Source organism: Trichosurus vulpecula, chromosome 2, assembly GCF_011100635.1.
Source record: "Trichosurus vulpecula isolate mTriVul1 chromosome 2, mTriVul1.pri, whole genome shotgun sequence".
Taxonomy (NCBI): Eukaryota; Metazoa; Chordata; class Mammalia; order Diprotodontia; family Phalangeridae; genus Trichosurus; species Trichosurus vulpecula.
Window position 1 is genome coordinate 194,159,097 of NC_050574.1, and position 133,761 is coordinate 194,292,857.

At 38.6% G+C, this 133,761-nt stretch overlaps 1 protein-coding gene across 1 annotated transcript; it reads left to right on the forward strand.

Annotated features, from left to right (window-relative positions):
* The first annotated feature begins 67,329 nt into the window (after positions 1-67,329).
* On the forward strand, positions 67,330-121,696 carry KL (klotho). Its single transcript, XM_036746078.1, has 5 exons — positions 67,330-68,201; positions 91,105-91,615; positions 92,912-93,180; positions 110,864-111,965; positions 121,374-121,696. The coding sequence occupies exons 1-5, from the start codon at positions 67,344-67,346 to the stop codon at positions 121,694-121,696; spliced, it is 3,063 nt and encodes a 1,020-aa protein (XP_036601973.1). The 5' UTR covers positions 67,330-67,343.
* Positions 121,697-133,761: the final 12,065 nt, after the last annotated feature.

The window sequence follows — 133,761 nt, forward strand, 5'->3', positions numbered from 1 at the left end:
CAGGTTCCCCACCCCCAATGGAGAAAATGGTATTTTCTCACTTAATCCTTATAATAACCCGGTGAGGTAGGCAGGGCATGTACTTATAGCTACAGTGCGAAGTCACACAGCTAGTGAGGATGGAACCAAGATTCAAATCCAGTTCTTCTACCTCCCAGTCCCCTGCTCTTTCCACCACTGGATGCTCCTCAGGCTTTACCCTTTCCCACCTCTGTACATTTACTCACACCGAACCTATATCTCAAATTCACACAAATCTTCCCTTCCACTTTCTGCTGTATGTTGAAAATCTGCCCATATTCCAAAGCCAAGATCAAAGACCATCTCTTCGATTTTCTGTGTTGCCTCTCCCCGTTAGAGTATAAGCCCCTGGAGGGAATGGATTTCATCTCTTTGTAGCCCCAGAGCTTAGCACAGTGCCTTGTACATAGTAGACATTTAATAAATGTTTGAGGCAGCTAGATGGCTGCAGTTGGGAAGATCTGAGTTCAAATTTGACCTCAGACACTAACTGTGTGGGCAAGTCACTTAACCTCTATTTGCCTTAATCCACCGGAAAAGGAAATGGCAAACCAGTCCAGTTATCTTTGCCACGAAAACCTTGTGGACAGTATTGGCATGATAGGGTCCATGGGGTCACTAAGAGTTGGACATGACTAGACAACAACCATAAATGTTTATTGGATTGGATTTGTGGAAGTTTTCTGTGATTCCCTCAAGCTGGAAATAATTTCTCATAGCATTGTATTTATACCTCTCCTGTGTATATACATCATAGGTATTTTGGTATACATCTCATCTCTCTTACCAAACTGTTAGTGTGGGGCATCATTTATTTTTGCATTCTCTGCATTGAGCACAGTGCTTTACACACGGCAGACCAATGTGCCGGGCACTTAATAAATATCTGTCACTTCGAAAGTGATGTTCTGTCTCTGGTTCTTAGGTCTTTTCTCTTAGCTACATAAACAATGAGTGGAAAGGGGAAATCCAATAGATACATGAGTCCATGCTGTATCCTAAGTACCCATCCCAGGTAATATAATGCCTTGTTGTTCAGTCATTTTTCAGTCGTGTCTGACTCTTTGTGACCCCATTTGGGATTTTATTGGTAAAGATTCTGGAGTAGATTGCCATTTCCTTCTCCAGCTCATTTTACAGATGGGGAAACTGAGGCAAACAGGGTTAAGTGGCTTGCCCAGAGTCACACAGCTGCTAAGTGTCTGAGGCCGCTAATGAGTCTTCCTGACTTCAGGCCCAGTGCTCTAACCACTGTGCCACCTAGCTGCCCATACAAAGATTTTTTATCATGGGTTCTTTTTCAGTTGTCTTGGATCATTGTCTCAATCAAAGCAGCTAAGTCTTTCATAGTTGATCATCTTTACAATATTGTTATTACTGTGTTCAGTGTTCTCCTGGTTCTGCTCACTTCACTTTGCATCAGTTTATGGAAGTCTTTCCAGGTTTTTCTGGGAGCATTCTGCTCCTCATTTCTCATAGAGCAATAGTATTCCATCACATATACCACATATTCCATCATATACCACAACTTGTTCAGCCATTTCCCAATTGATGGATATCCCCTCAATTTCCAATTCTTGGCCACCACAAAAAGAGCTGCTATAAATAATATCATATAATATAGATTGCATTGTGTTTCTAACGCTAGCTTGTATGATAGATTTTTTAAAAAGTACTTTTTATAAGAATGACAGATAAAATAAAATGCTTTTTTTGTCTTGATATTTTCATGGCTCCATTCCCCCCAGTACTTGATGGAACAGGGAAAATTGAAGTTGAGACCAGACTTATTTTATTTAGTTTCATATACATCCAATGATCCTCTAAGTTATTTATCATTAAGGAATGTCATCTAAATCTTGAGAAGTTCCTGAGTGGGAGAGAACCAAGTCCAGAAAATGAACCAGAGGTTAGGATGAAATGGAAAAGCCAGGCATTGGAATTATAGTCATTCAAATGGCTAGAGCTAATCAGTGCACACCGCATACATGGTGTTAAAGAGGAAATAGAAAAAAATGACCCAAGTCACTTTCAAGGAACAGAGATACTATTTAAATGTGAATTAGGGTTTACTGGTGCATGGAACTCCCAATGAGCAAATTCATGTAGATTAGCATTGGCTCTGTATTGTATGATGTTAGAGAGCCATGTGAAATCAAAGAAGAGAAATCTAGAAATTAAAGAATCTAGAGAATCACAGAATGCTAGAGCTGGAATAACCTAGTCCATTAGACGCAGAGGCCCACAAAGAGGAAGTAACTTGCAAAGTAGAGGGGGATTTGAAATGCTGAGATAATACAGATATGTGAAGAAAGGTGGCCTACTTTTCTCTCTGAAGATGAATTTCAAGACAACATATATTCCTTGCCATGGTGGCATAGTAAGAAGTGTGTTGGAGTCAGCCTAGCCTCAGGTTCAAATCCTACCTGTGATATGTATTTAACCAGTGAATCAACCAACTAGCTTTTATTGATGAGCCTATTGTGGGCCATGAACTAGACTAAGTTCTGGGGATTCAAATACGAGAAATAAATCAAATCTTACTCTCAAGGGCTTCACAACCTGGCTCCTTCCTACCTCTGCAGTTTTATGCTTTATTCCTCACCACACACTCTGTAATCCAGACATAGGGTCTCCTTGCTTTTCCTCATACAATATACTCCATTTCCTATCCCCATTGTGGGGAATTAATTTGTGATGAGTCCCTTTGGTTTATTTTTTCCCCTCCGCCAGTTCCGAGTGGAATCGATCTGGCCTAAATTGACATCCCTTTCTGGGGGTCAAGAGAGACATACCTTCTCTCTTTCCATTTTCCTATCTGCCCTTCTCTTTCCTGTATAAACAAATTGTGCTAGGGCTGCTTCTCAAAGAAGGGAGCAGGAAAATGGAGAGGAGTAAGTTGGTGTGGGGTGGGCCTAACTCCATCATCTATGACTTGGAAGGGTGGGGCAACTTTTTTCCAAAGACACGAACTCATGTCCACAATTCAATAATAATAGCCGACATTTATGTAACACTTTATGGTTGGCAAAGTATTGCCCTCATTACACCCCTGGGGAATAGGCACTATTATCTCTCTTTTGCAGAGGAGGAAAGTGGGTCTCTAAGCAATTTAAATTACTTTCCTAGGATCTTAGATGCATAAGGGGTAGAGCTGGGATTTAGTTCTTTCCATTACACCATAATGCTAATGAAATGAAGAAAAATGTGCAAGGAGTCTAGCAAACATTGCCCTGGAGTTACGTCTGGGGAACGCTCTCAGTGTATGTTGGTCAGTTGACTGGAACAGGACCCTGAATAAACAGATCCCTCAGTCTATGTATGCAGCCAGCCTGTTAAGCCTCAGTGAGTCCTGGAATTCTGAAGTACACTTCTGGAATTAATTTTTAACTCGAGTAAGTTTTTCCAGGTCTTAAAAATCATATTTACATCTTGTTGAGGAGAAACCAGAAGATGTGAAATTATTTACCTGCAGAACACTGCGGGGGAGGGGAGAGAGGGGGAGGGGAAGGTGGGGAATGAACAGACTTTCAGTATTATGGATAGCTGACATTTATATGGCTCATTAAATACATTTGAGCCTTGCAATACACCTGTAAAGTAGTTAGTGTGGGTATTATTAGCCCCATTTTGCAGATGAGGAAACTGAGTCTCCAAAAAGTAAAGGGACTTGCCCATGGTCATGTAACTCGTAAGGGTCAGAGGTCTTCCTAACTCCAAGTCCAGTAGTCTTTCTACTACACCATATTATCCTTTCTCCAAGTTTATGAACTGTTATTGTATAAGAAAGAACAAGATGAAGTGGGTTAATAGTATAGCATGAGGGACTTAGGAAAGCTATTGGGGAAAAATTCTTCTGCACTGGAGGGAGTAAACATGTTACAAGTTCAACTGTGTCACCTTTAAGTGGAGCATTGTATTTATTTGAGATCTTATCTAAACAGAAGGGAAAGGATCAAGTAGTCTCAAGGTTCTTTCTAGCCCTAAATTATCTCAAGCTGGGTAGTGCAGAGCATTACATGATTGCAGAAACCATATTCCAGTTATTCTTTCAGCTGGCTGCGGGGCCAAGAGCCAGTGTGACTTCTGAAGTATTATTTAAAGTTGTGGGGTTTTTGTTTTTGTTTTTTTAGGTACAATACGGGGTGTTCCAAAACTCACAGTGCAGTTTTAAGAAAGAAAGCTTAAAGGCAGGATGCTGACTAAAGCTGGATTTAGGCAGGGTGCGGAGAGGTGGAATTGCTGATGCCCATAGCCCTCGAGACTCCTGGGGGACAGGCAGGGACTGACTTCAGTGAGATTCAAGGCACAAGCAGCCCCTTATTGCCCTTCCTGTCTCTAAGGACATTCATTCTCTTTAGAAGATACAGGGACTGGAGGAAGAGAACAAAGGGGAGGCTTCTGTGTGGCCAGCTATCCTTCTGCAGTACCTGCAAATCCACAGGGAAAAGCCAGTTTTGAAATGAGAGGAAGGCAAGTAGCTCTGTGTGTGTGTGTGTGTGTGTCTGTGTGTGTGTGTGTGTGTGTGTGTACTCATCAGGGACTCCTTTAAAGGAAGAATAAGCAGCTGAAATCTCAAAATCTGGAAAAAAAAATGAAGATACAGAACACTGTCAAACGTTAAGGAAGAACATGACATTCTAAATAGAAGTGTGCAATTTATGATCATCAATCCCACTTGTAAATGTATCAAAACTTGATGTCCTATTAGGCATCTCACATTAGGTTCAAAATGCAATTACCTACCTACCTAAGTGCCTGACTGACATTCACTGTCTCATAGCTCTTTTCATGATGTCTTTTTCTTGCTTAGATATTTGGCTCCTGTTCTAAATATTTTCCTCTCTGGCCAAATCACATGCCCCACTGCTAACCTGTGTGTGTTTGTATCTTTTCTTGTAAGTCAAACCAGAGCTCTTGGGAGAAGGGCATAGTCCACTCTGTTCTGAGAGGGATGTATTATAGGTACAATTGAAAGGGATTCTGGGAAGGTCTCACTGCTGAGAGAGACTGATATTGATTTCTGGTGAAGGCAAAGGAGCTGTAGTGAAAAGGGGCAATCTTGCTTGCGGACAGAGAGAATGCCCAAGTGAGTCACAGCAGAGGAGTCGGGGCTAGCCTGACTGGGAAGCCACAGATGGGGGTGCCTATCCTGTCACTTGGCACTGAACCTCATGCTTTGCAGTTCATTTGTCCTGGAAAACACAGTCTCCTTACTTTGGAGAGAGAGAGAGAGAGAGAAGGTTCAGTTGCTTCTGGCTTCCACTGAACCATGTAAAATTATATCTTCCCTAAAGCCTGATGGAGGGTATCCAGAGGCAAAGGAGACAGACCTTCACCAGGCACTAAAAAGGTCTGACCTGCTCCTCTTATTGACCCAGATGGTTTTCGTTATTGTCACACCTTGAGGGGTAGGTGGTGGTGGTGGTGGTAGGTGGTTATGGGGAGATATGTGTGTGTGTGAGGGGGTACCATACCTGAGACCCTGAGTGAGTGTGCAGAAAGATGGTGGTTTTGCAAATGTTGGCAGGACTGAAGTTTAGTGACCTGGCTGTGGGGCTACATCAGCTGAAGATAATGTTTCTCACTTTCATCAGTCCATGAACCATGAGAGTTTGCCAACTGAGAATCTATTGGAGTAGTAGTAGGCAAGCCCATACATGCGAACAATAGCTGGGAGGCCACTGGTTCTTGTCAGGAGGGACCTTTCTTAAAGGCCAAAATATTATAGCAGGGCTTTTAAAATCTAAATTCTGAAAAACCAGTATCTTGGCATGCAGTAAGCATTTAACAAATGCTTATTGACCTCTGAAGGTTGTCTGTTACAAGTGTGCTTTTTCTTTGGAATGATGATAGGCAAATTTCATATCTTATCTCCTCCTATCTTATTCAGTAGATTGCCCCTACTATATAATAATAGATGATAGCAATAGTTATCATTTATATAGTACCTACTATGTGTACCTATAGTAAATGCTGTACAAATACGATCTCATTTTTTTCCTCACAATAGCCATAGGAGGTAGGTGCTATTAATGATCCCATTTTACAGTCAAGGAAACTGAGGCAAACAGAGCTTCAACGACCTGCCAAAGGTCATATAACTAGGAAGTATCTGAGTAGAGATTTGACCTCAGGTCTTTCTGACTCTAGGCCCACCACTCTATCCACCTAGCTTTCCCTTCTCTATCATTAACCTTCAGTTTCTTCTTACGTATTGGTTCCTTTCTTGGGATCTTCAAACGTGTCCAAACCTTCTCATTCTTAAGAAACCTTCACTACACCCTACCATCCCCTCAAATGATTGTCTTATATCTCTCCTCACTTTCACAGACCAGTTCCTAGCGAAAAAAAAAGCTGTCTGTACTCATTGCTTCCAATCTCATCACCTAACTGAAGCTGCTCTTTCTAAAATTACCAATGTCATGTTAACTTTCAAATATGATGGACTGTTCACAGTACTTATCCTTTTTAATGTCTCTGAAGCACATAACGTTCTTGACCTCCTTGCATCTTGGATATTCTTTCTTCTCTGGGTTTTTAGGATACTGCTCTCTCTCTCTCTCTCTCTCTGTCTCTTTCTCTCTCTCTCTCTGTCTCTCTGTCTCTGTCTCTGTCTCTTCTCTTCCTCCTCCCCCTCCTCCTTCTCCTCCTTCTACCTCTCTGACCACTCCTTCTCAGTCTCTTTTCTTCTTCATCCATGTCACATCCAATATCTGTGAGCATACCCTAAAGATCTGTCCTCTTCTCTCTGTATGCTCTCTTTACACAAACTCATCAACTCCCTTGAATTTAATTATTGCCTCTATGCAGATGATTCCCGGGTCTATATATCCAGCTCTATTCTCTCTTGAGTCCTAATTTAAATCCAACTGCCTATGGGATATTTCAAACTGGATATTTTGTAGGCATCTAAAATTCAATAGGGAAGAGAACTCATTATCTTTTCCCCAAAACACACCCTCTACAAATGTACCTCTTTCTGTCAAGAAATATCCTTCCTGTCGTCTAGGTTTATAACCTCAGCATTAACCTTGGCTTCTCATTCTCCCTTATATTACCTATCCATTCAGTTGGCAAATCTTGCAGTTTCTTCCTCCACAAAATCGCACATCCATTCCCTTCTCTTTACACAACTCTCATCTTTGCTCTCACATGGCTTCCTGATTGTTTTCCCTGCTTCACCTCCCTCCCTATCTAATCCAACCTCCACATAGCTGCTAAAGTGATTTTCTTAAAGTACAGATCTGACCATGTCATTCCCCTATTAATAAATTCCAACAGATCCTCCACACCTTTAGGATCAAATACATATTCCTCTCTTTGGCTTGTAAAGCCCTCTACCACTTGGCTCCAACTTACCTTTCCCACCATCTTATACTTTACCTCCTTCTACCCCCAGCCTCATTCTGGTCCAGCCAGACTGGCTTACTTACTCTTCCTCACAGGATACTCTTATCTCTTGTCTCCTTGCTTTTGCACTGTCTGTCCTGTCCTGGCATAGTCCAGGAATGTACTCCCTCTTTACCTCTTAAATTCATTCAAAACTCAGCTCAAGTACCTTTGAAATCTTTCTTGATCCTTCAGCTGCTAAAGTCCTCCCACCAATTGCCTCATATTTATTTTGCAAACAGGGTGTTCCAAAAGTCTTAGTGCAGATTTAAACTTTAATTGCTTAAATAGCTTAAAATGAAACTGAGATTTTTGGGACATTCTGTGTATTTCGTATGTCTACAATTAATAATTGTATATACTTATGGAACCCATACCTCAAAGTTCATTTGCATAGGTGTCTCCTTATTGGTGGAGATTGATCACTCAATAATCCAGCCTGAATGAAGGGTGGAGTTGGCAAGAGCATGAGAGAAGAGAGATCCTGGACTTCTGGCTTCCAGCTTTGAAAGAGAGAAGACCCGTGGTTCCAGATTCTCTTGAGGGAGAGAAAGTCTTTGGGAAGAAGCTGACATGTAGAGGAAGCCATACCTCTATTATATCCCTATGCCCACCTTGCTATACTAGAAACTTCAGAGAATTTCCCCTTGGATGAGATCAGGGACACTCTCTTGGCTGAACTAAGATATCACACTATTTGGTATAGTCTCATATGTGTACCTTCTCTGATTTCTGTTTTGCTGTTGACTTGGATAAATGGGTTTATTAGCCACTTGTTACATGTGTTGTTCAATTGGCAATTGTTGGGAAGAGAGTCTAGCCTTCGATATATTCACTCCATCCCCCCATTAAGGGATGGAAATTAGGGACTCAGCTTGAACCTAAAAACTGCTTTCTCTAGACTAACAATATTTAGGAGAACAGGTAGGTATATAATTCTAGCCAGTACCCTTTCTTTGGTGACAGCAGAATGGCCAATCTCTGGCCCCAGCCTCCTGCCTCCCCTCTTGGTATTAATAAAGTCTCTCTTAGAAAAGGAAGACTCTAGACATGCCTCCCTGTGAGTCACATCCAAACCTATGTGGACACACACAACCTACATGGGCAAAACACAGTATACCTCTATTATTCTTAAAACAATGTATAATTATATTTATAAGCATATACATATAAATATACATATATGCACATACATTTATATGTATACATGCATATTTCTACATGCACATGTCTTTATATATTTCCTCCAACAAGATGTAAGTTCTTTGAGAACAGGGACAATTTCATTTTTGTCTCTGTATTTCCCAGTGCCTGGCACATGTACATCCTTGATAAATATTTGTTGAATAATGCATGAATGCTGTGCAAGAGATCACAGAGCAGTGAAAATGGAGACAAGGAAACCATTTGGGAGATGGTTCTGACAGTGCAGGTGCGAGATGATGAAAGCTTGTACTAAAGCGACAGTAGTGTGAATAGAAAGGAAGAGAAAGAGACAGGAGACATTAAAAGAAAAGAACTGAAAAGTTTGGTGGTTGACTAGATATAAAGAATTAGAGAGAGGAATGAGAGATGGCATTAAGTTAAAGCTTGGGTGAGTGGGAGGATGACGACTCTATTAAAAGAAACAGATCATTTGAGGAAGTTATTTGGGGGGTGGGAGAAGAAGATAATTTTAGAATTAGACAAGTTGATTTTTAAATGAGAGCTGAATATTCAAGTGGAAATGGCCAACAGGGAGATGGAATACTGTAGCCCAAGTGAGATGGTCAAGACTAGAGATGGGAGGCATTCACATACTGCTGATAGGGAAAGGAAGCCAAGTTCAAGGTGAGGCTGAGAACTGAATCTCAGCAAACATTCCCAATTAAAAAGTAGGAGGAAGAAGAGGTGACAATAAAGGAGACAGAAGAAAGCAAATAAATAAACTTAGACAGGTAAGAGAAGAACCAAGATAGTTTATTGTCTTGGAAGTCAAGGGAGGAGAGAGTTTCAAGAAAGGACATTTAGTCAGTGGTATTAAATGTGGCAGTGATGTAAAGGAATATGAAAATTAATAGACTGACAAGCATTTGTCAAGTGTTGACTATATTCCAGGAACTGTGCTAAGTTCTAAAGATATACAGAGGGGGCAAAAAACAAGTTAAGATATTTTTGTACCTGGAATGATTAAAATATGGGGCCTACTTCATTTTTAAAGGTCTTACGTATTAGTGTTTAGTCTTGAAATGTATAATTAAAAACAATGAAATTAATAAAGTAAAGCTATATGCATTTGGAGAGGAAAAGTAGAAGTAAAAAGGAGAAACTTGAAAGATTCAGAAGTTGAAAGAGGTGGATATAATGATAAATGTTTATATTTATATAGAGCTTTAAGGCTGGCAAAGCACCTGTTTCCTCCTTAATATGATCTTCCCATCCCCCCTTCTACTTGTACAAAATTATCCCCCTGAAATGTTTCATATATCTCTACCCGACCCCAACTCACAGATCTATTTTTGTCGACTTTTTCTTTGTCTGCTGCTTGGCATTCAACACGAAGACCAATTCCTACCCCAAGAGCTCTCTCTGACCTTCGTGCGCAAGACCTGTTACTCATTTTTATCTGTATTGTGCCTCTCACCTAGCCACCAAGATTTCCTTAGGCAATCTCTTCTAGTCCCTATTCTGATAACACTCTCAAGGCTCTTTCCTCAATCCCCTTATTTTCATTTTCTGTCCCAACTCCTATGTAGAATCCTCAAAAGACAAGATCAAGCTACCCCCTGAGGACATTTAGGTCATTTCTCAGTGGCCTGATGGGTAGTGGGCAGGAGCATGAGGGATGCTGTCTCCAGACACTCTGCTCAGTTATCCACTATAATGGGAAATTACCAATTTGCCATGGAAGTAGCCCAATTGAATCTAAGATTAAGGAGAGTAAGAGCAAAAGGGAGGGAGGGAATAAGCATTTATGTAGGTCCTACTATATGCCAGGTAGCATGCTAAGTACTTTTACAAACATCATCTCATTTGCTCTTCACAACAACCCTGGGTGGTAGGTACTATTATTATCTCCATTTTACAGTTGGAGAAACTGAGGCAGACAGAGGTTAATTGACTTACCCAGGGTCACAGCTAGTAAGCGTCTGAGGCTACATTTAAAATCAGGTCTATTGACTCCAGGCCCAGTGCTCTAACCATTGCACCACTAATTGCCTGACTCTTACACATATTAAACCAAAGAAAACAACATAGGACAAGCTGTCCCTAAATAAAGGACTCTATTTTCAGAGCATGTAGCCATAACTTGAGAGTAATCCTTGGTCAAGTTTTCCCATCCCTCCAATATGATGTTACTCCTCTTATCATAGTTTGCTCTGATATGAGTAATTTATAGATTTTTTTGGGGGGGGGTAGTCTGGATCTGTGATTTCTTTGGTATTGGGAACACTCAGGAAACTTCCCTCTACCAATCCAACTCAGCACTAGCTCTAAGTCTTAGAGGGTCATCTGGAGCAATGAGAAGTTAAGAGAAACCTTTCCAGGGTCACAGGTACACATATAGTTATTATATAATTTTTACATATGCATGTGTGTAATATTCCATTGTTATATTGTGAGGTCCCATGGCAGGGACCATGTTATGATTCTCTTTTTTTTTTCTTCCCTAGCACAGGATTCTTCATATAGTAGGCTCTTAAGAAATGATTATTGAATGAATGAGTTGGAGGAGAGCTCTCTGAAATTGGCATTTGTCTTAAAAGACAAATGAAAATCCTTAGGATCTGTGGCAAGTTTTCAAGCAATCTAATTTAGTCTCCCAAATTACGAAATATCAAATGTGAAAGAGTAAACAAAAAAGTCCGATAAGCATATGGAGCATGTTTTAAAGAATATGCTCAGGCCATTGGCATAATGGATTTTTATCAACCATCACACCTATATAGAAATCAGAACTGCTTCTAATTCATTTATCATATTTCCTCATTATTAAATTGAGAAGGGACATGGGGTAGAGGAGGGAAGAGTAGTGCCATTGTGCCATTATCAGTAGCGGTAAACAGTTTCTTAAGGAATTTTTGAAATCTTACTACTTGGCTGTCTTTCTGATGCATGGATGTAAATTGTAGAAAAATTAACAGGGGACTGTGACCTCAGGTGACACTGGGAGGGTGTGCTGGGTGGGGGCTGGCTCGCCCACAAACAACACCATGAAGGCAAGCTGCCCCCAAAGTTAGTGACCTCTCCTGCTAGACTTTGCTGCATGTGTTTCCTCACTCTTAAAGGAGAATTGCAGTTGTTTTTGCTATAGAATAGGGTTCCTTGTGAGCATTAGAGGATATAATAGGGGAGGAGATAACTTATTATGTTTTTCCTTCCTGTTACACCTTAAAGATGTTAAACTGCTATTTAGCATCCAATTCTCATATTCCATCCTATTACACGCTGATATAATTTGTTCTTTATGTAATTGGCAAAGTAAGTAAAAGAACTTTGTTACACTTATGAGTGAAAAATGCATATATTCTTCTACAGAAATGGAAGATCTCATTCTTCCACAAAAATCTACAGAAAAGGAAGATTTCAAGTGGGTTCCCATAAATACCAATAAATATATAAGCACCTACTATGTTTTAGGCATTGTGCTAAGCACTAACTGAGCCAATAAGTTAAAAAAAAAACAACTAGACAATTGAATTTTTTTAAAATTCAAAGAAACACTTTAGGAGAGGGGGTGGGGTAGGGCAAGCCTGAGAGCTTCTGAGCCTGCTCCTCTCTCAATTCCTGTCAGAGAAAAAGGAGGAAGTCATGAAGGAAGATGAGGAGGAGGCTGGAGCCAGAGCAGACCTATAATGAGATTACAGATCGGTTAAAAATATCAAAGATGTATAAGATAGATTTTTTGAGAGGAGTCCATCTATATTTAAATCATCTTACAAAAAGTGGGGAAATATCCAGAAATAAATTAAGTATGTTGATAGTTGCAGACCTGAAAACAGATTCTGTCCTATTTTGCAGTCAAAGAATTAGGGTCATGCTCTTGGTTTATTGCTAGCACTCTGCTGCTCTAAGATAAGTAGCACAGAGGGGAGCAAATGTTTGGAAGTACCTGCCTCCCATTGATTCAATCCCAAAGAGATTTAACAATTTTTTTTAAAGCAATCAAATGAATACAAATAAACCTAGAGGTCATTTCAAAACAGCAAAGTACAGTACTCTAAATCTGGTTCTTGGCCCAAAGTGGCAAAAAGAACTTTAATGCTAAAGAGAATTTCAAACACCAACCAGAATTTGACATGAGGATTATTTCTTAAGTGCAGTTTATCTGTCAATACTTTGTGAAAGTTATTTGTAGAAGTCTTGCTTTAGGTGCTAAAGCAACTATGGGAAATAGTCAATGGACCATAAGCTCCTTGAGGGTGGAAAGTATTTTGTTTTCACCTTTGTATTCCCAGCTCCTAGCATAGTGCCATGGATAGTAGGCATTTCATAACACATTTATTGAATTGAATTAAATTGAGAAATTTAGGCTTTGACTATTTGGTGCCCAAGCAAGAACAGACAGGACCATACAGCTGGGTGTTAGTGGGATGAGCCTAAGGACTAACCTTGGAAGCAAACACTTCTTAGGTTGTAGGAGGGAGGGAAAGAGGGAGGGAGGGAGAGAGACAGAGAGACAGAGAGACAGAGACAGAGACAAAGAGAGAGAGAGACAGACAGAGACAGACAAACATGGACAGAGACAGAGAGAGACAGAGATAGAGAGACAGAGATGGAGAGAAGAAAGAAAGAAAAAAAAGGAGAGAGAAGGAAGGACCAGAAAGGAAGAAAGAAGAAAGAAAAAGAAAGAAGCTTATGTGCCAAGCACTGTGATAAACAGGGTCAGCTAGGTGGCAAAGTGGATAGCATGCTGGGTCTGGAGTCAGGAAGACTCCTCTTCCTGACTTTAAATCTAGTATTGGACACTTATTAGCTAGGTGACCTTGGCAAGTCACTTAACCTTATTTGCCTCAGTTCCTCATCTGTTAAAAAGTGAGCTGGAGAAGGAAATGGCAAACCATTCCAGTTGTTGCTGTGTTTGTCCTTCATTCTTGAAGAGGACCATGACATCAGGAAAATAACATAACTGGCAGATGACTTTGATTTGAGTGAGGGAGCGCTGTGCAAGGTCGCCAGCTTCACTTTCTCCTCCAGAGCCATCTGGGTCCAGTGGCCTGATATTCATTAGGATGACTGGAGATGGCCTAGGATGCAATGGGAGACCCTGGCCCTTTCAGGCTAAGGCCTTTTCAGGTTCTCACTTTGGGTGAGGTAATGCCCATTCAGTGAATAGGCCTCTTTAAGAACCGAGTCAAGGCGTGGCCCCTTTAATCAGAAAAAAGAAAAAAAAAATCCAACTGGGAAGGGAAGACCCTCAGGGCTGCTAGCCAAAGAGAAACAGTTACCATTAACATTTGCTGTGATCCAGGAGGGCCCAAAATACAGCCATCAAGTGGAGCTTGGGGAAGGACCCTATGGTGGTCCAACCTATGGGTTTCAGAGTGAGATGGGTGAGGGAGGAAGGAAGGAAGGAAGGAAGGAAGGAAGAGAAATGCAGGAAGGCAGAAATCTACCCAGTAAACCCTAAGTTGACTAGGGAGCTTACAGCCATCAAAATTTACCCTCCTTTAGAGAGGAGAAGGAGAGGGAGAGGACAAACTGAGTTATCCACCTGGCTGGGTCTCCATTCAGGCAGCTTGGACTACTCACAGGTTGTATTTGTCCTTTGTTTTAGAAGAAGACCATGATATCAGGAAAATGATGATATGACTTGCAGTTGACTTTGATTTGAGTGAGGGAGGGCTGTGCAAGGTCACCAGCTTCACTTTCTCCTCCAGAGCCATCATATCACCACTCCAGTATCTTTGCCAAGAAAACCCCAAAAGGGTTCATGAAGAGTCCGACAGGACTGGAAAAACTACTAAACAGCAACAACTGTGTTAAGTACTGGGGATTCAAACACAGAAGTGACTGTACCTGTCCTAGAAGAGCTTACATTTCAAAGGAGAAGACAAGACATAAACAGGAGTGGGGGCCATTTTAGTTTGTGTAGTCAGAGAGACAGTGAAGAGAGATGCACCCTTTTCAATAGTAACAAACATCATTAAGAGTTATGTCTTACATACTGATTTTAATCTTCATTATGTTAACTCTTTCTCAGTTTCCTTACCATCATCCATCTCTTGCTTTCTAAGCATGGGTGTCCAGTCCTGTCTTGGGCCTTCTTCTATTTCATCTCTATATTCCTCAAGTATCATCTCTATACAGAGATGACTCATAAATCTTTATGTCCAGGCCAATCTCTCTCCTGAACTCTAGTCCTGAATAAAATCTGACTTCAGTCTGCTGAAAATCATTCTCTAGTTTTAGCATTCAACTTCTCTAAGTTTTTAGTAGCAAAGAAAAATTTCATGATATTTCAGGACAATTGAGGCAGACTGAATATACACTGTCAAGACAAGTAAGTTGCTTATTTCATCCATTTTAATAGATGAGTTGGGATACTGCATTCAGTCTGATCAACAATGTTACTGTACGTAACTACGGGGAAGGTATAGAACAAAAATAAAATTACAAAGCAATTGATTTTCAGAAAATGCTACAAATCAGGGCTTGATTCATATGTTTTTTAAACTTAAATTTTTAAAAATTACTCATTTAGTATTTAATTTTTCTCCCAATTACATGTAAAACCAATTTTTAACATTTGCTTTTTAAAAACTTGAGTTCCAAATTTGCTCCCTCCTTATCCACCCCTCTCATTGAGAAGGCAAGCAATTTGATATAGATTATACATGTGCAGTCATGCAAAACATATTTCCATATTAGTAATGTTGTGAAAGAAAACACAGACCAAAAGAAAAAACCCCCGAGAAAAATAAAGTATGTAAAAAAAAAAGTATGCTTCAATATGTATTTAAACTCCATCAGTTCTTTCTCTGGGGATGGATAACATTTTTTATCCTAAGTCCTTCAGAATTGTCTTGGAGCATTGTATTGCTGAGAGTATCTAAGTCATTCACAGTTGATCATTGTATAATACTGCTGTTACTGCGTACAATTTTCTTCTGGTTTTGCTCATTTCACTTTTCATCAGTTCATGTAAGTCTTTCCAGGTTTTTCTGAGAGCATCCTGCTCATCATTTCTTATAGCATAATAGTATTCCATCACCATCATATACCACAACTTGTTCAGTTATTCCACAATTGATGGGCAACCCCTCAATTCCCATTGATTTATGTTTTGTTGGTTGTCTAGATTTAAGAAAGTAATGAAGAAAATGGTCACAATAAACTTAAAAGTGTGTCATGCATACTTTTTTTTATTCTTGGAGAACCAATTGGTAAACATTGTTTATTGACTAAATAAACAAAATAACAAGGCTGGTCCTGAAATGGAATTTAATCAAACCAAAAGAAATACTCCTTTGGGCAAATAAAAATGTTGAACATTGAAAATACAACCCTCTGAACTGAATGTATAGGCCACTTACAGTCAATGTAGCTATTACTTTTATCGTTCACTTTTGTTTTCATTATTATTATTTCATTATTATTACTTTTGTTCTCAGTTGTGTCCAACTCTTTGTGACCCCGTTTGGGGTGTTCTTGGCAAAGACACTGGAGTAGTTTCCCATTTCCTTCTCCAATTCATTTTACAGATGAGGAAACTGAGGCAAACAGGATTAAGTGACTTGCCCAGGGTCACACAGTTCTTAAGTATCTGAGACCAGACTTAAACTCAGGTTTTCCTGATTTCAGGCCCAGCATTCTATCCACTGTGCCAACCAGTTGTCCTAAAACGGGTAGTACTATTGTGTTATTTACTGAGGCAACAGTTCAGGCAGAAAGTAAAATATCCAAGAGATGGGGGGTTACATTTCAATTCTCATTAAAAAGATCTTATCAAAATTAGTCATGTATGTAATTATCCATTTACATATTATAGCTCCTTCCCCATTTCCCCTCAAGCAAAATATAAATTCCTTGAGAGCAGAGAAATATTTTTTAATTTGTCTTTGTATCCTTGGTGTCTGGCCCAGTGCATTGTACAGTAGGTGCTTAATAGATGCTTATTGGATTGGAGTGGCGCTTCAGTGACAAAGAACATTAAGATAAGTAATTTCTATTTCCATTTAGACCCTACTCTCAGAAGCGTATAGTTGTTTGAAAAAAAAATAGAAGCTAAATATCTTAACTATAATGTCATGGGACTGTCATTCTACCCCAAGGGATTTTTTAATGTTCTCTTCACAAGGTCACATGTTTCTTTTCTCCATAATTGTCATTTTGGGCCTGAGAAAGAAAAGAAAGTTTGGTTTCAAAGTAATTAAACACACATACTTATTCCATCAGTTTATAGATATGGAAACATTGGGCCTCATCCTGCAAGAAGTACAAAGAGTAAAATGCACTCTCATCATAATGGTTAGCCGGCTTAAAAGAACATAGTCAATGTGTACAAACCCACCCTGGAGTCAGGCCTTCTCTGTCCAGTCTCCTGCATGTTCCCTGTGATGTCTGGAAGAAACATTTCCCTCTTGAGCCAAGGGTTTGTGACTGTCAAGAGGTACTTGGCTTCAGCCATTGAAGTGGTTAGATGAAAAACGCCAAATGTGACCAAAAATACGTTTGCATCTGTATTTCATTGCTTCTAGTTGAACGAGGAAACTTGTCTTTTCTCCATTTCTGTACAAATGAAATGCATTAAACCAATCCCCAGGTGTATTTAGAAGCAGAAGAACAGCCAGCCTTATTTGAATGTGCACTCTCTGTGCCAATACTGGTGCCGGTTGTGGTACATACAGAGGAGTAGCTATAAATATTTTGTGATTACTCTGGTCAGCTCTAGACTGTTGAGAAGCCAGGCAATTAGGTGGTGCAGTGGATAGAGCAATGGCCCTAAAGTCAGGAAGACCTCAGTTCAAATCCAGTCTCAGATACTCCTTGACTGTATGGCCCTGGGCAAGTCATTTAACTTCTGTTTGCCTCAGTTTCTCCACTTGTAAAATGGGGATAATAATAGCGCCTACCTCCCGGGGTGGTTGTGAGGATCAAGTGAGAAAATAATTGCATTTAGCATAGTATTCGGCCCATAGTAAGCATTATATAAATGTTAGCTATTATTTAATTTCTCTCTCTACCTCAGCTTCTTCAATTGTAAAATGGGGAATAGTAATAGTACTTATCTCACAGTGTTGTTGTGAGTATCATGTGAGATATTTGTAAAGTGCTTCTCCTAATGGCCAGAAGTTAGGTGGTGCAGTGGTTAGAGCGCTTGGCCTTGTTGCAGGAAGACATCCTCCAGAGTTCAAATCTGGCCTCAGACGTTTACTAGCTGTGTGACCTTGAGCAAATCACTAAACCTTGTTTTGCTTCAGTTTCCTCATCTGTAAAATGAGCTGGAGAAGGAAATGGCAAACCACTCCAGTATCCCTGCCAAGAAAACCCCAAGTGGGGATATGAAAAGCCAGGCACAGCTGAAACGACTGAACAGCAACGAGAGCACATTGCTGGCTCACAGGAGGCACCTAACAAATGCTTCTTCCCTTCTTTTTCCCTTTTGGCTTACCTAGGTCTTTGCTTCTTCTTCTCTCTCAGACTACCCTACTTTTGTAAAAACAAAACAAAACAAAACAGATTTTTATTGGCATCTTTTGTTTTCACGTGGTGTTGGTTTTCCTCTGAATCCTTTCTCCTACTTTTCCCTCGTCCAGAAAGCTATTCCTTATGGAGTAAGTTGTGTCTGGGCTCATTCCCCCAGAGCAAGCCTGGCTTCATGGCCCCCTCGAGATTCTAGGAATAGCCCTGAGGGACTGAAGTCTTCCTCCCATAATGCCATTTGCTCAAGCTCCTTTCCTGGGTGTGTTCTGCTTACTGACTAGTGGCCCAGTTCCATTTAACCAATTAACATCAATTAGCTTTATAAAAGGATATTTACTTTGGGATAGCAAGAACAGAAGTACAAATATTCCCTCCCCCTCATACCTCTTCTACTCAAAACACTTTGGGGTCACACTCTGAGCTCTACCACCTTTGTCTGAGGACACTGAGCTCAATTTAATGTAGTTTGAGGAGCAATGTAGTCTGTGTAGGAGCAATGCTAGTATGTAGCATTGATTCCACCAGGTTTATGTCCAAATGCAACATTGTTGCTAGATGAAACCTTGTCTCAGCGCTGCTCAGGGAGAGTTAAGTAAAGTCTTATTAAATTTTTCTATAGCAAGGGAAGAAGTTGAAACTATTGGTTAAAATGAGGTTTGGAAATGTGTTGTTCCACCCCCCTCCCCCTCTCTGTAAGCAGCCTGACAGCAGACACTTTCTTTTTTGCTTTTATTTGTATCCCCTGCATTTGGCAGAGTGCTTGGTGCACAAGTGCTTAATACTTGTGGATGACTGATCCATTTTGCAGATGAAGAAACTGAGGCATAGGTAATGAATGTCAGGGAAAGGATAGAAACTCCCCTGATTCTAAGTTCAGATCTCTATCCACAGGCAGAGAAGGAGAGAGAGAGAGAGAGAGAGAGAGAGAGAGAGAGAGAGAGAGAGAGAGAATGTAGGAGAACAGTTTTGCTACCATAGTGATAAAATATCTAATTCTGAGAGAGACAGAATACAAGCCTTTTTTTGTGTCATGGACCCCTTTGGCAGCCTGGTGAAGCCTATGGACCCCCTTTCAGAGAAATATTTTTTAAATTTATAAAATAAAATGCTCAGGATTACAAAGGAAACCAATTATATTGAAATAATTATCAAATTATATATTTATACATATATTATATACACACATGTGTATACGTATATACACATACACATATGTATGTGCATGTGTGTGTGTGTGTATGTGTGAGTGTGTGAGATGGGCCCTAGGATAAGAACCCGTAGGTCCATTAGAGAAGCAGTTGAGGGAAACATGAGCCTTTCTAGAATGAACCTCACTTGGGGGAGGATTGAGAGTTCTGACACTGAAGGTACTGAGGGTGGGTGTCACTCTCAGCTTTGGTCCAGGCACTGAGGCTTTCTCCTTGCTGTTCCAGTCAGAGGCATTGACCTTGTAGCAGCTAAAGAAAGAAGCCTTTGACTGAGTTTACAGCAGCTGGTCACCAGTTGAGACTTCTTTTAAAACCTAAGCAGGTGTGTACCTCCTTTACTCAGCTCTTACTTACCCATGCAACTTCACTCCAAATTGCTAGTTGTTACATAAAGATACTTGTGGTACCCACCTTATGGGCTGTTGACTTGTCCAGTGTCACAGGTATTCTCCTAAATCCAACCCTTGGGTTCTTCCCGGCACAGTGCAAATTATTAGCTTATATACCAAGGAGGAGAATCTCCTATTGTGTCTCTCTTCATTCCATGTAGGACTCTCAAAAATCTGTGAGAGGTGACACAGGAGACAGAGTGCAGGGCCTGGAGTCAGGAAGAGCTGTGTTTAAATCTAGCCTCAGGCCTGATTTATGACCTGGGCAAGTCTTTTAATCTCTGCCTCAGTTTCCTCATCTATAAAAGGGGGATAATGAAAGCACCTATCTCCCAGGATTGTTGTGGGGATCAAGTGAGACAATAATTATAAAGCACTTGGCACAGTGCCTGGCGCATAGTAGGCACTGTATGTGCTAGCTATTGTTATTATTACTGTTACTATCTCTACATTTGACAGAAACAGATACACAGGCAGTGAGAATAGGATCCCTGCAAAAAAAAAATGGCATCCACCAGATACAATTACTGAATTTATCTGTGCTTTCTCAATAGCTTTCTTTAGAACCTACCTAACCATGCTGAGGTTTCTAAACACAGACGTCAGTTATGCTTTGCCTTGTTATTCGGGCTTTTTAAAATTTGTAGGGTGCCCCACATCTTCTCGTGTTCTCTGCCCCACCCACCTGCCTCCTCTTCTCCCCATAGCTTGTTTAGTCACTTGCAGCATCTAAATTTAGTGCCTCTTGCTTCATGTAAAAGGGTAAAGGGGCTCAGCAGCAGGTGGCTAAGTTTGCAGAACCATTGGTCAAACAGACTTCATTGCATTAAAATCAAATTTCCTCCCAGCAAATGGGGTTGCCTTTGTGGCCTACAGAAAAGTTGTTTCTGCTTTGATACAGAAAATAATGGATCTTTAATCTAGAAGAGAAATTAATGAACAATACTCAAACATTCTCATGAGCTCCTTCCCTTTCACTGAACCCCGCTTCCTCCTCTTCCCTCACCCCACATCTTAGCTGTTCAGAGTTGTTCTGTGTTTTATTCTAAGGAATCAAATCTTGGGTTTTTGTAAAAGAACGGTTACGTGCTATGGCCTTGAAGAGGTAGCTGGAATACACACTATTGTGCACTATTCATTTAGATGGAAATAGAATTCACCTTGGCATAATCTTCCATTAAAAATTTGCCAATTTTGTGTTTAGTTAATCAAAACATCTAAAGATAACTCCACAGAATCACTGAATTTGGGAATTGAAAGTTGTCATACAGTCTAGCCCATATATAAAAGGAGTCCCCATTACAACATACCCTATGGGTGGCTGTGCAGCCTCTACTTGAAGGAGAGGAAACCCAGTCCCACTCGAGGCAGGCTATTCCACTCTCAGACAGCTTTAACCATTAAGAAGTTTTTCCAATATCAGGCCCACACTGGCTTCTTTGTAACTTATACCCATCGCTCTTTGTTCTGTTTTCCAGGGCCAAATAGGACTCTCTCCTCCATAGGAAAGACCTTCAAATACTTGAATGCAGTTATCACCTCCTTCCTGAGTCTTTTCTTTAGTCATTCTCAGTTACTTCAGCATCTGATGACATCCATATGGCATGGACTCAATTTTACTATGCTCTCCGTATTCTTAAATTGCAGTGCCCCAATGAATGCAGTACTCCAGATGAAGTCTGATAAGGGCAGAATACAATGGGATTCTTGCCTTCCTATGCTCTGAAGCTATTTTTCTCAATGCATTTGATAACTGCATTAACTTTTTGTCTCTTCATCAAAGTGTCACACTGCTTCAGCTAGGCTAGCTTGTCTGCCCTGGAGGTAACAGGGTATTGATTAGTATTTGATGAGGAATGATGGTCTGGGTGGTGCTACCATTCTCAGGACTCTTAGGTTTACCTGCCTTGCCTGCAGTGCCTGCAGAGCACCTGCAGTGCTCAGCAATTGGTCTTGGGGGTGGAAAGGAAATAAGTGACTTGTTCACAGCGATTGCTTCCTTTGATATCTGGGGGCCCAGGATGGAAGGGCTGGTACTACGTGTGTGTATGGAGGTGCTGCCAATTCAAAGGTTCTTGCTCTCGGTGTTCTGGGCTATCTCATAAGAGTCTGAAGGGAGGTGGTCATTGAAGTGGTGTTGGTGATGATAGGATGGTGGATGGAAAGATGGCCAAGGTATACGGCTGGATAGGATGTAACACATGGCTTGATGATCTGGTCTCCAATCTGGGACCAGTTAGATATAATGAATGAATAGGTGAATTCATGTCTTCAGATCAAGGGAGCCTAGTCCTAAGGCAGGAGTTTCAAAGCTGAGAATTTATTCCTTTCAGGGACTGGGAGGTGAGGGAGAATGGTTTCTACCTCTGTTCCAAAGAAGCTGCTCCAAGGAATGAGAATGGTATCAGTGATAGAACTCTGCCAAGATAGCCAATGAACAGCTGGGTGGGCTATGACTCATGGTCTAATGGATAGAGGATAAAAAGGGGGTGGTATAGGGTGTTCTCAGTTAAGTATTTCTGTCATTTATGTAAAGCAGTAGGCTGATTATTCCCAATGCAAATGGAGGGACTTGTAGAGGAGGAAAGGACTAGGGTTAGAGATTGTGTCATCTGTGGCCTAGATCTTTGACATTATGGTGAAACTGGCCCTTAGCAGTTTGTGAATAGAAAGATATGGAAACTCCAAATGCCATGAATAGAAATGGTCTCAGAAGGCTCTCCAATAAGGTCTCATAAGAGTGGTAAGATCCTGTGGAAGAAGACAATGAGAATGATAAATTGAAATTATAATACTGGGCATTTAATAACATTTACAAGTGTGAAGTTTATGTTTAACTTCTGAACTCTGTAAGAAACAAGTGTATCCCACTGGTAATTTTGTGCTCCTCTTTTTCTTCCTAGGTATATTCATGTTCTCACCAGTGTAGACACCCATGGAGAGCATAGCTCCTTTTCATCTCTCTGTTCATATCCATTGCTTTTCATGAATCTTCCCTACAAGATCCAACAAGAGTGCTGAGGATATTCTCTCTCTTTTTAAAATAAGAAGCACCTAGAGTGTTGATGGAGCTGTGGACTGATACAACTGAAGATAATTTGGAATTATGTCCAAAAAGCTATTGTATTATATATAATATAATATTGTATAAAAGCTGTATATACCCTTTGACCCAGCCACACTGATACTAGATCTATACCTCAAACAAAAGAGGGAAAAGACCAATACATACAAAACATATTTGTAGCAACTCTTTGTGGTGGCAAAAAACTGGAAATTGAAGCAGTGCCCATTGATTAGGGAATGGCTGAACAAGTTTTTGAAGGTGGTAGAATACTATTGTGCTATAAGAAATGAGGAAGGGAATGGTTTCAGACAAACCTTGGAAGACTTATATAAACTGATGCAAAGTGAAGTGAGCAGAGCCAGGAGAACAATTTATTAAATAACAACAATATTATAAACATAACTCACTTTGAAAGACTTAGGAACTGGTCAACACAGTGACCAATCACAATTCCAAAGGATACATGATGAAACTTTCTGTCCCTCTCTAGATAGAGCACTGATGGACATAGAATACAGAGTGAGAAATATTTTCTTTTCTTCTTTTTTCCATTTTTTTGGACATCACTAAGGAGGGAGTTTGTTTTGCATGGCTATACATATTTGTAGCAGGTTTCATTCTTCTTGGATTCTTAATGGGTGGACGGGAGAGAGAGAGAATTTGGAACTAAAAGTAAAATAAAATGAATAAAAAAAATAAGAGGCAGCTAGATGACACAGCAAATAGAGTACCAGACTTGGAATCAAGAAAATTTGAGTTCAAATCCTTCCTTAGACACTAACCACGTGACCCTAGGCAGGTCATTTAACATCAGTCTCAGTTTTTCATTTATGAAGTATAGAAAATAACAGCCCCATCTTGCCAGGTTGTTGTGGGAATCAAATGATTCATTGCCCTCCAGGCTGTTCTTCTAACACTCTAGACTTCACCACAAAGGCTCAGCCACCTTTTTACCCTGGAACTTCCCTTAGTGCCTGGGTCTTCTTGTTCTGAAACATCCCTTTGTAATACCAGCCCACTTCTTCCAAAAGTGAATTCCTTCTGGGACCTCTATTTTGGGGCTAGCTTAGTCAGAACATGCTCCATTCTTCTCCTGACTGTGCTGCTGACTCTCCAGACTAGTCCTCCAAGCCCCTCTTCAGCTACCCCCAAATTTAATTTTTTTTTTTTTTGGTGAGGCAGTTGGGGTTGAATGATTTGCCCAGGGTCACAGAGCTAGTAAGTATCAAATGTCTGAGGTCACATTTGAATTCAGGTCCTCCTGACTCCAGGCCCAGTGTTCTATCCACTGTGCCACCTAGCCACTCCCTTTTATTTTTTAAAATAATTTTGCTGTTGTTGTTCAGTTGCTTCAGTTGTATCAGACTCTTCATGATCCCATTTGGGGTTTTCTTGGCAGAGATATTGATGTGATTTGCCATTTCCCTCTCCAGCTCATTTTACAGATGAGGAAACTGAGGCAAACAGAGTTAAGTGATTTGCCCAGGGTCACACAGCTAGGAAATGTCTGAGGTTGGATTTGAACTCAGGTCTTCCTAACACCAGGCCTGGCACTCTATCCATTGCCTGTTTCTTACCTCAGCATAATATCCCATGTATTCCTTCCCTTCCCCTTCCCTGAGAGCCATCCCATATAACAAATATTGGAGTTCTTTTTAGAGAGGAAAAAAAAGTCAGCATAACTGATTGATACATTGAGAAAGGGCAAAAACATGTGCCTGTTGTATGTGGACCTCCCAGCTCCACCAAGGGATTGGTTGGGGGCATCTTCTCATATATCTTTATTTGAGTCCCACTTGATCTTTATAAATTTGTTACATTTACTTTTGTTTTTTTCATGGTCATTCGTTGTTCTTTCTGTTTACATTGTTGCTGTCACTGTGCATATTGTTTCCTTGGCTCTGCTTACCTCACTCTGCATCAGTTCATGTAGATCTTTCTGTATTCACCACATGAACCATTTCTTACAGTGTAGTAGTATTCTATTACATTCATGAGCCAGAATTTGATTAGCCCTTCCTCAAATCGATAGGCATCTACTTTGTTTCCAAACCTTAGCTATCATAAAAAGTTCAGCTTTCTTTTATATCCTATTTTTTCCATTAAGGTATAAGCTCCCTACAGTACTTACAGGGACTGTCTTTTAATTTGCTTGTATTTGTATCCCCAGAGCTTAGCACAGTGCTTGGCACATAGTAAACACTTAATAAATGTTTAATGTCTTCTTGCCAAATGAAATAACATATGCAAAACATTTCACAAACCTTAAAATACTATAAAATTTCCAGCTTTTATTCTTATTAAGTCTTGTGATCATTCCTTTCAACATACCATGTGGAATGCCCATCTGTTGTCTCTGTCCATCTCCTTTTCTAGGAATACTGATGGTGTCTTTGAGGATACTTGTCACGTGCATGTTGTCATTGGTAACATACTGCAGCTTACTGTGTGTTTCTCCATTGCCTTTTGGGTTATTTGTAATTCTAATTCTTCTGAGATCATGGTGTTCCACAAGCCTTTTTCATTCATGCTTAGATTCTGACACCATTAGTGGGCTTATGTTTGAACAGCTAGCCCAGTGCTAGCTTTGTTCTTGGGTAAACCACAGTAAATATAGCATCCCTTGAAGGTAAGATTGATTTAAGAAGGCAGCTCACTTTACACTATTCCTACATTTCAGGAAAGCCCCTTTCCCTTTTTAATAATCCATGAAATGATTTTTTAAAAGCAAAAATTCTGAAACACAATAGATTAAATGCATGTATAAATGCATGTTAATTTTAAGTTTGCTTTTTCTGAGATCCAAGCCTGAATATGATTGATATATGTGAGATTTTTTAATTTCTATTTTTTATTTATATATATAAAAGGGAATTTTAGAGATTGAAAAACTTGTTTGTGCTTATAGAGAACAACAAAAAATGCATGTGCTATAAAACAGAAAGAAAACAATTAAATATTTATTACTGCCGAAAATCATAGTCATATTCTGCACTTATGTGACAGCATAAAAATGAAGGCCCAATAAATAAGACTGCACCTTCAAAGTATCTCCTCACTTGGAAATGGAAGCTGTTAAAGCTCAAAGAACATTATTTGAGAGCAGCTATAAAATACAAAGTGCAGAGCAGACTCCGAGAAATGAATAGGTTATTTATGTTCCCTTAGTGCTGAGATGTAGCTTCTTCCATGGAAAATAAGGACTTGATAAATGGAAGAAGAAATGGACATTTCCTCTTGAATACCTTAAATCCGTTCATACTTAACAGGAAACAAATTTGTTTTTCTCTCCCAAACCACTCCCCTTTCAACTTCCTTGCCACAGTCAATTGCATTTCTCCCAGGGGCCCAGGCTTTAGCCCTCTCCCACCTCTGGACATTGACACAACTGGCCCTACTATCTGCAGTGTTCTCTGCCCTTTTGTCCTTTCAAGGTTCAACCTATGTATTACCTTACCTTGATGACGCCCTCTCTGATTCCTTTATCTCCTCTTTGTCTGATATTTGATGTCTTTTTAGCACGTATATTTTTAGGAGCACCAATGACTTTTTTCTTGGGAGAACAAAATAATGATGATAATAATAACAATAGCATTCATAGAACACTTTAAGGTCTGCAAAAATATTGTCCTCACAGCTGGGAGGTAGGTGCTATTGTTATCATTCACATTTCAGAGATATGGAAACTGAGGCAGAGAGAGGTTTAAGTGACTTACCCAGGGTCATACAGCAGGATTTGAACTTGGCCTAATTGTCTAGCTAGACTCAAGCCAAATTAGGGTTCCCTTTGGTAGGATCATAAGCCAAAGAGCTTTTGTGAAGAACAATTCCAAATTTGGCTTTGGGGTTGTCATGTCATGGGTTAGGGTCTGACTAGTACAGGAATTACAGATAGGGCACAGTAATAGTGCATTCACACCTCCAAACAGGTTTCAGAGCAAGAAGAAGGGCTGAGGTTGGGTTAAGGAGCCTCACCAGTTGAGTCATGGTGGCTCTGCTCCCCAACTTCTGGCCAAATGAACTACCATAGCCTATGAGCCACTGAAGATAACCTAGAGACAGTTGAAAAGGAGGGACTAGAAAATATTTTATTGACCTTTTTGTTTTTTTACATAATTTTTATTTCCTAATACCCATCTCTTCCATAGAACTTTCCCTTATACTAATGTAAAACAGCTAAGCAAAAGCAACCAGTAAAGGCACCATGTATATAACATTCTGTACCCATAGTTTCCTATCTCTCAGCTGAGAGGAAGTATGCCTCCTGGTCATTGAATTTAACATGAATGGCTTTTAATTTTTTAATTTATGTTTATTTATTCTGCATCAGTTCATTTGACTCTTTCCACGTGAATTCCTCATATTTATAAATTCTTACGGGGCAATAATCTTCCATTATCACCACAAACCATAATTTCTTCAATCCTTCCCTAACTGATAGCTTCCAGTTTTTCGTGATTATAAAAAATGTTTCTCTCTCTCTCTCTCTCTCTCTCTCTCTCTGTCTCTCTCTCTCCTCTTCCTCCTCCTCCTCCCTCCCTCCCCCCCGTATGTATATATATGTATGTATTATATATATATGTGTATGTATACATGAGAAAGCAACATGGGTTGAAGTATTGCCATTATTAACTTTTGTACAAATCCTTCCTCCATTTTCTGTTTCCTGTGTAACACGTTCTAGAATTTTACCAGGAAGCAATGTTAAGGTTACGAGAATCCATTAGTAGAACCAAAGAACCCATTGTCTCCCCTGTTTTGTAAGGCAGACTAACATTTGCCCAACTCCTGTCCTGAGGTACTTACCTTGTTCACTACAGTCTTTCAAAGGTCAGTAGTAGTACTTCAGCAGTAACAATCATGAGTTCTTTCAATACCCTACATTACAATATAGTGTTTCCAGGTAGGATGATTTGAATTCACTGAAGGCAACGAGGCGCATTCTTACTGTCTCCTCACTTACATTCAGTTCCAGTTCCAAATGGACCACTCTGTTTTATCTCTCCAAGTTCAAACACTGTTTCTTATGCAGAAGCAAATGTGAGAAATGGTAGTTCTTCCTGCTCTCTGTCCTTTGTTATCAGTTATTGGCTCGTCAACAACACCAGTACAGCAACCTCCACATAGTGGTCCTTTCCTTGTTTTGGGCTTTCTTGTTGTCCCAATTTTGGTCTTTCTTCTCCCCTTCATTCTGTGGGACCCATTCTTCTACCCTCCACCTCCCAGACCACATTTAGGATGCCACTTCTCCGCTTCTTTAGATTCTGTTGGTTTTTCCTTTTAAACTCTAGGTCTGTTTTTTTCAAGGGATGCTTTGTTCTTCTTGATAACCTGGGGTGGGGGTGGGGGAAGAAGGATAAAGGGGTCTTTCTCCAGCCCTTTGTCCATGTTGGGGGACCAGCCTGCATTTTGTAAACCTGTAGCTGTTATTTGGCACTAGTGAGAACACAATAGATCATTCTCTGCAGGTGGCAGAAACATCCTTTAGCAGAACTGAGAGGCTCAGTCCTCTGTCTCTCTTGCTCCTCTCTCTTGTGGTTTCCCCTTGTGGCTAACTGTCTGCCACAGTAATTCCCATATGCTGGGCTCTGTTGCAGTGGGCTCCTGAGCAAGCCTTTTTCTATAGGAGATTTCCTCTCCCCCACCCCCACCCCCACCCCCATTCTGCTAGTGCTTTTCTGACCTTTTTCATGATATGAGGCATCTTGTTCTCTTGCACAGATGCATTTGAACCACAATTAGCAGATTCCTGCCATGGCCCTAATGCAAACAGAGGCTTTGCTCAATAGTTGTTTACCAAGTCTTATGTTGAAATCCAGCTCCCAATCACCTCTTGCCTCTTCCTTTTTTTTAAACCATCTTTGTGATTTTTATTGATTTTACTCTTGAATAACACTGAACTGTGCATAATTAGGAACTCAACATTCTAGAACAGATTACAACTTTAAAAAGCAGAAAGAAATATCAATAGTCATTACTTTCCCCATTTAAAATCTTGTACACACAGAAACAGTTTGAAATACTTTAGCAATGATAAAATTACAGTTCCCCAGCTATTTAATCTAATATCAAAATGACAAATATTTGATCTGCAGCAAGCACCTAAGGTGTTTCTCATCACACAATTATTAAAAATTGCTTTTGCTATTAGGAATCAGCAAGTCTTATAGAAACAATTTTTTCTGTCTATTTCTTTTTGAAGCAAAATGGTTTCTCCTCTGAAGGATGTTTTATAATTTTATCCTTTGTTAAAAACTACAGGGTGTGGGGAGGCAAATGATCAATTTTTTTTCTCTTTTTAAGAAAAGGTAACATTGATTTTCACAGAAATTTACGAGTAGCAGATTCCCTTGAATTCTACTGCTAAGCCATAGCTTTTATTATGTCTTCTTAAATGTCAGAAATTAGAGTTTGAACAAGTCAGCCTGATAAGTAACTAATCGATGTTGTGGGGTCTGCTTGCTTTTTTTTTTTTTTTGTGATCTTTGCGATTCTTCTCTTTCCTCTTTTTTCAAGACTCAGCTCAAAGCCCACCTTCTGCAGTGGGCCAGTTCCTCCAGCTGCTTGTGCCATCCCTTTCAGGTTACCTTCAATTACTCTCTGTGTGTGTCTAGTTATTTTATGTGTTGTCTCTCCAACTTTAATGTATGTTGCTTGAGGGCAGGGACTGTTTTTTAAGGATATATTGTATCCCTAGCACTTAGCTGGGTGCCGGGCATGTAGAGAGTGCTTAATAAATGCTTGTTGACTGATTAAGGTCTGTTGGAAACTGTTTTCTTTTTCAATAGTTGGCAGAAGAAGTTTCCCTCAGTCCAATGATTCTTTGTGACATCTATTTGTAACAAATCTTAGGTACTCTTCAGCCTTTTTTTGTTGACCCTTTCCAGTTAGGTTTGATTTGCCACTTATGAGAAAACTATAAATGTTCAAGTAGGTTTGAAGACCACTATGAGGTGACGTCTTGTACCATTTTGTCACCAAGAGTTTGGCTGTCTTTCAAACATTCAGGCACTTAAGTGAATTCCTGAGTCTTCGGTATTTGCATTTTCAAATACACTAGAATGAATTTCATATGGAGGGGGTAGGGCTATGTGGCAAGCCACCAATGCCTACAGCATAGCACTGATGGAACACCAGTGTCTTTCATTAATGGGTCCCTGGGGCTACAGAAATACTGGTTTGCTATTAGCATTTCATTTTCTAGTAATTTTGCAGTCTTTGTTTTGTGGGCTACGGAAGCCCTTCTAATTGCACCCAGTCCCCATTTGACTTCAACCTGTTTTTTCAGGGACTGGGGCTAACATGGCAGGAGGGCAATATTTAGTTCCACATAAGGCACAAATAATGGAAGCCAATGCCTTAGGGCTGGGTCCTGAACCTTTTTGGTATTGTAAGCTCCTTCGGCAGTCTGTTGAAGCCTATGAATCCCCTTCTCAGAAACATGTTTTTAAATGTCAAGAAACATTGCAATTAATTATCAGATTATTGTTTTATATAGGCAAGTTCACAGATCCCAGGTTAAGAAACTTTGGCAGCCAAAAAGAAACAGTTCAAATATCGTGGAGCTACAGTCAGGATAACACAAGATTTAGAAGCTTCTCCATTAAAGGATCAGAGGACTTGGAATATGATATTCCAGAGGGCAAAGGAGCTAGGATTACAAATGAGAATCACCTACCCAACAAAACTTAGTATAATCCTTCAGGGGAAAAAAACTGGATAGTCAATGAAATAGAAGACTTAATCATTCCTTATAGAAAGACCACAGCTGAATAGAAAAACTGACTATCATATACAAGACTCAAGAGAATCATAAACAGTAAAGAGAAATCATAATAGATTCAATAAGGTTAAACTATTTACATTCCTACATGGGAAGATGATACTTCTAACCCCTAAGAATTTTCTCATTATTAGGGCAGTTAGGAGTATACATAGACAGAGGGTATGAGTGTGAGTTGAATATGATGGGATTAAACCTAAAAAAATAAAATTATGGAGTGAGAAAAAGGAATGGACTGTGAGAAGTGGGGAGGGAAAGGTGGAATGGGGTAAACTATCTCACATAAGAGAGTTGTGGAAGAGCTTTTACAGTGGAGGGGAATATGAGAAAGATGGCAGGAGTGCTTGACCTTTACTCTCAGGGGAATTGTCTCAAAGAGAGAATAACATACACATTCAGTTGGGTATAGAAATCTATCTTACTCTATAGGAAAATAGAAGGGGAAGGGAAGAAGAGAAAGGGAAAGGCTGATGGAAGAGAGGGTGAATTGGGGAAGGCAGTAGTGAGAAACAAAACACTTTTGAGGATGGACAGGGTGAAAGGAGAGAGAGAGAGTACTGTTGAGATGCACTGTTGGTAGAGTTGTGAACTGATTTCTGGAGAGCAATTTGAAACTATGTCCAAAGGGCTACAAAACCTTGCATACCCTTTGACCCAGCAATACCACTATTAGGTCTGTATCCCAAAGAGATAAAAATGGAACTCAGTGTATTCTTATTTAAAACCTCTCTTCCAAAATTCCCTGTTTCCATCAAGAATGTCACCATTCTTCCAGTCACCCAATTTTGTCAAGTCTGAGTCACTCTCAGCTCTTCCCTCTTCCTCAGCACCTGAAACCATATCCAATCAGTTGCTAAGTCTTGTCAATTCTACCTTCACAATATCTGTTGCATCTATCCCCTTCAATCCACTGACATAGCCACTACCTTACTTCAAACCCTTATCACCACTAGCTTCATTGATCTCCCTCTTCTGGTCCCTCCCCTCTCCAATCCATCCTCCATGCAACTGCTAAAATATCTTCCTAAATGTACATTTATATATCTACATATGTATAGTACACATGTACTATACACCAAAATGCCTGCACATTTATGCCCATACAGTATGCTCATACAATACACTTAGAAACTCATACATGTATACTGGAACACTAGTATAGTTTAGCCGTACAGTACATTCATAAGCCCAGACAGTACACCCATACACATGCATACAGATAATTACTCTCATATTCTTGTACAGGAGCATTCACACATATAGTACACCCATGCACAGTATATACGTACACATCATAACATACCCACATGTACACATGCATGTCCATCTACACACAGTACATGTATATCATAATTGTACACAATGAAGTACATGTATACTTTTATCACACCATACAAGTATGTATGTACAGTACACGTGTATACCCATTCATGTATATAGAAGCGACAAATGTACGTGTGCACCCATACACAGGAACACATGTATATATGTGCCCATAATGCACGTGCACACATGTACACAACTTAACCCATACCTAATCACCTGTATAACAATGTATTGCCCATGTATGTACACAGACACCTGTACATATATACACATCCAGATGCCTGCCTATACACATCATATACACACTTGTACAATGCACATACACAGTACTATACAGTATACTTACATGTATATCCACATACCCATGTATGTACACACATGCCTTATACACTCTCTACAACCTGCACCCTTGTATAGTACACCTGCACACAATACACATACACGAGGACATTTGGATAGCACACATATACACGTACACATACACCTGTTCTCCCATACACATGTATGTATACCCAGATGTGTACACTTCTGCAGTAAATTCTTCCTGAACCCCCTAATCATTCATGGTCTGTCCCTCCTCAGATTATCCTGTTTTGTTTCTCTGCTCACATATTACATACTCCTATATAATATAAGCTCCATGAGGCCTAGGACTGTTTTTCACTTTTGACTCTTTCTCAATGCTATAGTATTGTGCTTTGGCTTTTGTTGTTTGTCCTTTGTTTTCAAAGAGGGCCAATGACATCACAGGTGATGTCTTGACTTGTTCCCGAATTGGATTTAAATGAGACAGAGTTGAACAAAGTCATCAGCCTCACCCTCTCTTCCAGAGTCAAGTCCAGTAGCAAGACAAAAAGTCAGCACCACTGGTGATGGTCCAGGATGCAGCGGATGAACTTGGCATCTTAGATGTCTGCCTAAGCTCTCAGTGCTCCACAGCACCTGCTTTAGCTGCCTTCATGGCCATTGGAACAAATTGTTCTCAACTGCCCACTCCGCTGGGGGGAAGTCTTCACCAGCTTGGAGTAGACAGCCCCCTGACTCACTAACTGGTTTAAGGCCTGTAAATTACCCTCAACCTGGTATAGCCCATCTGCCAAGATGGTTTTACCAGGATGTGGCTACTTCACGTGCTGCAGCTTCTTGGAGCCACAGGTGAGAGTTGGGTGGAGGTGGACACCAAAGGTAGATAAGCAGCCTTGAAAAGAGCTCAACAAGTCCTCACGCCAGAGGTGCTAGTCCTCCCTCCACTCCATATAACACACCCTCTGTCTGTAGTAAGTACTTAATAAATATTTTGGGTTTTTTTTTTTTTGGCAGGGGAGTATTAATAGATCTTAATAAATGGAACTGAGTGGACCTGAGCCAATGCCTCCACAAGGTTCAATTCTGCTTCTTTGGGATTGTCCATTAGTAGCTTCAGGAATATCTGCAGAACTCTTGTAAAGCTGCATGTGCTACAGCTGCCTCTAATAGGCCCTCCCTGCCAGTTTTCGTAGCAATGCAGGGATGTTCAAAATGAGTAAATGAGCATACCTTTGACTGCCTCATTGAGCTTGGTATTGTCTGGTGCTCTAGGGTGCTCATTGGACGGGGTCCTCTGACAAAGTCTTAGGATTTTGAGGGCTCTTAAAAGTACTCAGTGTCACAGCAGTTATAGCCTCAGCACCTAAACTTTTTGGTGTGCTGAATTTGAATGACAAGGGACTTCAGAGGGATTCCCACCATTGCCATCTTTCCAAAGCCATAGTGCCCAAGTGGTATCTTTTCCTCTGTTTTTCATTCTCTTTGTTGAAGGCTGACAGGCCATTATTCTCTATATTTTTAGCTTTGACATTAGAATCATTTTCTAATGCAAACTAAGGGCTGGTGAACTGGCAGTCAATTAGATGGTAATTGAGTTTATTTCACTATGCATAGTGTCATGGATGTTCAGTTCAGTTCAACAAACTCTTATTGAACATTTACTTATTCAAGGCACTATGCTAGGAAATTGTGCAACCAAGAATTAATGCTGGGTTCTGGAGATTCAGTGTGTTTGAATTACTGCTAATCAGAGCTGTCTAACACACAGCCCACTATACTCACAAGTACTGCCCAAACCAGATTAAAATGTAATTGGGAAATATTTGACAAGATCGATAAAAATACAGTAAAACATAGATGATATCACATTGTAAAACTAAGTCAATATGTGGCCTACAGGGATGCTTATATATGGATTAGTGGCCACCATTTCTATAAACTATGTTGTTTAAAAAGGATTCATTTTGTTCAATAATGTCGTTAGCACCAAACTTAATTTGCTCGTACTTACATAATTCACCCTGAAGCTGAGTCTCTAAAAAAAACTGCTTTATTCTATGGAAACTCAACAGGACAATGAAGAGTCACAAAAACACTGAACTCATCAGGGATAAAACCTCCAAAAACATATTGAGGGTTGTTAGAAGGTCTTGTTGGTCCCATTTCAATGAGACTTTACATTCCATAGCTTTCCCCTACCACCTTTTCTTCTACTCTACCCCAGTCTTCCTTCTCTCATCTTGTCTCTCAGACTTCAAACATCATCTACCTACATCTTGCTTCTTTGTGGTCTCAGCATCTTTGGAGTCGGCTTTATTGATATGAGACTTCCCTGTATTTTTCTGGACCTTTCCTCACTGTTTGTCCTGAAATATTCAATTACAGAATCCCCAAATTTTAAAGCTGGAAGAAATCATGGAGGTGATCTATGATCATCCTTTTCATTTATAAACAAGCAAACGGGGACCTAAAAGGATGAAAAGACTTGCTCATATACCCAATTACGTGGCGGCGCCTGACCTCCAACCCCTATTTGGAGTCCTCTGATCCCACATCTGGGGGTTATTTCTATTGAACTGAGTTATCTGGTGCTTGTTCAGCTGTGATTGAGTCATGCTTAGCAGTCTATTCCCAAAGCCCTAATGTACACTGCAGGTGCCTTTGGTTGTTATCTTTGAAGAGATCACTAGTTTACTGGACTTACGACTTTGGATCATCTGACAAATTTCTTTACTATTACTGATTCCCTGACCTGATTACTTATTAACAATCCTGAATTGCTCATTTCATAATGCATTTAAAGAACCATTGGAAGCAGCCAAATGAATTAATGACTCTGGCTAGAACTAGCAACTTTCACATTTGAGACAAGCTGCACAAAATGTGCCATCAAATCAATTTTTTTTTTGATCTGGGATACTAGTCCTCAGGAATGAAGACTCCAGGACACCACAACACCTTTGCAGACAGAGGGTATCAGAGTGGAAAAGCCATTAGCCTTGGTATACAGGGAAGAAGTATATGATCAGGCAGATTCCTATTTAACCTGTTTTTTTTCTAACTAGTTGCTAAACTATTGTTTTGATGCTCCTGAAGGACTGCAAATGTTTTTAGTGCACTTTAAATACAGTGCTTTGGGCCAAAAACCCTGTAGCCCTGCTCTGGGGTACAGCTTTCATGACAATGACTCAAGGAGTGAAGTTTCAGAAATTACTCTATAGAGTATAGGTCTTTAAAAGATACATTTTTATTGACAGCTTTTGGTTTTATATTGCCTAGATTTCCTCCCATAGCCCTCCTCTTCCAGAGAGCCATTCCATACAACAGAATTTTTTTTAAAGGAGAAGAAAAGAAATTCAGCAAAATCAATCCACATGTTGAAAAAAAATCGGTGGGGGGGGGGGGCGACCAGAGCCAAGATGGCAGCTGGAAAGCAGGGACTTGTGTGAGCTTCCCCCCACGTGCCTCCAAAAACCTATAAAAATGGCTCTAAAACTGCAGAACCCACAAAATAGCAGAGGGAAGCAGGGCTCCAGCCCAGGACAGCTTGGATGGTTGCTGGGTAAGGTCTATTGCATGGAAATGGGAGAGAAGTGGAGCAAAGCCAAGTGTGAGCCACACCTGGACCAACCAGATCTGGAGCCAGGCATAACAGGCCCTAGCGCTCTGAATCAGTGAGTGGTGGCAGTTACCAGACTTCTCAACCCACAAACACCAAGGACAACAGAGAAGGTTAGTGGGAAAAGCTGCGAGGACAGAGTGAAGAAGTTTGTGGTTTGGCCACCACCCCGGGGTCAGTGGAGGTGGTGCATCTACAGAATTACAACTGCAGTTGCTTCTGGCCCCAGGCCCACCTGGAGGGAGGAATTAAGTAGCAGATCAGAGCAGGAGTGCAGAGTCTGCTTAAGATCTGAGTCCAGTCTGGGTTGGCAGTTCTTGGGGGAGGAGGATCACTGGTGTGGCAGAGATGGCTGTATAGAAATAGCTCTGAAAACAGCAGTGCATCCCCTCAAGCTTGGAACAAAGTACTCTCTACTCTACAAGCAGTCATACCCTGACAAAAAACTCAAGGGTCAAGTAGTTGCCTGGGAACTTGGCCAGGCAGTGAAAATGCACTCAGATTCAGACCCAGACCTTGGAATCTTTCTTTGGTGACAAAGAAGACCAAAGCATACAGCCAGAGGAAGTTAGCAAAGTCAAAGAGCCTACATCAAAAGCCTCCAAGAAAAACATGAACTGGTCTCAGGCCATGGAAGAGCTCAAAAAGGATTTGGAAAAGCAAGTTTGAGAAGTAGAGGAAAAATTGGGAAGAGAAATGAGAAGGATGCGAGAAAACCATGAAAAACAAGTCAATGACTTGCTAAAGGAGACCCAAAAAAATATTGAAGAAAATAACACCTTAAAAAATAGACTAGATCAAATGGTAAAAGAGAACCAAAAAGCCAATAAGGAGAAGAATGCCTTGAAAGGCAGAATTACCCAAATGGAAAAGGAGGTCCAAAAGAGCACTGAAGAAAACACTATCTTAAAAACTAGATTGGAGCAAGTAGAAGCTAGTGACTTTATGAGAAATCAAGATATTATAAAACAGAACCAAAGGAATGAAAAAATGGAAGACAATGTGAAATATCTCATTGGAAAAACCACTGACCTGGAAAATAGATCCAGGAGAGATAATTTAAAAATTATTGGACTACCTGAAAGCCATGATCAAAAAAAGAGCCTAGATATCATCTTTCAAGAAATTATCAAGGAGAACTGCCCTGATATTCTAGAGCCACAGGGTAAAATATAAATTGAAAGAATCTACCAATCACCTCCTCAAAAAGATCCCAAAAAGAAAACTCCTAGGAATATTGTTGCCAAATCCCAGAGCTCCCAGATCAAGGAGAAAATACTGCAAGCAGCCAGAAAGAAACAATTTGAATATTGTGGAAACATAATCAGAATAATCCAAGATCTAGCAGCTTCTCCATTAAGGGATCGAAGGGCTTGGAATATGATATTCCGGAGGTCAGTGGAGCTAGGATTAAAACCAAGAATCACCTACCCAGCAAAACTGAGTATAACACTTCAGGGCAAAATACAGATTTTCAATAAAATAGAGGACTTTCAAGCTTTCTCAGTGAAAAGACCAGAGCTGAATAGAAAATTTGACTTCCAAACACAAGAATCAAGAGAAGCATGAAAAGGTAAACAAGAAAGAGAAATCACAAGGGACTTACTAAAGTTGAACTGTTTTATTTACATTCCTACCTGGAAAGATGATGTGTTTGATTCATGAGACCTCAGTATTAGGGTAGCTAAAGGGAACATATATATATGTGTATGTATATGTGTATATGTATGTATATATATATATATATATGTGTGTATATATATACATATATGCATGTATATATGTATACACACACATAAATAGAGGGCACAGGGTGAGTTGAATATGAAGGGATGATATCTTAAAAAATCAAATTAAGGGATGAGAGAGGAATATATTGAGAAAAGGAGAAAGGGAGAGATAGAATGGGGTAAATTATCTCACATAAAAGTGGCAAGAAAAAGCAGTTCTGTAGGAAGGGAAGAGGGGGCAGGTGGGAGGGAATGAGTGAATCTTGCTCTCATCAGATTTGACCTGAGGAGGGAATAACACACACAATCAATTGGGTTTCTTACCCCACAGGAAAGAAGGAGGAAGAAGATAAAAAAGGGTGGATGATAGAAGGGAGTACAGATGGGGGAGGAGGTAAAAAAAAAAACACTTTCGAAAAGGGACAGGTTCGAAGGAGAAAATTCAATAAAGGAGGATAGGTTAGGAAGGAGCAAAACATAGTTAATCTTTCACAATGTGAGTATTGTGGAAGGGTTTTACATAATGATATGCATGTGTCCTATGTTGAATTGCTTGCCTTCTTAGGGAGGGTGGGTGGGAAGGGAAGAGGGGAGAGAATTTGGAACTCAAAGTTTTAGAAACAGATGTTCAAAAAAATGTTTTTGCACACAACTAGGAAATAAGATACACAGGCAATGGGGCATAGAAATTGATCTTGTCCTACAAGAAAGTAAGGGAAAAGGGGATGGGAGGGGAAAGGGGTGACAGAAAGGAGGGCTGACTGGGGAACGGGGAAACCAGAAATATATGCCATCTTGGAGTGGGCGGGAGGGTAGAAATGGGGAGAAAATTCGTAACTCAAACTCTTGTGAAAATCAATGCTGAAAACTTAATATATTAAATAAATTTTAAAAAAAAGAAAGAAAAAAAATCTGAGGTTATATACAATGCTCCACACCTGCAGACCCCTCGATGATCTTTTTAAAATCAATTTTAAGAGAGGATCTTATTGTTTCATTAAGTAAAAAGTTCCTAAGCCATGGGAAGGCTTTAATTCATTTTATGTACTGTTATAATTCATTATATCCTGTCCTTCTTTCCCTTGTCACACTGGTTAAATTTATTCTCTTTGGTTTTCAGTTCAAGCATACTCAGTCTACTGGGCACTAAACAAAACAAACATATACCATAATTTGTGACTTCTGGGAGCCTGCTTTCTAAGGTAGCCTGACATAAATCTCATCCAAATTGTAATTGCTCAAGCTTGTTAATAGCTAATTTGGGCTCTTGTTTGTGAGTTCCATGGTGCTTCACTTCCCTCTCTATGCCATTGGATTTCTAAGGCTGTTCTTTTAGAGATGGAGTAAGTAGACTGAATGACATAATCCAGGGGAAAGTGAATTGCTTGTTAATTTCTACAAAACCACTAATATTTTTATATATCAACATTCTTTTGTCACCTTTGAATGCTGCTTGATGTCATATTAAGTTTTCAGCCATCCTTATCTATTCTGCAGATGTCTTCATTAAGCTGACTATGATGACTCCTACATTTTCTTCCTGAAAGGTTGCGATGAATTCAAAACCCCATTAATGCTCCCAAAAAACCTTCCTGGTGTATCCTACTGCATCAGCTATCACCATGGCCAATGAGTTGGTTTTGCTAAGGCTCCTGGAAGTATAGTTTAGTCTTAACTAATCTGAATAATTTGATGATTCTAATAGATTTTGCCATCTTTTGATTAAATTCAATTTAGCAAACCTTTACTGAATAACTACTCTGGGTCAGGCACTGCGTTAGGGACAGAGGATGCAGGTATTAAAGTAAAACAGCTCTTGCCCTCAAGGAGCTTAGATTCTACCAGGGAAAAACAACATGTACAGGTAACTAAATACAAGAAATGTGGAAAATGAATCCAAAGTAATTTCAGAGGGGAAGGAAAGAGCACCAATAACTGGGGGAATGAGGAAAAACCTCTTGTAGGGTGTGACATTTGAGTTAAGCCTTGAAGGGTGATAAAACAGATGAAGAAGAACATTCCAAGCATGGGGGAGGGATCTGTGAAGATGTGCAGAGATGGGAGATAAGACATTGTATGTGAAGAACAGCAAATACACTGGTGTGGCTAGGTCATAGAGTATACTAGGAAGAGTAGTGCATTTGGATAGATTGGAAAGAGACTGAAGCCTTGATTACCAAACCAAACCAAAAGGTAAGAAATAAGCATTCATTAAGCACCTGTTATATACCAGGCACTCTACTAAGCACTTTATAAATGTTACCTCATTTGATCCTCACAACAACCTGGTAAGTAGGTGTTATTATGGGCCCAATTCTGGACCATTCAGGCATATTCGTGGTTATCTTTGAAGTCATGAATTCTGCCTTAATGATAGGAGCCCAAACATTTATCTGTCAGTGAGACCACAGGCTTCTGATTACTGGAGGCCCTAATACTATGGCAACCATAAATGTACCAGCAACACTCAGGACTACTACCCCAATTACTGAGTACCTCAGAGATAACTTTGCAAAGCCCAGCCCTCAAGGGATAGATTTCTATACCTGTCAGGTGCTAGATGGAAAAGTCATAAAGCCAGGTGTGGTGACACATGCTTGCAGTTCCTGCTACGGGGTGGGGCTAAAAGCTGGTAGATCTCTTGAGGTCCCCAGTTCTGAGCTACAGTAGAGCTAAATTTAATTGGCTGTCCACATTCCTTTGTTGTTGTTCATCCTTTATTTTTGAAGAGGACTGATGACCTCACAGGTGATGTCTTATCTTGTGCATGAATTGAAGTGAGGCAGAGTTGTGCAAAGTCATCAGCTCTTTCAGAGTCATCAAAGTTCAGTGGCAAGATAAAAGTCAAGATGACTGGCAATGGCTTTGGGATGCAGTGGATGACCTTGGCATCTTTGATATCTGACCAGGCTGTAAGCTCTCTACATCCGCCTTCATGGCTATTGAACAAATTTGTCTCATCTATCCATTCCAGTGGGGCAAGTCTTCACATGCTTGAGGTAGACATCCCTCTAACTCACTGATGGGCTTGAGGTCTGTCCTTAGCCTGGTTTAGCCCTACTGCTGAGATGGTTTTACCAGGTTGTGGCTACTGCACATACTACAGCTTCTAAGAGCCACATGTGGGAGCTGGGTGACAGGCGAACAACAAAGGTGGATTATCAACCTTGAAAAAGGTGTGGCAGCCCTAACACCAGAGGTGCTATTCCTTTCTGAACACATTATATACCCTGGTGTCCACATTAAGTCCAACAGCAATATGGCAAGCTCCCGGGAATGGAAGTGGGGCCACCAAACTAAGGAGGGGTGAGCCCACTCAGGCTAGAAATGGAGCATATCAAAGCTTCAGTGTCAATCAGTAATGGGGTTGGGAGCATGAAAGGCACTACACTTCCAGTCTGGGTGAGATAGAACACCCAGTATGAAAAAAAAAGCCATAGAATCATAGAATCACATCTTTAGAGCTGGAAAGGGACCTCAGAGTTCCATCTTCAATAAGGAAAAGAGGCCAAAGAAGATGAAGTCACTTACTCAAGGTCAAGCAGCTTGTAACACAGCTGGTTCCCACCTAACCCTCCCCACCCCCCACCCCGAGGCTAGTTTCCATAGAATGGAGGAGTATAGCCAAGCTTGTGACCTTGGGGTTGGGGCATTATAACTATTTCAAGATAAAATCCTCCCTCCCTGGTCTTGGACAGAATATCAACAATGAGGGGGAGCCAGTTAAAGGAAAAATCATTCATGCCTTTTCTATCTCGGATGGGGGATGGGAAAGCCTGAGGCTGAGAGAAACATTAATGTGAAACAAAAACCAGAGTAGAAAAAAATTGAGTGCGTGACTATGTGTCTATCACGTATGAGGTAAACAGAGTCCCTTCAGGATTTAGGCCTCTCAAGCTGATTTGTAGGCTGTAATATAACTAGGCTACAATAACTTCATAGCAGAGTGAGATAGATCACCTTGGATTAGTATAATTAACTAGAAATATCTATCTTTGTGTCCCATAGACCGGCTAGCACAGTGTTTTGTATATAGAGGTTCAATATTTTTTGGATGAAGGTACTGAGTTCTGTTTTAGACATATTGAGCTTAATATGCCTAAAGACATACTATTTGAAATATTTGAAAGGCAGTTGGTGATGCAGACTGGAGCAATAATAATGAGAATAGCTAACATTTATAAGGGGCTTACTATGTGCCTGATACTGTGCTAAGCACTTTACAATTATTGTTATTCGGTCCTCTCAACAACCCTGGGAGATAGGTGCTATTATTATCCCCACTTTACAGATGAAGAAACTGAGGCAAACAGAAGTTGAGAGGGACTTACCCAGGGTCACGTAGCTAGTAAACATCTGGGGCCAAATTAGAACACTCAGGTCTTTTAAACCCAAAGTACAACGCTCTATCCACTGAACCACCTAGCTGCTCCCTAGGTGTATATAAGAGAGACTAGGTTATATATATCTAACCTTTGAGTAACTCATCTGGGATGGGCTGGAGTGTTTCCCCACTCCATATTCTATACACAGGCATATAGTACAGACTGGATTCAGTTCTGGGGAGACTGGTTTCTAATGAGGAAGAGAACCCTATTCTCATACTCTTCCATACCTGAGGGATGATTTTCCTTATATTTTAGGTTATGTTTCATGTTTAAGGTTTCCCTTCAAAGGAGTAAATAGGTATGCAACTTACAGTATAAATCAAACATGGGCAAGACAATAAAAAGAAATCCTAAACATAAAAGAATCAAAAGATTCATAGTGTACATTAACAGAATGACTTAAAACAGGATTCAATAACAACTTAAAACTACTGTTACAATCTGCTAGGAGGTTTAAATGTCAGCTAATTTTATTTAGGTCTATGTGACTGCTCATTTTTAGGCATTTTACATTTTATCTTGGCTTTGCACTGTCTAAACTACTCCCAGTCCATGTCTGCTGGTAAAATAACTAGGCTTGGTCCAGTCATCTTGCTTGATGGCCATCCTTTCCCAGACAGTTGGATTAGTTGCTGATGAGTCCTTCTCTGCTTTTACTTATCTCTGAATCAATGATACCTCTGTATCTCTTTAATTCACACCATTGCCTTCAAATTTGGAGACACTCATTCATCTATGATCATGAATGAACAGATACAAGAGAGGTAGCCCAAACCCAGGTTTAGGCTTGCCCAGGCAGGACATATGTTTTAGATGCCATGTGCCCATGGCCTCATAGAAGTCAGGGTGGGGGAAAAGGACAAACTACGCCTTTCCCCTCCCTCATCTCTTCAGGGAATGTCTTGAAATAATCCTGATAGAATTCACAGCTAGATAGAAAGAGAGAAGCTAAGGATCTACTCATCCCTCTTTATGAGTACTAGACATGAATTAGAGTGGGTAGAAAGGGCAAAGAACAGAAGGAATAATAACAATAAATATTGTGAAGGGAGAATCTATTGACTTGGTGACTGAATAAGTATAAAGGATTTGATTTTCTTATCTGTAAAATGAACCAACAAAGTCCCCTTTATCTTTAACAAGATGCAATTATCTGAGCCTATTACTTGGGTATTCTGAGCCTCAACGATTAGGAAAATTGGGGTACAACTAACAGAAATGGGAAATTCAAGGGAGCTGATTAGAGGGTGGGGAGAAGATGAAAATATTTCCTTTTCTCCCCCTCCACATTTAAAGAGACAGTTGGTATTACCAGTTCCAGCCTCCTAAGGTATAGGTGAGGGATGTCACAATTTTGAATGTTATTTTGATCATTTGACTTCTCTAAAGAAACAGTGGTGCAAAAACAAGCTTGTTAAATTTACGCAGTCAACAGGTATTTATCAAGTACTTAATATGTGCCAGGCATTGTGCTAAGTGCTAGGGAGCCAAAAAGGGCAAAAACATGGTCTCTGTCCTCAAAAAGTTTACATTGATCACCACTTGAAAGAAATCCCAGGACAAAAATCCTCAGGAATATAATAGCCAAATTCCCAAACCCCCAGGTTAAGGAGAAAATATTACAAGTAACAAGAAAAAAAATCAAAATACTGTGAAATCACAATCATATGATAATATCAATAGACTCAGAAAAATCATTTGATAAAGTACAACATTCATTTCTTTTTTTTTAACATTCATTTCTATTAAAAAAACTTGAAAGCATAGGCATACATGGACTTTTCCTTAAATTGTTAAGAAACATTTACCTAAAACCATTAGCAAGCATTATTTTTAAGGGGGATAAGCTCAAAGCCTTTCCAGTAAGATCAGATGTGAAACAAGGATGCCCACTGTCACCAATATTATTCAATATTGTATTGGAAATCCTAGCAATAGCAATAAGAGAAGAAAAAGAAACAGAAGGAATCAGAGTAGGGAATGAGGTAATAAAACTAACTCCTTTTTGCAGATAATATGATGATATACTTGAAAAATCCTAAAGACAATTAAAAAGTTAATTGAAAAAATTAATAATTTCAGCAAAGTAGTGGGAGATGAAGTAAACCCACGTAAATCATTAGCATTCCTATACATTACCAATAGGATCCTGCAGGAAGAGATAGCTAGAGATACCCCATTTAAAATAACTCTAGACGGTATAAAATACCTGGGAATATACCTACCAAAACAAACCCAGATTTATATGAGCAAGACTATAAAAAATTTTGTAGAAAAAAAATCAGATTTAAATACATGGAGAAATATTAATTGTTCATGGGTAGGAAGGGCCAATATAACAAAAATGTCAATTTTACTTTAAATATATATATATATATATATATATATATATATATATATATATGTATATATATATATGTATATATATATTTAATGCCATCCCAATTAAATTACCAAAAATTACTTTATAGAGCTAGAAAGAATGATAACAAAATACATTTGGAGGAACAAAAGGTCAAGAATATCAAAGGAACTAAGGTTTAGCAGTATAAGATCTTAAACTATAAGGCAGTAATTATCAAAACTATCTGGTACTGGCTAAGAAATAGAAAGGAATAACATTGGGTTACAGTGCTGTCTTGGAAGGGAGGAGCGGGGAGAGAGAGGAAGAGAAAATTTGGAACCCAAAAACTTGTGGAACTAAATGCCATAAACTAAAAATAAAAAATAAATTTATAAAAGATAAAAAAATAGGTATATCAGTGGAACAGAGTAGGCATACAATCTACAGCAGCAAATGAATATAATTACTCAGTGTTTGACAAGTGTAAAGACTTAGGTTTTGGGGATAAGAATTCATTATTTGGTAAAGATTGTTACAAAAGTTGGAAAGCAGTCTGGCAGAAATTGGGCATAGAGTAGATCAATATCTTGCACCATTTACCAAGATAAGGTCAAAATGGATATATGACTTATTTAGATATAAAGGGAGATATTACAAGAAAATTTGAAGAACATGGAGCATATTACCTATCAGACTTAAGGATAGGTGAACAATTTATGAACAAATGAGATAGAAAGTGTTGTGAGATGTAAAGTGTGTAATTTTGATTATATTAAATTAAAAATGTTTTGTACAAATAAAACAAATGTAGCCAAGATCAGAAGGAAAGCAGAAAACTAGGGGGAAAATTTATAGGCAATTCCTCAGATAAAGGTCTCATATCTCAAATATAAAAAGAACTTTGTCAAATCCATAAGAATGCAAGTCATTCCCCAATTGATAGATGGTTAAAGGATATGAACAGGCAGTTTTCTGATGAAGAAACCAAAATAATTTATAATCGTATGAAAAAAATGCTTTAAATTATTATTGATTAGAGAAATGCAAATTAAAACAACCTTGAGATATCATTTTATAATTTAATAGAGTGGCTAAAATTATAGAAGGGGAAAGTGACAAATGTTGGAGGGGATGTGGAAAAATTGGGCCGTTAATTCATTGTTAGTGGATCTCTGAGCTGATCCAACCATTCTGGAGAGAGATTTGGAATTATGTCTAAAGAGTTATTAAACTGTTTATACCCTTTGACCCAGCAATACCACTAATAGGTCTGTTTCCCCAGATGGTTAGGGAAAATGGAAGAACCCACATGTTCTAAAATATTTATAGCAGTTCTCTTTGTGGTGGCAAAGAACTGGAAATCGTGGGGATGCTTGTCAATTGGGGAATCACTAAACAAGTTATTGTATAGGTTCATGATGGAATATTACTCTGCTATAAGAAATGATGAACTCAATAACTTTAGAAAAGCATAGAAAGACTCCACAAAATAATGAAGAGCAAAATAAGCAGAACCAAGAGAACATTGTATACAGTAACAGCAGTATTGTTTTAAGAGCAACTTCGAGCAACCAAATCATTCTATTATAAATGACCAAATTAACCTCAAAGATCCCATGAAGGAAAATGCTGCTTGAATCTAGAAAGGAATATTGCTGTGGTGTAGGAAATGATGAGCGTGTTGATTTAGAAAAACATGGAAAGACTTGGAATTATGAAAGATGTCATCCACCTTCAGAGAAATTGGAGGAAAGAAGCAAAATACGGTCTTACATATATGAGTGTATATATGTATATATGTGCATGTATATGTCTATATATCCATTCTTAATTGTAGCCTTTTTTAAGGTGGGGGGAGGGGAGAGGAAAAGTAAAGTAAAAAGTACACAATAGAGAACAAAAGAAAGGAACAAAGAAGCAAAGATAAGTTGGGCAGCTTTGAAAACAGGGTATAGTATTTATTATATAGGTTTTCTTGAAATGGAAATTTATTGTTTTATATTGAATCCCCTTTTATGGTCTGCTGTGTACATGAAAATTTTTTTTTTCTTTTCTCATTTTGTATTTAAGTGTAACATTTTCAAAATTACCAAAAAAACAAAACCAGAAACTTTAGTCGAATTTGTGACCAAGCTGTGTTTTTCTTTGAGGCTTTGCTTGTGGATGTTTTGGAGTCATTAGTTCTTCTGGGTTTGTGTCTTGATCTTCCCTGACATCATAATAGCTCTTTAGGGTGGGATTCTTGTTTGCTCATTCTTCCAGACTACTTCTTGACTCTGGACTGGATGTTAGGGTTGGCTTCTGTCATACTTCCGGAAGGAAGGTCTAGGCTGGTCCTGTCTCTGTTTTCTTGGGGTATTGAGTGTTGTATTGTTCCAGGATGTCAGGGACAGGCTGGAGACCTGTAAACTTTCAAAATTCCCAAAGTGATCTGATCCAAGGCAAAGTCTGATGACTGTTTCCCTAATGTGAATTCTATAAATTCCTGATTTGGATTTGGTTCTGAGCAGCAGTAGAATGCTGTTGGTTATTCCTCTCTAGGCTGGGCTAGATGTGGGAACTAAGACCCTAATCCGCCTCTGTGGTCTGAGTTACACCACTACTTCTGAAGTTCATCCTTTCTCAATATACATCCCAGGACCTCCCAGGAAAATTATCCCAGGCACAGATTCCTTTTTTAATCTTCCCTGGATCTATGACCCAGGACTGGATAGTGGGTAACAAAGCTGCCAGTTGGCACCTGTCCCTATTGTGGTGCCCTGGTATGGATCTGGGGGCATCCTGGTATGAGTCTTGGCTTCCTTTTCTCCTGGTGCCCAGCTTCTCTCTGGGCACTGTAGTGCTCTGCCTGAGGCATGTTCTTGGCCTGATGGCATCCTGTGTTTGCAGACATTTTGGTCTTTTTTCCTATGCAGACCTGAAATCAACAAATGACTCATAGTGACTTTTTCTGTATTTCCTCATCAGAATTCAGTCTGCAGTGTTTTCAAGGTTGTTTTGGAAGGTTTATGGAGGGAAGCCCAGTTGTACTGCTTCCTGCTACTCAACCATTTTGGCTCCACCTCCACAACTGTAATATTTTAAAGTGAAATCATGTAATACATGGTCTATGTATACTATGTATACTAAATTGTGAATGAAAATGAAAATTCAATCACTCTTCAGTTGTTTCCAAATAGCCATTGTTTGGCCATGTGTTGATAAAATTAAAAGTTTCTGTGGACCATCTGGAGCCTGATTTTGAGAAAGTGATGACAATTCTAAGTAAAGATATTCCAAAAAAAAAAGAGTGAAATTTAAAAATCACTATTTGATTGAACCACTTAATAGGCAAATCCAAAGGATACTTCAATAATTGTAAAAACATCCTTAAATAATTCCATGTTTAGAGTCAAACTCATTCATTTGTCAAATCAGTGGACCCTATTTTTCTCCCTTGTGAGTTTCTATCATCACAACTAGATGAGTTAATGATTAGAATTTGTAACCAGTGTAATCACTGCTTTAAGTTACACCAAGAAGCTAACTAAGGAGAATAACTCAGGATTTGTTTTAAGGACCCATAAAACTTCCTACTCCCTGCCCCAATATATCACCTCTTGTTTATTTGTATTAGATTAAAGAATTTATTAAGCACTTCCTTTTTTTTGATTTTGTTTCTCCTATACTTTTTTTAAATTTAATATATTTACTTTTCAGCATTGATTTTCACAGGAGTTTGAATTACAAATTTTCTCCCCATTTCTACCCCCCCGCCCACTCCAAGATGGCATATATTCTGGTTGCCCTGTTCCCCAGTCAGCCCTCCTTTCTGTCACCCCACTCCCCTCCCATCCCCTTTTCCCTTCCTTTCTTGTAGGGCAAGATAAATTTCTACGTCCCATTGCCTGTGTATCTTATTTTCTAGTTGCATGCAAAAACTTTTTTGTTTTTGTTTTTGAACATCTATTTTTTTTAAAACTTTGAGTTCCAAATTCTCTCCCCTCTTCCCTTCCCACCCACCCTCCCTAAGAAGTCAAGCAATTCAACATGGGCCACATGTGTATCATTATGTATAACCCTTCCACAATACTCATGTTGTGAAAGACTAACTATATTTTGCTTCTTCCTAACCTATCCCCCTTTATTGAATTTTCTCCCTTGACCCTGTCCCTTTTTTGAAAGTGTTGTTTTTGATTACCTTCACCCCCATCTGCCCTCCCTTCTATCATCCCCCCTTTTTTATCTTCTTCCTCCTTCTTTCCTGTGGGGTAAGATACCCAATTGAGTATGTATGGTATTCCCTCTTCAGGTCAAATCTGATGAGGGCAAGATTCACTCATTCCCCCTCACCTGCCTTCTCTTCTCCTCCTACAGAACTGCTTTTTCTTGCCACTTTTATGCGAGATAATTTACCCCATTCTATCTCTCCCTCCCTATCTCCCTCTTTCAATATATTCCTCTCTCATCCCTTAATCATCTTCAACTCACCCTGTGCCCGCTCTCTCTCTCTCTCTCTCTCTCTCTATATATATATATATATATATATACACATACACATACATATACACTCACATGTACATATATATACATAAACACACACACACATATATATATGTATACATATATATATATATGTGTGTGTGTGTGTGTGTGTGTGTATACACACAAACATGCATATTCCCTTCAACTACCCTAATACTGAGGCCTCATGAATCATACACATCATCTTTCCATGTAGGAATGTAAACAAAACAGTTCAACTTTAGTAAGTCCTTTGAAATTTCTTTTTCTTGTTCTTTTTCTTGATTACCTTTTCATGCTTCTCTTGATTCTTGTGTTTGAAAGTCATATTTTCTATTCAGCTCTGGTCTTTTCACTGAGAAAGCTTTAAAGTCCTCTATTTTACTGAAAGTCCATATTTTGCCTTGGAGCATGATACTCAGTTTTGCTGGGTAGGTGATTCTTGGTTTTAATCCTAGCTCCACTGACCTCCGGAATATCATATTCCAAGCCCTTCGATCTCTTAATGGAGAAGCTGCTAGATCTTGGGTTATTCTGATTGTGGTTCCACAATACTCGAATTGTTTCTTTCTGGCTGCTTGTAGTATTTTCTCCTTGACCTGGAAACTCTGGAATTTGGTGACAATATTCCTAGGAGATTTCTTTTTGGGATCTATTTGAGGAGGTGATCTGTGGATTCTTTCAATTTCTATTTTGCCCTGTGGCTCTAGAATATTAGGTCAGTTCTCCTTGATAATTTCTTGAAAGATGATATCTAGGCTCTTTTTTTGATCATGGCTTTCAGGTAGTCCAATAATTTTTAAATTATCTCTCCTGGATCTATTTTCCAGGTCAGTGGTTTTTCCAATGAGATATTTCACATTGTCTTCCATTTTTTCATTCCTTTGGTTCTGTTTTATAATATCTTGCTTTCTCATCAAGTCACTGGCTTCCACTTGCTCCAATCTAATTTTTAAGATAGTGTTTTCTTCAGTGGTCTTTTGGACCTCCTTTTCCATTTGGGTAATTCTGCTTTTCAAGGCATTCTTCTCCTCATTGGCTTTTTGGAGCTCTTTTGCCATTTGAGTTAGTCTATTTTTTAAGGTGTTGTTTTCTTCAGTATAATTTTCAGTACTTTTTTGGGTCTCCTTTAGCAAGTCATTGACTTGTTTTTCATGGTTTTCTCGCATCCTTCTCATTTCTCTTCCCAATTTTTCCTCTACTTCTCTAACTTGCTTTTCCACACCCTTTTTGAGCTCTTCCATGGCCTGTGACCAGTTCATGTTTTTCTTGGAGGTTTTTGTTGTAGACTCTATGACCTTGTTGACTTCCTCTGTCTTTATGTTTTGGTCTTCTTTGTCACCAAAGAAAGATTCCAGAGTCTGAGACTGAATCTGGGTGTGTTTTCACTGCCTGGCCATGTTCCCAACCAACTTACTTGACCCTTGAGTTTTTCAGCAGGGTATGACTGCTTGTAGACTAAAGAGTTCTATGTTCCAAGCTTGGGCGGATGCGCTGCCACACCAGCACTCCTCCTTCCCCAAGAACCCCCAACCCGGACTGGACTTAGATCTTCAGCAGGCTCTTCACTCCTACTCTGATCCGCCACTTAATTCCTCCCACCAGGTGGGCCTGGGGCCGGAAGCAACAACAGCTGTAGTTCTGTAGCTGCCCCACCTCTGCTGCCCCCCGGGCAGTGGCTGAACCACAAACTCTATCCCTGTTCCCAGCAGCTTTTCCCACTAACCTACTCTGTTGTCTTTGGTGTTTGTGGGTTGAGAAGTCTGGTAACTGCTGCAGCTCACTGATTCAGGGCGCTAGGGGCTCCATCTGGCTCCTGGTCTGGTTGGTCTGCTCCGCCCATGCTGGGCTCTGCTCTGCTCCGCTCCTCTCCCAGCTCCGTGTGAGATAGACTTACCCAGAGACTATCCAGGCTGTCCTGGGCTAGAGCCCTGCTTCCCTCTGCCACTTTGTGGGTTCTGCAGTTCTAGAATTGGTTCAGAGCCATTTTTTATAGGTTTTTGGAGGGACTTGGCGGGGAGCTCACACTAGTCCCTGCTTTCCAGTTGCCATCTTGGCTCTGCCCCCCTCTTAAGCACTTCCAATGTGCTAGGCACTACGCTAAGCCCTGGAAATAGAAAAACAACAAAAGAAGCAGTCCTTATTTTGAAGAAGCTTACATTCTAATGGGAGAAGACATCCCATGACGGATAAATGGAAGTTGGGGCTTACCCATATGTGGGCAAAGTAGCTAGTAAAGAGTTGGAGCAGACCAAAGAGTGTGCCAGGAGGGAAATGAGCAATGTGGCTGAGTATTCTGATGATATGGCAGATCTGGGCAATAACTCACCAATTATCAGGTCAGTCACAGGATGGAGTCCTACCCATCAGAAGTAGTGGTAGGCAAGGAAACTTGTGTGAAGTTAGACAGACCAAAGAGTGTGCTAGAAGGGAAATAATCTCTTCCAATTGCAAAATTTTTGCCTCTGTTGTTCCTGACTCTTTGTGACTCCTTTGGGAATGGTTTTCCATTTCTTTCTCTAGCTCGTTTTACAGATGAGAAAACTGAGAGAAACAAGGTTAAGTGACTTTGCCCAGGGTCACACAGCTAGCTAAGTTTCTGAGGCCAGATTTGAACTCACAAAGAGTCTTCCTAGGCACCCTATGTCATTCCTACTACCTGGAATATAGTATTCCTCTTCATCAATCTATGTGTTAACACCTGGAGAAACCTCCCTCTCGAGTTTTGTGTCTGTAGAATAGCTAACCCAAGCTCATAGTATTTTATAGCTTTACATTCACTCAAAACCGTTGCTTATGACTCTAGACCAATGCATTCATGGTGTTTGGGTTTTTTTGCTTTTTAGTTAGCTAAAGGATGCAATTAGTTTAAAGCAAAGGCATTTAATGATAGAGCATAACAAGAAAAATCATAATAGGCTATTCCCCTCTCCCCTCCAACTTTAGCTGTATTCCCTCACAATTACATACACCACTGGGGGAGACTGGGCATCCAGATGGATCTTGTGATGGAGCCAGGATACATATCTAGAGGAAAAATTCATACCTCTGATGCTCTAGGACCATCAGTGTCTTCTGGTGATGTCATTACTCTGCCATCAATGAGCCAGCTCCCTTGTGGGTGTGATGTCCCTGCTGGGTACATTGCCGATCTCTACAAATCTCATGGAGAGTACTAGTGATTACTAAGCATGTAATTTCATCTGGGAATTTCTTGGTTGGCCTCAGAAGTTCTCATGGTGGTTGCCTGTACATGTAGTTCATTCTGGGTATTGTTCCCGCATACCAGCTTCTAATTTGGATTTTATTTTCAGAGCCACTGGTCAGTTATCTCAACTCCAAGCTGGTGGAGCCAGTGAAAAACAATCCTTACTCCCTATACATGTTTATCAGTCACTTCATTCAAAATTTCTTCTTTTCAAGAATGTTCTTTTTGACTAAATATGCCCCATTCTGCTCAGCATTTTGTACATGGAGTATACTACATTATTACACATGTTGTTTTCTAGGTTTTCTCTGAACACATCTTGACTTTTTTTTTTTTTTTGGAGGCAATTGGGGTTAAGTGACTTTCCCAGGGCCACACAGCTAGTAAGTGTCTGAGGCTAGATTTGAACTCAGATCCTACTGACTCCAGGGCCAGTACTCTATCTACTGTACCACACATGTTAACTTTTAAATTAGATACAAATTCCTTTAGCTTCTATTTATTTTCTAAGTCTTGTGGTATATGTTGGAGAACCCAGTGCAGCACTGTGCATCTGCTCAGAAGTTATTCAATCCATAAATAATTGTTGAATGAATGTCTTTGGCCTCTAACCTGCTTGAGACAGCCAGGTGGCACAGTGAATAAAGTACTGGGCTTGGAGTCAGGATGATCTGCGTTTGAATCCCACCTCAGACACTTACTAGCCATATGACTGTGGGTAAGTCATTTATCTTCTGTTTGCCTCAGTTTCCTCAACTGTTAAAATCAGAATAATAGCAATACCTACAGAAGATAAAATGAGATGATATTTTTAAAGTGCTCAGCCCAGTGTCTGGCACATAGTAGGCATTATGTAAATGCTTATTCCCTCCCCCATCCTACCTGATTTTGTCTGCTGTGAGTGGAGAAAGTAGAATGCAGGACAAGAGAAGGAGTTCAGAGGACCTCTGCCACACTTTCCTTATGCTGCCTGTTGAGAATTGGGAGTGAAGGTGTCCTAAGGCTGTAATGGCAATGTAGTTATAAGTATTGGTAGTAAGCCAACAGCTCTGGTCTTGTCAGTGAACTTCAAAAATATTTGCTGAATTACTTGCAACAGAATTTTCCAATATGACTGGCAAAGAAAATGGAGTAGGAAGAAGTGAACCTAAAGTTCTATTGCTCTGAACTAGTAGAACCTTCTAGCCAGCCAATATGGGCTGAGGTAATTAATGGTCTACTAGAGCTTCAACAAGGGGCATGCCTGTGATCATGTTGCCAGATCCAAACTGCAGTTGGGAGTTTGCAAATCTCAAACCAGGATAGGGTTGAAGGCTTAGGACAACCAGACCATGCCTTAGGTCATACTACTTAGGGCCTCCTGGAAGTTTGCAGCTCTGTGGCCCAAGTTATTCCTGATATCCTTGAAAAACATAACAATCAATATTCAGAGAAATAAATTGCTAGACCATAGGTAATAGAGATTAGGACCATAAAAGGACTGGCATTCCCTCCTGATGTACATTGCACCTGACTCTAATACAGAGTTCTAGTTAATGAAATAAGGCTAGAAGGATGAGCAAATAAAAAAAGACATTGATGATAAAGAGCTATTATGTAACGAGGAGTACCCAAGATACAATAAGAGAATAAAAAACCTCATAGGAAAAACACAGTTTGGCCAAAAGCTCATCTAGAATTCTAGGAAGTAATTAAACAAGAAGCAAAAATGAATAGATAGATAGATAAAATATAAATGAAATGAGAGTTTTAGAGGAAAGAATTGAAAAGATAGGAGAGTTCTGAGAATAAAAATCTTTGAACAAGAATTATAACCCAAGCAACACACTCTCTGACAATTAGAATGGATCATGGAAGTTAAAAGCTCCATGAGCTAATGAGAAGTATTAAAACAGAGTAAAAAACAATTGATCTGGAAAACAAGTCAAGGACAAAAAAATTTTTTTTTAAAAGAATCACTGGATTATATGAAAGCTGTGACTGAAAGATCCTAAATATAATATTTCAAGAAATCATTACTGAAAATTGCCCAGACTTCTTATAATCAGGGGGCAAAGTGAAAATAGAAAGAATCCACTGATTGTCTCCTAAAAGAAACCGCAAAATGAAAACTCTTAAGAAAACTATAGCCAAAATCCAGAATTTCCAGATTAAAGAAAAAACAACTTCAAGCACCCTGAAGGAAAGAGTTCAAGTCCTGAGCAGCCACAATCAGGATAATAAAAAAAGTTTTACAGGTACCCCTATAAAGGAGCAGAGACCACAAAATATGATATTCAAAAGCAAAAGAACTAAGAATAACTTACACAGCAAAATCTAGTATAATCTAAAGAGGAAAAAATGGGCCTTTATTGAAACAGAGGACTTCCAAGAATTCCGGATAAAAGGTCCAGAGATGAATAGAAACCTTGAGATACAAATGCAGGAAATAAAAGAAACACAAAAAGGTGAATATATGAAAGCAAGTGGAAGAAACTATACTAGGATGAAATGTTCACATTCTATCTGAGGTGATGAAAGAAGTGTTCACTTGGAATTCTGAAGTCATCAGGGATCACAGAGGGAGGTAAATAAGATAGAGGTTCTGGAAGTATATTTTGATGATCTTAAAGGAACATCAAGAAAGTGCAAGGAAAATTGAATAAGCTATGGAAGAAGGGGAACTTATCTCATATAATCAGCGATATTAAGCAGAAGACTCTATACACAAGGAAGAAGGGGTGTGGAGAGTATACTACTTAAATTCTGACAGACAGATGATGGACTCAAGATACAGGATGAGAAACATTTTTGGGTATGGACCATGTGGGAATTTATTTTGCTTGACTATGTATATTTATTATAAGGATTTTGATTTTCTATAATCAGTTAGTTGGGAGAGGTAGGAAGGATAGGAAATAAATACTTGTTAATGTTTTTAAAAAGCTTTAAAAAATCAATCTTCCTCAGTTTTGAGAAAGTTTTGGGAAATATGTTGTATTTTTTTATGTTGGCCTTAAGAATACAGAAGAAAATGGAACTTGGGGTGAGATAGCATTATATAATAAAAAACTAATGTGAGTAAATCTAAGAAACAGGGGGAGAGATAAGCATAATGGAGAGCATTTAGGTGAGGGTCAATGGAAGGAGCAGAAGTGATTATTGTCCCTGGGGCTTAATATAGACCACTTGATCAGGAGAGGAAATAAATAAGGAGTTTAGGGAATGGATTGAAAACCTGGGACAGAGGCATGATATAGTAGTGATGAAAGACTTCTATTATCCATATATTTACTGGGGCTCTCTCTCTCTCTTTGCTAAAAATAGAGTTGCTAACAATTTCTTGACAGTGCAAATTCATCCTTTAAAAGGGGAAAAATGAACTAGGTCATATTCTATTGTGGATTTGAAGTGATTCTCACTATCAGGGAGGAACTAGTTGCTGGGGTACAAATAATAGGAACCTTGGTTGGGAAGGGGCAAGTGATCAACCCCTTTCAGTATTTTGAGAAATGAGATTTTAGAGGGTTCAGAGAAAAGGTAGGTATGATCCAATGGACTAAAACCATACCAAAATTATAGGGGCAGCTAAATGGCTCAGTGGATAGAGTACTGGGCCCGTAGTCAGGAAGACCTGAGTTTAAATCCTGCCTCAGATATTTACTAGCTGTGTGACTCTGGGCAAGTCACTTAATCTCTGTTTACCTTAATCCACCAGAGAAGGAAATGACAACCCACTCCAGTGTCTTTGCCAAGAAAACCCCATGGGTACTACAGTCAATAGGGTCAGGAAGAGACAGGCACAACTGAATTAACTGAACCACAGTCAGGCCAGGAAAAGTGGAAGATGCTGAAGAATGTAATTTCGAATTTACAAAGAGAAACAATTCCAATAAAGAGGAAAACATAGAATATTTCTGGAGGCTTACAAAGTTGCACCAAGAACTCGCCAGCCATATTAGATGGCTTTTAGTTTTGTTAATCTTTTCTTTGAGTTTCAGAATTTCTATTTTTGTATTCAATTGAGATTAAAATTTTTTTTTTTGGTGAGGGGCTTACATATCCAATTAATCAGTTCTTTCTTTTGTTGATTAAAGCTTTTAGAGAATTAAATTTTCTCTCAAGGACTGCTTTGGCCCCATTCCAAAAGTTCTCGTATGTTGTCTCATTGTTTTTGTTTTCTTTAACAAAACTATCTATTATTTGTATGATTTGTTCTTTGACCCACTAATTTTTTTAGGATTAAATTGTTTAGTCTGCATTTAAGTTTGAATTCCTTTTTGTTTTTTTTTTGGTCAGTAAAATATGTGTTTAATATTTCTACATTTCTGTATTTGTTTGAAGTTTTTATGTCCTAGTATATGGTCAGTTTTTGTAATGGTGCTATGTAAACTGAACAGCATATGTTCCTTTGTATTATTATTCGATAATTTCTAAAAATCTATCATACCTAAGTTTTCTAAAGTTCCATTCAGGTCCTTATTTTTTTTCTTTTCTTTTTTTGATTAGATTTGTCTAGGTTTAAAGAGAGCACATTGAGATTTCCAACTATTTTATTGGAGGGAGACACTTATTTATTTTAAGCTTTTATTATGTCTTCTGTTTCTTACATCATCATAGTTTTCTTAAGTGTACCTCTCACTTCTCTTCTCCCTCCCAGTGAGGCATCCCATGCATCAAAAAGTATTTTTAGAAAAAGGGAAAAATCAGCACAATTGATACATTGAAAAAATATATTCAGTATGTGACACCTGTGGACTTCTTATATCCATGAATGAATGGGTTGAAGGTGTCCTCTTGTATCTCTTAATTTGATTCCTACTTGACCTTTATAATTTCACTATATTTACTTTTTATTTTTTTGGTGTGTAGTTGTTACTGCTTGGCAAATATTTGAAGACCTAGATAATAATTCTTATACTGTCTATATAACTATCTTTTTAGTATAGAAGAATTTGGCTAACCAGAACCCCTTAGGGGAATGAGTCATTCTAAATAGTCATCTTATTTTTATTTTAGCTATTTTTAGTGGAAGTATTTCTAAATCATATTGTATTTTTATTTTATTTTATTTTAGCTATTTTTAGTGGAAGTATTTCTAAATCATATTGTACTCATCTCTATTTTCTAAAATAGAGATTTCTATCCATATAAACTGGGGCAAATCTCCAACCTCTCTGGGTCTTATTTTCTTTATGTATAAAACAAGTGGGTTGACCTCTGAGATCTCTTCCACTTTAAAATTGTATGATCTTCAGAACAGAATTAAATTGTTTCTTGAAGACGCAAGAGTTTTGTTGTTGTTTTGTTGTTTGTTGTTCAATCATTTCAGTTGTGTCTGACTCTTCATGAACCCTTTTTTTTGTTTTGTTTTCTTGGCAGAGATACTGAGTGGTTTGCCATTTTCTTCTTCAACTTATTTTACAGGTAAGGAACTGAGGCAAACAGGGTTAAGTGACTTGCCCAGGGTTGCACAGTGTCTGAGGCCAGATTCGAACTTAGGAAGATGAGTCTTCCTAATTTCAGACCTAGCACTCTATCCATGGTGCCACCTAACTGCCCCTAGCTGACACATATCAGTTATTGTGCTGTAGCTATAAAACAATGTGGTCTTCCCAACATCATCCATTTATTATACTTCCCTCTCAGTGAATGCTGAGTTTACATCTTTTTCCAGTGAATAGGTCCTTGATGACCTTTGACATTTATTCTGTGGCTTAGTGAACCACATGGTAATGTGATATGGCAGCCAAATAAAGCTAATTCAAATCATAGCTACATTGAGAGAGGCTCTGCCAGTAGCCTGGAGGAAGAAACCTGTCCAGGAAATCATGAGGTACAATACCTTGCCTTTGTTTTCTTGTCCACCAATACTATTTGATTTATTTATATGCCGTTGGGCAATTCCTATATAGTATATGCATGGTACTAGGCAAAAGTATTGAGCCTGGAGAATGTGGCAGCTAGGTGGTGCTGTGGATAGAACAGAATGTTAAACTTGGAGTCAGGAAGACCTGAGTTTCAATCCTGCCTTAGACACTTACTAGCTGTGTGACTCTGGGATAATCATGTAGCCTCTCAGACTCAGTTTCCTCATCTGTAAAATGGGGATAACAATAGTATCAACTTCACAGTGTTGATATGAGGATCAAATGAGACAATATATTTAAAGCTCTTTGCAAACTTTAATGCCCTATATAAGTGCCACTATTGTTATAATTCTTATTATGATGTGTCATGGGTACAAATAGAATTAAAGAAACTGTCCCCTTTCCTTCTATTCCTTAACTTCTGAACTAATGAGCTATTATGATATATGCTCTTCTTCTCTCCCTCTCCAAATCTTGCAATCACTTAAGATTATCATAAAGAACTTTCAAAAATCACAAGGTTCTGAAAGAAGCTTGCTGAGTGACCTTGGACAGATAATTTCCCTTTTCTGATCTTGTTTCTTCGTTAAATGAGGCATTGGACCAGATGAACCCTGGAGTCCCTTCCAGATATAAGATTCTAGAAGTTTATGAATATATGAATATGTGGCTTCAGAGAATAACAGTCTCTGAAGTACTAAATGCTGGGCATGTAGATTGTCCATCTCTGGAAATAACAGTGATTGAATCCTACTGAAAGTGGTGCCTTTGCATTTGACATTCCAGCCTGTTCTCCAGTTTTCTTCTCTCTAGATACCAAATGGATTTGACTTCCCAAAATGGTTCCCTGATTCCTGGTTCTCATGATTCCCTAAAGATAATGGAATTGTCTTTCTTATTTCTGGATTTCAATTTCTTGAGATTCTCTTTTGTCATAGTCAGGCATATTAGCACCCCTTTAGATTCCAGCTCTGCCGCCTATTTACTAACCGTGTAACCTTTGGATAAATAATTTAATTTCTGTGGACTTTAGTTTTTTCATCTTTTGATGAAAAGGTTAGGCTAGACATTTCAAAGTGCCTACCAACAACTAAATTTCTCTCTCTCTCTCTCTCTCTCTCTCTCTCTCTCTCTCTCTCCCCCCCCCCCCCCCCCCCCCCCCTCTCTCTCTCTCTCTCTCTCTGTGTGTGTGTATGTATGCATGTTTGCACTGGGGGTTCCATCTTTAGGTTCTGACTCCCAATGTAATGTGGCCCCTTGGAAGCCCCTGCTTTGTCTAAATTATCCTATGGCAAGTTGGTCTTGAGTGAAATGGTCTGTCTATATTTAGGACTAGGAGCAATGGATAGAAGTTAAATTGAGGCAAATTTAGTCTTGACTTTAGTCTAACCCTTCCTAAGGGTTAGAGTTCTACCTAAGTTGAATAGGCTCTCTCAAGAGACAGTGGATTCCTCATCATTGCAGGTCTTCAGGCAGAGGCTGGATGACCTCTTGTTGGGTAGGTTATAGTAAGTATTCCTTTTGGATGTGGGTTGTACTTACTGGTTACTGAGATCTCTTCCAGATTTAATTCTTTGTTATTTTATGTGTGATTTCCTTAGGTATCTATATGTAGGACAGTTTCCTATCTATGTTACTCCACAACCAACACACCAAGTACAAGGGGGAGGGACCTGTTATTTGTCTTAGAACTGCCTTTCTGATACTTCTTGACTGAGTTGTGTTCCTGGATAAGAGGCACCCAGTAGAAGGCTTTGGGATTCAAGTCAAGGTACATTAATAAGCATTTATTAAGCACATACCACTATGTGCCAGACACTGTGCACATGGTGTGGGGGTGGTTGGGAAGAAAAAAAGAAATTTCCATGATAATTTTGTTGTATATTTGAAAAAAATAGTAAGTTGTACATAGTAGATTTGCAGTTTCATGTGCAATCATCTTTTTTTTATTGTGCTATGTTATGGAAATGCTTGTTTTTTTCATAAATTAAAAATAAAATAAATTTTTAAAAAAGCCCTGGCTTCCAACTTTATCATTCCAATGAAATTGCTCTGTCCAAAGTTACTAATAATCTTAGTTGTTAAATCCAGTTACCTCTTCTCAATTGTTACTCTCTTTGACCTCCATGAAGCCTTTGATATTGTTGATCTCTCCTCCTCGATACTCTTTTCTGTCTAGGCTTTTGGGACACCACTCTCTCCTGGTTTTCCTTTTACCTATCTAACTGCTCCTTCTCTCTCTCCTTTGCTGGATTCTCTTCTAACCCCGAGTCCACCCTCTAACTACAGGTGTACCTCAGGGTTCTATCCTGGCCTCTCTTCTCCTTCAGCTTCCATGGATTTAATTACCCCCTCTATGCTGACGATTCTCAAATCTACCTTTCCTGTCCTAATCTCTCCGCTGACTTCCAATCTTGTGTCTCCAACTGCCTTGCAGAAGTCTTGAATTATGTGGCCAGTAGATATCTCAAACTCAATGTGTCCTAAACAGATCTTGTTATCTTTCTCCCTAAAACTTGCCCCCTTCTATCTTCCCTGTTACTGTAGAGGTTAATACCATCCTTCTGGTCCCTCAAGCTCACAACCTAGGAGTCATGCTGGATCCTTCACTATTTCACACCTCTCATATCCAAGCTGTTGCTGAGGACTATTGATTTCATCTTTGAAACATCTCTCAAATATGTCTCCTTCTCTCCTCTGACACTGCCATCACTCTAATGCAGGTCCTCATAATCTCATGCCTGGATTACTGCAATAGGTTGCTGGTGAATCTGCCTGCCTCAGGTCTCTCTCCACTCCAGTCTATCCTTCAGTCACTAAAGTGATTTTCCTAAAAGACAGGTCAGATCATGTCACACCTCCTACTCAATAAACTCCATAGCTTCCTATTGCCTCTAGGATCAAATACAAAATGCTTTGTTTGGCATTCAAAGCCTTTCATAACCTAGCCTCTGCCTACCTTTCCAGTCTTCTTACACCTTACTGCCCAACATGTACTTTTTAGTCTAGTAACACTGACCTCCTGGCTGTTCCACAAACAAGACACCCCAGTACTCAGCTCTAGGCATTCTCTCTGGCTGTCCCCCATGCCTGGAATGCTCTCCCTCTTCCACTCTGACTACTGACCTCGTTAGCTTCCTTTAAGTCCCATCCGAAATTCTACCTTCTCCATTAAGCCTTCCTTAACTCCTCTTAATCCTAGTGCCTTCCCTCTGTTAATTATTTCCTATTTATCTTGTATATAACTTGTTTTGTATATATTTGTTTCCAGCTGATTTCCCCCCTTAGACTGAAAACTCCTTGTTGTATCCGAAACACTTAGCACAGTTTCTGGTGCATAGTAGGTGCTTAATAAATATTTATTGATTGATAAATATAAGCAGAAAGAGAGTTTCTGCCTTCAAAAAACTTACATCCTCACAGTGGGGAGGGAAGACAACACATACAAAAGAGCAAAATAGGAGGGGAAAGGTGAAGATTTACTGAGATGGGGTATAGTACAGAAAATCAGTTGAACAGCAGTATAGCCTGGGGTTTGGGGGAGGGGCAAATGAAGATGTTTGGTTGGCCTGGGCCTCCTTGAAATGGAAAAAAAAGTTTTTGGAAGAAACTAAACAACGGAGAAGCCTCCAGGGGTGGGAGGATACTTCCAATGTAAGAAGTAGCCTAGGATGGAGTGAGCTTCCAGAGTGAAAAGGTTTCTATCTCATTTTAGAGAAAGTCTTATAGAGATGAGTAAGCACTGCATCCTAGAGAAGAACTAAATGGGATGTGATAATGTAGCTAGACACTTACCAAGATCTGTCACATCTTTTCTAACAGGATGGAAGTGTAGGATGAATGATAATAAAATTAGTTGGACTCATAGTTCTTGAACTTTATCCAAAGAGCATTGATTAATGGAATAATATCAACCTTTCAGTAGTAGGATGCAAACCTCTGTCCTTGTCACTAGTATGTTTCAATGTTTTTTTTTTAATCAAAGGCTTAGCTATAGGCATAGAAGGGATGTTTATCAAATTTGTGGATAATAAAAAACCAGCAAGGATTAGCTAATCTATTGAGTGACAGAATCATGATTTGAAAAAAATCTCAACAGGCTGACACAATGTGCTTAAAGATAACAAGATAAAAGTCAGTAAGGGTCAATGCCAAGTCCTACACTTGGGTTAAAAAAAATCAACTTCCCAGGAACAGGATAGAAGAGATCTGGCTTAACAGCAGTTTGTATGAAAGACACCTGGTGGTTTTAATTAACCACTGATTCAATATGAGCCAATAGCTTGAAACAACTGCTTAAAAAACACTAATCTTATCTGAGACTGCGTTAATGAATGCAAGGACCAGATCAAAAGAGGTTAAGAATCTCACTACTTTGGTCAAATCACTGGTGTGTGCCCAGAGGAGCATGATTAAGATGTGAAAACCAGATCCCATTAAAACCAATTGAAGGGCCTGAGGATACTATTTGGGGAAGGAGAAGACTTAGAGGAACAGAATAGTGCCTACAAATATTTTAATGTCTATAACACTGAAGGAGGTAATGATATTCTGTATAGCTATGGAAGGCAGGACTAGGACCAAATAGGTAGGAATTATAGGATGATTTTAGCTCAATGTCATAAACAGAAATTGTAATAGTAGAGCTGTCCTTAAATGAAATGGGCTGCATTGTAAAGAAATGAGTTCTTCATCAACCCAAGAGTTCAGCAGCTGGATGACTATTTCAGGGATGCTATAAAAGGATTCTCACATTGGGTGAGAGATTGAACTAGATCAGTGCTTCTTAAACTGTGGGTCATGGTTAAATGGGGTCATGAAAATTTTGACAATAGTAAAAGGTTTCAAAAACTAATTAAAAATCAAACATGTAATGAATCTGAGGTGTTTCTGGCAGTGCTTGCTTGTGTGGCATTGCGTAACTTCACTGCAGCTTGGTTCTGAACACAAAGCATGTGCACTTTGCACTGTGCATGCCCTCAGGCCACGTAACTCCAACAAATGCTACCAAAATGTGAAAAGGGGTCACAAGTGGAAAAAGTGTAAGAAGCCCTGAACTTGATGACCTCTAAAGTTCCTTCCAGCTCTCAAATCCTACGCTTTGATTATTCTTCTCTGCAGAAAACCAAGAGGTTTGAAAGGCATGGGTTAAAGAAGGTACACTGATCCTTAATAATACTGACATGTAGATTTGTATTGTTCACACTCCCCATTCTGACTCTCTGCCAGACTTCTCCATTTTTTTTCACTTTCTCTCTCTTCTAATGCTCTTTTGCATTTTGTAATTATGGTCTGAGAATTTGTGCTGAAGAATGGATGAACTCCATTCACAACCTATCTTCAAACAAGCAAAACAAACCAAATTCAGAGGGCAAGTTATTAAAGAGAGAACAAAAGGAAAGAAAGTAAGAACTAGCAATGTGGGTCTGGGTGAAGGGAAAAAAGGAGGGACAGTAAAGCAGAAGTAGATAGCTTCAATTACAGTTTGTTGTGTTGAACAGATTCCTTCTATTACCACCTTCTTTATAAAGAGAGGTATGAGGGCAAAGAAGAAAATGTGTAAGAGGATATGATGGAGGGATATATACAATTAATAATTATAACTATGAATGGGAATGGGGTGAATTCACCCATAAAATGCAAGAGGGTAGCAGAATTGGTTAGAATTGATTGTTGAAGACTCAGTTCAAGTGACACCATCTCCATATAACCTTGAATTGTTTTTGATAGCCAACACTTTTTTCTCTATATTTTAGTCTTTTGATTTTATGCTAATATTTCTTTTTGGCTTTTTTGAATCATTGAACTCAGTTTGGTCCATTTTAATTTTCAGGGAGTTTGCTAGCTGGGTATGGTTTCCATCTTTTGTTCTAAACTGCTTGTTCTCCTTTTGATCCACTAATCAGGAGTCACATCTCTCTCATATTTGCTATACACGGTATCGCAGCTTCAGCCAATCAAGACTCATACCACTACTTGTCTAGTGTCCTATCTTGGGATTTGTCTTTCAGGGAACTACCTAACCCTCCTCTGGGCTTGAGTGTTACAAATATATTAGTAGGATGATGATATGCACATATTAAATTGTTGAACTGGTTACATAGAGCACTGTGATAATGACATCATGGTTATGATGTCACCTAGCTTCATAAAAGCTTTCCTCTGATACATGGCTATTTTATCAGTCAACTGGTTGATTAGATCTATTGTCTATTGATTTAATCTCCATATTCAGCTATCTCAATACTACATAAAGCTTTACAGTTGGTCTATGGTAGGAGTTATTGAGAGGCAGCTAGGTGGCATTGTGGATAGAACACTAGGCCTAAACTCATTTCTTGAATTCAAATCTGGCCTCAGACTCTTACCAGCTGTGCGACTGTGGGCAAGTCACTTAACCTTAACACTTAACCTTATTTGTTTCAGTTTCCTCATCTGTAAAATGAGCTGGAGAAGGAAATGGCAAACCACTCTAGTATATTTGCCAAGAAAACCCCAAATGATGTCACAAAGAGTTGAACATGACTGAATAACAAAAAGGGGTTCTTGACTTTATGTGTTATGGACCCCCTTGATAGTTTGGTGAAGCCTGTGCACCCCTTCTCAGAACAATGTTTTTAACTGCATAGAACACATAGAATACACATAGAATTAGAAGCAAAATAAAAAGCTAGAGAAAAAAATGTAATTTTCCCCTTCCCAATCAAAGTTCATGGACCTCCCCCTTCCCAGTTTAATAACCCCTGGTCTAACCTAGAGTGAAGCAGGGTTAATAGTGTATCTGAGAGGGGGCATGGTTTAGTGGATAGAGTGCTGCATATGGAATCAAGAAGATGTGTGTTCGAACTATTAGCTGTATGAGGAAATCATTTAATCTTTCTAAGATTGTTTTCTGATCTGCAAAATAATACCTATGGCACTAAATTCACAGGGTTGTTGTGTGAATCAAATGAGACCATTTTTATAAAGAGCTCTGCAAACCCTAAAGTGCTGTTTAATGTCAGTTATTATTATAGACTGGATGAAATAGTTTGGATAATTGAGAGGTTGGATGGATTACTGAAAATTCATTCTCACTACAGGAAAAACAACTTTAATCACATATCCTTTTGGAAGGCAAGTCAGGAACATCATCTTCACATATAAAATATAGGTTAGTATATTTTCAAAAGAGTTTTGCCCTGGAAGCTAACTTATATTTACATAGCTAAGGTTTTGAAGAACTTAAAAAAACACTTGTGAAACTGTGGATTATCTTTTCCATTTTACGATAAATAACCCAAAGTTTAGAGCAGTTAAATAAAGTCACACTGCTCCTGAGTATCAAAACAAGCATTCAGTGCAAATCTTCTGATTCTATGCAGCAACTCAGATAAAATCCACATTACATGGTTGGTAAAGGTTACTAAAGGTAACAAGCCTTTCATTATGAAATGAAATGAAAAAGTTAAAATACATAGCAATAGTAATTGGTACTTCAAAAATGTGATAGTCATTATAGGTGGAATTGTCATAAATAGATATTTCTAAAAATAAGGGTTGATTATCATAAAGTCTTCAATTTTAAGTTAAAAAATTATCTCCTAGAAACATCTGTGGGTGAAAGCTTTAACATCACCCTAAGGACATTTGTATTTCTTAAGCTTTTTCCATACAGCCGAATTTTAGATATGATGCATTTCATTAGCTTTTTCTTTTCTACTAGTTCTAAAGTTATCTTTGGATTTTATGTTGTTAAAAAAAAAAGTAGTGGTAGGTACAATCTACCCTGAAAAACAAACTACATGGAAATTAATACATAGCCTAAGTTCTTTTTCCATGGGACCTCTGAAGTATTCCTAATTGAAATTTAACATGCTGCATAGAGCCAAATCATTTTAGGAAAAATAAACGAGGCTACATTCAATAATTATATTTTATTATACCTATGGGATGGTAGTTATATTATTTCAATATTTACTACAATTTCAGAATGTCATGGCCCAGACTTTCTAATCTTACGGATAATGTTGCATGCTAGCTGTACCTAAATTTAATAAACATTGCCATATTTACAAATGGAAGGGAAGTAGAAGTAATATCATTTGTGGTATTATACTAAGCAATCCAGAAATGACTTTTCCATGATAATGGACTACTGTATGGTACATGATTTCAGGGATATCAACAAGTCCTGTGGCGCCACAGCTTTTTGGATCAAGATTTCTTTTTGGTATCTGGTAAAATATAACAGCGTTTTTGTTGTTTTTCCTTCTCATTCTCCCTATCCCCATGAGCTTCATAACATATAACCAGATCCTTTATTTGCTGAAGCCTCCAGGCAGCACTGAACTCATAACCTTGTTAAGATAATTTGGTTGCTGGTCTATACGACAAATTTTAAGAAAAAGAGTAGAAAGGAGAGCAGGGATAAATTACCATCATTGGCCATCCAAACCTTCATCCTAGATACATGAAAAAGTTAATATTAATGATTTGAATTTCAACCAGGCATTTTTCATAATCTCTTGGAAAAGCTAATAGGTGATGAAAAGGCTGAAAGACTAAGGGTAAGAAAGAAAGAGGAAAAATCACTGACCATGCAGAAAAGTGGACAATTAAACTCTGAATCATTGAGTGGTGGTAAGTTATATTTCTATCACCATCAGCTATACCATTTGAGGACTTCATCATTTAGTAGCTGGTAGTGTGTGGCAAGGGGCAATGCCCTTAGAATATTTGAAAGTTAGGGTCCTGAGAAATTTATCTTCATTTTGAGAAATCACTTACTCCATCCTTTTCCTTCCCCAGTCAATTAAAAAAATATTTCTGCCTGTGTTTCAACGTAAAATATATTTTTAGGAAACAATGGGGGCGGGGGGGGGGGCGCGCGGTGGAATGTGGAAACAGGTGCTTTTGAGGGCAGGTCACTTGTTTGATGATAATGTTGATAAGGTAATCCAGCCAGGAAGCCCTTTCTGGGCTATCTCCATCCTCTTTCGTGGAGATGGAGTACGGATTCAGCTAAAGATCTAACTCTATACTCCAGGAAAGTTGGTCTTCCTCTCACTTTTCCAGATGGGTGCACACACATCCCTTGTCTTCACTGATGCAGGTTTATAAATGGGAGAGATTTCACTATCCTTATGCATCAGTTGCTTCTCGGAGAAGAGCAGTGAGATGAAAATTAACAGGTGCTTTTTCTTCTCTGATGCTTTACCTCCAGTAGAAGATCCGTGTCTTTTCCCTCGCCCTCGGGTTCCTTGTCAGGGTCTCCAGAGAGCCTGGCTCTCCTTGTCCCCTTCCCCGGTTCTACCCTGGGTACCCCTCTCTCCTCTTCCAGATCATGGCACTAACCTCCACCTCCAAGTCCCGGCATGTGAGTTGGGAGGGGAGAGGAAGAGAGGAGAAGAGGGGAAGGCGGGGGCTCCCAGGTAATTATTGACAGACTTGCCCACTGAGGGGAGCAGAGGTGGGCGAGACTGTGGAGAAGGCGCGGAGCGCGTGGAGGGGCGGGGAGGGAGGCAGCCGGGCGCAGAGATAAAGGGGTCCGGCCTGGGAGCGAGGGCCTCACATGAGCGCTCCCCTGTTATCCTTCAGGTAACATGAGCCCCCAGGTTCTGGCCGGGGCGGCCCCGCCGCGGCTGGCTCTGCCCCTGCACCTGCTGTGCCTGCTGTGCCTGCTGTGCGACCGCTGCCTGCGCGCTGATCCCGGGGATGGCGCACAGACTTGGGTCCGCTTCGCCCGCACTCCGTCGCCCGAGGCCGCGGGCTTCCTCCACGACACCTTCCCCGACGGCTTCCTCTGGGCAGTGGGCAGCGCTGCCTACCAGACGGAGGGCGGCTGGAGGCAGCATGGCAAGGGCGCCTCTATCTGGGACACCTTTACCCACCGCCCCTCTGCACCCCCGGTGGACCTCCTGCCCCAACTCGCAGCCCCATCTCACTCCTGGCCCTCACAACCGTCTCTGCCGCCGGCTCCTCCCGGTCCCGCTACTGGGGACGTGGCCGGCGACAGTTACAACCATATCTTCCGCGACACCGAGGGGCTACGCGAGCTCGGGGTCACCCACTACCGCTTCTCCATCTCGTGGGCTCGCGTGCTGCCCGGTGGTGGCGGCGTGGGCGCCGGGTCCCCCAACCTCGAGGGGCTGCGCTACTACCGGCGCCTGCTGGAGCGGCTGCGCCAACTCCGCGTGGAGCCCGTGGTCACCCTGTACCACTGGGACTTGCCGCAGCGCCTACAGGACATCTACGGAGGCTGGGCCAACAGCACAGTGGCCGACTTCTTCAGGGACTATGCCGAGCTCTGCTTCCGCCACTTTGGCGACCAGGTCAAGTACTGGATCACCATCGACAACCCCTACGTGGTGGCCTGGCACGGCTATGCCACAGGGAGGCTTGCTCCTGGTGTGCGGGGCAACCGGCGGCTTGGCTACCAGGTGGCCCACAACCTGCTCCTGGTGAGTCTCCCAGGGGGACAGGGGTGGTATTAATCCAAGAAATCGTTACAGGACTGGGAGTGGGGGAAGCAAGCGGCGAGGGGAGGGGGGCAGGGAAGGTGGAGCGCAGGGACCACAAGGACCACAGGGCCTAGAACTTTAAGGGACTTCAGAAGTCATCTGACCCAACCCCTCATCCTACAGGTGAGGAAACTGAGGCTTAAAGCAGGGAAATTGGCCCAGGTCGTCTAGTTAGTGACAGCTGGAGAAACGAGTTGGAAAGGGATTTCGATATAGAAGCAGGGTAAAAGAAGACAAGTGTCCCAGATCTTCCCATCTGAAAGGAAAGCTAGCATAAAAAGTTGTGGAGGTACCAGAGCAGGGCACCTGAGGGACAAAATTCTTCATAGAATTAAGAGGAAGATCTCTGAGGTGTCTAATCCAATTTGGTCTCTTTATACATGAGAAAAGTGAAGTAAAAAGGTCACCGAGATAGCAAGCATGAAAATTGGAATTTAAACCCAAATTGTCTGACTTCATTGCTTGGCGTCTGTCTTTCCAGTGTACTTAGCCTCCCCTTTAGCAATCCAGACTTCATAAGACTGGTACTAAATTGCAGCAGGGAAGGGAAGTAGTGAATCGGGATGAGTCAGAATAAATGTATAGGATCACAGGATTTAAACTCAAATAGACATGATAATAGTAATAATTAACAATAACAATAACAGCTGGCTTATATACCTCATTTGACCCTAGAGGTCATCTATCTTGGTACCCAATGGCTCATTACGAGGTTTAAAGTGCCTTTCCTGGTAAGAATACTTTTGGGATCACTCTGAATTTGTGTATTGAGCAAGTCCTAGAGGTTTGGGAGGGGTTTGTGTGGCTTTTTGTTTTCTTTGGAGGTGTTGTTTTTTTTTTACTTATTTAGTGATTGGGGAAGAAAGAGGAAGTCCTCCAGACACAAGTTTTTCAGAAGCCATTCAGATAGATAGTCAAGGACTAGTCTTTTATGTAGTCGGTAGATATGCGGTGAATTAAATGTTGTCAATAAGGGCAGGATACATTGACCCTTCCAAGAAAAAAAATCACTCTAGCAAGTTTTCTTGTGCCTATGGTAAGTAAAAGTTTCAAAATGACATCTCTGGGTCAAATTGTATTTGACAGTATCACCTGTGGCAGAATGGCAGAACTACTTGAATTACCATTCCAAATATTGTTTGATTCAAAATCTCATAGAAAATCTCAAAAATAGGGCAAAATGCACATTTTGTTTTTTATTGTACTATGATTATTGATCTATACATATTTGTTTCTCTGCAGTGTCTTCAGTTTTGAAATCTTCCACAATGAATGAAATAAATCATATTAACCCACTACCTGATAAAATTAGTTTTAACAGTAAGTTGAATAAAATATGAAAAATGGTTAAAAGCAAACAATGCCCCAGTGGAACAATGGTTGGTAATGAGTTAAGCATCATATTTTCTTTTTCTTTTTAGGTAACATTTAATCTTTTAGGGTAATAGCTCTGTGCTGAAAGGTTTCAGCTTATTGAAATCATATTGATTAGATGCCTAGAGTTTCTAGAAATATCATTATGGTTTTTTACAAAAATATCTTATTTGCATTTTACGTATTTGTGAAAGTTATTTAGTTTCCATGTCTTGTTTGAATGACTTTAAATATCTACATATTTTGACTAGATTCTAGATAAAGAACACTAATAAAAACTTTTTTATCCAAAATTTTGTTTAGAACTAAAAATGAATCAATTCAAAGATATAGCACTAGCATGTCACAGAGTGTTTATAAATTACTTTACAAAGTGATATTCAGGTTTTAAATGATGGCAAAAGCACTTCCTTATAATCCGTTCCTCAGAGATGGCACTAAACAGTAAATAATGTTGAATATGTTTATGTATCTGTTGCATTTTTTTTGTATTGATGTGCCCATTCTATCGCCATATCACTCTAGAGAAATTATTTGCATGCTTTTTTTGGTCTCTCCATGGACCACTTCAGCCAGAGAAAGGATGTGAGGACTACCTACCTCTCTGTTTCTGCTTGCCTTTGGAGAAAAACCAAAAACCAAAACCCGAACCCAATATCACAGCTTAACGAGGAGTGTTTTTTTATGACATAGTCATATTATAATTAAATTATTAAATTCAGATGACAAGTTTCAAGGACATAAGCAACCAGTCTAGGGACCACTTGGAGCACCATACTTTGGGGAACCATAGGTATGGATAAGTATCTCGGCTAGCATTTTTAGTGTCTATTTTTTCATACGTACAGAAATATCATTTTCATTGAAATAGTGCCTATTCCAGATATAAAATAAGGAATTTTGTCTGCATCATATGCATAACTATACATTCCACATTTACAATCATCAAAAAGTATAGTCATCCGTGCGCGCCACTCCCTTGCCCCCCGAAAAAATTACAGAGTAACAACATATCCTTCATTGAAATAGTGGACTTTGCAACTAAAGGGAATTAGTAACAGATGAACACCTACTTTTGCTGATGTTGCAAATAGAATGTTAATGGCTACACAATATTAACAATTTGAGCAAAGTTTGAAATTTGGGCATCTTTTTCTTAAAGAGAACAAATTAACTGGTACATCTCAGATATCTGGAATATTCTAATTATGTAATTTCTTTTCTGGGAGGATTTCCTTTGGCAAAATTTAAGTGGAAACAAAAATTTACTTTTGTGTCACAGATAATAATTAGAAGTGACAATATAAATTATGTCTGTGAGAATCAGTGATAGAATAATAGGTCTGAAGGAGATGGTATTCTTATTTTTCCATACATCTTTTAAGTATGGGGAAAAGATAAAAAAATCTTTCTCATTCATGTTTGGGGATTGAATGTATGTTCTCTGGTATAGATGAAAAAGATAATTATTTTTTAATTCACTCAAAGGCACAAATTCCCAAGAATACTGATCAATTAAAGGCAATATGGAAAGAACAGATATTTTTTTCCCTAGCTATTTTGAATTCTTTAGTCTTAGATTAGAATGGTCATAGATTGTATTGGATAATGAGCTGGTCTTGAACCCAAGAAGTCCTTGGGTTCAAGCCCCACCACTGATCCACTCTGTTAACACTATAAGAAGCTTATTTTACAGAAAAGGTGCTGCCCTGGATTGGTAGAAGGAATTTCCTCTCTAGGAGTTCCTTGTAGCAATGGAATCACAGGGTCAGTCCCTATCTTTTAATCTTGGATGAATTTATTTTTACACCCTGGGTATATAGAAGTATATATAATCTAGCATATTCTAGATAGCATATAGAAATATGCTAGTCTTATTTTTGATCGTACCCTAATCAGATTACTGACATGTTTTACTTCAAAATTTCAATGTAGGCTCAAACTAATATTTTGATGATGAATCTTTTTAAATGTTAAACTCTTATTATTTTCCTTGCTTGATTAATGATTTATTTCATAGGCTAAATCCATCTTTAAATAAATTGATTTAGACTTCTAAATATTATTGTGTCTTAAATTTTTTTTGGAGGGGGGAAGGCAGGGCAATTGGGGTTAAATGACTTGCCCAAGGTCACACAGCTAGTAAATGTGTCAAGTGTCCGAGGTCAGATTTGAACTCAGGTCTTCTTGCCTCCAGGGCCGATGCTCTACTTACTGGGCCACCTAGCTGCCCCTTAAATTTTTGATATCTTCTTATCCTTCTCAAAGTATGACACTTAAAGCTAGCCACTAGTATGGCAACCCTTTGTAAGTAGGATTGTTTTATTCATTGTATTTGTATTCCCAGTGCCTGGCACATAATATGTGCTTAATAAATACTTTTTGATTGTTGATTGATACAGTGAAATTCAAATGAAACCTGACTATTGGTAAGTAGAGGTAGGATTACTCATGATAACCATGAAAAAAAAGCATTTATTTCCTATTTGAAGGATTTTATTAGGGGATGTGCAAATAAAGTCTTGATCTTAGACTTTGGGGATACACTATATTGTTAATTAGACACAGCCCATAGCTTCTAGAGTAAATGTTCTCAACCTTGTTTGTATCATAGACTCCTTTGGCAATCTGGGGAAGCCTATAGATCAATATTCAGAATAATGTTTTAAATGTATAAAATAAATACATAGAATTACAAAGGAAACTAACTACATTGAAATACTGTTATCAAAATATTAAAACCAAATATGTGATATAGTAACATGTGCTTTATTCATTCAGTAAATAATAAAGACATATTTAAAATATAGGCAAGTTGTCTTGGAGAGGGGGAGAGGAGGGAAGTAAAGAGAAAAATTTGGAATTCAAAACCTTTCAAAAAATGAATGTTGATAACTGTCTTTATAAGTAATTGGAAAAAATAAAGTATTATTAAGTAAAAATTAAATTTAAAAAATAAAATATGGTCAAGTTAAAGGGTCTAGTACTTACAGTATTTTAGAAGTACTGGAGAAGATAAATAGTTCGATGTAGTTGCTATACACATATATGTATGTATACATATATGTATATGTATGTATGTATACACACACATGAAAATATCTGATTTCTAGTGGCAACAAAGTCACAGGTACTACTAATATTACTGTAGTATGTTGCCTACATTTATAATGGAAGAAAATGCTAAATTTCAAATAGAGGTAAGTGAAACAAAGACGTCGTCCTTTTTTCCATCCAAGTTCATAGATCCACTGCAGACTTTCCAAGGACCCCTAAGGAGTCTGTGGATCTCAGGTTAAGAACCGCTAGTCTGGAAGCTTAGATCATACCTCTACATAGCCATTGTATTAAACTGTGGCACAGCTAATAGAATACTTTTTACTCTGTATGTGATTTTGAAACAATTTGCATTGATTGTTAAGATGACTAGAGAGAATAGATCAGAGTTGTAATCTGTTTATCTTCAGACATTCAATCTTCACTAAAATAATCATATTAATTAATGATTGCAATTTGCTTCTTGCTTCAACCACTCTACATTATTGATTGCTTTTAGTTTATAGGTTTTATTTTATTTTTTTCTGAATTAGTTTTAGCCATTTTGCACTTTGGATTTGGGGTTTTAATTTCCATGTGCCACCATCTCACTGGATTTTATATTAAGGCATTTCTCTGATTTGTATGTTATCTTCTATTTTGAGGGGCAGTATGGCATAATAAGTAGAGTGATGGACTTTGTCAACAGGCATCTTGGAGTTAGGAGGAATACCTGGATTTAAGTCCTCCCTCTGACATTTAACAAACTTAAAAATCACTGTGGTCGTTTTTAGTGAGTGCCTCAGACAGCTTCATAAAAATAAACATTGCAGAGTTGTAGATTGGTTGTAAGAATTTCTTCACCCAAGAGTTTACCGCTCTGATGAAAACACGTCTGGAAAAGCAAACCAAACCAAACCAAAAAAAGCTTATTTTCATATGGTTTGGTAAAGTGCTATAATCCCCACTACTTGAAGATTTGTGGGTTATGTGAATGTGACTTCTCCTCCCCCCAACTATTTTTTATTATGTCTAATCTCTAAGTTTTTATATCGATCATGGCTGTCCAAAATATGGCCTGGGTGCCACATGAGGCCCGCAGTGCGATTTTATGTGGCTTGCTTGTGGGTTTTAATTTTCATGAGTGAAAAAATAAAATAATAATTTGCATGGAATGCATATTAGATTTTAAAAAAAATCTCATTGATGTTAATTTTCTTTGGTGTTTTTAAGCAGTATTACAGACAGAACATATCATATGGAATTTTCAATTGATCTGTGGGATGTGTTCCCTCTGTATAATGCAGACTAGTCAGTATGCACCTACCTTTATACTGTTGTGTTGTCACTTTGTTGTTTTGTGTTTGCTTTAGTGCTTTGCACCTTCACATGTTGCATTGATGATGTGCACTTTCTATTAGTGTACTGTATTTTTTATTCTGGGTGTGGCCCTCAAATAATTATTTTATTTTAATGCGACCCTAAGATAATCTAAGGTTGGAGAGCCCTGATACAGATAGTACCAAGCCCAACACAGAATCCTGCAGAATTGATTCTGTCATTTTAATTTCAAATTTGCCTGGTTTAGTCATATCTAAATTATGTCACCATCTCTGAAAATCTACTATTCTTTTGATATGATGATCCCTGGATTGGTAGGGTTAACTAGGAAATCTGAATTTCTGATTATGGAGATTTTTGGTTAATTCATTATGATTGATAGCTCTTAGGGAAGCTTGATTATGAAGACTCATGGCATCCAATTAGTACCTCTGACTGCCATTAACTAGAGTTGGGATAATTAATTTGCATGACTGGGCAGTATTGGAAAATTGTCTTTCCTTCCACTAGGAGCCTTCACAGTAGCATTCGTGATTTGACTTACAACAAAGTAAATATCTACATACCATGATGAGTGAGATTTCCTGGCACTAAAATTATGTGCATTTATAAAAAGTAACACTTCAAAAGGTCTTTTATTTTCCTATTATTTCATTTCTTCCCTTTATTTCACCTCTGCTGGCTCTCCCACAGTCACTGGGTTCACCTCGGGAAACTATCAGGAACAACCTAGGTGTAAGGAGATTAGCTTGAGTTTTGTTTTTTCTTTCTTAACAACTTTTCATGAAACACCAACGGTGCCCTCCATAATACTCCACGGTAAACCAAGGAGAACTTCCCAGACTGATGTTCATTTAATTGGCTTGTTTTGCTTCTAGAATACCAGTTTAATGTTTCTACTTTATCTTTTTTTAAACTCCTGAGTAGTTTTTCAAAATGAAATATATCATCTAAATAGTGTGTGATCTGAGTAATGCAGGTTGCTTCTTAGAGACAAGTTAGTTCTTAGCTGCAGCAGCTCCAGCAGTCTCTGTCATGGACTCCCATTTCTGGACCTCTGTTGACACCTGAGACCTTTCAAAGATGAGAAGGTCTGATCCATTTTAGCTCAATAATCATTCACATAAGAGCAGAAAAGAACAAACACAAAGAGGCAAAAGAAACAGGTGCCATGTGTTCATGGTCACATGATGGTTTGAGAGAGTAGACTTCTCATGCTATCTCTTTCCCTACCTAGAGGTTTACAGCTATCCTTTCCTTGATCAACACCAGGAAAGAGAGCAATTGGGTTCCTCCATTGGAACCTTTTTTAAGAACACTCAGTTCCCATTCAACAGTCAGTTGAAAGCCTTTATCACACAGTAAATGGACAGGAAATAGTCACAGAATACCTACAGGTACTCTGAATTAGGGATGGGCCCCCTCTATCATGTGTCATCATGCATTCCTGGAAGCAGAATCCTAAATCATTCATGTGGGGTTGGCAGTAAGAAGAGTACACTGCACGTGCTCAAAAGACTAGTCCCTACTGGCCATTCCACCATTTGTATCCCCAGCTACTTAACATACTAATTTGAATATAGCAAGTGCTTTTTTTTTTTGCTTTTTGGCAGGGCAATTGGGGTTAAGTGACTTGCCCAAGGTCACACAGCTAGTACATGTGTCAAGTGTCTGAGGCCGGATTTGAACTCAGGTCCTCCTGACTCCAGGGCCGGTGCTCTACTCACTGCGCCACCTAGCTGCCCCTAGCAAGTGCTTTTAAATAAATATTTGTTGAATTTAGGATAATAAAGTGTTTGGGCTAATAAGGATCAGATGGGACTTGTTCAGTACCTGGCATATTGTGGGTGCTTAATAAATGTTTATTGAGTTGAGTTGAATTAAAAATTCTTAACCCTGTTGGATTTGACAAGCCAAAAATACTTGAAACAGTTTGGATGAATATCAAAAAAGATAGATGCTATAGTGGTATTTTCATGACAGTATAACGCAGACCACTTGAATAGAGGAAAGAATTAGATAAAAAATTAAGAAATTAGATGACAAATGTTGTAGAATTTCAGGCATACAGACATGTTCTGGAGCTCTGTCTTTGCCAAAGGCCGAGCAATTGATTTGACTTAATGATCATCTTTCAAAAGGTGGAAGAAGCAACAAGTGCTGTTACTATTCTTGGCCCAATTCTGGTTGACAAGAAGAAACTAGTGGTAGAGTGAAGACTCCTCTATCACAATAAAGTCAGGTATAGTCTGATATATACCCTAGATTTTAGGAGAGCAGATTTCAAAGAGTAAAGATGAGGAAGAGGTAGACCTCATTAACCTAATATTCTACAAGGAAAGTCAGTTCAAGAAGGTTGTGAATCTCAAAAGAACAACATTCTGAAGATACAAGTGGAAATTACTCCAATGAGGAAAAAATTGGTGAGCTGCCCAGTGATTGATGCAGCTATACAGATCAGCCAACTCAGATTTTTCACAAAGTCAAACATGTATGAAAGCAAAGGCAAGAAACTCAGGATAAATTCAAGAGTAGTATGTTTAATAATGTTAATGTCTAGAATAAAGTGCCAACAATGAAAGTCAAGGACATTAAAATGGTCTTCTTTTGTTATGATGGAGGCAAGAAGGTGAAATTCAATCACTAAACTGTCATTTTGCTTCTTTTTTTCCTAAGGAGAATGATCTTTTGACTAGGAAGGATAGATAAAAAAATAATTAACATGGGTAAAACCCATTGAGATGGAAAGAGCTCTTCCTGCCCTCAAATAGTTTTAAGTTACCAGTGCACAGGAAGTACACCTTAGAATACTGAAAGGGCTGTATGATACTGAGTTGCCTTTTGAAACCTTTGAAAGATCCTGGGGAATAAAGCTCCCAGATGTCTAGAGAAGGGTTAACGCTCAAGCTTTCATAAAAAAGGAAGTGGATTGAATCATCAAACTGAGCTGGTGAACTTGACCTCTATTTCTGGAAAAAAAAATGTATAACATATAATTAATGGACACTTTATGAGAATTTTCAATTGAAGCAGTGATTACAAAAAGCTAGCATGCCTTTGCCAGAAATAGGAGATGATAGACTAACCTAATTGTCTGTTTTAACGAACTGATACATCATGGGAATTCTGAAGATAGGCAGAATAATCGTTGGACTGGAAAGGAAAGAACAAATACAGCCAACAGGGAGTTAATACCCAAGATAAGTAGGCAAATAGTAAGACAAAAAGAGAGCATTTAGCAGGCTTTGGCACTTGACCAACCCAGGTGAACTCTATCCTCAGGTATTGAAAAAAATGAGCAGTTATATTTGTTAAGGTATTCTGTTATCTTTAAAACATCGTGGGCAAGAGAGAAACCATAGGATTAGAGAAGGACAAAGTCCCAATTTTCAAAAAGGGGATGAGAATGGAATTCTTGGCTTGGCTTGGATTCTGAGCAAGATTTTAGAACTCATTTTTAAATGGAACATCTAGAGAAGGAAACAGAAGTCAGAACGACTTCTAAACTGGAAGATCTAATATATTGATACATCAGGTGAATGTTATAGACATAGTTTACCTAGATTCAGCAAAGCATTTGACAAAGATACTTGTGCAATTTTTATGAATAAGATGGAGAGATGCGGCCTACAAGACAGTATAGTTAGGTGGATTTGAAAATAGCCTGCCTGAGTAAATGAGATTTCCAAAGATGATTATATAGGGAAAGATAACATTTAGTAGAAGGGTGGTGGGAAAATTGGCACAAAAATGTACTGTTGGTGGAGCTGTTAATTAGTCTAGTTAACCATTCTGGAAAACAATTTGAAGCTATATTTTAAAATTCATTAAATTTTGACCCAGCAATACAATTATTAAGCCTATACCCTAAAGAGATCAAAGAAAAAGAAAAACCATCTGAGAAGGGGCCAGCCATCTCCACCAACTGCCAATCAACTGCCAATCAACTGCCACACACAGGAGAGACAAAACAGCTTTGCTTGTAGCAGCAAGTTACCTTGAGGGAAAAGCAAGAAGGCAACATGCGCCAGAAGCCAAACTACGATCATCACCATAACCGCTTTCTCATTTCAGACCATGATAGAGGCAGCCCAGGCCCTTGAACCCAAGAGCCTTAGGAAGAGCCTACCGGCCTCAGCTATTATCTTAGGAAACAATCCCTGTGAAGATGCAGCTGGGCAACTGCTCCTGCCGGTGCTACAGCCACAGCTATCGAAGACCTAGAAAATAAATTGCCATTGCCACCAAATGCTGTGGCACTTTCAAGTAATTTTACATCAGAAACTGGTATTATTTTATCAATGGAAGCCAGTGATGAAGCATGCTACCCATTTCCTGACAGAGAGGTGATTAAATCAAGATGCATAGTGAGACATACATTTCTAATTCCAACCAATGCACACTAATGCACCGTTCATGGAACTGTTAGTCTAGGGAATGAGTTTTTCTTGATTGTGCCTACTTATTGCAAGGAGTTTTAGTTTTCACTGGGGAGAGGAGAACTACCAGTAGGATTATTCTTTAAGGAAAGAGAGTAATTGAAGCATTTAAAAAAAATCTGCAGAAGAGAACATCAAGAAACACAGAAGTGGGATATCTTTGCAAGTTTCATGTTGAATTTATTATACATTTCAAAGGAAAAGCAAGCTGCTTGTAATAGATATTCATAGTTTCACATACAGATCTATTTTTGTTGTAATTTGCATTTTGTAATTTGTAATTTGGTATTTGTTAGGGTCAGAATAAAAATAAAATTTTAAAAAGATATTGCCAAGGATGATGGTGTAGACTAGGAGTTCTTGACCTGGGATTGGGGACTATAAACTTGAATGGGGAAAATTACATCCTTATTCTTACTGACTTCTAACTGAAATTTAGCATTTCCTTCATTCATTTAAAATATTATTATGAGAAGGGCTCCAGAGGCTTCAACTTCAAAGGTCAAGATGGTACAGAATGATTAAAAAAAACAAAACTGGCCAAGGATAGCTCCTTGGGGGTAAACACCCACAGTAATAGGAGAACAGGGAAGTCTAATGAAGGAAAGAAGCCATGGGAGTTGATATTTAGAAGGTCACTGGTGACCTCAGAGAGGAAACATGTTAGTAAAGGGGTTATCATAGAACCTCAATTGCATTTACATAGTCTTATTTCTCCTGCTAGATTAAGCTTTTTGAAGGTGAGTATCAAATGTCATTTATTTTATAAGCACATATAGGTGGTTTATGAGTGTTATGCATAAAAGAACTACATTCTTTCTAGATTTACACCTGACTGAAATAGATAATCATTTCCTAGATATCAGATGCTTAATGGGACTAGTAGCTAGAAGCTTTGTTATGTCCAACTCACAGAAACATCTGCACATAGAACTCAAAGCTTATACAAGATCTGATGGTGGTGAGTCAGGAATGTCACCTTGGCATATTTAAACAATAGTGCTTTTTTCTACTTGTATAACTAGAACCATGGAATAATAAAATTTTAGTTAGAAAGGGTGTCAGAGGGAATGCTATATAAACATTGAACTTGGAGGGGATCCGGGTTTGGGTTTGAGTACTGCCATTTTCTCTGTTTGATTTTAAACAAGGCCCTTGTCATATGCAATTTCTTCCCTACTCTTATACCCACGTGAGAGAAGGAAAGGTAGCCTGTGAACTATGATTTATTAATCATCTCCTGTGTGCCAGGCACCAGCAGACATATCAGGTATATGCTAAGCGTTTAAGCCTGGCTTTAGTCTAGTTCCTAGTGTTACTCTAATCAACTTAGGTCTCTTACACAATCTACAAATACTTGTGTGGAAATCCCCAAGCCTCAACTCTCCCCATATACAGAGATATAGCTTTCTAGCTGTGGTTTTTTTTGTACCACAGAAAAAATACAAAAGCAGAGTCACACCAAAGTGTAATAATGGAAGAGCATCTAGTACCAATATGGAATGTTGTCAGAATTCTAAATCATAGACCAGGAACTAGGTACTGTTGTTAGCACTGTAATAATTCTTTGTTCTGCCTCAATAGAAATACTTTGGGCATTCTGATAATTGCCAGTACTATGAGACCATGGTGGCTGCCTTTTATACGTTGTCCATGATTATTTACGATCTCTCAATGTGAAATTAATGGCAGCTGCCCCATTAACTGGAGACACCTGTTTCCCAGTGCCTACGAATTTGCTTTGTCACATTGAAAGTTTCTATAAGTTAAGATGTGGTCTTACTGTGGGTGCCACAAAACTGTTTACCACCATGTGACACTTAACCTCTCCTAGTTGGTTTCCTCATTTGTCAGATGGGGATATTACTTGCATTACTTACTTGGATTCTTGCAAGGATCACATGAGATTACTGCTTCTCTGGGCAGTTAGGTGGTGTAGTGGATAGAGCACTGGGCTTGCAATTGGGAGGATTCATCTTCATGAGTTCAGATTCAGCCTCAGACACTTAGTAACTGTGTGACCCTGGATAAGTCACTTAACCCTGTTTGCCTCAGTTCCTCATCTATAAAATGAGCTAGAGAAGGAAATGACAATCCACTCCAGTATCTTTGCCAAAGAAACCCCAAATGGGGTCACAGAGAGTTGGAGACAATGGAAACGACAGAACAGCGTTGCTTCTCCAGCTCTGATGCCAAAGTCCCATTCCAATGCCTTGTTTGGTATACAGGTCATACTGAGCTTTCAAAGCTAGTGCCACTGGATACAAACTCCAGCATGTCCTAACAAGCTGAAGAGGCTTCAAGTGCAGGCCCATAGACTGTATCTGTCATTCAAGTATCAATCAAGATAAATTTGGAGACAGTCATCACTAGTTGGGATGTGGGGTGACAAGTTTTTTGGCCAGTGTAATTCTGGAAGACTAAATCCTAGAGACGTTATAATCTATGTTTGGAAAGGGAATACTAAAAGATTAAAATCATAGATTCTGGAATTACTGAAATCTCTGCAGGTATTTCATATTCTCCTGAGGGGTAGGTAGGGACTACTTTTTCTCCCCTTTGTCCCTCAGCAATGTCTAGCAGATTGCCTTGCTAATAGTAGACACTTAATACAAACTTGTAGATTTGATTAAATGTGTCAAGTATGTATGTACCTTTTTGGCAAACATACTGTATCTAGGAATACTATGATAAACTGATTGGGAAACAGTTCTCTAATAATCTAAATTAATTAAATTAAAATAGAAACTTCCAAGAGTGGCTAATGCTCTGTGGGAGTGGTTTACATACTGGGATAAGTGAATTCTTTGTTTAGCTACATAGTGCAGAGCACCCATTCTGGTTAAATTAATTCTTTTATGTCTTTTCACTTCAATTATCCCCCCTCAAAAGAAACTAAATCAACCTGGGAACTTACTTTTGAATTTATATTCTGAAATATATGAAAAAATAAAGCATATCCAGTGGAATTTTTGAACTAAGTTAGCTATTATAATTGGTCTTCCAAAGAAATGAGCACAAATTGATAAAAGTAGTTTTTGATGAATTGACATCACTATTACCTGATAAAAGTCCACATTAATAATTCTTTCCTGTATGCCATATATGAAATTCCTTTATTCCCTTGGGATAAGCAACCATTTTGAAGGATGAACTCTTAGAAATGAAAGTAGCATTATTATTTGCAGCTAGTTAAATTTTTAGTATTGTTCTGAGTGTCTATGGTGGTTTCAAAATGATTTATTGGGTGTATCTTACAAAAGAGGAAGGGGGAGAGTGTCTAAAGAAAAGTAATTTAAGACTCAATGCTAATCGCTGATTTATTATTCTTATTATGGTGCCCTAACAACACACAAATACTGGAATAATACCATTAAAATGTATTGGTGGTGGTATTAATCGCAGAATGTTCTCTCTCTCTTTTTTAATTCCAAGAAACAAGGCTTAAATTGTGTTCTAGCCATGCTGTGTTTTGTTTGTTTTGGGATTATTTTTGTTTACACACTTATCTTGATTCCTCTTCCTCATCCTATATATCACCCATAAATTTTAAGAGGAGTTACCTATAAATAGGGAAGCAGTATGCCTAGAAGCACAATAAAAAAGGATTAAAAGTTTGAAAAATGAGAAAAGGTCATGGAAATTGAGATTGTTCAACTCATACTTTGTTACTGATACACAAAGACCTTTAGAAAGAATCTTTAAAAGACATATGAGGGGAGAATAATAAAAATAAATAGGGAGAATCACAAAATCAAGAGATATTTATTCTGTGACTGTGTTATGTAATATATGATGGCTAGATCTGAGAGAAAATCATAGAATTATTCGCTTTGTAGGTGTATCTTGGTGGTAGTGTTCACTATATGCTTCTTCCCCAACATTATTATTAATGCTACTTTTCATTTTCGTGAGATATTGAGATTGCTGTGCAAGGGAAAAGGAGTGTAGAGTGTGTTGGTACTATCTATAAAGTCCATACTGGTTGATTTGTGTATGCTGATAGCAGAGTCACTAAGGGGAGCATAGATGTGCCAGCTGCACCTCCTTTCTCAGTAAGCATTTCAGTAGGTGTGGAGAAGGGAGAGGTGGGGCTCTTAGAATCTCCTAGAGAAAGTTTTGAGATCTGCTGATTGACTACCTTAATTATAGCTGAGAAGTATATAGCCTTTGCATTCTTTGGTCATTTGGTCTTCATGATAACCCTGTGCAGTAGAGACTTCAGGTATTATTATTGCAAAGGGTGGGGGGGACTGATAAAAGGAGTTACCCAATCATTGTGATCATACTTTTCCTCTTCTACCCTCAAGTATGACTTGCCCACTGACAACTTGTTAAGAGAACAATGGATACCTCGTAACAAAGTACCAAAGTCCATACTCTACATTTTTTATGGGTGAAAGATGGTTCTTAGCTCTCCTTACACTAGCTTTATTTCATTCTGATTTGCCCAGATGTGCTCTGCATGCTTCCAGCTGACCAGATGTGACTTAGCAATTGGTTACATGGGAGACGGTATGGAATATCTGCTCAGAGATCAAATGGATTTGTTCAAGGCCATGCAGCTAAGAAAGGTATCAAAAGCAGAATCTGAACCCAGGTTTCTCCTGACTACAAGTCCAGCCTACTTTCTAAAATGCAGCGCTGGTCATACAGCTCTCTGGGTACAAGACTATATACAACAGTAGGTTGTTAATAAGACAAGGTAGGTAGAATAAGTTGGTAGGAAAAGGCAAAAATTCGGTGAGAGCAGGGAAAGGAGTTGAATGTGGCCCTTAAAGTGTTAATGAGGTACCAATGAGGTGAGAAAGAGATTAGCTTTTCCTGTGTTGACCCCCACTTGCAATTGTCCACAGCAGTTCTCTAGGGGTGCTGAAATCAAGGAAGGCACAAGACTGAGGATTTCATTTCCAAGGAGTATGCATAGCACGAAGGTAGAAGTTTTCAGTGACTTGTGAAGAGTGTGTTTTGTTTATATTTCTGCTGTGACCAAGTGCTCCCATTTATACTTCAAGTATAGGCTGGTCTCTCTCCTAGAAGAGCAGAAAAAGGGCTTAAAGAATGTCATTCTACTCTCCAGGTTGTTAGTGAAAATAATGCATTCCTTAAAACAATGGAATAAGGGCTTCTGTGTGAAGATGAAAAAGAAAAAGAATCTGAAGAGGGAGAGGAGAATCTTGATGTGTGTATATCACAAGGTTGAAGGGTAGAAGCAGAAAAGAAAGGAATAAAGGGACGATAAATGAATACTTGGAAGTAAGAAGCATGAAGCTCTTCCTGAAGAGGAGGGATCTGTGTAAGTTGTAGAGGAAATATTGTAGTTTTTCCATGAGGAGAATAATGTTATGGATTCATTGGCTCTGTTAGGCATGAGAACATCCAGGAAAGGTCAGAGGAAGAACTGAGCAGTGGTGGTGGTTGGCAACCTCCTGCTGAAAGGTCCTGAGATAGCTGCTTGTTGACCTAATCACAATAGTGACTTGTGCTGTCCTTCTGGAGTGTGTTTAAAAAGCTTCAAAGGGAACCTCTGAATGTTTGTCAAGCAGATGACTCCTACCCACTTTTGGTGGTTCATGTGAGTAGAAATGATACTGTTAGATAGAAGGCTAAAAGAAATAAATAAAACATTGCTAAAGATGATAAAATCTTGAGCAAGAAAGTAAAAATCAAGGAATTTAAGAAAGAGGCAAATTTGGGAAGTGAATAGGTGGTTAAAAAGAGCACTTGCCTCCCAGAGGTGTTGTGAGGATAAAATGAGCTAAAATTTGTAAAGTGTTTTTTCAACCTCAAATGCTATCATCATCATCATCAGTTAGTATTATGGATTTCTCTATCATTGTTGTAATGTCCTGGCCAGGGCTGGAATGCAATGGTGATAATGAATTTGCCTCACCTCTCTCCATTCTTACATAGTTTTTGTGCACCCAATTATGTGGGATTGGAGCTTTTGGGGTTTTCTCAACATTAGATATCCAGTGCTGGGAAAGCTGAACTGCACAAAATAATTTTGTTAAAATGTATGGGAGAAATTCTCTAATTAATAACATACATAAATCTAGAATAAGTTAAACTACAGAAAATATCAACTCTTCAGAAGAAATATTAACTCAACAAAGAACATACAAATGATCAAAAATACCTCCTATTACAAGGTTCTTAAATATTCTAAAAAGTAAGGTACTCAATTTTTCTTCATGAGAGGTTTGTGCTAGATTACAATTGATACCAATTTTGGACCTACTGGGACCCAAGTAAAGTGAAGGATTTCCTAAATCCTTATCAGCAAAGAAGAAGAATAAAAGGAAGCAAAGCCAGGACTCCTGTCCAGCAGGAAAGGAGATCCAGAATTTAGTAAGCAGCTCCTCTTCCTCTAGGCCACCAGAAAGGAAGTCAGAGCAACCTCAGGAAGTTGTTCTCCTGTGGCCAGCCAGCAAGGAAGATAGGGAGAGGCAGAGAGAGAGTCTACTGAAGAGCTTTCTGACCCAATTCTGACCCCATGCCTATGGATTCCAATCAAATTAGGTCATATCCAGTAAGTGTCCCCTCATTAGGACCCGTTTGGGACCCGTGTATTTTAGCTCTTCCTCTTTCAACGAGAGGACTTAACAGCCCTTTGCACAAGAAAGATAAATTCCTATTAGTATTGGAATCAGTCATGTTAAGAGGGTTTTAGTCACCATCGGTAAACAGAAAGGCCCACTAGGAACCACAGTATCAACCAAGAAGGATCTACCTCATTTTACAATAGAGAGGCACCTCCTCAATCCATTCACTGCAATGGCAGGAGCTAGGTGGGTGGAGGGGCAAGTTATTCTATCCACCCCTTCCACTCTTTCCCCACCCAACCCTATTTAAACATTCAGTTAGAGAGGACTCAGTTGTCAGATGTGATCTTTCCCAGGGTAGCAGGGAGCTGGGGAACCTTTGTCCCACCTAATAAACAAGTCTGGTGAGAATGTATTTTCTGAGACTTGTACAAATTTAATCCAAAGGGCTCAGAGAGAAAGGAGGTGGGAGAAAATATCTCCTTTAAACAAGATATCGTAAAGAGTAGCTATAAAGTAAGAAAAAAAGCAGGGATGATACCCAGAAGTTTGCAGGAGACAATCCACAGAGTCCATCATATAATTCATGGCTTAATATATTTGAAGAAAATAAGAACATAATAAATATCCTAATTCAAGGAGGAAGTTTTTCCCTTATAGGTGTCATTTGGTGGGATGAGGGCTATGACTACAGTATGGCTCTGTAAGAATAAAACATATTCAAAAGAAAGAAGAGAGATGTAATGGGCAAGGGTAGCATTTCACATTTCTTCACAATGAAATTCTGGAATGAAACAAGCAAAACATGGTGGGATTATATGGGAAGGTGTGAATAGAGGCAAAAAATACAAGTGATATTGGCATTAGAGACCACATACAGAGGAGTAATAGTAATAATAGCTTGTATTTATATATAAAATGAGCTGGAGAAGGAAATGACAAACCCTTCTTTGCCAAGAAAACCCCAAGCGAGTCACGAAGAGTCAGACACAACTGAAAATGACTGAACACCCACGTTTACATGTAGCACTTCAAGGTTTGCAAAGTGCTCACACCATACTCCTGTTTTACAGCTGAGGAAGCTGAGGCAAAGAAAAGTTAAGTGACTTGCCCGAGGTCACATCTAGTAAGTACATGAGGCCATATTTGAACTCAAATATTCTGATACCAAAACTTGTGCCACCATCTACTGTGCCACCTAGCTGCCTATTTCTAAGAAAAAGAAAAGAAGGAAAAAGATCACCAACTTTGCATATAGGCATGTAGGAGTAGTGACATGTTCCTCTTTGATGTGTATTAGCTCTCACTTCCTCCCAAAAGAACAACTAGTAATTTATTGACTTAATGATCACCTCATGCTTAAAAACAAAGAATCCAACAACGGATGATTTATATTCTGGATCTGATTCAGACCAACAAAGGAAGACTGGATCCTGGTGGGTAGAAATAGTGGGAACCTTGGGAAGTTTAGAATTTACGATAAAGAGAAGCAAGCCAGTCATGGTCTGACTGGTCCCTTAGATTTCGAGAGCAGATTTCAAGTATAAAATTCTATAGAAGAAGTAAGCCTAAGAAGGATGGGAGTCATTTGAACATTTGCAGTCATGATAACTGCTCTGACACAGTATCTCTCATTTATATAGACTTTCAAGTTTTACACACTGCTTTATATACAGTATCTAATTTGACCCTTACTCCAACCCCAAAGGCTATTATTATTATTATTATTTATGTTTTACAGATGAAGAAACTCAGGCTCTGAGAGGTAACTTGACCATGATGAGCTAACACTACTAAGAAGGCAGGATTAGAACCCCACTCTTGTCCTACTACAAGTCCAGGACTCTTTCTACCATACCACTTGGCAGCTGACAAGAGTGTTTCTTGATAATAAGCCCCTTCTGGCAACTGTCTTAAAAGCTACCACTAAGTGGAATCCTAAGTGAGAGTTATGACCAGGAAAGGAGGTGTCTGGGGTGGGGGATAGCCAATGATAGTAATCCATTAGTAGTCACAGACTATCAAGGGATCTAGAGCAGGGTGTTCTTAACCTTTTTCTGTATGTGTATCATGGACTCTTTTGACATTTTGGTGAAGCCTTCTCAGAACAGTGTTTTTATGCATAAGATCACAAAGGAAATCAATTTAATTGAAATGCAGTTATAAAATATATATCTATATCATCTATATATATTTATAACTATCTCTATATCTATATTGCTCTATCTCCATCTATCTATCTATCTATCTATCTATAACTATCTCTATATCTATATTGCTCTATCTCCATCTATCTATCTATCTATCTATCTATCTATCTATCTATCTATCTATCTATATTTTAAAGAAAACAAGTTCATGGACCCCAGTTTAGGAGCCCTAGGTCTAGAGGAAGCCCCCAAGTTTGTTGTGTGGGTGGATCCTCTTGGACTGATTTACAGAAGGGTATGGTCAGCAATTGCACATGATGAAGAGGTGTAGGTGGATTATGTTGCTGATGTACCAACCTTGGGATCACAGATTCACTGAAGTTTTGAACTAGGACCTGCGTGATCTCACAGGATGGTTGTAAAAACAATTAAATGCAATGTATCTTAAGGAGCTTTTCTGATAGGTAATCCTCCAAGGCACCACTATTTACTTCAGTTTCCTTGACAGGTCTTAAGCAGGTATCCTCTTTCCCCTTCCCACTCTGCTTTTCTATATACCTCTTTATGTCTTCCCCCTTTAGACTATAAGCTCTTTGAGGGCCAGGGCTATCTTGTTTGCTGTTTTGGGGGGAGAAGGAAATATCTCCAGTGCTTAGCTAAGTTATAAATTATTCATCTATCATCTGTCTAAATGTGTGTTAGTATATACTGAGTGGAATATAGATATTTTTAACCTCACTCTCTAGTCAAATAGACTGCTAAAATGGTATGTGGGGGCTGGTATAGGCCCATCCTGTTCAAGATGTTGTCTGTGTGGTGTGTAGTTTACAAAATATCAGTGCAGTTACCCAGGAAAACTTTGTCCAGTTTGACACTACCATGTGGCTGTCTGAGTATCTGGTTTTTAGGCAGTCTTGTAACACTGTCTGACCACTGACCTTTTCCCTGGGTATACTTGACATCACCTGAATTAGAATCAGATGAAGATGACTGCACAGTGCTTTGCAATTCATTTGTTAATTCATAACTATAGGTTGGGGCCTTCCTGAGATGCTCTCTTTGGCTATCTGTAAAATCAAAGAGAGACAGAAAAATAGTTTCACCATGAACTTCAGAAAGTGTGGAGACACTTAGAACACTTTCAGAAACAAGGCTGTTGGTTTCATAGTCTGTAACCCATTTTGAAGTGACAATTGTTCCCTTTGAGTCATTTGCTCTGCTGAGCGGCATTTATCATATTTGGGATACAGGTGTCCACACTTCTTCCCCCAAACATTTCTTTAAAGACCACTGCAGTATAGTCAAGGTGGGTTTTGGGGGGGAGTTTCTTCCATAAACTCTCTGCACTAGTCTGGGAACCTTACTTCTATTTTATTTGCTTGGGGGTTTCTTCTGCCATTGGCAGGGGTGGGTGGGATATGGTAGCCTGACAGCTGAATTTTGGAACATGAACAAATGACCCAATTATTTTAGTGAATATATTGAAAGATGGGTGTGTGGAGATAAAATGTGTTTTGGAACAAATAGTTGGTCCTCAACAAATACTGATTGGTTGGGTAGATTGTTGAAGCATGTAAAGTATTTTATAGAATATAGTGCAAAAGGTAAAATATCTGCCTCAAAAATCCCTTAGTACAAGTTAGTCATAAACTACTCATAACTTTGAAATGTGTGGGTGACTTCATAATGTGGATGAGGCTGTCCTTGGACAACCACACATAAATGAGCTGTTAGGAGAATATTTAGGGAAGAGAAAGAGTAGATTTGGCATACAAAACTGAAAAGCTTTCACTGGGAGTGGTGTGAATATTGGCAGGAACTGATGAGTGTGAGAAATCAAAGGGAAAAATAAGAATAGAGGCTTCAAGGAGAATGTCACACAAAATCTACTGGCACACTCAAGCTTGAATACGGGAAAAGTAGTCAGAATGTTTCAAAGTTGAAGAGCAACTTAATTCACATAGGAATGAGACAAAACCATCATCACCTTGAATGGACAAGAAAGAAAATATGCAAAAAATGAGATATCAAAAAGTCAATAAGAGTTTATGGTAACAAAGGAAAGTCAATGCCAAGAAGCCAATTTTTTTTCGACAGCTGTTAGAGAAGAGGTGGGTGACTAGAGGGCTGTTGTTCCCTATCAGCTATAATTAGGTGTTGTGCTTCCCGACTCACAGGGAGAATTCTGAAAAGGCCTTGCTAGTCTCCAGGAAGCCAGAACTACCCTTTGAGTTCTGAGTATGGGCTAAGGGTCAAAAAATGGATCCTATTGCTTCCAGGATCAAACACAAAATGCTCTATTTGGAATCCAAAAACCTTCATAACTTAGCCCCCTCCTATCTTTTCTTTTTTTTAATCTTTCTTTCTTTTTTTATTTTCAGTTTACAACACTTGGTTCTACATAATTTTGAGTTCCAGATTTTCTTCCCTCCCTTCCCCACCCTCCGCAATATGGCATGGAATCCGATATATCTTCTAAGTATAACTTTGCATTGAACTTATTTACACACTAGTCAAGTTGTAGAGAAGAATTATGACCAATAGAATGAATCACGAGAAAGAAGAAACAGAACCAAAAATACCCCCAAAAAACAAAAGACAGAAAACAAAGTCCTCCTATCTTTCCAATCTTCTTACACTTTACTCCTCTATAAGTACTCTTTCATCCAGTGATACTGGCCTCCTGGTTGTTACATGAGGAAGACACTCCATATCTGGTTTCCCAGCATTTTCCCTGGCTGCACCCAGTGCCTGGAACTCTGTACCTCTTCATCTCCAATTACTGACCTGCCCGACTTCCTTTAACTTCTGACTAAAATCCCACTTTCTTCAGGAAGACTTTCCCAACCCCTCTTAATTCCTGTGCCTTCCTTTTGTTTTTGTTATTCTTGTTCAGTCATTTTTCAGTTCTGTTTGACTCTTCATGGCCCCCTTTAGGATTTTCTTGGCAGAAATACTTGAAGTGGTTTGACATTTCCTTCTCCAGCTTATTTTACAGAGGAAACTGAGGTAAACAGGGGACTTGCTCAGGGTCGCACAGCTAGTAAGTATCTGAGGCTAGATTTGAACTCAGGGAGATAAGTCTTCCTGGCTCCAAGACCAGTATTCTATCCACTGGTTTATTCTTCATATAACTTGCTTTTATGTTTGTTTGCATGTTGTCTCCCCCATTAGATTGTAAGCTCCTTGAGGGCAGGGACTATTTTTGCTTCTTTTTGTATCTCCAGTGCTTGGCACACAGTACCTGGCATGTACACAGTTAGTTGGTTGTTGTCCTTCAATGTGTTGGACTACAGCTCATCAGACCAACATGAGCTTGGAAGGCTCTAACATAGGTTGGGCACAAATAGTCCACATGAATATTTGAAGTAGAGATATCGCTAAAACTGAGCGTCTTCATATTTCTTTTGAGCTACTGAAATTCTGGTTCACTCATACAGCATAGTGTCTTCTTTAATGCAGGCATGCCAAGCTGGGTGGTCCTTTGCTAGTGTCTTCCACGTCTCACAAATATTTTAAAAGTTCTTCAGAGAGACCTTGAGAGTACCCTTGTATCACTTCTTCTGACCTCTATGTGAGCACTTGCCTTGTGTGAGTTCTCTGTAAAGTAGTCTTTTAGACAAATGTATGTTTGGCATTGGAATAATGTGGTCAGCCCATCAAGTCACACTCTAATAATGATAGTAATAAATATTGATTGATTGATTGAATATTTGCTTAGCTTTACCTTACTTATTGAATTCCCTTCATATATATGAGAAAACCATATTCTTTCACTGGCTCATAAAATATAGCCCTAGAGGATACTAGAAACCTCTGGCATTGAAAATGAGTATTTTATTGCAAAACTATGGTTGATAATCGGGTTGGGTGCTGAAGCCAATAACAGTGGAAGTCATGGCTGAAACATGTTTCAAGTCAGAACAAACTGATTGTTCTTTTTTTCTTTCTTTCCTAGGCCCATGCTAAAGTCTGGCATCTCTACAATACATCTTTTCGTTCAACTCAAGGAGGACAAGTGTCTATTGCACTTAGTTCCCACTGGATCAGTCCCCGAAAGATGACTGAACATGATTTAAAAGAATGTCAAAAATCTCTTGACTTTGTATTGGGCTGGTTTGCTAAACCAATTTTCATTGATGGTGACTACCCACAGAGCATGAAGGAAAACCTTTCATCTCTTTTGCCAAATTTTACTGAATCTGAGAAAAATTTCATCAAGGGAACAGCTGACTTTTTCGCACTTTCCTTTGGCCCAACCCTGAGTTTTCAGCTCTTGGACCCTCATATGAAGTTTCGACAATTAGAATCACCAAGTCTGAGGCAGCTCCTTTCCTGGATAGACCTTGAATATAACCATCCTCAGATTTTCATTGTGGAGAACGGCTGGTTTGTTTCAGGCACCACCAAGAGGGATGATGCCAAGTACATGTATTACCTCAAAAAGTTCATTATGGAAACTTTAAAAGGTAGGAGTGTTGCTAACATATTCATTTCCTGAAAAAAACTCATTAAGAAAAATGCCTAAGCTTATTAAATTCTAATATTTTAATATTTATTAACAACAATAACATTATTACAACAATAACTAGAACTTGTATAGCATTTTAAGCTTTACAAAGCACTTTACAACTATTATCTCATTTTATCTTCACAAGAACCCTGGCAGATAGGTGCTGTTATTATCCCCATTTTTACGGATGAGGAAACTGAGGTTAAGTGACTTACCCAGAGTCACATAGCCAGTAAGATATGTTATGGCAATAGTAATGCTTAGCATTACTGTTTTACAAATAACAATGTTAGTTTCATTCTATAGAGGTGAAAACTGGGATTCAGTAAGTAAAATTCTGAGTTGGGGTCTGAGTTCTTTCTGCTAGACCACATGAAGAACAATGTTCTTCCCTTTTCCCCCCACCCCGAAAGATATGTAGTTCCTAGTTTATGTGCTTATATTCTTTTAAATGATGGTAAAGAGCATAAATATGTAATTTTGAAAAGAGTACATCAGAATGTCATAGGAAAATAATTACACAATAGTTTTTCTGTCCTTTTAAGAGGAAGCTTTGAATGAAATGAAAGTCATGCTTTATTGCTAGGAAATCAAAATTAGTTTTGTGAAATATGGTAACATGAGGGGAGACTTCTTTGTGGGTTAACATTAAACTCTAGGCTTGATTGCAGCTTTGTGAAAAATTTTAAAAAAATTAATTAACTAAGCCATGCACATTATACTTAACCTGAGTATTTAAGTAATAGAACTAAAGATCTGTTTAAATGAATTTTTAAAAAATTGCTAGGATGCTGCTATTGAAAGATGCTTTTAAACTAAGAGTGTATCTTTCAGTTTTAACTTTAGTGGACCATGTAGACTTAATTATTAACTAGTACTTCTAAAATTATGTAGAAATCATAAAGTATTTAGCAAAAGAAATTAAAATTTTCCCCTACTAACTTTGAGATAGATCTAAAAACCCAAAGACTCAATATTAGCACTATTATATAAATTGCCAGATTGGGAAATTAAATTTTTCCCCTAATAACTTTGAGATAGTTATAAAAATCAAAAGACTCAATATTAGCACTATTATGTACGTTGCCAGGTTGGTTATTATAAATATCTTAATTATGAGGAGTTGCACTTGTTCATTTATATTTTAGAGATATTGGGGCTTCATATAATGTATTACTCATAAGACAAATGAGTAATTCAAGGTTGTTTTGTTTTTCTTCCCTTCCTCTCCCCTTTCCTTTCCTCCTACTAGCCATCAAATATGATGGAGTCGAAGTCATTGGTTATACTGTTTGGTCCCTCATGGATGGCTTTGAATGGCACAGAGGATACAGCATTAGACGTGGATTATTTTACATAGATTTCCTAAGTCATGATAAGAAGCTGCTGCCAAAGTCTTCAGCCTTGTTTTACCAAAAGCTGATAGAAAGAAATGGCTTCCCTTCTTTACCAGAAAATCTACCAATAGAAGGGACATTTCCTTGTGGCTTTGCTTGGGGAGTTGTTGACAACTACATTCAAGTAAGTCAGCTGTCACAAATCAACAGTCCCATCAAGTCTTGTTTCTAGTAAGTAGTGTTTCATTTTTAGGCTGAAAATAGTGATGTGCTTTCAATTCTTTAGGCCAAACAGTTCCACAGTGATGCATGACAAACACCAAATTTGATAAATTATGCCTCCCACAAAATATTCCTACTTTCATAATGAACTTGAAGCAGTTGGAAAAAAAGGAAATTAAATATATTAAGTTTTAATGAGAAAGAAATAGAATGAAATTAGTTATCCTTCAATAATTCACTAATCTTCATTTATAAAACTAAATATATTCTTAATGTTAATATTCACTGTGGTATGTAATTACTACAAAACAATCCATCCAGAGGTTTTTGTTGGTACTCCCACACTCAGTGGAATTCTTTTATCTTTCAAAATTTAAAGGTAGTAGTCATTTTTAGAGTTGCATTATATATTTTTAAAAGCAACTGGCTTGAATGGAAAGAGCAGGTAGATAATGACTGCTGCGCCACAATAGTGCTATTTAAAGGATCATGGAGTGAAGGAGAGATACTGCAAAACTGAAGAAAAAGTCTCCCAGTTTTTTTAAAAAGAGAAGAGAATAGAGTTTGCCAAACTCTAGGCTAGAAAGCTTAACTTTGATTACCAGCAAGATTTTAGAAGAGATTCTTAAAGAAACGGTTATGAAGCATCTAGAGTCAGCATGATTCCATCAGGAACAGGAGTATTACCTCCTTTTCTGACATGTTAACAACTGGTGTGATGCTATGCTGAGATTCTTAATCTGAGGTACAAGGATAATCACTTGGTACTTGGTAGTTGGTTCTAGGTTGGGACTGGGGGGTGGGGTGGGGAGGGGACCGTCAATTAAAAAAATTTTTTTTGATAACTATACTTCAATATAATTGTTTTCCTTTGTAATCCTTTGTATTTCATTTTATACATATGTAATAAAAATGCTAGTCTAAGAAGGGATCTATTGGCTTCATCATATTGCCAAAAAGGTCCAACAGAAAAAAGGTTAAGAACTCTTTATAGTCTAGATAAATTTAATCTAGATTTTAGCAAAATATTTAACAAAGGGGCTCATTCTATTTTTATGGAACCTTGGGCTTTATTTATATGGATAGCACCTATGATTTCAGTAGTATACGGATCTCCTAGGTGATAAAATCCCCCCTACCAACTTAGCTTGGCAACTTCTCTACAACTTAGAGTCTTAGAGAGCTACCAAGAACACTGAGAAACTAAATGCCTGACCTAGGATCACAAAGCCAGTCAGTGTGACATTTTCTCTGGATATCTTCTATGCCTGAAATGCTTTCACTCCTCCCCTCTCCTTACTGACCACTCCTTTTAAATTCCAAATAAAATCTCATCTCTTACTCTTAATTCCCTAACCCCTCTTAATTCCAGTGCCTCCACTCTTTTAATTATTTCCCATTTATCCTGTAGATAGCTTGCTTTGTATATATTTGTTTGCATACCTCCCTCATTAGATTTTAAGCTCCTGGAGGGCAGGGATTGTCCTTTGCCTCTTTTTGTACTCCTAGAGCATAGCACAGTACCTGGAATTTAGTAGATGCTTAAATGTTTATTGATTGATTGTCAGAGGCAGGATTGAACACAGATCTTCTTGGCTTTAAGACTTGCTCGCTATTAAGTCGCACTGCCTCATTTTTATATAATTGTAGCAAAATTGGTTGATTCGGAAAAACTCAAAACAATTCCTTACAGCTTATTTGTCTTTATGATCTGAATAATGGAAATATAGGAAAAAAAAAACTAGTCCTGCCATTTGTTGAGCTACTTTCAGGAGCAACAGTACCATATAATGACTGACTAAATAAAAAAAAAAAAACTTTCATTAAGTGCTTATTATGTGCTAAGCTCTGGTACTGCTAGAGATAGAAATATAAATGATCAGTCATGATAATTTTTTTTAATCTTCAATTCTGCTTCAGCTCTGTAGAACTGGGCTTATGCAAGGTGTCCCAAAAGTCTTCCTGCAGTTTAAACTTGCACAAAGACTTTTGGGATGCCTTGTATGTTGAACAACAATGAATAGTACTGATAAATCTTTAAAAGAATTAAGTAGAACTGAAATTTTGTTACTTAGGAAGTAGAATTTCCTCTCATTATTAAAGAGATTACAAGAAATGTGAACTACTTTAGATTGTGGACCTAAATGAGATTAGGTTATGTTCAAGATACTATTCTAGGCACCTTGGAGAATACAAAAAAGAACTCATTTGTTCTTTCAGTGAACATTTATTACATGCCCAGTGTATGTGAGACTTTTCCTGTTTAAGTCTGGGCCCAAATCATTATTCCTATTCACTATTTTAACAAAATTTATATTCTGATAGATCAAATCTATGGATTATTCATCTATCTGAATGTCATAATCTGGATAATAGGTATTCTTCATTCACTTGGTTTTTCCTTTGTTGATTTTTAGGTCAAACTCTTGAGTGGTTATGAATCATCTCCAGAAGGCTCTGCCTTGTTCTGAGGCTTGATTGAACCAGCAAAATGACACAATGTCATCCTCAAACAAGGGTATTTAGAGCACCTCACCATACTTATGGAAATCTTCCAAAACTTAGACTGTGCTAAATCTCCTTCATGATAATGGCAGACACCTTAGGTGAACATACATCTTCCTGTTTTGTGGTGAGCCCTATGTATAGAGAGGGGCCTCATATGGCAAAGATGCTGTCATTATGTATGGCTCAAAGGAGGCAGAATAGACCTCTCTAGCCTCTTTTCCTCCCACCCTTCTCCAAGGGAGACTTTCATTCCTGCCAAGAGGGGAAGCAAGAGGTTAGGGCCAGATGCTCTGTTCTCCTTAGAGAGAGAGGGTACCAGGCTAGAAGTAGATCTATATGCTCTCTTCTATATTGTCTAGGGAAGATGATCGGTTTCCATCTAACTAATGACCACTTTGCTGTTTTGAAGAGAAAGGGGAACCCCAAGCTCTATATCCAAGACTTGACCCTTTTCTCACCAAATACCAGTTCTACAATGAATAGACATAGCGAATAGCAAAGAAATCTATTTATTCAAATCATAGCAAAACAGAAATCAGAGAAGTTATACATAGGAGAGTATGTACCAGACTGTACAAAGTGAAGGCACTCTCCTATTGAGATCAACTTAACCAAGAGAGTGTTCTGGATCATACCCAAAAGGGAAATTCCATGAAGTCTCTAGAATAACAAGCTGGAAATAGGGACATGATAGAAACTTACCTCACCTCTCACGTCTTCCCAGAGTCTTTTGCTTCAGCAACCTGAAGTGGGGTTGGTGTCTTCCATCTTTTCTCTCAAGGCTGGAAGCCAAGAGCACCCAAATGATGAATCCCCCAAGGGGGACTGGGGAAGGCCAGAGCTCTCTCATCTCTCATCAACTTTTCCCTGGCTCTCATACAGGGCAGGGCATTCATCTCCACCAATAAGAAGGAAGTCCCATACCAACAGGCTTTGGGAAAAAGGATCACATAGTCAATAAACTATAACGAACAGATTATAATGGCAGATCTTGTATTCTCTGTCTTTTATTCATTTGATGTATTTGTGATGATAAAGATGTGTCTTACTGTGGAGCATCATTTTTGAAAGTCTGCTTCTTTCCTTGGGGCATATACATATCATTTTCATAAATATTTATATAGATGAGAAATAGTTGGTTTTTAAAAAAAATTTGTAAATCCCTTCAATCTTTCTTCTGTTGGGTGTCTTCCTTTTAGTTTCATGCTTAAATGCCCTTAGATTTACTTGCTTAGTTGGGGTTTCTTGCCAAGCTTTCTTTTAAACTTGCTTTACCCTCCACTGCTTTTCTGTACTTTATGACGTAATAATGCTCAATATCTTCCATTATCCTTCTCTGTCAGATTTTATAAATGAGTTTATAGCATAATAAACTTATGTTGCCCTTCTTTCTGAATGACAAGTAAATCAAGAATTTACCAACAGGAATTTAAGTAACTTTGGGGTTCCTCATTATAGTCAAATCAGTTAAATTTTATAATTTAAACTTCTGCATGAAATTATTGTAATTAGTGTCCATAAACTTTCTTCCATCAATATATTATTTTTTTGCTATCCATAACTTGTTTGGTAGGATAGATGGGATTTGTTTTAATTTGATGGCCTACCTTTTTCTATTTTATTTTTTCCTTCTTCTTACTAATTTCCTTCTTCATACTAATTTTGCTCTCTACTTAGTAAGTTGGTGGTTTGACTGTATAGATGGCTGATTCAAGAAAGATTCCCACATTAGTTACGAGTCATTTCCTGAGGAGAACAGGCTTAATTGCCTTTGGGAAATTGCGGAGCTCCTTTAATGACTTCAAACTTTTTCCTGAAATAAAACCAATCTTTTTGACACCAATATTATACCAATGTTGTTGTATGGTCACAGATCAGGAAATGCTACAGTTTCCAAAGCATTAAAGATGAGTGGCAATTAGAAGACAGTGGAAAAAACAGACCGCAACACATAACAAACAAGAAACTCCTGAAAAAATTGTAGTTATCAGAGCATCAGAGAAATATTTGATTAAAGAAAAACAACAAAAAACAAAAGACAAAATGGTATGGTCACACGACAAGAATGAGGTAAAACCAGTTGACAGTGTGCTCCACTGGTATCCTTGCAGTGGTAAGAGAAAGTGAGGAAGACCCTCAGCATGTTGGGTGTACCCACTATGTCCAACTTATGGGAAGATAAAAACAGTAGTCACAAAAGATGGGGAGGCAAAGTATGGGTTCCAATCTGGATTATTGGAGATCACATTCAGATCCAGAAGATCACAGATCTATTCATATATTTGAATATGTGTCAGTCATTAGGTGCAAAGCACAAGAGGAAAGACAATAAATCATGAAGAGCTTAAAGTCTACTAAGAAAGAAAGAATATGTTCATAAATAACTATCTTATAAGGTAGATTGAATATGAATCATAGAACTTAGAGATGGAAGGGATATAAGTACCTGTCTATTTCAAACCATATCCGAAAAAGAACACCCGGTGCCACATACCCCACATATTGTTATCTAGTTTCGGCTTGAAGATCTCCAACAAAGGAGAACCTACTACCTCCCAAGGTAACCTTTTCTACATTTGGACTACTCTAATTGTTGAAAGATTTTTCTTCACATTAAGACTAAATTTGCCTCTTAGTAATTTTGAGAATAGAATTGATTCCTCTACCTTTTAAAGGATGAAATTATCATTAAGGTAAGTCAAGAAGTTATTAGCTCTCCTTTTAGAAGAGAGAGGACTGAAGCAGATATCTGGTTAATTGACACCTCTCCTTTCCCTATCAGTGTTATGCTTCTATACCAGATTTGCTGGGTTTTTTTCCCTCTTTCTGTCCATGTGTTCAGCAGTGTATTCCAATGACAAAATCATTTCTGTTTTTTCCTTTCACTGATTTTTCACACAAAATGTTCCCTCTTTGGTTCCTGGATTTTATTATGCCAGTGTATCTTCTTAATATACAACACTACCCCTGTTTCTTTACCTATCCTGTTTCTTTGGAATAACGTAGCTATAGTCTAATCATGAGTTTTAGCCCATCAAAACTCAGTGATTGCTACAAGGTCAAAATTACATCCTCCTCTTAGGATCTCTAGTTCTTCTTGTTGCCTAAACTTTAGGCATATGTAGGCATAATCCCCCTGGATTACTGCATTGTTGTGGTATAGGGGCTCATATAGTTCAATGAAACTATAAGCTATGCCATGCAGGGTTACCCAAGACAAACAGGTCATAGCGGAGAGTTTTGACAATAGGCGATCCACTGGAAAAGGAAATGGCAAACCATTCCAGTATCTTTGCCAAGAAAATCCCGTGGACACTACTAAAATGATAAAAAAGATGACATCAGAAGATAAGCCCCTCAGGTCTGAAGGTGTCCAATATGCTACAGAGGAAGAGCAGAGGACAACTACTAGTAGCTCTAGTACTAAGGAAGGGTCTAGGCCAAAGCCAAATGGAAGCTCAGCTGCAGATGTGTTTGGTAATGAAAGGAAAGTCCAATGCTGTAAAGATCTATATTTCATAGGAACCTGGAATGGACATCACCACAGGGTCAATATAGAAATCAGATTGATTAGGTACTTTGCAGCCAAAGACAAAGAAGTTATATATAGTCAGTTAAAACAAGACATGGAGCTGACTGTAGGTCAGATCATGAGCTTTTTATTGCAAAATTCAAACTTAAATTGAAGGAAGAACTGTATAGGTATGACCTAAAGAACATCCCTTATGAATATGAAATGGAGGTGATGAATAGATTTAAGATATGAGATCTAGTAGATAGAGTGCCTGAAGAACTATGGACAGAGGTTCACAATATTGTACAGGAGGCAGCAACAAAAAAGCATTTCAAAGAAAAAGAAGAGCACAAAAAGCAAAATGGCTGTCTGATGAGACTTTATAAATAATTGAGGAAAGCAGGAAAGGGAAAAGGGAAAGGGAAAGATATACCTAACTGAATGCAGAGTTCCAGAGAATAGCAAGAAGAGATAAGGTTTTCTTAAATGAGCAATGCAGATAAATAAAAAAAGAAATAGAATGGGAAAGACAAGAGATCTCTTAAAAAAAATTAGAGATACCAAGGGTAAGTTTCATGCAAAAATGGGCATGATAAAATACAAAAATGGTAGGGATTTAATTGAAGCAGAAGAGATTAAGAAGAGATGGCAAGAATACCCAAAAGAACTATTTAAGAAAGATCTTAATATCACCAAAAACCACACGATATGGTTGCTAATTTAGAGCCAGACATCCTGGACAGTGAAGTCAAGTGGGCCTTAGGAAGCATTGCTAACAATAAGACTAGTGGAGGCGATAGAATTCCAGCTGAGCCAGCTAAAATGCTAAGAGATGATTCTGTTAACGTGCTGCACACAACATACCAGCAAATTTAGAAAGCACAATAGTGGTCACTGGATTGAAAAAGATTAGTTTACATCCCAGTCCTAAAGGAAGTCAATGCCAAGGAATATTCATATTGCCAAAAAAGTATGCTTATTTTACATGCCAGCAAGGTTATGCTTAAGATTCTGCAAGCTAAACTTCAGCATTATGTGAATTGAAAATTACCCGAAGAGCAGTCTGGTTTTCAAAGAGGCAAAGGAACTAGGGACCAAATTGCCAACTTTCACTGGATTATGGAGAAAGCAAGGGAGTTCCAGAAAAATATCTACTTCTGCTTCATTGACTATACTAAAGTCTTTGCCAGTGTGGATCACAACAAAATATGAGAAGTCCTCAAAGAGAAGGGAGTACCAGATCATCTTACTTGTCTCCTAAGGAACCTGTATGTGGGCTAAGAAGCAAGTTAGAAAAGAGCATGAAACAACTGATTCATTTAAGATTAGAAAAGGAGTATGACAAGGCTGTATATTGTCACCTTATTTATTTAATTTATATGCAGAGTAGCTCATGTGAAATGTCAGGTTGGATGAATCAAAATCTGGAATTAAAATTGCTGGGAGAAATGTCAACAATCTCAGATATGCAGGGTGATACCACTCTGGTGGCAGAAAGTAAAGAAGAATTAAGAAGCCTCTTGGTGAAAGAAGAGAATATAAAATCTAGCTTGAAGCTTAACATGAAAAAAAAAAAACAAAGATCTTGGCAGCTGATTCCATCACTTCCAGACAAATAAAGGGAGAATAAATGGAAGCAGTGTCAGATTTTTATATTCTTAGGCTCAAAGGTCACTGCAGACAGCACTTGCAGCTATGAAATTAAAAGATGCTTCCTCACTGTAAGGAAAATTATGACAGATCTGGACAGCATACTAAAAAAGCAGAGACATCACCTTGCTGACAAAGGTCCATATAGTCAAAGCTATGCTTTTTCCAGCAGCAATATATGGCTGTGAGAGTTGGACTATAAGAAAAGCTGAGCACTGCAGAATCTATGCTTTTGAATTGTGGTGCTGGAGAAGATTTTTGAGAGTCCCTTGGACAGCAAGGAGGCCAAATCAGTCAATATTTGAAGAAAATAATTCAGGCTATTCACTAGAAGGTCAAATTCTGAAACTGGAGCTCAAATACTTTGGCTACATAATGAGAAGATGGGGCTCATTGGAAAAGACTCTGATGTTGGGAAAGATTGAATGCAAAAGGAAAAGGAGACAGCCGAGGATCAGATGAATGGATAGCCACATGAAAACAATGAATATGAACTTGGACAGACTTTGAGAGATGGTGGAAGATAGAATGTTCTGGTGTGCTATGGTCCATGGGGTCATTATAAGAGTTGGACAGTTGAATGACTGAACAATATACATTTGAGACCACAAATTTTACTATAGACTTTTTTTTCTTGGATTTCTTCTCTGTGAGTTTCTGCAGCTTTCAACTGATAATCTTCCTCTTCTCTGTACTTTGAATGGTATTATGTTTGGGAGGTATACATAGGCATTTTTCTTCAACTCCCTTCCTTTTTTAGATGATAATACAATATAAATTTACCAGGCAAGTAAAGCTTTATCAGTCTTAGTTAGGTACACTCCATCCCTAGGCAGGAGCCTGGCATTCCAATAATTTTAAGTTGTTGTCCAGAAACTCAAATCTCATTCTTAGACAATATATTCTTAGCCAACTGTTTACTTTCCAGATTAATTAAAAAAATTCTTTCTGCCTTTCTTTTCAATGGGCAGCAGTGAAGAAACCACTGCTTGTATCTCTGTGTTTTTCAGATTCAGACTTCATAAATTTTGGCAGTGCTTCCTGGTTCCTTCTGGCAGTCTCTTTAGTGCCTGTGTGAATCATAAAAAGTGAGTAGTAGTCATCCATTTTGACACAGAAATAGGAACACTTAGAGTATGTTTCGGGAATAGGGAAAAGTCCTATTTGACTAAAAATGGAGGATGCATGATATACAGTAGTAAAAGATGAGTCTAGCAAGGTAGGATGGAAACAAATACCGTAGTGGAGGGCCTTGAATGCTAAGAAATCTCAACAATTCACTTCCATGCCTGGCTTTTCTTGCATATGATACTCCATCTCCCAATTCCCAGCATTCCCCCTGGTTGTCGTCCATGCCTGGAACACTCCACCTCCTCATTTCTGCCTCCTGGCTTCTTAGACTTCCTTCAAGTCTCAGCTAAATTCCCATTTTCTGCAAGATGCTTTTTCTAGTCCTCCTTAACCTTCAAGGTTTCTCTCTGAGATTATCTCTAATTTATTCTGTAGGTATCTTGCTTTTACAGTTGTTTGTGTATTGTTTCCCTCATCATACTGTGAATGAGTCCTTGGAGATCAGGAACATTTTTTTTTTTGGCTTTTCTTTGTATCCCTAATACTTAGCATAATGCCTAGAATATAGTAGGTACTTAAAAAATGCTAGCTTGATTGAATGACAAAAATTCAATTAGATGTACATTAATTGGGGCAGCTAGATGCTAGATGGCCCAGTGAGTAAAGCACGGGCCCTGGAGTCAGGAGGACCTGAGTTCAAATTCGGCCTCAGATGCTTGACACACTAGCTATGTGACCTTGGGCAAGTTGCTTAATCCCAATTGCCCTGCCTTCCTCCCACAAAAAAAGATATGCATTAATTGTTTGCTTTGTGCAGGGTGTTACATTACATGTTGGGAATACAAAGATGATGTCAGAAATAGTACATTCCATCAAAGGGGCTTCCACTCAAATAGGGAGCCGTAGGAGGCTTTTGAATTGGGAGTGATAAAACTACAGCTGTGCTTTAGGAAGATTTATGAGGAGAAAGCGGGCAGAATGGTGGGCTGGAGGGGCCAGAGATTAGAGCAAAGCAGTTAATTAGGATTAAAATGTGAGAAATATTAAGGACCTGAACCAAGGTGGTGACAGGGGGAATAGAGAAAAGGGGATGAAGGTGAGAAATATTATGAAGGTAGAAATAATAGCCTTAGTGACTGAATTTGGTAGGGGCAGGGAAAGGAAAGAGTAAAGGATCATTTAGTGGTTTTTAACTTTGAGTGCTGGGAGTGTAGTGGTTCCATTAATAGACATAGAGTGCTAAAGCAAAGGCTATGGTGTACTCCAATGACAATCCAGAGAAGCCCACTATTGTCAGCTAGCTACCAAATGCTTAGGCTCGGTTACCTGTTAACAACACCCTTATCTCTCATATTTGATCCCTCTTTTAGTGCTTCAGTAGACTATTAAGTGGGATGAGTTTGCACATCAGTCAAGTTATTTTTCAAAATTTGTGCCGGGAGCATACTTCTCCCAGCCCCAGATCTTTCTCACCTGCCAGAACTCTCTTAGGAATAGAACCAAATATCTCTTCTCTTCCCCAATATTTAGGACTGTAATTGCTGCATTTTTTCTTCCTATTTTGTTTTCTTTTTCAGGCAGGCAGTTATCATCTAGAACTGTCCTTTGGTGTCCTGGTAGTCCCATGACTGTGGGGTCCTCTCTTCCATCCAGGGTACTGTCCGGTCAGATTCAGCCCTTTTAGAGACAGCACGGTGCAATAGAATGGGCTCTGGACTGAGATTCAGAGCACTAGGGCTCAGATCCTGGCGCTTGCACTTAGTTGCCATGTGATCACAGGCAAGTAATTTAATCTCACTGGGTCTCAGCCTTCTCATGCAGAAAATGAGATATTTATACCTGATGACTTCTAAGGTCCCTCACAGCTCCAAATCCATGATTTTATGACCTTCCTATTCACAAGAGCTGCTACCCAAACCTGATTATTTGAAATATATGGAGCTGTCTCTGAAAGATGAGGTGATACTGCCCCCCAAAGACTATAAGCTTCCGCCCACTGTCATTGGAAAATAGGTGGGGATCCTGAAAAACCATCACTATGGGATGGGGAGAAGTGTTTTCATGTCACCTTCATTGAACACACTTTCCATGGTTGTAGGAGGTCACAGTTCTTGAAGTCAGTGCTTGTAACTGCTCTCCCAGATGCTCTATTTTCCTACCATTCAGTGATGGGAGAAGAAGCTGCCTTCAGAGTTTGAAGGTATAATTACTGAGTTCTCTAGGTAGTGACATCCTTCCTCAGAAACCTTGCTCAGGAACCAGCTCAGTTGAAGTGATTCAGATTAAGAGTATTGGGATGGACTTAACATCACAGCAAAATTTATTTGCTTCCTTTAAGATATTAGAGGTAGAGAGGGAGGTGGAGCCTAGGTGGTGGGGAAATGGCAGCGACTCCCCTGAGCTCTCCCCCAAACCCCTCCCAACACCTTTAAAACATGTCATAAAACAATTCCTGAAGCAGCAGAGCCCACAAAAGGAGGGGGTGAAATAATTTTCCAGCCAAACATAACTTAGAAGGTCAGAAGGAAAGGTCTATTGTATCTGGTTGTGAGTGTGGAGCACAGTCCAGAGCAGGCTATGCCAACACAGACCAGGCCTCACAAACCAGGAGCAGGCCTTGAGAGTGACTGAATCAGCAGCAGTGTCTGCTTCCAGAGCTCTCAGCCCAGAAATGGTAAGGGGGTTGAACAACTGGTCAGAAGGAGATTACAGGGGTCTCTTTGCTGGCACTGAAGGCAGGACTCTGTTGCTTTGCCCAAACTCAGATCTCGGTGGCAGTCCTTGGTGGCAGACCCAGGGCAAGGAGGAGAACTAGCACACCAGAGTTTGTGGCCGCAGTGGAGCAGGGACCCTCATCACACAGTTTCTGGACAGAAAAGAGAGCTTGTGGTCACTCACAGACCAGAAGACAGGCCAAGAGAATAGTAAACACCTCTCCCTAGATCATACCACCTTGGAAGAACTGAAAACTTACAGGTCTCTACAAGTATCTCTGAAAACAACTGCACAAAACCTCTGAAGCTTGTGATAGTACACCCTCTACCCTGGAAGCAGAACCCCGCTTTAACAAAGAGTTAAAAGTCAAGAAATGGACTGGAAAAATGAGCAAACAACAGAAAAAAATTCTGACTGTAGAAAGTTACTATGGTGACAAGGAAGAGCAAAACACATCCTCAGAAGAAGATAACAAAGTCAAAGCTCCAATATCCAAAGCCTCCAAAAAATATGAATTGGTCTCAGGCTATGGAAGAGCTCAAAAAGGACTTTGAAAATCAAGTAAGACAGGTAGGAAAAAAAATTGGGAAGAGAAATGAGAGTGATGCAAGACAGTCATGAAAAAAAGAATCAAAAGCTTGGTAAAGGGGACACAAAAAAAATACTGAATAACACCTTAAAAACCAGAATAGGTCAAATGGTAAAAGAGGTATAAAAATCCAATGAGGCAAAGAATGCCTTGAGAAACAGAATTGTCCAAATGGAAAAAAGAGGCACAAAAATCCACTAAAGGAAAAAAACCCTTAAAAAGTAGGATTGGCTAAATGGAAAAGGAGCCACAAAAGCTCACTGAAGAAAATAATTCCTAAAAAATTAGAATTGATCAAATGGAAGTTAATGACTTTATAAGAAATCAAGAAACAATAAAATAAAACCAAAAGAATGAAAAAAAAATAGAAAACAACATGAAATATCACATTGGAAAAACAACTGATCTGGAAAATAGATCCAGGAGAGATAATTTAAAAATTATTGGACTACCTGAAAGCCATGATAAAGAAAAAGACCTTAAGGCTAGAAGTAGAAGAGTTCAGTAGGCATGTGGGGAGGAGATCCAACATCAAAACACTGTAACCCAAGCCTGCCTCTCACTTCTCCTACTCCTTTACTATCTGTTAACACTCTTATTCTTCCACTACATACCCAGTGATTCATCTCCTACTGTTGTATCACCATTCTTGTTTCTCCATACTATGTCTAGGCTCATTCACCACTAGTTGATGAACCAAGACACAAAATCAGCCTTTCACATACTAGGTCTTTAGCGTTTCACCTTTACTTAAATACAGGGATTCTTTATCTGGGGTTTGTTAACTTAAAGAATTTTTTAATACTTGCATTTCAATATAATTGCTTTCTTTGGTCTTTCTATGTATTTTGCCTTATGCATTTAAAAACATGATTCTGAGAAGAGGTCACCCAGAATTATGAGAATGGCTTCACCAGGCTGCTAGTCCATGAACCAAAAACAGGTAAAGAGCCTGTACTATGATATAAACCACTCTCTCATTACCTTCCCCTGATGCCTTACTGTGATCCGGAGGTGACCCTGAGATTTTCATGTCTGAGCCAGGGGAGAACAAGCTTTGGCATGGTCCAACAAGGTGGAAAGGTGCCTTCCACAGGTCAAGTAGCTATCTAACTATATGCCAATCATCCAAGCTAAGTTTGCAGAGGTGCCTTACCAATTGTTTGGCCACAGCAACATATGAAACCAGACTGCTAAGTGGCAAAGGGTCGTAGTCATTGGCAGTGGAAGGACTGACTCTCTTGGGTGAAACCCCAGGCTTTCTGATGTACTGAGATATATATGCTTATTTTTTTTACCTAGACTTGTAGGAGATTACCAGTTTTGTACTCATTCTGCCTTTATCTTTCCATCAACGGTCAAAAAGGACATTATTTACCTAAACAGACCTTGGTAATTATCACTGGTTTTTTGCTGGATTTTTCCAGTGGAGACAGGAGAAAATGTAGTTAAGCTTAGTCTATATGTTCACTTTCAAACTTAAGGAATAAAGAGAACTTTGTGATATCATCTCACAGCTATGAGATTGACTAAAATGATAGGAGACAATGGCAGATGTTGGAAGGGATGTGGGAAAATTGGGACACTAATACACTGTTGGTGGAACTGTGAACTTATCCAACGATTTTGGAGAGCAATCTAGAATTATGCCCAAAGAGTTATAAAACTATGTATACCTTTTGACCCAGGAATACCACTATTAGGTCTGCTTCCCAAGGTGATCAGGGTAAAAAGGAAAAGAACATATATGTTCTAAAATATCTATAGGAGCTCTCTTTGTGGTGGCAAAGAAGTGGAAATTGTGGGGATGCCCATCAATTGGGGAATGACTGAACAAGTTGTGGTGTATGATTGAGATGGAATACTACAGCACTATAAGAAATAATGAGCTGGTTAATTTTTTAAAAATATGGAAAGACTTCCATGAAATAATGAAAAGTGAAGTGAGCAGAATTAAGAAAATATTGTATACAGTAATAGCAATATTGTTTGAAGAACAACTGTGAGGGACTAAGTTATTCTGAGTATTACAAATATTCAAATCAACTACAAAGGAATCATGAAGAAGATGCTCTCCACCTCTAGAAGAAGAACTGATAAATAGAAGTATGCATAGTATGGTTTTACATATGTGCATGTGTGTATCTGTGTTAAATGGTGGCCTCTAGCGCAGGGTAGGGAGGGAGGGAGGCAGTTTGGAACTTAAAATATAACAAAAGAAGTAAATAAATAAAAGAAATTTGGGGAACAGCTTAATGTTCTGTAGCTCTCTAGTTGTCAAAGATGATAGTAACCCTCTGCCTTTTCTGAACTCAATGCTGGCTTCATATTACGTTTTATGTGAGGAGGAGGAGAAAGAGAAAAAAGAGGAGGAGAAGAAAAGAAAAGAAAGAAGAGGAGGAAGAGGGGGGAGGAAAAGAGAGAGGATAGGAAGAAGAAGGAAGAGGAGGAGGAGAAAGTTAACTACTTAGAAAGGGAGGATGCGGTTTAGGGAAGAAGCATTTATATAGCACTTATTATGTGCTAGGCGCTGTGCTAAGCACGTTACAAATCTCATCTCATTTGATTCTCACAAACCTGCAAGGTGCCTGCTATTATCTCCATTTTAGAGTTTAGGAAACTGAGGCAAATAGAAGTCAAGTGACTTGCCTGGGGTCCCACAGCTAGTAAATAAGTGTCGAAGACCAGATATGAACTGCTTTAAGATCTGCCAAAATGAAATGGGAGAAACTTTTGTTACTGCAAAGAAATGTCTAGGCCCCCGATATATGAGTAGTGCCACACTTACATCTTATAATTTTGGAACCAACCCACCTAGGTGCATAATTATGATTAAGTGAACTGATAGCCTGCCTAAATAAACTGTGTAGCTCTTATTGTAGATTATTTTACAGATTTTTTTCTGTTTGAATTTAATCCTCATTATCATTAGGATTGAAGCACTTTGCAAAAGGGCGACATTTTCAAATTTTGGAAAAAGATATTCTTTGGTGGCTACCAAAGTCTGGATTTTTAACATACAGAAACCCAGACAGAGTAGCGGCTCGTACAGTTCTTAAAAATTATCTTAGAAGACATAACATAAAGAACTTACTTCTTTCTAGGCAGCTAGGTGGCACAGTCGATGGAGTGCTCGGCCCTGAGGCAGGAAGACAGTCAACAATAAGAGGCCCACAGTTTACTCAGGCTATGAGTTCATTTAATCATTATTGTGTACCCAGATGGGTTGGTTCCCAAGTTATTGCATTCCTTGTACAGAATATAAACATGGCACCACTCATATATTGGAGGCATAGTAAAAAATTTCCCCCATTTCTATTTGACAGATCTGAAAGCAGAATTCTTTTCCCCACCCACCATGCTCTGTATCAGATCTCTATAAGGAAAAAAATTATGAACGCTGAGATTATATGTCCTGGTTTAGTTTTCCCTTAAACAATCCATTACAAATTCCTCGGTGTTTGGCAGAGCTTTGCAGAACCCTAATGTAATTTCTAATTTTAAAATATTTTGTAAAAATACATTATTGTAGAAATCATACCTGATGGATTACTTGCAAAAAAAAAAAAAGAAAAAAGAAAAGCTTAAAAATACTCTTTTCCATCTCAGCTATTATTGAGACTAAAATTAGAGATATGACTGCTGCCTTTGGAAATCATAGTTATAGAATTTTTACTCAATTTAGGGTTCCTTTAAAACCTAAACAAAAAGTTATTCACAAGATGTATGTTTTCCCTTCAAAAAGGGCATGCAAACATTTTTCTGCCACAAGGCCAAGAAAGCATGATTTGTGGATGCATCGCAATGGAAAAATACTTGTGACGGCATTCCTGCAGTATTATGGGACATGCATGCACTGGTAATCTACAAGGGACAATTCTCCAGAAAAGCAATTTCCCTCTGACATGCAGCTTTTTATTACTTTCCTTTATAAGTGTAGTACCGACCTCCCTGGAGAAAACCACAGCTGATTTTCAACAGCCCTATAAAATTCAACAGAACCTTTACTGCGCATTCGAAACTGCGATTAGGCTGACCCCTGCTTTTGGAATGAGGGTGGAGTAGGGGGTCAAACCAAGACACTTTAACACTATGAGGATTTTTTTTTAAGTTTTAAAGAAAATGTTGAGGCAGAGGAAAATACAGAGTGTTAAGTGTTATGCAGTTCACATTTCTTGGGGGAGAGTAAGCTCACAGAACAATAGTTTTCCTGGTTTTGCTATTTTAATAATGTTCACTTGTTCTAATGATTCATGTTCATTTTGAATACCTATGTTTAAAATGATTAGAAATCATTGTTGCCACAAAGATGCTTTTTAAAAATTAGCTCTTACTTTTTATTTTATTTTAAATTTTATTTTAATTTATTTTAAATCACTATAAAATTGTTTAGCTTAATTCAGTATAAGCACTAGAGTGTTCTGTTCAGCAGGTGTTTTAACTACTTTCCTCTATCGTTGGAGGTCCATGTGTAGATCCGTAACTAGAGTGGGGCTTTCTCCTTAGAGATGAGTGTAGAAGAAATCAGATTTAGAGGGTACTGACAGTATATGCACTCCCTCCAGGTATGGAAACAATAGCGTTTAGCAACTAGCTAATAAAATAATTAGTTAAAATAGGAATTTATCAGATGGCAAGCTAGAGTGAGCTCTTCCCTTGTAGTTCTTCCCTATACCTTCCACCTCTTCCCTCTCTCCTTTCCACACAGTGACCTCTAGTGCCCTTCAGCCAGTATCCTCTGACCTCAGTTTGCCAGCCTTGTGGCGATGTTCTGCCACCCTCCCCTTTCTGCATCCCACCCTCTCCCCCATCTGAGGAGACAGTTTGTGCATCTTGCTACATGTATGCTTTGAAGTACTTGCCTTATGCACAAAAATGCCTAGCTATGGCTCTGTCAATGTGTTAATTTTGCTCATTGGCGCAAATCTCCAGTAAAAGGCAGTAAAGCTGTGAAAGTTTAACATTGCATTAAGACTTTTGGGATACCCTACCTTATTTCTGTGCATGCAGTAATCTTTTAATAAATGCTAGTAAAATCTTAACATATTTTTCAGTTGACATTTGAATAACCATATATTTGTGCCAAGGAGTACAAGTTTATGTTCATACACATACGTATATACACATATATGTTTCGCCAAAGTTCATTGATTCTGGTTCTTAGGACCTGCTCATTCCATTGAAAAACCTAAATCGTTGCTGCTTTATTATTTTAAATGATACATTTTAATTTATATATAGCTTCCATCATTGTGCAGTGTGTGTGTGTGTGTGTGTGTGTGTGTGTGTGTGTGTGTGTGTGTACTGTAATTTTGTAGTTGGAAGGCACTAAATAAACTTGTTTTTTTTCTTTTTCATGTTAAGATGACCTTAGAGATTAGAAGTACGTGCTTGTTTGTGGCACCTGTGTGTGTAATAGACAGGTGATCACAAGAAAAAACCCTACTTCCTCTATTTTGAGGCATTCATAGTGGGTTTTTTTTAAAGCATATTCAACTCTTCTTTTATGATTCATTGTTCTACTTAATGAATTTTCTATGCTCACTGAATTTTCCAGGACTGTCCGGTTAAAACTAATGTTTTCTTTATTCCTCTTAGGTAGATACAACTCCTTCCCAGTTTAACGATCCAAATGTTTATGTCTGGGATATTCATCAGAGTAAAAAGCTTATTAAAGTTGATGGGGTTGTGACTTCAAAAAGGAAGACTCATTGTGTGGATTTTGCTGCCATCAGGCTCCAGATTTCTCTGCTTCGGGAAATACATGTAACTCATTTTTACTTCTCACTGCAGTGGGCCCAGATTCTTCCTTTGGGGAACCAGTCTCAAGTCAATCATACAATCTTACATTATTATCGCTGTTTTGTAAGTGAACTCGTCCGTGTTAACATAACACCTGTTGTTGCATTATGGCAACCAGCCCCTGACCATCAAGGTCTTCCCCTTCTTTTAGCCAAACATGGAGCCTGGGAGAACCCCCTAATTGTCAATTTTTTTGAAGAATATGCTAGGCTGTGTTTTAAAGAACTTGGCCAGTTTGTTAAGTTTTGGATTACAATGAATGAACCTCATATACAGAATATGACGTATAATGCAGGACATAATCTTTTGAAGGCCCATGCACAAGCTTGGCATATGTATGATCAGCATTTTAGAAAATCTCAGAAAGGCAAAATATCAATTGCCTTACAGGCCGATTGGGTCGAGCCAGCCTGCCCTTTCTCACAAAAAGATAAAGAAGTAGCTGAGAGAGTTTTGGAATTTGACATTGGCTGGCTTGCTGAACCCATCTTTGGCACTGGTGACTATCCACATGTTATGAGAAAGTGGCTGAACCAAAGAAACAATTTCTTTTTGCCTTATTTCACTGAAAGTGAAAAGAAGCTAATACAGGGATCATTTGATTTTCTTGCTTTGAGTCATTACACCACTATCCTTGTGGACTCGGAAAAAGAGGATCCAGCGAAATATAATGACTATCTAGAAGTACAAGAAATGACAGACAGCACATGGCTAAACTCACCAAGTAGGGTGGCTGTGGTACCCTGGGGATTACGCAAGATACTTAACTGGTTTAAGTCCAAGTATGGAGACATTCCTATGTACATAATAGCTAATGGAATTGATGATGATCCACATGTGATACAAGACAAGATGAGGATGTATTATATACAGAATTATGTCAATGAAGCTTTAAAAGGTAAGAAGTCCATAATACAATGTGATAGCAGATTTTGTATGTTATGAGTATATGATATTCTATTGATGTGTGCATATAAAAATCCTCAGACCCTAAAAATATGAACACTATACTGATGTTCTTAATTCTAAGCAAAAAATGACCAATTCTCTATAACTACCACTTATATCTAGCAGATCATTTCAGTGTTTCTCAACACTGGGATCTAGGTTGTTAGAAGTCACTTTTTTTCTGTTATGTCCAACATTTTGTGATCCTCTTTGTAGTTTTCTTGGTAAAGACATTGGAGTGGTTTGCCATTTCCTTCTCTAGTTTATTTTACAGATGAGGAAACTGAGGCCAACAAGGTTAAATGACTTGCCCAAGGACACATAGCTAGTAAGTATCTGAGGCCAGATTTGAACTCAGAAAGATGAGACTTCCTGACTCCAGTCCTGGTGTTCCACCTAGCAAGTTAGATGTAGAAGGGCACATATCACTCCAGGGACTATTCAGGTGTTCTCATTAAGCCACAGAGGTAACCATGAGTTCTTCAAGGCTATGCCAAGACAGGTTCTGTCAGATTTTTACCATACTGGAAAGTGTTGGATCATACATCTGGTGACACATTATGTTTACTTCCTGAGGATCAGCTTAGCTAAGTATGGAGAAGCATATCACTTATGGACTGGCCACTGGATCATTAATTCCTTGTCCACAGGGACCCATGAAACAATGAAGAATGCAAAGCAGCTCTTAGTCCTATGTGGCTTCTTTCCACTTTCATAGACATGGTGGCAAAGAGGTAGAAAAAGGAGTCAGAGAGTGCTAAGAGTCATGTTTCCAGCCAAGTCTAGGGCATTTTTCGTGCCTTCATTTGGAGAATCTCCTAATTGGTAGAGGAGATGCTGACATGACGCTCCATGCCTGCATGAGGGAAGGAACTGGCATGAAAGCTTTGAAGAGGAGAGACATTCTTCTCTTTCTTCTTTGAGAAAGGTTTCAAACTCTCCCTGGGACCATGAGGAGAGACAGAAGGACTTTGCAAGCTCTTTGACATGTAGGGGAAGCTGACTCCTCAATCTCTGCTTCTCTTTCCTTTCTTCCTTTGTGTCTTCCCTGAGGATCAGGAAGTTTGTTTTGCTCTCTATGATTCACTCCCTCTTACCCATCCCCTTCCTTATCCCTCACTAGTTTCACTTTTGAATTTGGTGTATTTTTACACTAAACTGTGAGTCCATGTGTATAACTCCTTTATCCATTTCAGATAAGAATAATAAGGTTCATTTCATGCCTACTCTCTCCACCCTTCCTTCATCTTTGTATACTTCTCATCCACTCTAGTTTTGAGTTCTGCTTAATTGTTCCGCCTTTCTATACTAGTATGCTCTTTTTGTTCTCACTTCTGTGTTGTCTACTAAAACCTGCAGAACAGAACTAGTCTGCCCACAGGTCATTTATATTGCTTATTTAATTCCCTCAATATTCTTTGAATACATTAAAGTTCTAAGGAAACACTTGTTTCTTCTTTCCTTAGCACTATATATCATATATAATATTATTATTTATATATATTATATATATATGTATTGGTAATTAAGGTAGGACTTTCTTACTGTTTTAGAATGCTAAATTAATTAAGTGTCTTTGATTGAGTCTTACTAGGTGCAAAGCCCCAGGCTGGTTAGCAAACTAGTTCACTAGTTTGAGAGAGGGGGGAAGCCCCCAGGGCCCTAAGGGGAGTTGCTAAGACCAGAGCCAATAGTAGGTGCCTAAGTTCTGGTTGCTCAGATGACGTTTGATGATGTCTAAAGACTGTGTAAAAAGAGAGAACAGAGTTGTTTGCTTGGGTCTCTGAGCCATAGGAGGAGTGGTGCATGACTCTGGGCCAGCCGTTGTTAAGAGCTCCCTGGCTTGTCAACTCAGATGTTGATGGTTTCTTGGTAACCATGAATTGTGATCTGGTCTGTTTATACTGTGTATGTTTGTAACTTGTTTGTATTTGCTCTGAAGTTCAGGTTGCTGGCCTTTCCTCCTAAACTAAGTGAGTTTATATGTATATGTTGGATTAAAGTAAGATTGTTAACCCCTTAATGTTGCTTTCCTTAGTAAAGCAGATCAAAAGAACCTGTGCTGGCAGCATTCTTGTTGTTGGGCTTGTGTTGGTCTTTTACCCTCACAGCAACTGCTAGCCAAATTGTTGTTACAATACATTAGCACTATATTATAATATAGCCACTTGTAATTGCTAAAATAAATTTATCTTTCAAAGTTTCTCTTGACTCTGATGTTTGCATTTCAGAGTTTCTACCCAGCTCTGACCTTTTTATCTTAAATGATTGAAAGTCCTTTATTCCATTAAAGGTCCATTTTTCTCCCCATAGGAGCATACTCAACTTTTCAGGATAATTGATTTTTGTTTATAAGCCTGTATCTTTTGCCTTATGTAACGTAATATTCCAAGATCTCCCCTTCTTTATACATGAAGTTGCCAGATCTTGTGTGATCATTATGGTTCCTTGGCACTTAAACTCTTTCTTTCTGTCTGCTTGCAGCTTTTTTTTCTTTGAAATAGAAGCTTTGGATTTTGGCCATGACATTCCTGGGACTTGACTTTTAGGCAGTGATTAGTGGATCCTTTCTTTCCTTACTTTGCCTTCTAGTAAATAAATCTCGGCTGTTTTCTTTTGTGATTTTAAAAAGCACATTATTGTTCTTTATTGTTTTTTTTATCATGATTGTCAAAATATCCAGTGATTTTAAAATTATCTTTCCTTGGCCTATTTTCCAGGTCATTAAAAAAATAAAATATCTTACTTTTTTTTCCTATTTTTTCAGTCTTTTGATTTTGTTCTAATATTTCTTGCTCTCATTCAATAGACGATTTCTGTTTAGTCTATTCTATTTTTCAGGGAATCCATTAGTTGGGTAAGGCTTACCACTTTTTTTTCTAAACAATATCTTTTCAAGTTTTTCCTTCAGAGCTTTTATTTCATTTTAAAAAATCTCTTTCACTTCTTCTAGATATTCATGTAGTCTTTGTGGACAATCCATTCTTTTCTTTGAGTCTCTGCTTTGAGTTGTTATCAAAATACTTCCTATTCCTATGTTGAATTTTGGAGGATCTTTAAAGCTACAATAATTTTTTAAAATTATAGATGCTATCTTCTTTGTTTTAACCAACTTTCCAGTTTTAGTACCTGAATTGGAGTTCAGTATCAAGACCAAGTTCTGTTCCCTTCTGTGCTTTTGGGTATGGGCAATTGGCCCTTGCTGATCTCACCCTGGGTAATGTAGGTTCCTTGCTGACCTCCACCTTCCAGGGTTAAGCTCCTTTACATCTTTGAAGTTTAGAGTGTTGGGGTTTTGGGCTCTCTATGGCATTTCAAGATCACATTTTGGGGACATTGGACCCCATGAGTTGTACTGGATTATACTGGTCCAAGTGCTGCTACACTATATTTACTGATTGCTGCTGCTTCCTGCTCTTCCAAGAATGCCCTGGGTCTTTCTGACCACCCTGGGGATTTCCCAGGGTTACCTTCACTTTTGCTTCTTCCAAACATAGAACCTTACTGAGTATACATGTCTGACTGATCTGTGGTCACACTGGAAGGCTCCATTGTTTACCTGCACTGATGCTGAATTTGCTGGCATTCCTCTTTGCTGTTGTCTATGTGCTTCCTGTTGACTTTTTGTATAGGTTTGGTCTGGAAGTAGTCACTTGTAGTTTCTCATATTTCTTTTTGGTCTGGTGTAAATTTCAAGTTTTTGCTGGAGTAGATATGTGGGAGCTGGGGGTGGGGTGGAATCTGCCTCTGTTAAGTTATCCATTTTGCGCAGAATTCAACTTTTTACATAAATGATTTTTTTTCTTTATAGATCCAAATTTTTTCTTTAATGAGATAATTGGGAGACACTAAACATGTTGAGAACCAAATAACATCCCACAAAAGGAAACTGACTACATAACTTAGGCAGGAAATATAGTTATTGATGTAGGAGTCATTTTTAATCTTCCATCTCTACAGTCAGACTATTGACTTGTTAGTCAATACAAAAATCAATATCAAATTAGAAAAAAAATGAAAATGAGGAAACCATATGGCATACAATTAAACCAATTACAAATGACCCATTTACACAACCTATTGATGCTTTTTAAAATGGGAAATGGGTAAGAGAACAGACATTGACAGAGACTATCAATATGAAAGCTGGCAACAGACTCAATTAAACCAGATCATCCCAAGGAAGAAACCAGAAGGACAATAAACAGATAAAAATAGAAAAAAGAATCTATCAAGATTACTATAACAAACTAATTTTCCATCAATAACAGTGGAAGCACCATATTTGAATTTCTAATATAACAATTTCTGGTATTCTTGCATGAAGAGGTGCATAGCATTAAGGAAAATAAAGATGGCAAGACGAGCTGAACTAAACAAAATTTATAAAGTGAAATTCTCTACTGGAGGTAATATAATTATGAGGACATTGAGGGATAGAGTCTCATGATATTTGGAAAGGGAAGGATATCAAACACTTCTGAAAAAAACCAAACATGATCACTACCCAAAAAATCAACCCCGAAAATATCAGTAACTTCAAATGCATATAATGGTTTTCCCATCTCTGCAACATCTTTATGAGAATAACCTACAAGCCTTTTTAAAGAATCCTTGATGAAGATATGAAAAAAAGAATATACAAGCTTTCATAAATGATATTTCATGGTAGACCAGTAAATCAGTCAACAAATGTTTATTAACTACCTACTACATGCCAGATACTGTGCTAAGTGCTAGGAATACAAAGGCAAAAAATGCTCTGTCCTCTCAAGGAACTCACAATCTAACAAGGGATACAACTTACACACAACTGTATGCAACTAAGATATGTACAGTATAGATTGGCAATGATCAACAGAGAGAAGTCACTAGCTTTAAAGGGGGATCAAGAAGGGCTTTTTGAAGAAAATAAGATTTTAACTGAGGTAGCTGAGGCTTGAAGGAAGCCAGGGAGACCAGGGGATAGAGATGAGGAGGGAGAGAATTCCAGGCATTAAATCAGCCAGTGAAAATACTCATAGTTAGGAGATGGGTGGCTTGTACAAGGAGACACCAAGGCCCACAACAAGGAGGCCAACATCACTAGAAACCATTGTGCTTATTGTTTGGAGACTGTAAAAAAATTAGTTGGTAAAGCAAAATATCATCTTAAAGGATCTACTGTCTGTCCTGCACATGTTGAAATCATATAAGCTTCCTTGAAATATTCAGCAACACAGAATATTTTGTTTGATGGTCCTCAGATTAAAATATCGAGTGAAATATAAGAGAAAAAAGAAGGGGAAATAAGTTCAAAGTATTTGCCAAAATAATGCAAAATATCCATTGCAAAGTCCAAATCAAAAAGAGATTCTTTATCATTGGTGAGATCCTACAGAAGCTATTATTTGTGGATAATATCATGCTAATTGCATCAATCTTTAGGACATGGTAGAACTCACTAATAGTTCTATTATCACTCAAAAGAATTTGATACAATTATCTTCGCAGGAAAAATTTATGAAAAAGTATATAAGAATTCCTGTTGTCTAGATTATGATGTACATTTGAATGGAGAGCCACTAGAGCTGGTCCATCCATCCCTATATTTGGATGCTATTTTACCCACAACTCAAACAACAAAGCAAACTAGATATTAAGGAATTTTCCTCTATCCTAATCACAGTGTATAAACAAAGCCCTTAATCAAAGTAAAGTATGGTAGGACTTTTGACTATTGGATGAAGGCAGATAACACCACACAGGACATATCTTGAGGTAAGAATCAGACGAAACCTCTCAACCTATGTAAAAAGAGCAGTTCACCCACTGGTAAACTCAATCATGCAGTGATTGAAGGCTCCAAGTCAAGGAGCTAAGGATTCCAGCTAATTCCCTGAGAAGGAATCAGCTTGGACCAGTATAAACAAGAGACAAGGCACCTACATGCGATTTGGGAGACACATCAAAAGACAAACACATTTAGATCCAGGAGGGTAGCCACAGGAGGAAGGAAGCAGTTTAAAGAAGTATGACCCTTCAGTATGGCAAGAGGTGTCCTCTATGGACTCTGCAAAGGCACTGACCCTCAGAATCTGGCTGAATCTATGGGGAACTTCATGAGGACTTTAAGAAAGTTGAAAAGGATGACCAGAACCAAGAGCTGTGAGTTACTCATTTACCATATGTGTTCCTTATATGTCTACCTCACCATCACTGCACTTGGAATTTGATATGACTCTCTCCAAGAGCCTTGTGCAAGGGGAGGGAGCCCCTCCCCCCCAATTTAGGAGGAATATTTTGTGCCAGTGCCAACTGGATTTACAGTACCATCTTGGTAAATACCTTTGCTACAAGCTAATTAACTGAAAGGGAAAAAGAGGGGAAGAATTAAATAACTAGATAAAAGCAGGAAAGAAAAATGAATGAATAAGCAAAACTCCAAAGGCAAAGGGATAACAAATGGGAGAGAGTATAGGGGAAGAATGCCAGTGGGAAAAGTGTCACCTTAAAAAAATGCTAGGGCAGCTAGATGGTGCAGTGGATTAGAAACCTGGTCCTGGAGTCAGAAAGACCTGAGTTCAAATCCGTCTCCAGATGCTTACTAGCTGTATGACCCTGCATAAGTAACAATGCTATTTGCTCAGTTTCCTCATCAGTAAAAGGAGAAAGAAATAGCAAACTACTCCAGCATTTTTGCCAACGAAATGCCAAATGGGGTCACGAAGAATAGGACACAACTGAAATGACTGAACAAAAACAACAATATTGATAATCACTGGGAAATACATGATTGGGTGCTTCTGAGCTACAGTTCTAAAAAACCCAACCCTTCAAGGTTACTACTAGAACTCTGAAGGGGAGAAGTAGTCTTTTTCCATGTAAGGACCCTAACCTGTGAGTGCTCAGTTCAGGGGAGTGGTTCTAAAAGGACTACTATACATACATCTTGGACAAACTCTATATTGCCCAGGAGCTAAGCCTAGAACTGAACAGAAGGAGGACAGTGGAATAGATCATTGGGTGGGGGTGGGGGTTCAGTGCTTTTTATCAGCCCCAAGATTTTCCCTGTAACAAAGCCCCAATGTCAGCATTTTTCTGGTAATGTTATATGGTTGTAAAGCATGCAATACCAACTGCAGTTTCTAAAGAATTAAAGTTATAGATTACCTAAGGGGCAATGGACATACCAGTTGGGTATGAGTTAGGCAAAGTGTATTATTACTAATAAAGAATTGGTCAGGAGAAGCAGTGTAAAAGATATCAGAAAAAATATACAGACTGAAAAGGAGATGAGTCTCTGATGTAGGGAAAGCCAGGAGTAATTGATTTATAGCTTACATGGTCTGTTGTTATCAGTGCATTATCAAGAAAGCCCCAGCACATTGGGAAATCCTATGGGAGAACATGGAAAGGAATCATACCTGATGAGAAAGCCTGGACAATTTTTGATTCGCATCATTGAAGTGAGAGCACTCATTGATGAGATCACAGATTCAAGAAAGTATTAAAGAAACTATTAAGAATCCAGAGTAACATGGGTTATCCTCTCCCTCGTTTTGCCTCTTATCATCTTCTTAGTGAGCCTTTCCGTTTGGTAGTATAAAATGTGAAGCTTGGTTAATTACTCCCATTATTAAAAACAAATGTCTTAATTAGATTCTTTGGGGTGTTTTTGGAGGTTGTATAATCTTTATTATCTTTTTTATTCATTTAAAAAATTTTGAGTTCCAAATTCTCTCCCTCCCTCCAGTCTCTCTCTCACCCATTCAGAAGGCAAGCAATATCATACCCATTATATATTTCCATGTTAGGCATGTTGCCAAAAAAAAGAAAAGAAAAAAGAAAGTAAAAAATATGCTTCGGTCTGCACTCAGAGTTTATCAGTTCTCTCTGAAGGTGGATAGTATTTTTTATCATGAGTCGTTTGCAATTGTTGTGGTTGATTAGCCTTTGTTTTTCCTGTAAAACTTTTTATTGTGGGTGGAGTGGGATAGCTAGACACAGCTTAGAGGATTCCATTTTTGTTGGCAACATCTAAAGCATCATAGTCTGGACCAAGTTGGACATGGGCCTTCTCTTCTCCATCAGGCCAGATCAGCGTGTTGACCTTGGCCATGTCAATGTCATACAGCTTCTTTACTGCCTGCTCAGTCTGATGCTTGTTGGCCTTGAGGTCCACAATGTAGACTAGGGTGTTGTTGTCCTCAACCTTCTTCATAGCAGACTCAGTGATCAAGGGAAACTTAATGATGGCATAGTGATCCAGCTTGTTTCTCCAAGTGGCACTTTTCCAAGGGTATTTGGGCTGCCTTCGAAGTCTTAGTGTCTTGGGTTGCCAGAAGGTGGGGGATGTTCGGATCTTCTTTTTGTGGCTATGGAAACCTTTCAACACTGCCTTGGCCTTCAAGGCATTGGCCTTGGCTTCTGTCTTGGGGGGGACAACGTCTTCCTCCTGCTTTCGGTGCCATCTTGGGGGAAAGGCTAGATTATTTTTTTAAAATTAGATTTAAGGTAAAACCACTTTTGATTTTGGATCTCTTCAGTTTCTAGAAATTTAAAGGGGAAGGTTTTCCCTATTTACTACTTGGTCAGCATTATTAACTGCAGTTAACTGTAGTATTAATTTAAGTTGGCACCCAGAGTGCTGGGTCTTCAACAAATTTTATTTTATGCATCATCACAAGCAAAAATCTAATTAAAATTTTACTTATGCCTAACTTGGACAGCCTTGTGTTGGATTAATTTTATTGATTTTTACTTTGATTTATAAATGACTGCACTTGGAGAAAGTCTCTCAGGAATAACACAATTTTCAAATACTGTTATTACCTGAGAATTTAGTTATAATATCCTCAGTTTTAAGGGAAAAGAAAGAATTGTGTGTTGGAAAGGCACTTTCCTGTGTTGGATGCTTACTGCTTAACCTCCCAAGGACCCAATTTCTTCATCTTTAAGTAGCAGAGAAGCTTTTTGATTTAGAGTCTTCTGACTCCGGTGCCCATTGTTCTAGTCCCTGACCTCAGGAAGCTCAACATTTGCATCATATTGAGCTAATTAAATTAGTGGAAAATGAATTCTCACTAAGTTCATTACTCCGTATGTATGTGATTTGACATTAGCATATGATAGCACTTTTTGATACTATAGAGCTGGCCGAGAGACTTAACAAATTCTTGGTCTTTGCTTATTTTTGATCTTTTTCACATTTAATTTTTTTTTCTAATTCCGTCTTAGGTTTTATTAAAAAAACTATTGGCTATTTCTTGGCTTCCAAGGCTACATTAAATATATTTCCTTTGAATCACTGTTGCCTGTCACATAATGTTAATAATCATCTTCCTTTTCCGTTTATCTCCTGTCTTTTATTTTTCAGCCCATGCCTTGGACGGTGTCAGACTTTATGGATACTTTGTTTATTCATTTAATGACCGAACTGCTCCCAAGTTTGGCCTCTACCGTTATGCTGCCAATCAGTTTGAGCCAAAACCTTCAATGAATCATTACAGGAAAATTATTGACAACAATGGTTTTCCCGGACCTGAAACTCTGAGAAGATTTTGTCCAGAAGAATTCGTCCTGTGCCCTGACTGTAATTTTTTTCAGACTCGAAAGTCTTTATTAGCATTTATAGCTTTTCTATTTTTTGCATTTATTGCCAGTATGTCCCTAATTTTTTACTACTCTAGGAGAAGTTAAAGGAATTAAAGAGTTCTGGACTTTTCTTTTTCCAGTCTTTCTTCTGGTAATTCTGAAGAAATTATGCACAGTATTTGCTGTTATGTTTGGGGCCATTTGCACGGCCAAATATTGTGAAACGGTAGATTTCACACGTGACTTCTACAGTAAAACATCTTTTTTGTGCTGTGTAACAAAAATTTTATAACAGATGATTTTTTTCAAAATTTTGAATTTGAATCTCCCTATTGAAATTTAGTAATTGGACAACGTTTTTTCTTTGGATAAAATCTGAAATGTAAATAAAAAATAGAGACAATTGAATCTACTAAAATCAGTATAGTATTTTTAAATGCGTAAATTAGGGGAAAACATAAACACAATATTCTCTCAGCAATAGAATCGTAGCTTTTCATTGGAAACATTGTATCTATCATCCCTATTCCTGAATGAAACTGTTCCCAGTAGAAGAAAAATCAGAAGCATTTGGATGAAAAGATTGGGACCAAATGACTTGACCCCAGCTCAACACCATAGTACATCATGGCATAGGCCTCTTGACTGATCTGAAAGTTTTCCATGAAAAAGTTGATGAGAAAACATAGAACATTGGGGAAAATAAAAGTGCCTAAAAATCTGAAAAACATGCAATGTATTCTGAAGTACTACTGACAGTTACAAAGTTGATATTTGTTTTATTGAACAGAGCCAAGTCTTAGCCTGCTTTTAATAGAGAAGGCACATGAAACAGTGCAAAATGCGGCATGGTCTGGGAAAAGAGAATGGGGAGAAAATGCCTATCTGTCAATCACTGGCTTTAAGTCTGATGTTCACAACAGATGATTTATTATAAATTTCTTATATTTATGTCCTGTATGCAGGCCTTGAAATATGTCCTTGCTTTGCTTGTGAGGAGGAAGAATGTGAAGATTATTCCAAGTTTCAAAGAGCAACTCAGAATGAGTTTTATTCAGGTGCCATAATTTGGATTTTTAGTGTAAATATTTAAACATCACATAGCTAAATAGGCCTGAGCTTAAGACACTGGAAAACTGAGCACAAAAGTGTTGGGAGATATAGATAGACATAAATATCTATAGATATCTATGTATGTATGTATAAAAGATATACTATATACTATATGTTTTATATTATGTTTTTGCTGCTAATCAGAGGAGACTAATCTTTAATTATGTGTTGGTCCTTGACAATAGAAACTTTCAGCAAATCCTAGAGATGAATTTGAACTTTTCTCCATCCTTTAGTATCTCTTAAGCAGGAAATTTTAATTTTGTTACTATTTCACAGAAATACAATGGAATATCTTATTTAAATTGTGTTGGACAATGTTTGGCCTTATATATAGGTCACCTGAGTTATTTCATGTTTGTATTCTATTAAGCAAAGTTTTAAGGAACATTATTTGACTTTCGGTATAATTGAATCTATGTAATAATTAACTATGTTAAACAGAATTCTCCTGTATTATAAAATCTGGCATCATATGGTCCATGGAAGCTGTTTTCCTAATAAAGATACAGATAGGGAATGGAACTTGGATTTCACTGGTATAGGGAACTTCTTGGTGACACAGCTTCCTCCTTCAACGCAGATTGGCATGTTCTCCGAAAATAAGAGATTGTTGCCTAGAGCATTGAGGGGTGCTTAGGGTCACATAAAAGGGCTTGTGTGCATCAGAAACAGGACTTGAACCTAGTTCTTCCTGGTTCCAGGATAGCTCTGCCCACTAGATCACACTGCCCCTTGGGATATATAGATTTGGGAATTATCTGCAAGAGAGCCTAATTAAAGTGAATGAAACACTAAGATTAGAAATGTAAAGAAAAAAAGGAAAGAACCTTGTAAAAAATCTATCTGAAGATGTTAGAAAGAAGAAGAAACCGAGAAGAAGCCATTGTAGAAGTTTTGACACTGAAAAGCATATGGTAATATTTTAAAATGTTTTTCTTAGGCTTAAGTGTTAAGAGACTTAGAAATTTAAGAATCCTTAAAGGGCCTCTTAAAGGTTCTTGAAATCCATTCTGTGTAGATTGGCAAACACAAGGATAAAAATTTATGTCCTAGTTCTTAAAAGGATTAGTCAGAATCAAAGAATGAATTAAACTTTGAGTTCATTATCACTTTTTCCTTCCACTCCCCTAAAAAATAAAATTGTTCTTTCACTCATTATTTCTTCATAAATTACAAATAGAAAGGACTGAAGATATATTTTACTTGAATTGCGTTGTTATTAAGGACATGCACAAGTAAGATCACAGGTTCTGCTCCCTCCCCTCTATAATTTTTGTCCTTCACTTCAATTCAGAAAATTATTCTGACTAAGGAATGAATGGAATTTTAAGAGGCTGACCCTACAGTGACGGTCATAAAATATGATTACTATACTATCTACACCTCCTCATCATGATTCTAGCCTCCTAATTCCTCCCTATCCTCCCAGTGCATCTCTCTCATGAAGGTTTCCTTTACCTCCATGGCCTCATGATCTGTCACTTTACTGATTCACTAGGTATGCCCTCCCCGACTTTCCACCAATACTAGTTCTCAATCGTGGGTAGCTCCCACTATCCGTTTTCTTTGCTTATGCTGGTGAAAATAGAATTCTGCTTATTTCACACACTATACATTTGTTGTATTACTTAAACTGGGCTCTTAGCACTACTAGGCAATGTCTGTTCTACACTAAGGTTTTCCTTCTTTTATCTCCCATGATAACTGCTAAAACCTTTCCTTTCTTGAGCACCCAACTGTACTCCTAGCCACCTGCCCCTTACTGCATATGGTTAACTACTCACTTTTCTGAAAAGCTTGAGGCCATCCTACTTGAGCTCCTTCAGCTTCTCAACTCAGCTTTCCAGGACTTCTCAACACCACCATCCATTTTCTCTTCCTTTCCTCTTGTCTCAGAGGAAGAAATCTTCCTTCTACTTTCCAAGGTTTTATCTGTATCCTTTCATAAGCCTCTTTAGAACCTATATCGAATGAATCATTCTCTCAATTCACATATTTTCATTCTTTCTCTATTGGGTGGCTTCTCCCCAGCTGTCTACAAACATGTTCAGCTCATCCTAATCTTTAAAAAAGTCTTTCTTTATTCCTTCTTTCTCATCTAGCCACCAGTCCATCTTTTTCCTTTCCTTTCCTTCTTGAAAGTTCTTCAAAGTTTTTCTGATCCTTCAACTTTCTTACCATCCACTCTTTCCTCCATCTGCTGCAACATAACTTTTGACCCTACCACCTACTGAAACTGTTCTCTCAAAGATCACTGTTGACTACTTTTCATCAAATCCAGTAGTGTTTTCTCAGGCTTTCTACTCTTTGATCTTTCTGCAGCTTTTGACTTTGTCAATTACTACTCTTTCTAGACACTATCTCATCCTTAATAAGAGAATCATTTAGTATCCAGAATCACAGAATCCAACAGCTTCCAAGACATTACCTTTTCCTGGTTCTCCTACATCTAGAAAGCTCCTTTTGGCTCTTCCCCCAGCCTGTCATGACCATGTCCTTGTGCTTCAGGCCAACTGGGATATTCACTATTCTTCATATGTGGTCCCCACTTTTTTTGCTTCCATGTCTTTACTCACAAGTTCCTATTCCAGTGATGCCTTTTCTCTTTCTTGTTAAAATATCACCCTTCTTTTAAAGCATAGCTCAAAGGCTACCTCCTCTGTGAAGCTTTCCTTTTCAAACCTTTCCCATCAGTAATGTTGTTTCTACCTTCAGACCACTCAGAACACTTTGGACCATTCTTATACACTTACATGTTAAAGGGTTTTTTTTGTGGCTGTGTCTTTTATTAGACTGAAAATTTTATGTGAGCAGGGACTTTCTTATCAAACCTTTGTATCTCCTTAGTAACAACACAGTGCTCAGTACATAGTCGATACTTAATACCTATTTGTTAAAATGAAGTTAGAAGTGGTATTTGTTTATGGGCAATGAATATTCAGATAAATATGGAAATGTGTCTTTAAGGGACAAAAAACCCAAAAGTCTTATCATACTGACTCATCTGTTAGCCTATTAGGTTTTTGTGCAAATGAGATACAGTATACATTGATAATGAAAAATCAAATTATGTTTAGAATGGATTAGAATTAACTTCATTTTGTTGTAAAAGTTATTGTGTTAATTCATTTCCTCTTTCTTCCTATGGTACTATATGTTCTAGCTGAACCCATTAACCAAGCAAGATTCACCTTGGATATTCAGGGAAGTAATGTTGAGCTTTGGCAAAAGTATCAAATAAGCCACCATGCTCTTTGTTCTTACTCTATGACTACTAATGCTTGAAAAATTCTGCTTAGTAGCCAAATTTCTCAACAATAAGTTTAGCCATGTGGAATAAGAAAAGCATTATTGAGCAGAGGAGGGAAGGAACATGAAATCTAAGAGTACTAAGCTGTGTTTGGGAGGTCATAACTTCAGGGAAAGAAAGGCATTAATTTCTGAAAAACAAAACCAATTCAAACATATTGGCTGACAGGGCCTGGATAAGATGCTAACTTCATTGCTTGAGGACATACCACAATTGATGAAACAAGAGATTTATTAAATTATTGAAATGTCAGTCATAATTAAAACATCATGTGAATTTTGAGGTTCTTCAGGAAAGAAAAAAATATTCTAAGAGCATTTCTTTTCTCTGGGATCTAAGAGTGCCCCTGTCCTTATGAAGGCAGTTCAAGGGGAAGGAGAGTATGAACTCATAGTAGTTCACACCAGGGACCAAAATAATTCTCCACTTCTGCCTGTTGATTACTAGGATTAACTTGGTGAGTGGGACTAGACAAAGGGTGGGGAACCTGCCACCCAGAGGCCGCATGTGGCCCTCTAGGTCCTCAAGTGTGGTCCTTGGTTCCCCACTTCTGGACTAGACAAACCCAATTTCTCAAACTATTCATATCTATTCATCAAATCAAATGTTCTAGGGGTTTCTGCTAGATAATAACATAGTTACTATTTGTATTCAGAAGTAATTAAACTGTTTTTCTTTAAAAATAAAATATAATTCAAACTTTTATAAGTAGATGAAGTTTGAGACAGTGACTGACTTGAAAGGAAAGTGGATGATAGACATCACTAACCATGTCTGATGGGAAAGTATTAACATCTATCCAAAGTTGGAGTGACTAATTTACTGGTAATGCTGGCTGGCTAGATTCAATAAGTGAGGCCATTATATGGATTTCATAATTCTTATAACTTCTTCCTGGCCACAGAACTCGATTACAAGAAAGAAAAACAATGAAATGAAGAATAGTTTTGTATATACAGAGGGGATTCAGGAAACCTGTCTTAGGTAATGTCTCTCATTTGTGCATTTAGACACCGAAAAATAAAAATGGAGAAAGTCAAAGTTCTGCAAAAAAGAATACACACATATATACAGAATTTTAAATACATATACACACATATACATACATATATACATATGTATGTGTGTGTATATATATGTAATTAACCCACATTTCTCCGTCTTTCAGTTTGTGTTTTGAGTTCTATCCCTAGAAAGAGGTCATGCATATGATAATATATCTTATATCACTCTTACCCCCAATAGGATGTAAGCTTCTTGAGGGCAGAGGCTGTTTTATCTTCATTTTATCCCTAGCAACTAGTGTTATGTTTTGTATCTAGGCATTTAGTGAATGCTTTTTGAATTGAATGTCCTGTCTCTATTTCCTGGTTCTAGCAAGTCGGTGTCATTAAATCAGTTTCTCTCTGTCCAAACCTGAGTTTTCACCACCTTTTCTAATATGCACACAAATCCATGATCTCATCATTTGGATATTCCCTCCAGCCTTGATAATTGAAACCCATTCATGGCTCTTTATCGACTCTTGCTGCCCTCTCCTAAGTTTACTGCAGAGGTCCATCCGACATAGTAGAGGCCTTTTCAAAATCCTGAGGAGCCCACAAATTGTCCCCCTGTCATTTATGCAGTGCAGATAGACAAACACTTGCATATTGAATCTGTGCACTCTCTCACTCTAACTCTGTTACAATAATCACTCTTTCCCAGCTCATTTCATTCATTAGTAATTAAGAAAATAAAGTACATTATTTACTGCTGAGGGACTCTTATAGTGGTAGGGACAAATGTGATCAGCCCTGAAGTCCTTGGTTGTTGTTCTCTCTTTCTCTCTCTGTTTCTCTCTGTTTCTCTGTCTCTGTCTCTGTCTCTCTCTCAATAACTGTAGTAATTCTGAAATTTAGTAGGTTCCTATAGGTCAACTAAAACTTGTAAAGATGAGTGTTTAGATTTGCTTCACTAATAATAGAACTTTGTAGACTAGATTTTCTGCCAACATTGGATTGAAGGACTCTCTAGGAAAGTCTGGCAGGAGAGATTTCCAACTCTATTCTTTTGAAAGAATCAACAACAAAAATATGACCTTTGAAACTTGTATGTTCATTATTTAGTAGGTAAATAACTGAAAATTCATAAGACTGACCTATTATTATATTAAAGAAAAATACGAGTAGCATTTGTAGAGAGAGCCTTTAATATGTCCTTCAACACTGTACTTTATTTATAAAGTGTAATTTTGGCAAATATCGATTTTCCATGTTTATATAGCAATATCTTTGGAAGTGGTTTTCACCCCAGAGGAATATTTAATCAAACAGTTGCATATCTTTATACGAGGTAGGGTACAGGGCATAAATGCAACCCAAAGTATTTTTAAATGTACTTGGGTACCACCTACATGTAAATCAAAGCTTTGATTTACATCCAAGGTGGTTATTAGATGCTGAGCCTGAAGCATCTGAAGGCCACATTATCATGCCTATGACACAAAAGATATATAGTCAGCTTTTAAAAATTTAAATTGGGTGAAATTATTGACTTCTTGTTAAGTGGCCTATAGGCCTCAAGTGTCACACTCATTTGAATTCTGACAACAGTGATTAAAACAAAGCAAGGCAGCAGTATAGAATTAGCAAGCCAAGGAGAGAGAGAGCAAGCAGGGGAAGATCAAGACAATGTGAGGAAACTGAATTATGTTTTGTTTCATATTTCTTCCTGGTCTCTTCCTCTTATGTTTAGGGCCTGTCAGCAGCCTCCTCTGTCACAAACCCAATCCTCTAAGAAAAACAAAAACTGTTGTTCTCAAGTCCTTTCAAACTTAAGGGATTCTATGAAACCTTAGTCATCTTCTCTAGTTCTAGAAAGCTTAGCTCTTCTATTTGCTACCTGGCTACCCCATGATGCTCGATCTCCAAGTGAGTATTCACACAGGCAATGAAAGGCATTTGTGGAATATTTCCTTTGTGTTCAGGTGACCATGGAAAATATTGCTAATTCAGTCTCTGCTGTGGGCTGCCTTCTCTGGTTTGTTATTGTTGTCGCTGTCATAAATATTAGTGATTGAACACATTGTTGTGAAATGCACCTATATAAAATACCCGGAATGAATAAATAACAACATTAGAATTTTTTCTTTTCATTCAGAATTTTATGATGTATCGATCAACTATTCTATTTCAAAAATAAAACTAAGAAGCCTGCATATTGGTTAAAAAAAATAAGCTATAAAAATTGCACCATTGTTCTTTTCAACAGTTATGATAAAAATATACATGGTCAATTTTCTGAAAGCAACACACTAAGAATATTGTGGCAATTTAGAATGATATATTTTTATTCAAACTATTTTGTGATATGAGTGAAATATGACCATTTTATTTCTGGCTGCAGGTTATTTGAAGTTATAATAATAAAAGTATTTTATAAACTACAGAGCGTACATTGCATTTATGATGCTAGATGCTTCCATTTGGAAGTATCAACATGCCAGCCACTCCACATATCCCAAACTGAACTCTTCTTCCCTTCTTAATTAATGAACTTCTGGTGACTACTCTATTTGCTGTAAATGACTACCAATCATCCGGGCTCAGAATCTTTAAGCCATTTTGAACTGTTCCCTCTTTCTCAACTCTACATCAAGAGCTGTGCATTCGTCCACCATGATGCATTTTACATTTTTCCCTTTTCATTTCCATGCTTTTAGCACCCTAATATAGGCCCTCATTATTTGTGGCCTGGACTACTACAGGAACCTAACTAGTCTCTCTGCCTCTAATCTTTCCCATCCCAAACTATCCCGTGCACTAATATCACATTAATATTCTTTAAAAGCTTTAAACATGTCCATGCCTTGCTTGAAAATCTTCAAGGGCTTTCTTGTGTGCTCAGTCCAAAAGTCCTAATTCAAGGCCCTTGACAATCTGGCCTAAGCCTATGTCAGCCTCTGTTACCATACACATACTGAGGAGTGTATGGGGTGTTCAGGGAGGACTAGCACCTCTAGTATGAGGGCTGCTGAGCCCTTTTCAGGGCTGCTCATCCACTTTTGGTGTCTACCTGGCACTCAACTCTCACCTACGGCTGCAAGAAGCTGTAGGATGTGCAGTGACCACATCCTGGTAAACCATCTCTGCAGATGGGCTAGCCCAGGTTGAGGGTAACCGATGGACCTCAAACCCACAGGTGAAACCCAAACATGTGAAGACTTCCCCCTCAGAATGGGTAGATGAGAACAGTTTGTTTCAATGGGCATTAAGGTGGCAGAAGCAGGTGCTGTGGAGCATTTACAGCTTAGTTAATGTTGAAGGCTGTAAGGTCATCCATTGCACCCTGAGCCATGGTCAGTTGTCTTGACTTTTGTTTTTGCCACTGGACTTTGATGACTCTGGAAGAGAGAGTGAAGATGATGACTTTGTACAACTCTGCCTCACCTAAATCTAGTTCACTCTCAAGTCAAAGCATCACCCTGTGATGTAATTGCTCGTCTTCAGAAACAAGGATGAACAACAACACATATTGAACCCCTCAGCCAAACAAGATTATTTACCATTCCCAAACATGCCTTTCTCTCCTCCACTCCTCTGTTCATGCCATTTTCTCCTAATGGAATAAACCCACCTCTATTTCTACCTTTTGGATTTCTGCTCATCCTTAGTGCTACCTCAAACACCACCCTGATCCATGAAACCCTGAACTGGCTCCAGTTTAAATGAATATTCATCCTCTGAACTCACAGCATTTATACCTCTCCGGAGGTACTTATTTTGCATAAGTTAGAGAGCTTTAGTATGTCTTATCTCCACTACTAGATATTAAGCCACTTGAGAGGAGGGGCTGTCACATTCATCTTGGTATTCCTCAGAATTCTTAGTTCAGTACCTTGAAAACACTTGGCCCTCAATAAGTATTTGGTGAAGGAATCGCTAATGAAAAATGGGTGATTAGAAATCTATTGTATATGGTCATTTAAAAGGGACTAGTTGAGATATTTTGGTGTTCCCCAAAGCTATAGTTAACTCTGTGTGATCCAGTATTCTGATAACCAGAAATCTCTTTAATCAGCACTTCTGGTTACATTGATAATTGGTGTTCTTAATGATGATCATGGAACACTCACTGCAGATACTGAGCAGTCTCTTGAATCACCAAAAAAAGATTAAATTCCCATATTGTAATTTTAGTCTGCTATGTATATAATACATTTTATATGCTCATAGGATCAGAAGCTTAAGGAAAACAGATTATCTAGTCCACACATGAGTTGAGGAAACAAAAGCCCAGAAAGATTAAGTCCCTCAAGGTCACACGACTTGTAAAGAACAAAACTGGGATTTAAATGCAGGTTTTCTAGCTTCAGATCAGGGCTTTTTCCACTACTCATACTGGCTTTGAAAATTAGTAAGTAAATAGTAATATACTAACTGTTTCTAACTAGAATGCTTCAATCTAATTGATAAAGTTATATTTCACTCTTTCAAGGGTCTGTAATTATTTTGGGTTGCTTGTCCCCAAGATTTCAATCAACAGTAAAAGAAAAATCTTCACTCCATGTTCAATCCTTTGGTGATAAACCTCTGTGAAATTAGATAAATTGGTCTGCAGAAAATAGACATACTGATGTTGGGCCTATATTTGAGCCTGTCCAGCTTGGCAGAACTTGTCAGCTGATGGCCCAGAGATAAAACCTTTTACAACTCAAGGACAGCTTTGACTAACATATTATTCCTCTGCTTAGCAAATTCCAGCAGATCTCTATGATTGAATACAACTCCTGTCTCTGGCATTTAAATTCCTTCACAATCTGGCCCTAACCTACCTATCCAGCCTTCTTTTATATTATTCCCCTTCATGCATACTACAGTGGAGTCAACCTAGCCTTCCTGATGTTCCTTACATGTAACATTCTATCTCCTGTCTTTGTGCCTTAGGTCAGGCTGTCTCCCCATTCCTGGAATGCCTTTTCTTCTGACCTCTACCTCTCAGAATCTTCCTTCAGAGTGTCCTTCAAAGCTCAGCTCAAACACTACCTCTCATATGAGACCTTTCTTGATTTTCCCAGCTGCCAGCGCCATGCTCCCTCAAGTTAGCTAATGTTTATTTTGTACCTGTGTTGTTGGTCATCCTTCCTTCTCAAGATGGACCAATGACATCACAAGAGTGGTGTGTTGACTTGCATGTGAATTGGATTTAAGTGAATTTTCATGTAGTAGCTGATGGATCTGTTTATCTTACTAAGGGTTGCTTGTTATAACAGTTAAGTCTCTTGCTAAAAGGAATGCTCTTGTGACTTGGGATTATGAAATAATCCTTTATTGGTTTCTATGACTGGGGGCAATGTCAAAAAGGATTGGTAATTGATCCCAGATGAGCCTCCAAAATGCTACCTGTAGTCAAGAAAGGGGCTCTGGCTCTGGGCTCAAGTGGACCATGTTTAGACCTGAGGGAGGCTAAGCCCTAAAAGAGGGGAGGGTTAAGGCTTTTCTTGAATTCTCTAGTTCATTAGGACCCCACCCTGGAGTTGTGGAAAATTTCTAAAGACTCTCTTCTAAGAGAGATTAATAGGATTTCTTCTAAAAAGGGTACTCAATGTACAAAGTAGATGTCAAGTATAGGACAGCTATTTATTTCTTCCTCCACAAAAGAAATGTTTAAAACACAGAAGATTTCATAAATATATAATAAATTCTTGAAATGTAAAACAAATACCCATCACCTATAATATTCCCTTGGGAAGGAAGGATAGTTTTATAGGACTGTGGAACAGGTTTTTATTTTCACTTCTGAACCCAGTAGCTGTGCAAATCACAAATATAGATCTCCTGGCAAGCAGAAACACAGCTTGACTTCCTTAGAAGTCCTTAGAATCCTTCTGGGAATTTCTCCTGGGAGTGTTGCACCTTTTCGCTCTCAAATCGGTGTGAGGGAAGGGGGAAGGATAGAATTTCAGGTAGTACCTCCTGTTAAGTGATGACCATTAACTCAACAACTTCCAGTTTCTTGAATTCACGAGGTAGCTACCAAGACTAGAAACACTCATCTTTCATGATTACTCTTTGGTCACATGTGCTCAGAGTAAGAAATATGAATCCAATAGCCCTCCAGGAACTTGAAGTCCAATCTTAGGCTCACCTAGACAACAAAACCCTTCTCAGCTATGTATTTATAGCCACCATAGCTTCTGGAAAAGAAGAGGAAAGAAATCCCCTCCTCTTCCCTTGCTCAAAATCTAATTGAGGCTCTACCTTACGCCTCTCAGATTGGCCAATAACAATTTTTGGAATTTTGGGGGAGGCTAGGCACACTAATGCATTTTTGATGGAGCTGTGAATTGGTTAAATCATTCTGGACAGAAATTTGGAAGTAGAATCCAAGGTACTAATCTGTGGCTATGGCTGTGACCCAGCAATACCACTATTAGGCATATATGTCTTAAAAAGTCAAAGTCAGAAGGAAAGGACACACACATACACACACAGTAGTATTGGGCTGCAAGAAATGATTATAATGGATTTGGGGAAATCTGGGAAGACTTACATGGGCTCATCTTGAATGAAATAAGCAGAATCAGCAGAACAGCTTAAATAATCAGAGTAATGTGAAGGAAAACCATTTTGAAAGACTTCAGAACTCTGATCAATTTTTAGTGACTAATCATGACTTCAGAAGACTGATGATGACATATGCTCTCCCTGCCCCCACCTTGACAGAGAGGTCATAGACAAAAGATGAAATATAAAGCAAATAT

Coding starts and splice junctions, on each gene's coding strand:
- KL (XM_036746078.1), top strand. CDS start 67,344: ATGAGCCCCCAGGTTCTGGCCGGGGCGGCCCCGCCGCGGCTGGCTCTG. Junction 93,181..110,863: donor TTGTTGACAACTACATTCAA/GTAAGTCAGCTG, acceptor TATTCCTCTTAG/GTAGATACAACTCCTTCCCA. Junction 111,966..121,373: donor TGTCAATGAAGCTTTAAAAG/GTAAGAAGTCCA, acceptor TTTATTTTTCAG/CCCATGCCTTGGACGGTGTC.